Genomic DNA, 136,400 nt, shown 5'->3' with positions numbered 1-136,400 from the left:
CCTCAGAGCTCCAGGGACCCTGCCAGGCTCTGGCCCCATATAGCAGCTGCCACCTCTGGGTGCATCTGGGAAACCACAGCCTGTACTGGTAAAATTCTGCAGGCCGTATAGCACTAGGGACTGATCCAGAAAAGTCAGGTCTGGCTGTTCTCGGGAGGGTCGGGAGGACAGATATCGCTTCTTGTGAACTACCTAAATATCACCAAGTCTCAGATGTGTGCTGGACAAATGAAGTTTTACAAAAGTCACCAGGTACAGTTTAGCCGGCATGGCGAGCATTGCGTGCAACCTGGGTAACGTACCCAAATCGCTCCAGAGAGTAATACAGACTAATGAGAAATGATGGGCAGAGACAACTAGAATAGTCCTCCAGCTGGACTTTTCAGTGCATAGAGGATTTCTTTAAAGGTAGAAAAAGAAGATTTTTAAAGGAAGTCTCCTGGCTTTAGTCAAGTTCCTGCATTACTAAGATATTTTAGACATACGATACCATCATAGTTCCACCTACCACACACTATTTATTGATGCTGGATTAGATCCATGTTTTGGTAAAAGTTTAGCATCAAAATAGTCCTTTCCCCAGCCTAAGGTCTCAGCAATAACTGCTGAGTGTATCTCTGCAAAGAGCAGGCAGGCACAGTTTTGCTTGTGAATCAGAAAGGCACTCGATACAGCAGCAGAACCGAGGGCTGCGCTGCAGCATTCGAGGGCCGCTGTGTGGCGTGGAGGTGAGTGGTTTATTTCTGTGCAGAAAGGACCCGCTTAGCTGGGGCAGGGGGGTTTCTGGTCTGCTCCACGCGAACTCTAAGCACCCTCTCGTTGACCTGTGTGTTTGCCAGCAGAGCGTAAAACACCTGCCTGACACCCGCCCCGGGTCTTTCTGGGTTGGTCCAGACACAGACTGTAGAACCAGGACCAAAATGTCACTGTTTGCCCCGTTTCTTGCAAAACAAGTATCGCTGAGGATGCAAACCGTTAAACTGGGGCACCGGTTTACGTTGTATGGCTGTTGAGGTGTACGATCTGTGCGTGTCACCTGTAACGCTGCATATCGAACAAAGCCAGTCAGTCTGGGGGGAAAGCAGGACCTGCACATCAGCGGTGAACTAGTGCGACGCAGAGCCAGGAACGGGGAACAAAGTGGGGAGCCGGGTTGCTGTAACAAGAGGGGCAGGCACTGCCTTTGCTTCCCTAAACGCACCCTAAAGCGTGCACGCCGTTTTCACAGCCTCCGTGAAGCGTATCTGCCCTTTCAGCGACGTGCCCTTGCTCCGTCGCCGCCGGAGCCGGGGCAGAGCGGCCGACAGCGCGTGACCACCGCCTGGGTTAGCCGGGTCTCGCTGGGAGACTTCCCCGCCTGTCACTCAGGGCCTCTTTCAAAACACGCTGTCACGGATCATCTGTCTTGCAGAAACACCTCCGAGGCGGTGCAATGCCAGACACCCTCCGAACGCGGGACGCTAAGGAGGCACCGCCGCACCGAAGCTTGCAGCCTGGCAGCCGGACAGCTCGTCACGGTGCTCACGTTGCGCTCCTGCCTTCCCGCAAGGCGTCCCCGCGCCGCCCCGCTCTCTGCCCGGCCGGGGACTTGGCCTGCAGAGTCCCGGCACGCAGAGCGGTCGCTGCACGATTTCTCGGGTTAAAGTTAATATATCTTACCTCTTTTTAACATGGTTCATGCTGGGTAGTTTTTTGCTGTCCCGGCTTTTCCGCCCCACATCCCTAGGGCAGCCGGGACCGCCAGCGGCCGCTGCTCAGGCGATGCCTATTGCCAACACGTGTGAATTTGGGACTCTGCTGGTTTTTGTGCAGGGATTCTGCCGTCTCAGGCCGCCGGCGGGGTCCGGGTAAGCACCACGCGCCCGACTCCGCTGGGGTGCAGCAGTCTCTGCGTTAGAAAAAAACAGCATTTGCCCACAGGCTGCACAGCAGCAGTTGTTTTTTTCCCTCAATTCTTGTTCACACAGGAAAGATGGAAATACTGGTGAGAAACAACTGTTTGGGAGCCAGCTCTGGAGTAATCCAGCAGGGAGCTCTCGTGTTGCCTTTTCTGAAAGAGACTATCGGACCGCTCTTTCTGGGCAGTTTTCCCACATGTCAGGCCTTAGGGCACCAAACAACCGTGTAACAGTGAGTAGTGAGACTTGCTGCACGCTGCTGAGCAAAAACACTTGGGAAGGGAGGGGTTTCATGCAAACAGATGCGCCTTCTCTGTATCTCCTCCTTGTCTAAGAAGATGCTTTTGGTAGGTTTGCAAAATGGGGGAGCGTAGGAACCTAATAGTTTATTCCACCGTATCTATCCCCATTCCCCCGCCTCCAGCCTCAGCGTTCACAGCTGCGGCGTACGGTGAAATCTGCTGTAATGTGCACTGAAAATCCAAGAAGCCTCCGGTTCGATTCCAGCTTTTAGGCTTATGAAAACAGACGCAAACTTCATAGCATCCAGCAGTGCATCATTAGCTTAAGTAACGTCAGTGTTGCCCTCGCATCTGACTTTGCTTATGTCAATAAGAGCATAATTGTTACACATCTCTGCAGACGAGACCAAAGGAAAAATTAGTGCAGCTAGTCAATATGGCTCAACTAGAAAGGTTCAGGGATTGTGTTCTTTAGCAGTCTTGAAATCTGTAATTAAATCAATACATATGTAAACGAGCATCTGCCACAGGACCAGCTTAACCTCTTTGTGTTAAACATACATTTTTGTTGATGTATTATTTGTGACATACTCTTGGTACAAAAGGGTGTTATTGAGTGGGAATTTGGCTTGGTTTAAGTAATTAAATGAGTAAAAGTGCACAATTTCCCTCACCTATGCTTTTGCAGGATTTGTTAAGCTGTGATGCTGGCTCTTGGTGTGTGTTCCGCAGAGCACATCTTGGCTGGTATAACTGATTTTATGAATTATTATTATTTAGAAGTAGATTTGGGTAAATTGTGCAGCTGATAATCTGTCGGTGTTCAGGTTTTCACTGACCGAACAGTTGGATGTGAAACTAATGGTTGGATGTGAAACTAGTGGTTGGATGTGAAACTAATGGCCCTTCTTGCAAGATTGCATTTGGATTTGATTTGTTTCTGTACTTCTCCAAGGAGCCCTTTTTCTAAAACCTCAATCACAGCAATGGTTTCAGTAATTTAAGTCTGATTCTTTGTTGGCTATAAACTTAAATAGCTCTGTTGCAAGCTTCTGGCATGCTGCAAAAGCATGAAGTCTTTATGGCATGAAAGAAGATATTGTTGCTTCTCAGGGAGCAGATGAGCCTGTTCTTGCATTTCCTGAATGCTCAGCACTGCCATTTACTTCACGGATAAACCTGATTCATTATTCTTTGTTTCTTTTGAGGGCTTGATTCAGACCTTGGTCCTGCATACATCTCTCTCCAAAAAAAAAAAAAATAGACATATGCCTAGCTGTTCTTTTTGAAAAAAATCATAATGGTGATTTCACTGTCTGTGATCACTTACTCTACAGCGACCACAAGACGCTCCGCGGGTGCGCGTTGCTTGTACGATGGTGATGTGTGAGATCAGCCACCACCCGGGAGGAGCGATTGGCCCTGTCCCAAGAACTGCTGCAGCAGGACCAGAGATCCCGCAGCTTTGAGACCAATCCTGCAACTTCTCCCACTTGCAGATGTTTAGGATCTCACAGCAAACGCACAGCAATAGTGGAGAGAGCATGTCGGAGAGCAGGGCTGAGGTCACAGGTCTCTGCTGCTCCTTCCCAAAGGACCGGTGTTACCGCTGGTGTCTCTGCCGCCTTGTCCTGCTGTTGGGCTCTCGTAAGGAAGCAGCTGCTCCGGGAAGGGAGGGCAAGGCTGGTCCAAGAGGTTAGTGGCTGGATCAGAGGATGAGCGTCTTCTTCCTGAGGTGTATACTTATTTCTTTCTAAGTTGGCAAATCTAACTGTGTCAGCAGGGCTCGTTCAGGAAGGATGCTTGGTCTGGCCTCATTAGAGGTGTATTTTTGATTGCAGCAGGCTTTCACCACATGCGCACAGTCCCCTGTGTCTTTGGACTGTTCAGATGCTGCGTCTCTCTTCCTTTCTGCAAGCTATTTCTCTTTAGGGCCTGCTCTGTGTTGCTTTCCCCACGGCAGAGGAAGGATAGCGGGAGCAGTTGAATTAGCAAGGGTCACCTCTAGCTGCTTTTGCATGTCATAGCACTTTTTGATTTTATTAGTGTTATTAGCAGTACTTTGCATGCCTGAAGCTACGCAACATGTACGCCCATATGCAATTACACTTGCCACTGGTTTGTGAGAGGATTCACCGAGCTGCTGTTGACTGTGATGGGCAAATGTTGTAGCTCCTGGGTGGCAAATACAATTTATGATGCTACTGTGGTAATTCCAGGAGGCTCCCTCCGGACAAGGCTTGTCTGCTGTGTCAATGCCCATAATGAAAAGATGCTCTCTGATCCAAAAGAGTTTAACATTTGTCCCACTGTGCCTACTTCTGTTGCAGTCTTTGAGAATTACATTTGCTGCATAGACAGCAAGAGACACAACAGTAAGAAATGGATTAAGGCAAATTGTCTGACAATGAAACAAGATAGCGGGGAAAAGCAACCTTCAAGGCTCGGTGAAAGAGAGAAAATGTGCAAGTCGTGCATGCTCCACCTGGAGTTTTTTGCACTTAGTCCTCAAAAGAAGGCAAAACAAACTGCATGCAGGCAAGCCCTCTTCCAGAGGTCCTAGCTCCAACACCCATCGCTGCTTCCTAGGGAGCCGTGCTGCATCCCAGAGCTGCCGTCAAGCAGTGGAGCATGGGAAGCAAACTTCCCGTCAGCCTGAACAAATACTACATGGCTGTATTGTGATTGTGTCAGTGATACTAGTGCGTTGCTGCTTAGGAAATGAAAACTGTAGAAAAGCTCTGCAAGGATCAGATAGCAGGGTGAGAAAAGGAAAAGGAAGTGTTTCTTTTACAGCACAAAACTAAACTGTGATGCTCTGCACGGCATTGGGGATGCCGCGGAGGACAATGAGCACTCACAGGTCACTTCAAAATGCAGCTCTCCGGATGCAATCTTCAGTTGAGGAAGTTATAGACTATTGTCTGGCACAAGCTGGGTGCTTAATTTCCTTAATTATCAACTACTATTGGAGACCGATACTGGACCTTTCCTCTTAGTGTAGGGTGGTTTTATGCTTGCTGCATGGTGTTTCCTGAGCTCCAGCTGGGCTGGCACAGCTCGGTGCTGTTAGGACTGTGCTATAATCCAACCCTCAGCTTGTGTAATGGTGCTCAATGCAATCCTTCTCCCTGTGCTTTGACCCTCATTCCCTGGCCCGTGGACTTTAGCAAAAGCCCTGCTGCCCCAGGTCAGTGGCAATGGCATCAAGGGGCCAGTCCGCCTTCTGCGAAAGAATTGCAAGTTTAGGGGACCTCCCCTTACTCTTCTATATGTCTCTGCTGCAGGGTATGTACAGCACCCAACAGCCAGGGCTGCATGTCTCTGCTGCTCTAAAAAAGTCATTTGTCCCTTCTGAGCCTGCACTGACTTTTCTGGAGCTAGATAAGGGGACTTTGGCTTTTGTTCCTCCTTGGTTCACATCTCCCAAGCACCAGAGTAAAGAAGAGCTCTGTGAGACATTGTTGTTAATCTCCATGTTTAACCTGATGCCCTGCCCAGCATGTCCTGGCAGAAGCTGCATGGTAGGAATAGCCTACCATGTGTCTGGCCAGAGATTAATTGGGCAAATATGCTAATTAGGCAAATGATTTGCTGTTCTGGAGCATCTCCCTGTTTTATTGCAAGATTTTTGTTGCTTGGTGTACAGTGAAGATTTCACAGCAGGAAAAGTTGTGCTGTCTTGCTGCTAGTGGCAGAGGCTCTACCCCAAGATGCTGGACAGACTCCCCACACAACAGCAGGCAGCACCCCACGCCTTTCCTTCCTGACACGCTCCGGGATGCTGCGATCTGGCAGCAGCTTGTGTCCTGCTGCCCCTACCCTCAGCTCCACTCCCCACTGGCGCCTTTTGCCTGGAAGGAAACTGCAATAGCGGTCTCATTAAAACCGGCAGCTGCAGTTTTGCTGAAGTGAGTAAGATAGGTCATGCTCCATAGCCCACCTAATGACTGTGGGGATTTGGGAAATCTTTCGGGCATGTGCTGCATTGTGGCAGGGCTTAGCATCAAAGGGTGAACAAGACCGTCTGGATGGAGGTGCAGATCCCTCGGCCGTGCCTGCCGAGCAGCCCTGTGCTACCCCATCCCACTGCCACTAGTGCTACGGGTGAACAGAAACTGCCTGCCAATGCAGCACCAACCCAGGTGAGCTTTTCTGCACTGCCACCATTCAAGCTGGATGAAACCCTGCACATACGTAGCAATTCAGGACTAGAGTCTGCTAAGTGCTTCCTCTATTTTAATCACATCGCAGAGTTGCTAAGCTACCTTTGTGAAGGCTTCAGGGGTTGCCAGTTGATATTTACTGAGGCGTTATGCTCAGCAGATGTATGAAATGCTCAAGGACTCTTCATTAATTTTGCATGTTAATATCCCCAGGACAATTATGTAACTTTAAGAGTGCTTCATTTCACATGCAGAGCCTCGGCTTTTTTCCTACCTGAGGCGTAATTTTATGAATGAATCACTGAAGCCTTTTCACCAGCAGGAGTTGGGATGCTGCAATTTCGGCAGCCGGCTCTTCTGGGAGAAATTTTCTTTAGCACCCAGGAAGGAGGAGAAAGCTGCCGTGTCCTATGAACACCAGCAACTGACCTGAGGAGGAGCTACCGATGCCCTGCAGTCCTCCAGCCTGGGTTGCCTGTTCCTGCGCCGTGTGTGAGTGACGGGCCTTGAGGGTGTGCTCTGCAAGGGGGGTCTATGAGAAGAAGCGTGCAAGACCCCATGCTCGGGATGCGGGTTGTAAGCGGTGCTCCCTTATCTACAGCCAGCAAAGCATGCTAAAGCATGCTTATTTGCGACTCCCTCCCACCCTTTAATTCTGACTGTGGCTGACATTGGCCAAGTGTGCAATGAAAGCATGCAGGACCCCATGGCGTGGTCAAGCAGCGCCCACCGGCCATGTCACCTGCGCCCTTCGCAAAGTGCTCTGTGCTGTCTTCAGCCACTTTTGGGGACTGCTTAGATTTTTTTCAAAATCTGTTCAGAGGAGGGAATTGGTTGCTTCAAACCTATTTGATCTTGTCCCTCTTCTGGCTTGGGAAAGTGTCACTGTACAGAGGATGGTGCAGCATCTGGAGCTGGCAGTGGTCCCTGTGCCATGCATACGCCAGGCAGGGTTTCGGCTTGCATCCCTCCGCGTGTGCACAGCCTTGGTCTCAGTTTTCCCTTGTGTTTAGATCCTGCTTCACCTCCAGAACCCTTGGCATGGCCGAGATGACTTTCATGTCTATCTGTCTGGATGGACTTAGAAATCGCTTTCTGAAGGGAGCACTGAAACTTGCTTCTTACCTAGACTTGATTTGAATGGAATTTCTAATAAAAAACAACTTGCTTTTTTAACAGGTCTGTAGAAGAGGGAACATCACATACGCTTTATGGTGGTCTCCATGGTTACCCACGCTCTCCTCCGCCAGATGGCATATGCAATAGCATCTTTGGCTGCAACGCTTTGGAGAACCTAGTTTGAATTTTGGCATAGACAGCGTTTGGTAGCTCCTGAAATGGGCTAAGAGGACATAGTTGAGTCTAGGAAACGCCCACGATCTGACATTAATTTAGAGATGGCCTTTCTGTTTTGCTCTTTGCAGGCACCTCTGACCTCAAGCTCTTCCCCCTTTCTGTCCTGGGTGACGCTGCCTGTCCTAGCTGTGCAGAAGGGACAATGTGCTCCGTGTCTTCCCCCTTTAAGCTCAGGGCTGTGGGAGAAGGCAATGTGGGAGCTGCTTGGTTTTTACTGAAAGCGTTTGCTGAACTCCCAGAGCTTGCAGGATTATATGAAGACCAGGTCTCTGTACCGGAGGCCTGAACTCTGTGTTTCTACCCTTCAGGATAAGCTCAGAGGCTTTTTCTGGCAATAGCAGGCCAAGAGGTCATTTCTGCCCCTAAACTCTTCTGAGTGTATTCTCAGCAGCAGCCAGTGCTCAGAAGAGAAGTCTGGTAAGCATTAGAAGAAGATTATGTAATTGCCTGATTTTGTGGTTCATCATAGTTTTGCATGGGTGGACACTGTGGTGTGAACCTACTTTCAGTTCCATTGATGTTCTTGCCTTGCAGAACTAAAGCAAAAAGACTAAGAGGCCCCTTCTCAAAGATCCTGATGACCGCCTCAGAGAGTGCCCGCTCTGCTGATATCTCATGCACTGTGGGAGGGAATCGAGGAAAATCTCCCTTCCTGTGTCAAATCCTGGCTGTCATTTAGAAATTGTCGTATTGCTTGTAGACACCTTTGCAGTCCTGGGTGCTGGCTAATGCAACTCTTCAGCAACTGCATTTAAGAGTGGGAAGTGAAAGGGGTTGTGGGGAGGGTTGAGATCTGCAAGACTAGCAGATCTACGAGCGTACAGAATAATAGATGGGACAAGCCTTAGTGAAACACACACAAAAGTGAAAGAATTGCTCCACAAAGCAGAACCATTCTTATCTGCTCAGCTTCAATTCAAATGGCAGAAGCAGCCTATGGGGAGCGAGACATCATGAGGGATTTACCTCTCACTTCCTCTCGCTTCAGGAGATTCTCTAACGAAAACTTGCTGGAAACATGCTGTGACTCAAGCATTTTTCCAGAAGATGATCTAGGGCATGCAGAGTCTGTATCTTCACGCACCATGTCTCCCAAGAGCAGCATCAGTCAGTAGCACAATGACCTCCATCAGCATGTGGAGGCTCTATTGACAAACAAGAAATGATTCTTCCAATGTATTAGCTCATCTCATTTTTTTAAATACCTCAGCGTACCCTGACAAATGCTTGTATGTCTGCAAGCCTGCTTTCTTCAGCTGACATGGGTAGTGCAGGGGGTCCGAGCTGGGGACATGCTGCCTGGTGTTCCAGCTGATTTGGGACGTTAGCTGGGGAGCTGACATCCTGCAGCTCTGCAATTTGAGCTGAGGATCTGTTCCCCGAACATGGGCCCATAACTGGCACCCACCTGTGAGGCACATAGTTCTGGATCTGATACCTAAACCTGAGAAAAAACTTCTTCACTGTGAGGGTGACAGAGCCCTGGCACAGGTTGCCCAGAGAGGTAGTGGAATCTCCTTCCCTGGAGATATTTAAAACCCGTTTGGATGTGATCCTGGGAAATATGCTTGAGAGGACCCTGCTGGAGCAGGGGGGTTGGACTAGATGATCTCCAGCAGTCCCTTCCAACCTCAACCATTCTGTGATTCTATGGTTTGTTATGCATAAGATAAAGTTCGGCACAATGCTTTTTAGATGAAGTTTGCTCCTCTAGCGTGACTTGACTTTGGAGGAGCTGATAATGGATAGAGATTATTGTCTTCATTTAAGGTTTTCAGCCCCATCCTCTCCTAACTGGAGTGTTATAACAAACCAAATTTTTTCTGTAGTTAAACAGAGGTTTTGTCGCTCCAATAACATGTGGATGATGCCCTTGGAAGGATGAACCCACTCTGTCTTCACGGCATAGCCAGGGCAGTGAGGAAGCAGGTGAGGGGGTGGAAATCAATCGTCAGCCAAAGAACAGGGCAAAAGTGTTCCTGAAGGCTCTTTAAAAAAACCTATAAAGTTGGGTGGGTCAACTGCAAAGTCTTAATCGATGAGGTGCTTATGTTGCCTGTTCGTTCACCCACCTACCTCCAGGAAAGGAGAAGGCGGGTGAAGTATTCTGGGCACTTCCCAAGAACCATGGGGCTCCCCACTGCCGGCTCATCGCAGCCCGAGCATGCCAAGAAGCAGGTCCGCGACCAGAGCTTCAAGAGCCGCAAATGAGCCCGTGTGAGATGGGCCAGTTTAGGGCTCCCAGCACTGCAGCTGCTCTTCAGAAGCTGCCTGGTAGCATGCCCAGCCCCTGTGGTAAATGTGAGATGAGCTGAGGTATCTCAGCCCTCTGTGAACAAGGTGCAAGCAACCACAGACAGAACCCAGGGAAGTGGCACTTTGTTCACACTATCTTGCTCCTGTTCATGTAGCCGTACCCAAAGATCAACAGCAATGTAATGCGTAGCAGCAAGAAGGGTTTCACACTCTGCATGCCTGCCCTAGAGCTGGGACTCCTGGGAACATCGCGTCTCTGCAAGCTCTGAGAGGCACTACACATCCGCCAGGAAGACTGGCTTCTGCCTAGAAACAGCAGTAGATTTGTTCACAAGTTCAGAGAGCCACAGGGGCTGTAGCACTTTATGCATATGATGATCCTGGCAGGACAGATGTCCGGCTCACACGGCAGGGCTGTGATTCACTGTGGCTGGAGCCACCTTTCTTGGAAATGCCTCTTCTCAGACACTGCAGTATGGGGGCAGGGTAAGGGCAAGCCCTATGCTATGTAAAATCTCTTTGCTCTGTCCCTTTGGCACCTTGGAGCAGTCTGGTGCAGGAATTGCAACGTTCACAGTGATCAGGGTCAGTAGAAACACAAACTGCCATTTTTTCACCAGGCGGCTGCTCATAAGGCTCTGCCTTCTTGGGACACCCAGCCCTGCATGTGTGGGAGCACCAGCCGGAGGGGGTTGCTCTCAGACCCGTGCCGTGATGTGGTTTGAGTGGCAAAGAGAGGACTGAGTATTAAAATTATCCAAATCTTGCCTGGGAGAGGCTGTGCTATGATCTGCTGCAGACTCCCTGCCTCAAGATCCTTTTGGTCTTAAAATGTACGTGATGGAGAAGACTAGCTTCACGCAGCGTTTCTTACAGCTGCTTGCAGGCAGGGCAGGGGGCACACGCCAAGGAATCTGCCAGGCTTGTCAGAGGCTGCTGGTGGGCCTGGCCATCCGTGCTGGTTTCCTACCGAAACACCTACTTGCTCGGCAGTGCTTTGCTTTGGCAGCGGCACGGATCTGGGAATGATCAATGCAAGGTCTGGCTCTTCAGGCACTTCAAGTACATCAGCTTACCACATCCCCTCAGGAGTGAAGCTGCTGGGGACATCCTTGCAAAGCCATCTTGGTCAAGACTCTGGAACCACCCAGGCCCACCCCGCTGCCCTCTCCTAAACCCAGCCAGGACCTGGCTTTGGAGCAAGGATCCTTCTGACCACCTGTAACTCAGGCCAACTTTTACTAGAGAGATTGTGCTGATTTGATCTTGCTGTTCAATATTTTAGGTACAGCTTATGTGTGGTACTTCCTCCAAAAGGGCTGAAATGCACCCCAGGCCAAGGGGTTGGCCATGCCACTGTGGTGGTAGGTGACACCTGCAGAGCAGGGTCACACGCAGCCTGGACCTGGGCTTTGCAACTTCTCTGGACATGGTGTCGCAAAAAGAAACGGATGCTGGCCCCAGCCCTTGCTGATTTCCTCTGCAGTAGCTGGTAGCTGTGACATGCTCTCCCCAACTACGACTGCTACGTGCTGCAACAAGGCCAGCAATCCAAGCGAGCAAATGCTAAGCCAGATCTGGATTCTGTGCTGAGCTCTGCTCCCACTGGCTCTGGGGAAAGCAGAGATGGTCAGATGGCTAGGACGGATGCTCTGACCATAGGGAGATGCTTCCCCTGCCATGTACAGAAAAAGCTGCAGCTGGGGTCTACTCAGAGGGAGAAATTCCCAAAACAGCAATGCTTTGATGAGAGTCAGCCTTGCCCGCTGCTTAAAGCAGGATGTGTGCCTGGCCCGGGTGCTACAAACACCATTCTGTTGGCAGCAGCTTTTACTGGAGTGCAGCTTTATCTTGCTCTTCTCGCCACGAAGCTCTTTGCTTTGCAGCCTGAAGCTGGTCCGTGGTTACCCGGAGCGCTTAGAGCAGCAGAAAAGTGGGTCTCCATGCGTGCTCTGCTTGCAGAGTTTCTCCAGCATCGCTCACTGCATCGCATGTCTGCATTGAGGCACCTTCTTCTTAGCAACAACTTGCCTTGCTGAGCAGAAGTGAGTCTGGGTGGCCGTGCGCAGGATGGATGGAGGGATGGATGGATGCAGGGAGGGAGGAAGGGGAGTCTAAGGAGTCAGTAGATGGCAGAGTTGTTTTAGCATCTGTTCTCTGCAGTCTCTCTGGCAACCTAGTGTTTTTTTATGATGGATTTGTCAGCAGAATCACTTTCCAGAGCTCGGACGATTGCAGCATGGCCTAGGAGCAAGCTGTGGCTGAGTCTGCTGCAAACCAGCAGGGTTCGGGGAAGCACTCAAGCAGCAGGGTGCCAGCAAGGGCAGGGCTAGTGCTGCTCAAGGAGAGGGCTCCTCACGAGAGCAGAAATGCCTACATGCCTGGCTCAAAGCATTACTGCTTACAGTGCTAAGATGAAAAGGCTGTGGGTTTCCATTGCAGTCTCTATTGCATGCAATGGAAGGAGACTCTGCTCTGCCTGTGCATTGCCTTGCAAGCCACCCAAGATCATTTTTGTTGGCTCTAACCAAGTGTGCATTGTCCTGTCATTTTGGATCTCAGATTGAGCATTTACTAGGGAGCGTGGCAGTGAGTGGACTTCCACTCGAGCACAGATCCCAGCTGCCCCCAGGTGCTGCCTTCTCTGCAGTAGTGGTAAGTCCCAGAGAAGGGCTGAGGTGCTCACAGAACATATCTGCCCAGCACTGGCTCAGTGCTCACCTTAGGCCGTGCAAGTGTTTGCAATGACCCTGAGGGGACTTATGCTTGGAGCTGACCTTGTGCTTTCCCCCCTCCTTTGCGAGGGTGACTGTGTTTGTGCAGGGCCGGAGATGTCCCAGCCCAGCCTGTCTCAGCCACTTGGTGTGCAAGCAGAGCCGCTGTCTCCCGCTGCCCGATGCTTCTGTGCCTCAGGCTCACCCGTGGCATCCAAGGTCCACCTTAATGCAAGTGGAAATATTAATAACAAGATTTAGAAACCAATCGTCTTAGTTCCTGCTGCCACTGCTCCAGTGTGGCTGGGTTCCATGCTGAGTGGAAGGGAAGAAAGTACACCGCAATGTGCCTTCACTTTCCGTCTTGTGCGGTGGTTCAAACCACGTAGCACAGGCTGAAAAACAGCCCTGGCTCCAGAAGCATCCTGGCAATTCTGCTCACCTTCCCGCACGGTGCAGCATCGATCCTGGCTTGGCCGAAGCCACTGACCACGTGAGCAGCGTGGCTGGGCTGCGCGCACCCTCCCAGGGCTTTTACAGGGCAGCGAGAGAGAGGCCAGGGGGTGGGAGGGCAGAAAAGACGACAAGCTCAACCAGGGCAGTGAGAACCACAGAGGTGAAAAAAGCCCTACGATGAAAGCCTGACAGAGCTCAGTGTGCTGGGTTATTGAAAAAGATGAGAGAAGAGTAATTTGCATGAATATTGTCTTCAGAGGGGGAGTGTGGTACTAGAGGATCACTTAGTGCAGGAGAGAAAGGCTGCAGATTAAATCTGTGGCTGCCAATTTAACCATGGTAGAGTCTCCAGCTCTTGATAATTTTGAATCCAGGCTCCAGGTGCATAACCCTGGTTGTGAACCCATGCAAGGGTTTGGGCTCAGTGCCCAGCTCCTGGAGAGACAGGAGAGGGGAGAAAGGCTGAGCAGGAGGCCAGCTAATTCATTGCTGGCTTCTGGGTTTAAACTGAGCAAAGCTCTGAAATTGCAGAGGACATTTAAAGGCCCTCATCTGCCAAGCAGGGGTTTGTTTCACAGGAATCAGAATGGGGAAAATAATGCTTTTGCGTGCTCAGGCACCCCATTGCCTTCTTCCTTGCTCCTCGCTGCTGCCCCCGGGGAAAAGGCTCTCCCCCTTCAGTTCTGCAGCGGCTCCAGCGTCTGCTGACCCAAGGCTTTGCCGGAAAAAAGGAGTAATCTGCCAAAGCCTATGGGTCAAATCCTGCAAACAGCTCCCAGTGACCATCAGACAGAGCGGTCTCACACATAGGGCAGGAGCATTTCCAGCAGGGGAGCCAGCGCAGGTGCCGCCGGGGCGCAGACACGTCGCCTCCCCGCTTTCGGATCCGCGTCCGCGAAGGGGCTGCAAAGCAGGCAGCGGAGGCAGCTGGGTGGGAGGCGCGGGGCGCCTGCCGAAATGCAGCCTTTATGCGTGGTGTCTCACCCGCCTCCTGCAAGAGCGTCTACCCCGAATCCTTGGGATCCCATCCTGCCCGGCGCTGCGCCGAGCATCATCCCCTGAATCGCATCCAAGGGCTGCCAAACCCTCCTTACGGCGGAGGGGAAAACCGTCACCTGCTGGCATTTCACACCCAGGGGGCCGGGGGCGGGAGGCGAGGGGCGGGCAGCCCGGCCGTGGGGAGACGGCTCTGGTCCCCGCAGCGCCGGCCCCCGAGAGCACCCGCCGGGCAGCCCGGCCGGGAAGCGAGCATGTCCCCACTCCGGAGGCTTTTGTTTTGTTGGCGAGTCCCACGCGGATGCAGAAGACACAGTCACGTCTGCGTTTCGGTCCGGTATCGCCGGGGCGGGATGGGGGAGGAAGAGGCGAGGTACCGGCGCTGCCGGGACCCTCCCCACCCACCGCGGCCCGCCGCGCCGTAGGAGGCGGCCGCCGGCCCCGCGGCCTCCCGCAGGTTTTGCTCTTCCCCGCTCCTCTGGCGACATGAAAGGGCAGAGCCTCGCCGGTGCCTTTCGCTTCGGCTTTGATGGCGGCGGGCCTCCGCGCGTGGCTCCCGGCCGGGCGCGCGGGGTGCTCCTGCCTCCTGCTTTCTTCCGCTCTGACTCAGGCAGCAGGGGCTTGTTTGGCAGCGCCGGGGCCGTGCCACCGGGCTCCCCGCGCCCGGCGCTATTTTTAGGAAGTCGGGAGCAGTAGGCGCAGGCGTCCGCAGCAAGAAGTTTCTAGCGCGATTTGTGGTTTCGCGGGTTCAATAAGGTTCAGCACCAGCAGGTCGCGGCGACGAGCTCGCCCGTGGCGTGGCAGGGCTGGCACTGCAGCCCAGATGTGCAGCCCAGATGTGGCACCAGAGCCGGGCCCCCCCCCGGGGGCCCTCCGTCCTCCAAGGCATCACTAGGGGCTTGTTTCTCTGCTCTTCATCCGGCTGGGCCCCCTAGGGAAAGGCTGGCTCGGGGGCATCCGTGGGTGGTGTGGCAGGGCAGGGGCGGGAGGACGGACGGAGGGAAGGAGGCCGGGTGGGTGACAGTCCTGGGAGAAGGACAACAGTGGAGCGCCTCAGAGGGACAGCAGCATCCCGGTGCCATCTCCAGCAGCTTTTTTCTATCACCCTTTGCTGCTCTGTGGGGTGGCAGGGAAGGGGGAGATGTCCCTCTCTGCTCCCTGGCCCGACCTGCCTGCGCCCCCAAAAGGTCTAGCCCAAGTAGCAGGGGCCACATCAGAGCTGGGGGACGGCGCGGAGCCACGGGACATGGTGGGCTGAGACCCCCGGGGCTGCAGCCTGGCTCTGCTGCCTGCTGGCTCTCCCCAGTGGCAGGGCTGGAGGCCAACGAGTCCGAGCCCGAGCCCTGGCTTGGGAGGGCTCGCTTCACACCTGCTGGAGACCAAGACTTTTGATAACCTCCGCGCAGGTGTTTCTATGGGTGAGGGACCATTCGTAGAGAGTGATTTGACTGCAGCTGCTGTGGTAGTAGCTACCACCACTCTCTCCTGGGCTTTTCTTCCACAAAGAGATGTGACCATCCCAAGCAATAACACTTTCTCCTATTCCCGAGGCAGTTTCTTGCTACTCTAGACTCTGAAAGCTTTCTCTAATTAACATCAAGCTAAAAAATGAATGGAAACTGCAATATAGCCTTTCTCCAGATGCTGGTGATGTTTGCTGTGGTGCTATGGCTATACCTGTTCTCGCCTTCTGTCTGTCGACAGGGTTAATCCTGGAGACGTTAGATCTCCAGGGGTGCAGGAGAGGGAAAACCTAAGGAAATCACAAAACAAAACATGGAAAAGCTCAATTTTCCCTTCTGACTGTAGCCCCGTGCTGAAGGGACTAATGTAGATCTCATAGGTTCCCTTCTGAATCCCTCCCACGGCATCATAGGCAAACGCTTTTTGTGACTCAGAATAAAATCTTCTTTCTGAATGTGTTGTTCTCAATACCTAACTTTTGTTAATTGTAAAGAATATGTGGGATAAGCAGCACATTTTAAATAGCTAGTTACAAAACCACAGAGAGCACCCAGAAAAATCACTCTCTTTTCATCAGCTTTCACCTTATTGCATTCAGAAATGCTACCGGCGTTTGACAGATCACTGGGGCAGGCAACCGGATATTTTCTTGGTAAACAAAGCTTTGAGCGCCGAGTACAGTGGAGACAATTTGCTGATCAGCGGAAATACTGCAACTAGGTCAATAGGAATGCAAGCGATGGATCACATTTTCCCATCGTCTCGGTCGGAGGTTATCTGGCTGTAGGAACCGTGCCACTTTGGGTTCACAGGCAGCTGGTACAGCTATGTTCAGAGAGCCTGAAGGGTGAAGGAAAAACCCTTCTGGTTTCTTGGTGGTGGGCTCACGCTGAGCAGACTTCACCTTCCCTGGGAAATGACAGGTGGGCAGGCTCTTTGCCCCTGTGTTGGGTCTACTCTCCATTCCCCAGGGTGTCTATGGACTATGCCTCTCTTTCCCCAAGGATGTGCCCCCTCCGCTATGCTCCCTCTGGTGTCTACAGCAGCCAAGTGGTCAAGGAGGAGCATCCACAGTGTTGCCTGGACCTGGCATAGGCTAACACGGATTTTGGCCTTATTCAAGACCTTGAGGACACAGGGTGTCTCTCCCCATCCCCACCATGCCCTATGTGAAACAGTGAGATGGGCATCAGAGCATGTCTCCTGGGCCACGTGGTACCCCCAAGGGCCAACAATGCAGCAAACCCTGCTCTGTCCTCCCAGGTCCTCCGGAGTTGGACGGTCAAGGTGACGGGATGGACCAAAGGAGCCTGCCTTCCTCTGCAGCCAGCACCTCTTTGGCGGTGTGACGCCGTCAGCTCTGCTCCTGCTGTGCCCGGCGTAGAGGAAACTGTGGGAGCGGAAGCCCAAGGGGTTGCTCCCACATCAGCTTGCCAGGTCTGCAACAGCCACGAGCGCTGAAGTGCGGAGTGACGACAGGCTGGATTGCCGATATGAAGCAATGGTTTCCCGAAGAGGAGCTGTCAGCCAGCCCTCCCGGTGAGGTGCGCTGACGAAGCTCTGCCAGGATTCCCCGTGTCATATTTTCCACCCGTTTCTGTTCGTCAGGGCGCTAGTGACTAGCGAGTCTCGGTTTCCTCGTTTCCAGAACAAGCTCACCAGCTCTCCTGCGAAGTTTTGCATCGGGTACCCATAATCGGAGACTTTCCCCAGTCACCTCATCGAATTCGCCGGCCCCTCTGAGCAGGAGCCCCAGCTCTGGCCTCCCTAGCAAGGTGCGTGCTATCCGGATAGCGATGCGCTAGGGGTTTCCGGTGTTACTTACAGGTTCCTCTCATTTCGGTGAAACGGAGATGGGTAGCTATCCAGAAGCTGCTTGAAACAAGTTTCATCTGCAGGTGACAGCCAGGGCTTAGGAATATCTGCAAAACCTCACTTGCAGTTCTCTGCACGACTCATTGCTGTGGTTTCACACATTTCAAGATTACCTTAATGCTCAGGATTCGGGGAAGGTATTAAGTAATGACTTTGCATGTCATTTTGTTTCTCATTTAAAGAGTTTCCCCAAATATGACTGCTAAATTCGGAAGAAATGCTGAAGAGCCTTGGAAAATGTCGATGATTGCCATCACGTTAAGCCATCGCGCTAGGACTTTGGAGACCAGGCGAAGAGGGTGATCCACAGAGTGGTGCCCCAGACCCTGCATATCAGCGGGTCTGTGGCCCTTGCCACGTGCACTGGCTTCAAAGGTGGCCACCATGAACTGACTTTTTTTGCTGTGAAGGTGGCAGACTCCCCATGGCAGAGGTCATGCCTTGGTGCCAGGTTTCAGCTCAGAGCTCTGTGCGGTGGCCGGGACTGGCGTTCCCAAAGATGATGCCAGCTGCAGGGTAAAAGGGAATGAAGTCACTGGCTTGGCACTGCCCTCAGGTGGCTCGCTGGCTCCATCCCTTGCATGGCTGGGCCAAGGACCAGGTCCAAAGCCCCACTGATACCAAGGGGAGCCACTTTCGCCACCCAGCACGGGGTGTCCTCAGCACCCTCTGGGATGATGTTCCTGCGCGGCTGTGAAGCTGGTCCTGCCCTGGAGAGCTGGCAGAGCCAGGCAAGCCTGGGACGGGGAGATGCATGAGCTGTGGGCTGCCGCTGGCAGGACCCCCGGCGTCCTCTAGAAAGCCAAGGCAATGCTGTGGAGCACAGCTCTGTCCTCCCCCTGGCCCCAGTGCTGTCAGCCCTGCACCAAAACTGCCCCCGGTGCTGGAGGGGTGACGGCCCTGGGGCTCTGAGCAAGGTCTCGGCCGCTGGTCGACTGCTGCTCAGCCACTGAGTTGCTGCCAGCAAAGCCCCTGGTGCTGTCGTACGCTTGTGACTTGGGTGCTATATTTAGGAACATGGTGACCTGCCAAGGTCAAATGCTGGCTTGGTTGCAGAGCTGTTTGTGCTTTGTTACTAGCGTTTGCATCTGCAGCTAACAGCGCCCTAACCACACAGGACAGGATGCGAGCGAGTGGGTAGGCAGCAACAGCAAATGCTGGACTCAATCCTGCAAGGCACTGAGCAACCCAACAAGGCGCTGAGTCCCCTCCTCTCCCTGGGCTGCCAGAAAGCAGTGCCCTGCTCAGCACCCTGCTGCTTCTAGAAGGATCCTACCCTTTATTTGCTGTATGCACATCTGATAAGAGCATTGCCTTTAGCATACTACTTTCAAAACAACTTTACACGACAATTTGATCACTGCCTTTAACACAGAGCCCCAGCCCTCCCTGCAGGCAGCCGGCCTCGTGCCGCAGCCGTGCAGCTCTTGTCCTCTGCGCCCCAGCAGATGCCTAGATTTGTTCTTTCCACTAGCCTGGAGGATGGGAGATCTGCCCCTTGTCGCAAGCAGTGAGGACCCCTCTGCAGGTATCTGAAATTATCGCACGAGTGCTGCAAGGCCGGACAAGTGCCAGGTGCCCTGAGGAGCTCTGAATCTGGGCAGACAAGGCAAGCGGCGGCAGGATGTTACCCCCCTGGTGCTGGCTGGAGAAGCAGAGGCTGAGTGTCACCATGGGACACAGGGTTGAGGTTGTCCAAGGTTGCTTTGAGGCTACCCAGGGAGGTCAGCAGCTGGCAGGAGTGCCCAGCTGCCCCAAGAGTCCTTTCCATGCCCATGAAAATAGACATAGTTATACATGTATAAGTGAGGACACTGTCTGAGCATACTTGTGCTCTTGGATGCAGGGTGAGCACCTCACTGAGGTACTGCGAAAGCTGCTGAAAACTTGTCTCTCCAAACAGAGGGCCAAGAGGCAGCCTCGAGACCCAAAGACCTGCTGTCCGTCAAGGAGCATGGAGGCTGGGCGCACGCTGGGCTCCCGGGGCCCGTAGAGATGGCCTTGCTCCAGGAGCACCCCATCTAACTGGGCAGAAACCTGCTGTGCCTTCACCCATGCAGAGCACAAGGCAAGTCCAGAAGCCAGCACAGCCCACCCGCCTTAGCCAAGCGGCTTAACTGCAAACTCATCCTCCTCAGTGAAGGAACCAGAGAGCAAAAGGACTTTCTTCCCCTCTTGAGAAACGACCAGCTTTCCACGTGCTTCCTAAGCCCTGGCAGCCCACGCTGCACCTCAGCAGCTCTGCCCGTGGATTTGCGGTCTTCGTTTCTTTAAAGACAGTCAGCTGCGAAACATTCATCCACGATAGGAAAAAATCATTGGGGCACAGTCTGGAGTGTTTCGAAGGCAAATATGAATACATGGAATAAGAATTTCTAACTGCTTCTGGTAGGACGGTAGGAAAAAGCATGGAAGTGCACAAGAGAAGAAAGTCTAAGCAACCTTTTTTTTGTTGTGGGAGACAGTCGTGAACAAACCTACCCACTACGAAGGGTTTTTTCCAGGAAGTGTAGGTTGCTGCAACCTGTATCCCTTGAGTAGCGGCTGCTCACACAACAGTTCTCATGCTACGTGCAAGCAGTGCGTTTGACGAGGGAGACCCAGCAGCCTGCCCGGAGGATGAATGAACCCTACAGCCCTGCAGCACCCAGACCCATGAGCAGCACCTCGCCCAGCACCATGAAAATGTTCATGTGCTTCCTCACAGTATTTATTGTAGCACAGATGATTGGGACTGTACTGTTCTGTTTATATCTTCACATGAAGATGGATAAGGTAAGTGTCGAAATAAAGTCGGGTCTGCTGGATTGCTAACATGATTTGCCTTCAGCGCGGAGAGACCTGAGAAACACAAAGGTGAAAATGGTACCAGGCAATGCCGGCCACTGGACTGACACAGGAGAGGCATTTATTGCACCCGCGTTCTTGTTTCTGCTTTAATTTGCTGCTAAGTAAGATGTGTGCTGATGACGAGAGATTTGTTCCCTCCCTTAACAAAACGAGACTGGATCAATAACGAAAAGCCATTAACAGCAAACCGAGCAGTTGGTCCGGCCAGAGCTGAGGCGAGGAGAGCGTGGCTTAAACACATGAGTGGTTATTTTAGGCTTTTGGGGAGCTACTTGGTGGTTTGTCTGGTCCCACAGAACTTGGCGGCTCTGTGACACCAAGGAGAAAGGGGTCCAGAAATGACTTTTTAAAACGTTTTCATGTGATAATATTGCAGACTTCACTTCAGATGTTGTCTTTATGCTCCGGGAAGAAAAGAGCAGATCTTAATACTTAGTCTTTTCTAAAGAGACACTTTATCAGCGATCCTGTCCTGCACCTGGGACAATACTTACCAAAAAATTCAATACTGAAAAGTAGCTTTAAAGGTTGCCATGACTCCCGCTGCACCATACAACGCTCATAAGCATTTTCCTAAAAGTATTTTCCTCCAAAAAAAGAGAAACCTACCACTTAAAGAAACTAAACGGGTATAAAACCCAGAATGAGTTCTCCTTACCAGCTGCAGCGCAGCGCCCTTTCGGAGGAGCGGGAGATGAAGCGGGGTCCCCGGCAGCAGGAGGGTTTCGGTGCACGCGGCCGGATGCCAAACCCGGCCCCGGGTGCCCAGCACTGCCCGGGTCGAGCTCTTGGCCAGCCCGGGACTCTCCGTCCGCACATCTGCCTGCGGTTCTTTCTGTTGCTCAGATAAATGTTAGGGTTTTTTTTTTTTTTAACCCAGATGTCATTTCACAAATCAGTTCCTTTTTTTAAAAAATTTCAATTCTTTTCTTGGCGTTCTAATTTTTTTCCTAATCTCTCTCTTTTTTTTTTTTTTTACTCTGAAACTCTGGGCAGAATTCAGCCCCAGTTCACCGGTCAGTTCAGTCTCTTAGAAACTTTTCGCTGTCAATAAACTCGCTGCCAGAAAGCAGCGCAGTTCTGGCCAGGGCGGCCCTGGCCCCGGGGTGCCCCGGTTGCGGCCGGCGGGAGCGGGGGCCCGAGCCAGCCCCCAGCCCCTTGCTGCCGTCCCCGTGCCTGGGTCCGTAAAGCCCATCAGGCAAACTTTTGCCACCTGCCTTTTGGAGAGGGTGGAGTGGAGAATTTGACTGAAGAGGTGATAGAAAAGGGGTCTGGCCAGGATCCCGAGCGATCCTGCTGCCCGCTGCCCCTCGCCGGGATGAGCCCCGGCGGCGTGGTTCCCGCGGTGCCGCCGGCCCCAGTGGTGCCTGCTCCGCGCTGGGGGCTCGGGGCTGCGCGCGCCACCCTGGTGCGTCTGACCCTGGCGCTGAAGGGCTGACACCGAGCTTTGCCGGCTGCTTTTTATTGCTGGAGGGGCTGTAGCCCGGCTCCGGCCCCCGGCTGCTGCACCCTTCCCAGTAACACCCCGTTTACCCTCTCTCCTTTCCCTCGCCGGCAGATGGAAGAAGCCTTGAGCTTAAATGAAGATTACGTCTTCCTGCGGAAAGTACAGAAATGTCAGACGGCAGAAGGTCGGAAATCGACTTTATTGGACTGTGATAAGATTTTAAGAGGCTTCCAGGATCTCCAGTGCAAGGTAGACTGCTGTTAGCCGGATAGAGACCCTGCTGGCGGTGGAGGGGGGCTCCCAGAAACACACGCACAGCTTTATTCAAAACCACGGGTGTCCTTTTTTAAACTGTTTTCCCAAAACGCTCTCGGCAAGAGCGTACATAGGCAGTGTCTGTGCGGGGGCCGGCGGAGCGTCGGAGCCGCAGCCCGGGAGCCCGGGGCAGAGCGGGCGGCGCGGGCGGCCGGCGGCAAAGCCCGGCTCTGCCCTCAATCCCGCCTGGCTCCCCGCTCGGAGCATCTGCCGGGGGGGTGCGAGGGCGCCCATACGCCCACCTTGCCCGGCCTCGGTGACGGGGCAGGACGGGGCGCTCCCAGCCCGCTCCGCGCTGCAGGCGCTGTTGGCGAAGGCTGCGCCGAGAGGGCAGGGGCGCTTCTGCCGCGCGGCCCGTGCACGCCAAGGGCATCCGCCGCTGCACCCCGGCAAAGCCAGTGGGGGTCACGTCGGCAGCGGCACCCGGCCGACAACAGCAAACTATGAGACGGGCCCATCTGAGCCGTCCCGAAACCCGGCGGGGCGCGCGGCGGGGCCAGGCACAGCTGGCCGGGGAGCACACACGGCCCCCCAGCGTGGCTCCCAGGCGTGGTGTTTCAACAGCCTGAAAAGGGGTTTTCGCTTTGTTTTCAAAAAAACTTCCCCTGTCTCAGCGTTTGAATGGCATAAAGCCGAAGAGCAGAAGCCCTTCAAGCAGGCTGCGCTGCGTGTGATGCTGCGGGAGCTGTCGGAGGGGCTCGGTGGGCTCGGGTACCCTCTGCCACCAGCAGCAGGGCTGCGGGGGCCAAAGCATCCTTTGCACAGAGGCTTTGAAACCTTTCGATCGGTATATCTTAAATTTCTTTTTTTTTTTTTCCCCCCTGCTGTTGCAGGACGGCGGAGTCAGCGAGGAGCGCCCCAAGTTCGAAATGCAGAAAGGTGAGTTTGCCAGCGGCGCTCGCGGACGGGCCGAGCGCGGGGCCGGCGGAGCCGGGTGCCGGGCAAGGCTCGCACGGGGGCCGGGGGCCGGCCGCTCCGAGCGCCGCTTTGCCCAAAGCCGATGGAAACGAACCCGAAATTCAATCCCCGGCCTTTTCCCGTTGCAGGCCATGAGCACTCCCACTCGAAGGGCAAGAACGAGACGTCGGTGGCAGGTGAGGCGCGGGGCCGGCGCGGGCTGCTCCCGCGGCGGGGCCGATGCTGCGCGCTCTCCTCCGCCCGGGAATCCCGCTCCCAGGCGGACTGGGCTGAGCGGGGCCGGATCCTGCCTCGCTCGGGGATGGGGGGGCTTCGGAGCCGGATTTGGCCCATAGAGAAACGGGCAAGCCTAGGGGAGGGCTGCGATGCCAGCACAGCTGTGCTGCCGAAGGGGGACAGCAAGGCGCGAATAACCCCGGCCTTTCCCCGTTGCAGCGGAGAAGAGGCAGCCGATCGCAGCCCACCTGGCGGGGGCCAAGAGCAGCAAGGCGGTCTCAGGTACGATGCGCCTGCCAGACCCGGCGGCCCCCCGGCAGTCCTGCCCCGCGGTCGCAGGCTGCCCCACGCGAGGTCTGCGCGCCCCGTGCCGGCCGCTTTCGGTGGCCTTCCTTAGATTTGCCTGGAAACGCACAACGGTTTAGTTTTTACGGTGAGGCACGCTTATTCTGGTTGGAGTTAAGGGAACCGAGCTCTGCTTTTCCTCTTGGATTGGAAACGAGCCGCTTTCGCTTGCGGGGCCGCATCACGCCAGCGCGGCTGCTGCGGGACGGTCTGGTGGCCTGCGGACAGCCCTAGCCTGGACCGCGGCTGATGTGGGCAAGCTGCACTTCATCACAGCTGTGGTCAGGTCAGGCTGGCGAAAAGCAGGCGGCTCGTGCCGGCAGAGCCGAGGCCGGCGCAGCGAGGCTCGCCACAGGCGCGCGCGAGGGCCGCCGCTCGGCCTCGGAAGGATTTCTCAGTCTGAGCGCCTCCGATTTAATTCTGGAGTAACTGCCAGTAATTCGCAGCTGCTCTTTCCATCTCTGACGCAGCAATTCACCCAGAGCTCGGTCTACCTGTGCAAAGCTTAAGTCTTAGATAAGATCAAAGGAGCGAGAAGCTCGCTGCATTTTCAGACTCCCTGCTTAAGCATTTGTTGAGGTTGTAAAGCAGAGCCCAAAAGGCTGCCCGGAGCGCGAGGCGCAGCAGCCGGGGACGGAGGAAACGTCGCAGTGGGATGCGCAGCCGCGGCCCCCGGCTGCGGTGGTGTCCCTGCGCGGCCCCGCACCGAAACCGTGGGAAGATTATTTTTGGACTTCCTCGGTGAAGTCTCACCTTCTCCAGGAGCCGGCGGAGGCCGAGCGGAGGAGGCGCTTGGGTGGCAAAGCGGCACCCAGCTTGGAAACAACCGTGTGCCCTGGGATGGGCGCGTTTGAATGCAGGCGCCGGCGTGCGTTTTGGGAGGCCTTGGAGGTCGGGCCAGCGAAAGCCGCGGGCACGGCGGCCCGGGTCGCATTGCCAGCGAACAAATCCCAGTGCTCCCCTGCTCCCATAGTCCGTGCAATTGCGCGTGCCAGGCCAGCAACCGGGACCGCCGGGTTAAACCGATCCCGGCCTCGGGCAAGGGGGCCCTGCGTCCCACGGGCCGGCGGAGGGTGCTCCCGAGCCGAGCGGGACCCGCTGCGTGGGGCGAGCCGTCCCACCAAAAGCAGCCTGCCGCACTGCTTTCCCGCTTCTCCCAACTCACCAGCCATGTTTTCCCTCCGCAGTTTTAGAGTGGAAGGCGACGGGCTACGCCCCCATGAACAGCCTGATATCCTACCAGCAGGGCAAGCTGAAGGTGGAAAGAGCCGGGCTCTACTACATCTACTCGCAGGTCAGCTTCTGCACCAAGGCGACGGCTTCGGCACCCTTCACCCTCTATATTTATTTGTACCTCCCCATGGAAGACGACCGGCTCCTGTTGAAAGGACTGGACACGCACAGCACGTCGACGGCTTTCTGCGACCTCCAGTCCATCCGGGAGGGCGGCGTGTTCCAGCTGCGGGAGGGCGACATGGTCTTTGTTAACGTCACAGACTCAACGCTAGTGAACTACAGCCACGGCAGCACCTACTTCGGCATCTTCAAGCTGTAGCGGGGAGGCCCGCCCCGCCTTTGCGGAGCAAAGGGCCTTTCCCTCTTTCCCCTATTTATGTTCCTCTGCGTCTTTATTGTCTCGTTTCTTAATTTGTATATTTTGTTATTTATTAATGGGGGCCCAGGGGCCCCCGAGAACAGAAATGGAACAAAGTTTGAGGCTGTCGTTGTCTGCACTTTGCTTTTTTCTGGTTTTGCGTGTGCTGGTGTCGGGGGTCTGGATCCTCCGCGCCATGGGTGGCCCCGCGTGCCGGGCAGGGTGGATGTCCTGATTGTGTCACATAAGCTTTATTTAGCAGACTCTACCAGAAGGGTTTCTCTCCTCACAACGTAGGACGTCTCAGGGCACTCCAGTTAAGCCAGGTTCAAGCTAGACCTATCTTCTGTATCAATCTGCTTACAAAAGTACAACGGAAAAACATTAAAAGGCTTAGGAACGTCTCCTCTAAAGGACTCACTCAGCAAAATGCTGTCCTTAACGTGGTAACTGCTGGTGATGCATCATTGCCGTCCCAGCTGTCTCCTTGATGTCGAGAAACCCCTTTTTTCCACCCGTTCCTCTCTGCAGAGCTCAGCCAGCCTCCTTGCCGCACGTGGTGCTGGCTTGGCCCAGCGCGCGCCGGCTGACGTTCACCTTGCAGCAGAGGGGTGAGCGGTGGCCGCCGGGCGGCTGCTGATTTCGGGGCAGAGCTGTGGTGAGGCGCTGGCGGTGCTTGGCGGGGGGAGGACCCTCCACCTGTGTATCGTTCCACTCCTCTGCAGAAGGGGCATTGGCCATCAAATTTGGACCTTCCTCCTCTCCTGAAATCCAGCCTCCTCTGGGGCTGGTTCTCCCAGGAGGAGTGGGAAAGCACCGGGCTAGGTCAGGAACAACTGCTCTTTTCTAGCCCTCCAAGGTGTACAGGCAGAGCATCTTCTGGCTGTCCTCAGTGAGAGCACGTCCACGTTGGCTTGCTCTCCTGGAGCTTCAGGAGAGCAGCGCTGCGCAGATGGGCCAAGTCCCGTCTCGGGCGGGGGTGACCCAGGTGCGACCGCGCGCCGGTGGGCTCCCTGCCGCTCATCCCCCAGGCTCGGCAGGCAGGAAGGATGCACTAGCCGCAGCAGAGCTCGAGAATATTGATGCAGCACTTTTTTCATCTAAAGACGCCAAGCAGCGGCGAGCCTGGAGCACTTAGTTGTTGGGGTCACGCTTATCTGGGTGCAAAACCCTGGAAACACGCCTGGAAGTCATCAGGTTTGCGAGTGGAAGTGTTAGCAGATTCGACCAATCCTTCGCTTGGCTTGAGACTGCAGGTCTGGTCCCAGCAGGGTTCGGGCGCGTGCCCTTCGCTGGGGTGCACGGGGCCGTCTGTGCGTAGCTTATGCCAGTGACCGGTCCCCGGCACGGTCCCTCCCAAAGTCACTAGAGGCAAGCTCAGAATCCGCCAGTTTAGTTTCCTGTAATGTAACATGTAGTTTGCAGAAACTGCATACGTTCGTTAGCGAACGGACTGGTTTCGTCCGGTGCCTTGTCTAAAAACTCTTTATTTACCTAAAACCGTATCGTCTTTGCGAACAGAGACCGTCCCCGCGCGCAGGGAAAGCCGTGAGCGCCCGAGGGACCACCCGAGAGTTTCGCGGGAGCTTAGAGGAAACAAGCAAACAAAAAAAAAAGCACAGAACAACGAAATAAAACGCAAACTGCTTTTTCCTCCCACAAGCGGGGCTCCTGGGGGCGAGCTGCCCGCCGGCGCGGCGCTGCCCGCTCGGCCGCCTTTCCCGAGGCTTCTGCTTCTCGCCCTGCTGCTTCGCTTGCCAAAAATAGCCCGTGGGCTTCAGGCGGGAGGTGAGGCGTGGGAGGGCAGGGGACGCGTTCGCTGCCATCCAGCTGTGAAATTCAGGCAGCGGCTTTCTCCTGAGCAACTCTGTCCGTCCCCGCCGGCCCCTGCCCAGGGCCTCGGCAGGCTCCGCTTTCCTGGCCCCGTGGAAAGTCTGAAGGTCAACGCTACATCGGTTTGTTTCCCCCTCGCCATGGGGGCCTCTCTGTGACTTCTTGGGCGGTGGATTTCACAGTTTCTGAAGGTGATTTTTTTTTTTTTTTTCCCCCCCCCCCTCTTTTTACATCAAGAAGCACGAAGGGGATGGGCGGAAGACGAGCGCGGCGGGTCGTCGGCAGGCAGCGGCGGGAGCGGGCAGCGCGCCGGCCGCCCACCGGCGCAGGGCATGCACCGCGCTCACGCGGAAATAACCTGCGGCGTTGTTCTTTTTTAAACTAATTTTTATGTAAGAAATGACCTCCCTCTCCTTCCCCCTCTCCCCCCCCAAAAAAAGATGCAGCGATGGTTTCCAGGCCGGTTTCGCTGAGCTCACGCCTCTGACATCGGAGCTGCCCGGCACGGCGAGGGCGCCCGGCTGCACCTTGCACGCCGCCGCGCGCGGGGGGCGGCTGCTCGGCCGACGAGCCTTCGCACTGCCTTTGCACTAATCAGGGGGTCTTTTTTTTTTTAACTCCTCTTCCCCAATTAGCTGCTGCCGCCTAGGTGCCAGCTTGCCTTGAGGCGCCCTGCTCCTTGCCGGCTCCCTCCGGGCCTCCCCGCGGCCGGGCAGGATCCGGTGGCCCCGGGTCCCGCCGCGGCTGCCACGAGCGGAGGCAGGTGCCTGCATCCCTTTCCGGGCGGCTGCAGCTTGTCGGCACCGGTACGGCCCCTTTCCTGATGTCCGTGCTTTCTCCTGCACTGGTTTTCCCCTCCTGCCCCGCAATGCTTTTGGCCCTGATGGGGAGCCGACAGCCCTTCGGGAAGGGACCCGGGCATGCGGCAGCTCCTGCCCGTTCCTAGAAAGCCCCGTGCCCCGCTCTCTTGCTTTTCCCCTGGCGTTACGGTCACTGATCCCTTGCACGAGGGTGTGAACCGCAGTCGGCTGAGCGAGCCGGCGCTGCGCCCTCCTCCAAACGCCGCGCAGCCCCGAGGGCGGTGGGGAGCCGCGGCCCCGGCGCGAAAGCAGCCGACCAGAGGGGGACTTCCCCCGCCGGCTCGGCTCGGCCTCGGAGGAATCTGTGGCGGCGCGCGCGCTCGTGCCGTGGAGCGGTGCTGCACGGCGGCGCGGCCGACGGGAGCAGCCCGTGGCGAACGGGCGCCTCCGGGGCTTCCCCAGCCACCAGCCGTGCCGGCGCTTTGGGCTGCACAGATTCAGCCGGGATTTTTCCCCTCTGTTTTCCTGCGGGTGGTCACTTGGAGGCTGCACCAAACCCCGGTGCGCGGAGGATGCTCGTGCCGCTGCTGCGCAAGCGCTCGGTCCCGCCACGGGCCTGTTTGCGAGCTGGTGTTAAGGGCCCAACAGACCCCGTATGCAGCAGGAGACGTGTGCATTTGCGGAGGGAGGGTAGGGTTCGACTCCCCTCCTGCCCGGCCGCGGCCCTGGCCGGGCCTCAGCTGCACTTCGGGTGCCGGCCGCGCGCGTGGCGTGGCGCTACCGAAAGAGTTAAAAATACCAGCATGCAGGAGAGGTCTTGTCCAAGTGGTAGACCAAAGGAAATCCTGTCACCACACCTTATCCCCAGCAAAAAAAACCCATGCGCAAACTGTACAAAAAAAGAAAAAAAAAAAACCCTTAGACAGGCAGGAAGTGATTTATCTCCAGAAAGCAACCGAGTGGTGCAGCAGAGAACAGCTCTTTCTCCGCGCAGCATCCTTGCTAGCAAAGCGCAAGCAAGGCTTGAGGGATGACACGGCGTCTCCTTTGCCCAGGACCGGGCTGCTCCCTCTCGGCGGCGGGCCGGCGAGGTGGCACCAGCCCGACCACTGGGGCGTCCCCGCTGCGGCATCGAGCGCATCGGCGCCCGCGCGGTGCCGACACGGGTGTTTTGAGCACCTTCTCCCACCCCGCCGCCGGGGGCCGGCTGTCCTTGCGCGCCGGGGCGGCTTCGGCTGCTCGCGGGACGCGTCGCCCGGCTCAGCCAGGTTTTCACGCGTAGCACTGAGCGGCTTTCTTGGGGCCAGTCCCGGAGAAAAAGGGGGAGGCGGAAACAAAGGAAGCAGCCCAGGGAGCTAAGAAGCGAGTTTTATCCTTCTTTATTTGTTGAAAATGTCAATTAAAAAACTGTTCAAAATAAAAACATGTTAGAAAAGTTGAACTTGCATAAGTAGTAACAGTAAATAAACCTACATGACAAAGATAAAACTGGAAGGCAGCTGACAACATCCATCTAAAGACAGACTCACTGGAACCTATTTACAAAGCGCTGTAAACAAAGTAAATATGGAAACATTGCTGTCCATCCGGCATGGCTTCTCTTCCTTTTTTATTTTTTCTTTTCTTTTTTGGCTTCTAGCTCTTGACAAACGCTTGATCCAAAATGTCCCAGTGTGCCCTCCATCACATTACATCCTACAAACATGCATATGTACACAGCACGGGTTTCAGCTAAACTGGGGGACAGCAGGCAAGTTTTTCTAGCCTTTCCTAGGAGTATAAATGACCCGTTGGCTCGCTTCCTTGCACTGATGGCATGTCACGAGCCAGGCCCTAGCCCGCCTTTGGGCTGGGCCGCGTGATGCCAGGAGGCCGCCTCGGCCCCGTTACGGGGTGCCTGGACAAAGCATCCCAAAATAGCAGCGTAAGCTGACTTCAGGCTCAGCCACGCCGGCGCGAGCAGCGAAGGAACACCGTCCTGGCGAAGGATTAACCAGCATACTAGCACTTGACTGCTGCCCCAACAAACGTCAAATGCATGCCCAGGAGGGGATGCGGAGAGCTACCACCTAGCTCAGATGCTCTGGGGATGGCAAGTGTAGCCAGAGCAAAAAAAAAAAAAAAAAAAAAAAAACAACCCTATTTTATCTCTAAAACAACTTAGCATTAAATGGGGATGCTTTTTAAATTCCTTGTGATGTTCTGGAGTCTAGCTGTCCCCAAACACTGTTCTCTGGCTGAATTCTAATTGCAAGGAGGGAGTTTGTAACTATTGCCTCTATTATATCCTTCATGAATAACGTAAATGGTCTGACCGTGTAATGTGCTGTGGTGCGTCCGCATACCCTGGGACCATGCTGCCCCGTGATATTCGTGAGACTTACCATTAACAGAAGATTACTTTTATAACGCTGCTAAGACGGAAGGAAAACATCAGTTATAAACTAGGGTACAACATCAAATAAGATGAAGATATTTGATACATATGCATGTTGTCTGTGTGCTGTGCTTGAGGAGCTGTGCAGGGATCTGGAAGGGTGTCACGTCATTGCCCCAGGAGCATTCCAGCTCTTGTCAAAGCATAAACAGAAATACTTTTCCTATCCCAAGAGAAAGTTCCTTCTTCCTAGAACTAGCCCCTTTGGGGCGATGGTGGAGAAGTGGCCATTGGCTGTGTTCCCAGCCTTTGGGAAAGACTTACAGAGAGTCTAATGGTGGTGGGAGGGAGCAGAGAACAAGCACGTTTTGGGTTTTCTTTTGTCAAGCAGTGTTTGCAATTCGTACAGAGAAAAGCATGTACTGCAAGGGGGAGCACAGCAAAACTATCAACTCATACAATACCTGGACACTCAAAGTGAAAATGCAGCAGGGTGTAGGAGTCACAGGTCATGCAGAAGAAAAGGTACTGGGGGCAGAACAGCAGGTACCTGTTGTGCTAATCGCGAGCTGTTAGGAGGCAGTACTGTGCAACATACCTTCCCATGCGCTCTGACAGGTGCTCCAGATCTGACTTCCCCAAGGACTTAAAATGTCTTCGTGGTAATTGCACATTTAAAATCAGTTATCAAGGCCACACAGGAACCACAGTATTGCTGGGCTCTAGTTCGCTACAGTCAACTAATGGGGAAAAAGAAAGTGGATGGGGAAAGCTTCCCCAGTTGTGATTATCTGAAAGAGGAGCATGGTGCTTTTTGGTTTCTGCTCAATGCCAACTCAAATAACATTTTCATTCAATAAATAGGTACCGGAGCTTTTAAAAAGAATGAAAGCATTAAAAAGTGCTTACGCTTCCTCTCTAGGAAACTACTGCCAAACTCTTTGTGAGCGGCAATCACTAGCAGAGTTTGTATTTGCTCCCAGTAGCAGGTACGATGAGGTATTAGTTGCTGCAGATGAACTGTGAATCATGGACCGCCTGCTTACCATTTTAGTTGTGATTGTTTCTGTGTTTGTTTTATTTCCTTATAGGATGGAAAAAAAAAAAACTATTTCTTTCTCTATGACTTATTTTTTTGGTAACAAAATCCCCAAAACCAACAAAATAAGGAGCAAGAAGAGGCAAAGGATCCAGTTCTGCTTCCCAAAAAACACCTGAGGTCACACACCACTGCCAGCAGCTTCTCCCAGACTCAGGCTATCAGAGACGACTTGCGGCCTGTGTCCTCCCTGGCACACTCGTCCGTCTGCTTCAGCAGCCTTCTAACCAACTTCTCCAAGTCTTTCCTTGATTTAAGCTCTTCCTCCAAACACTGCTTCATCCTTTTATTCTCCTGTGAGGTGAAAAATAAAGGAATAAAGATGCAACTAATGCCCATGCACTTTACGCAATGATGTATTTCTGCATGTCTGGCTGCCCCGTGGCTCACAGGTGATAAAATACCAGGATCTGACAGGTTAGTGGTGGTTTGCAAGGATGAAAAATACAGGTTACCTGTGGCCAGATCAAGGCTCAGGCAGAGCCCTACTTCCTTACAGACCTGCGCAAAAGCCCCAGCAGCTTTGAGCAGTGAGAAGCATTCTCCTGAACACCTTACTCCAAGCCTGACTTTGAGGATCCTGTCCTCCTGGCGTAGAGTCTCCCACGTCCAGGCTTGCGGCTGGAGGGAAGAGGATGCATTTCCTCTCAGGCCACAAGAACCTGGCACCTACCGTATTCCTAACAAAAGGACAGTCAAGTCGAAAGAGCGTTTAGACTTAGGGGGAAATTTTCACGTTACAGCAAAGGCCAACTAGTACCTCCCTCAGGCTGGCTCTGGTACTCAAGTGACTATGTGGTGAGCTGATCCAGGGAGCTAAACTGAGAGAAAACTAACCAAGCAAGGAGAAAGTGAACAGTCTTCTCTTTCCTGCGCTGCGTCACCCGTGAACCCCCAGCACTGATGCAAGGGGCTGCATGGCCGAGGGAAGGCAGGCCGCAGCTCTCCCCCACTGTGGTCGGCCATGAGATCACACGGCAGCTCGAGCCAGAGCCATTGCCTCTGGCAGACGGACACGTTACCTAAACAGCAACGTGGGCATGGCACCGCACAGCTCCCGCAACAGGCGCAGGAGCGACTCACACCAAGCAGCTGCGGGATCAGATCGGCAATCTGCAGGAGGTTTCCTGGGCGCTGGCCAGCCAAACACGATGCCCCCATGCGCTTAAGTGCTGGTCTGGCTCTTGATCTACTCACAGCACAAACAGAACCAGTCAAATTACCTGCTTTAGTTCTTTGACTTCATCTTTCAGTGCATAAACCGTGTCAACAAGGCTCCTACAAAAACAAGAAATCCCCCCAAAAATGAAACAAAAGAAGCTAAAGAGCAGGAAAACAAGAGAGTGGGATCGTTGCAACTGAGACACTAATGGGAAGGTGCTTCCGGCTTCTGCTTTTCTCAGCTGCCCATTGCAACATCGGGCTGTCACCATCTTTGCTGCCTGTGAGAGCACCCTGGAAACACCATCTAGAAGCATTTATCCGTCACTGGTCCAAAATTCAAGGACCTTTTCTTAAAACTGGAGAAAAACACCCCGTTCTGCTGGCTTTAAGTCATCAACAAAGTTCTGCAGCTTCGGCTTCTTTGCTTGTGCTACTGCAAACAATAATAATGGTTTTAAATCTGGAAGCGGCTAAGCATCTTTCAGAAAATGACCCTGATTCCTTGAGGTCATGCTGCAACAAAAATAAATATGAAAGGAATGCACTGCCTGGGCTAGACAGAGAGCAGACCAGTACAATCACCCAGACACTGAGGTTCTGTAAGAGGCTGGGAGCGCTCCCAGACAACATTACCCAGGTGACATGCAGGGTCCCAATGGGTAGCAGTAGCCCAGTACATCAAGAGCTTAAAAAAAAACTCATCCAGTTCAGTCCTGCCTGACGCCATTAACGACATCTGGGTGAGTTCTGGGACTCGACAAACTGGCTCTCAGGACCTGGCACACCGACTCGCAGAGGGCTACAGCCAATTCAACGCAGCTGGGAAGGTGGCTTCATTCGCTAAAAGGGACAAATTCCCTATAGAAACGGCCCAGAGCTGCTGGCACAGCCAGGACCCCAGCGAGGACAGAGACAGCAGTCTCTGCCAGGCTGTAACGCCTGGCTACTCTGAGCTCCTCACTAGCTGTGCTCCTCTGTGGAAAAGCAGAAGGAGAGGGCCTTAGTTCTTAACATCCTTCCAAAAAGCAACAAGGGAATCTGCAAGTAGAGAGCGGCCTCGCTTACTTTTCCTCCGTGACAGTCTGACCGTTGCTTCTCGTTTCCTCTATGATGATTTTCTCTTCCTCGGGAAGAAGGACTTGGGGGATGGAGTCTTTACGGGAGCCTGCGTACAAGAATTACTCATCAGGAAGAGAAATGGAGACTCTCCCTGACTCCCACACCGCACAAGAGACAGCACTGCAAATTCGTACGTTGTTCACCTCCTCCGCAAACCTGGGATGCACTGGGGACTCAAGCCAATGTGTGGCTCCCCGTGCGGACCCCTGCGCTGCCCCTCGGGTTCCTAACCTGCGTGTGGAGGCCACCCCGGAGCCCTCCTGCGAGCCACGCGCTGCCCTTGACCTCGCAGCTCCAATGCCTTGGACAACGCTTTTCATGCGAGCCCAGCAAACACAGAGGGGAGGGAGCCAGCAAGGAAACGGCTGCTAATAACAGAAGTTAGCCCTGCTGTGCATCCCGTGGTGTGTGTGACAAGGTGTTAAACACATGCATGCCGCCCCAGCCTGGAAATGTGCCACTGCTTGAATGCTTGCTGTGACACCCGCAGTAATTCCTGTTCTCAGTGGAGGAAATACTGAAAGGGGGGAGCACTTCAGTGAGACCTAAACATTGCATGTATGCACTCTGCTGTGCAAGGAGGGACTCGGGTATCTGCCACGGTTAAATATGGGCTTATATACTTAGCTGAACTGGAGCTAAAGCAGTAAGTGGAAAGATTTCAAGAACGCTCAGTGCATCTAAAGCTACATCATTAGTCATAAACAAAATCATTCGATTAGGGTCAAGAGCCCTTGGAAGAAACACGGCCCCCCCATTTTTAAACGTACCATCATTTGCTAGTTCACTGATTTAATTTGACATCTCACCAGCAATGATAAATAGTTTTATTTCCAGAGCTTAAGATGTTAGATAGTCAGGTTCTTATGAAGCTGCTTGTTCTTAAATACGCAGCTGATTGAGAGATAATATTCATGCTTCCTTTCTAAAGCTATATGCAACCTGAGATTACCATCAGGTTTTCACGCTGACAGCCACAGGCACTGACTAGGTTTGTTTAATTCCTAACAAGTGCTGGTGAAGTAGCTGTGTCTCATCTACCCTCCTACTTACTCATTCTCTGTGTTTAGAAGAAAAACAATGAAAATAAACCACTAGGCAGATGAAGCTTCCTTATCTTGAAGATTGAACACCACACAGTTTCCTAGCATAAGCCTGATTGCTGCATGATGCAACCATCTGTTTTTTCCCAGATGGGTTAACAGTGTGGCAGAGAGAGTAGAAGAATTAAATAATCTGGTCGTGTGCCCACCTGAACTGAGAGCTTGCTGGAAGCCTGCCCCAGTACAGTATGCCTCGATCACCTTCAGGATCTGAGCATCCTCTTCTAATGCAGCAGTACCTGTAAAACATTGCAGACAACAGCTATCGCTAAAAGCAAACTGCTCTGGCTTCATCTCGCCCAGCCCTTGCTCCCAACTCCTTTAAGAGAAGAGCGCGTTGTTGCCTTGACTGACGCTGTCTCTGCAAGTTGCCCGACTCCTTTTTGAGCTTCTTTACATTTTCTGGCCTCTGCAACATCCTGCGGCACTGAGCACCATGACTGAACGGTGTGAAAATGCACTTCCAGCTGCTTGTCCTAGTAAAAGTCAAGGGGTGGTGCCTGACTGGCTGAGGGGAGCACCGGGAGGTGGGTGGGCAGAGCAGCCCTCCTAGGAGGAGTTCCCAGAGGAAATAAGCGTACCCAGGACACCTGGTGCTGCCTCAGAGCAGGACTGGGAAATGGAAAGTCCTCATTTCAAACTCTGGCTCAATGCTGTCTTCTCAAGTGAGACAACTGACCTCTGCCTTTTATATTGCAGCAGCTCACCATGTGACCAAGGTCTTTCACGTAAGACTCACTAGGAGTGTCCCAAAACGGACCCCAGGGAGCTGCTAGAACAACTTTCTTTGCAAGTAAACACCTCTGCGTGGATAGGGCCTTTTTTGTTCCCTGGTCCCTTAGGAAAGTTGATGCAGGACCTGACGGCATGGACAGATAAGAGCTCGTCCCAGTTCTCTTCTTGCTCTCTGTGATATGTACTGTACTCTCCTCTGATGACTGTTGGCTGAGGTGCTTTTAATGCAGCTTTCAACAGCTCAGAAGTGATTCCCTCACTTCGTAGCCAGGATAAGACCATCCACAACCATGTGATTGTGTGCTAGCAATCACAGTGAGGGCGCTAGCGCTGCCCAGTAGTTCTGACTCAGAGGGGATGTATACAAGGCAGAGGAATGGCGCTCTTCCAGAAACCTCCCATGAAGAGCAGCACGTAGACCTGCTCATGTGTCTCATCGTTTACTGCAAGAAAGAATATCCTCAAAGCCCTGTGGAGATTATTAGGGAAATAGAAACCTCAGAAAAGAAGAGAAAAATTCCACGCTTACTTTTCCTAATAACAAACTCTTCATCAGAAGCTTTTCTCTCAGTTTTCCTTTTCGGAAGAAATTTCTTCATTGTTTTTGGACTCTTGCTGGAATCCTATAGAGAAACAGACTCCTGTATTTAATCAGAACCCTAAAGGCAGCTTAAATGAAGGAGCAGGCTAAACATAGCTACACGTGTTACGCGCAACACGTGAGAGAACTACAAAGCAGACAACGACAAAGTTGAGGAAAACAATGCTTTTTGCCTTCCCCATTTACTAGATGTGCAGCCACTGCTCCCTCTAATAGCAGTGGGAATTGCACCTGCAGATCTAGGACGTGACACAGTCCTTCAGCAAAGGCATCCCTCAGCTAATATCCTTTAGCCAAAGAATTCAAACGTGCTCACAGCTCTTTTGGTCTGTTTACCACCTCTGTAGTCTTTGTTAGAAAACCCTGTAACATTGGTTATTTCCTTGACTCCATTTTTATTTCTAACATAAAACAGTTGATAAATGACATTGTTTCTAAATGCACACAATTTATTTGAGAGTATAAATACCCCATATACATATATAGGGAATAAACAAATACACACGAAGTTAGTGTCTGCTATGACTGCACAAGTAAGAAACAAAAGCTTTTATCTCCTTCACTGAGTTATGAGTCTTGCTCACTTGGAGAAAATTAGTATATTAGTAGGTTACATGCAATATACATTTTAAGGAATGGCTAAAAAAAGCAGTAGAAGAGGCATGCCAGGAAATTTCAGTATCACAGTCCTAAATTCTTGTTGAGAATCCTCTCAAAATTATATTTGCCAATCACAATTGATTCATGTTAGCGCACTGATATTGCCAGGCAAAATTAGGGTCATACAAGCACGAGAAGCATGAACAAGAAGAACAAGCATTCTTTGCCACAATAAGCCAAAGAGATGTATCTACCCTTACCTTTAAGATATAAGACATCCTCTACAATGAATATGCAAAGAAAGAGAAGATGAGTGTGAGAGGTTGATCATTTTATTGACCAACTTCATTAAATCCACAATTCTAAAACACATTTAAATGTTAGTGTTATGATTAATGTGTCACACCCTCCGTACTGGTTTTAGAGCACTATCAACATGCAAAGGAGCATGGTGGCATGCAAAACTGAAAAAATTATATATGAAACGCATGGTATTAATATACTCTAAACACATCAAAATAGAGCACATGCCTTCTTGGTTAGTAGTAGACTTCTGAAGACATTGCTTGTTTAGGAGAATGCCTCTTGGAAAGGGACTGCGGGCGGAGAGGACTGCAGCACCCAAACGCCCGCTAAGAGCCAATTCTGCAGCTGCCCGGCACTCCTGGCTCTGTCCGAGCCCCGGGGAGCTGTGCAGGGGCCTGGCCCCACGCTCAGCGCTGGTCCCACCAGCTTCGGACTGACCCAGCAGGGATGAAGGGACGCTCTGGACACCCCAGGGACAATTCCCCAGCACCGTGTCTGCTCAAAGGGGACCCTCCCAGAGGGACTTGTTCTTCTCACTGGGAACCTGACAGCGTCAGGCATCGGCATGGTGGGATCTCCCTGCTCCTGCTCCAGGAACGGGACTTCTCTGGAACATCCTGGGGAGGGCCCAAGCCTGGCCGTCCCTGGGGCCGTACGGAGGGCTTTCGGCATGGGGAGCCGGGCAGCTCTCCTGCAGATGTGGCCAGCGGAACTAATGAATCCCCAGGTTACAAACCCTTCACCTAAGGCAAAGCAGGTTACTTTAAAAAAAAAAAATTAGAAATCATTTGTAAGTCTTTCTCACTTTGCTAACCTGAATCCAGACACACCGCTTTACCCATAGCACCTGCTTTGTCATTTCAAATGATTACTGGAAACAGAACAGGAAAAATGACCCATTTTCAATGGAAATAACAACAGCGATGTGCGGTACGTAAGCAGGTTCTGGGGTTTCCTGCATACAGCAAGGTATGAGGAAATGCACAAGACTGTGCCATCCCATCCTACACTATTAGAAGCCAATTAAAGCAACACTGGATGTCTGAAAATCTCTAATCTTCTAATCAAACTCCCCCATTCCCTTCCCTGCAAACAACCTTTGAAATTTGTATTCATTTATTTTGTCTTCATAATAAGGAATGTGCCTTACTCTGAGCTATTAGCACAGTTTATTTTGTGTCCTACTTTATTTTTTTCTTTTTTAAATACAGTCAAATAGGAGTTCTGCTTAGGGATTGAGACTCTGGGTCTAGAGGGAGGGGAAGGGCAGATGAAAATCTGCTTAGGCCAGCAAATGAACTTATCTCACGTGTGGCTTCACATGCCTGTGTCTACGAGTCCCTCTGCATTTAAGAGGCGAGCAGCTCACCAGGCTGGCACAGGCTGGCCGTCAGAGCCTTAATATCATGTTGTGCATTTCCAGCCCTGCTCCAGCTCTGGGTGGAGCCAGCTGGCTGTTCGGTTTCCACTGACCTGTTCAGCCAGCCCAGTCAAGCACTGGCACTGCCAGCGAGCCTTGCATCAGTCGTGTTTTCTTGTAACTCGTTTTCAGCTAGCAAAAAGTTTGCAACAGGCAAAGCCCCATTTCCCAAGCTCCGCTTGCAGTCTGGGCAACAGGAGCCTATGCTGCTCAGCTGTGGCCACCAGGTCCTGTCCCACCAACTGGCAGCTGTGGCAAAATGACTGCAAGTCCAAGCCTATGCCAGGATGTGGCCTGAAAATCTTTTCATTATCTGGGGACTTTCTGGTCTCAGCAGTGCCTTTAAATGAAGGCTCGTTAGAGGAAGATGAGGGCTGCCTCCACTACTTTCCACGGTGGGCCCATGATACCATTGTCCCCATGCAAACCGAGGTTTGGGGTCCTTTTACAACTTGCGTGCCACCATCCAGCCCCAGAGCATTGGCACATCCCGTTGGGCTCCCTGTCTGCACAGCCTCGGCTGCAAAAGCCTTTCTACGCAGGCAGTTTAACTCCTGCCCTGTGGGCAGGGAATAACTGAGAAAGTGCGAAGAATTGTGGTATTAATGATATCGCTCAATCTGTGGTTTTGGCCTACATCAAAAATAAATACAATCTTTGTACTTTCACCCAGAAATATTTCTCCTCACGTTAAAGCCCCTTCCTATATTTCAATTCATCATGCAAACAAGAAACTGTTTAGTCTACATTAGGGATTTGGAACATGCAAAGATTAAGGGTGGTTTTCAGTTCGCTCACTTGTTTTTTTTTTTTTTTTTTTGGACAACTTAATTTCCAAACTGAAATTTATTATTTTATGAATTTTAAGAAATAAACAGAACAGAACACCATGACGCCCTCTAAAATCTCTGCCCGCAGCAGCGGCCCCACAGCCCCCCTGGCTGCTGGGCTTTCTGGCCCGGAGAGCCGGAGGGCTGAGCCGGCGGCAGCGAGCGAGCCCCCTCCCTGTGCCCGTGCCGCGCTCGGAGCCCCAGGCAGTAACGCTCCCAGGGCTGCTGTACCAAGAAAGGCCAGTGACTCAGAACCGGAGTGCTCTATCAGTAAGAGGAACGTTACCCGAGTTACCGGTGAGTAATCCCCAAAGTTTAATGTGAGGTAGGGAAGGAGAGCATTGCAGTTACCGCAGGGGTTGAGAATAGGAGCTGGGTTTTATTTTGGGTTTCCCCATACTGCTGTCCCATGGGCCTCCTACCTCCCAGGCTCGGGGTTTCTGCAGCGGAAGCGATCCCGCAGGCCTGCTGCATCCCAGCAGGTTGCAGGTGTGTAAAACTCTCAGGTAAGCTGTGAAGGAGGGCCAAGTGCAACTGCAGGACTGGTGACATCCAGCAGCCGAGGGCAGGAGCGTCGTGGACCACAGCAACGAAATCCCCTTGCCTGCCTCCCAAGGCGCTGTCGCTGACTGAGAGCGAGCTAGAGCAGCTGACAGAAAACACTGAGAACGGGACACTAGCCCTGTAAACACACATGCTCATGCTCCCCTTGCAGCATAAAGCCAGGTGCAGTGACAAGCATCCACCACGTACTTTTGCAGGACTGGGGCATGACTTTGCACAGTATTTTCTCTTCACATTCCCATTGGCTAAGGAGCAATAAACCTAAGCTTCTGTGCCCCCACCATGGGCTAAGAAATCTGGGCACCAACACTGGAGACTGTCATGAAATGATGGTACCCTGTGTGCACGGGGGATTACCTCTTTGTAACTCAGTGCTGCTGACGGTCTGAGCGGAGGAGCAGGGCGGAGGCAACTCAAGCTCCAGGGCTTGAGGATTTTGGGGGGCTCCAGTGGGCCACGAATCTGTCCAGTTGAACCAAATGTCTGAGAAAATAGATGAGAAACAATGAAGACTGTTAGCCACCAAAAAAAGTATCCAAACAGAGGACAATGGACAAAGGCTCGCTTTAAGCTCCTTTAAGGCACGTAGGTTGCAGCCAAATTAGGGCAGGATATATGAAAATTGCTATGAGCAGCGCTGGCAGTGAACTACACAGGTACAAACAAAACTGCAGCGATGCAAAAAGTTCTACAGCTGTATAAATTATCTCGCTATCAAGGTGCACTGCAGAAAAAGAGAGATCAGCCAGTGCTGAGAAACAACAGGCGACAAGAGAGGTTGGGGTGAAACACACTTACTGAATGAGCGCTCCAGGACTGTGTTTTGGATATGGTGTTGCACGTCCCTTTGGTGAGCCTTTGCAAATGGTCAAGCCATTCGTGCAAGTCCTGGCTGCTGCTGCAGGACACAGTGATCCGCTCTGTCATGTTCCCTGCAGCACAGGGTTAAATAACCTTCTTTAGCAAATGGCAGATACCCAGGAAGAAACACAAGATAAGCTCAACTCATCATAACAGCAAGCACCTCCTCAGTTTGCAAAGCCCAGTGGCTTCAGAAAGGCCAGCGCAAAGCTATGACTGCCTGTTCTGTTTTGGGCACCCAGCCCCAGAAAGTATGGGAGCAACACAGAAAAGCTAAGGAAACTGGAGGGATGAAAGTGCGCAACATTGTTTAAAGTCAGAAGTAAGCAGATGCAGCGATTCAGTGATTAATGGGGCCCTGACACCAAATACCACTAGGCACAAAGTGCTACTGGGAGGCATGATCAGCCCTCGCCAAAAATTTGTCTCATATGAAACGCTGCTCTACCAGAAAGCAGCTGGGCACTAGCCAGAGACAGAAGCTCAGGGGCATCAGAAGGAGGTTGCCTCAGGCAGGAGGAAGATGCCCAGGAACTCGGGTAACACAGCAGAGGGGCAGAATGATGACTGTGGCTCAATGGGGATGCAGAGGTTGCGAGCAGGAGGACTGGTATCTCTGGTGGCAGCTGCTGCTGGGACTGAGGATGGCCCCAGGCAGGGGCCACACTGACCTGCGATTTCAAATGCGTGCTCGTTGCCTTCGGCATCTTCTAGCTTTGTCAGTGTCATTCCTGTTAAAGGCAGCTTTCCCTGGGAGAATTGAGGAAGAGTCAGTGCATGCATCTGCCTCCCAGGCAGCTGTTGTTTTATTTGCTCCCGCTGATTCCTTTCTCTTTAGGATTTGCCATTAAAAACTAATTTGTGAAGGCTTCATACTGCATGAAGAGTCTCCTTTAATTCATGGATCTAGATCTCCCTGTACAACTAGGTCAAACCCCTGAGAAGAGGCTCCCATGACAACTGAGTCATCCCTGGCTCATCTGTCACCCTTGAAACTCACTAGGTGCAAAGCCTTTTTACAAAGAAGTCAGGACCATGAACTTCCCCTGTGTTTTCTGAAAGCCTTCCGTGTCCTCTGCTTTGCATAGCGAACTGCCCACTCGCCTTACTTCCCCTGGTGGACAAAATCTAAGCCCAGCAAAACCCTTCCCAAACTCTTCCTGTCTCCCTCATCACCCCTGCACACAACAAATAACACATCAACACAGGACTGTCCTTTCGGGGAGGTAATTTATTATTTCAAGGAATTAGAGTACGGCAAGCTCCAAACAGCCTGATTGCAGCCATTCAGAATGGTAAGACACAAGAAATGCATCATTTAGGGAGCCTCATACAGTGGAAATTTTGCCTATCTACAGTGGGCTTTATAATAGTGAAATATTTTCCAGAGACAGCAAAACACCGACAGTCAGCTGGCTGTTCGTGCGGAGCAAAATCCTACAGCCGGGTCAGGACTCCTTACACACACAAAATTCTCGAGAATAGCATGTAGGGCAACAGCAGTGGCAGGATTTGGTTTGAGGGTTTTTTTTTCCTAATTCCACAGCATTCACGCTTACCACATGCTGTTTAGCCAGTGGCAGGACAAAGGTACTTTCAGTAAGTGCCCTGGTATGCATGGTAAAACCAAGCCCTGCTTCCTTAGCGTGGAGCACTAACACCACAGCAGAGAGATTTGAGGAAGTAGAGAATTTGAATTTTATGAGAGATATCTGATTTCCTTTTTCACACCTAACACCTTGCAACTTCAAATTAGACATGCCTACCTGATATATGAACCCACTCATCCGTGGGCTTGCAGACAGCATGAGCAAAACATTTGAAAACAACAAGAAATAGCGCTCTTCTTTCTCCTGCAGGGACACGAACTGAGGTTAGTCCAGTTTGCAAGCTATCGCAAGTACTCTCCTCTCAGCAAAGAGAACTTGTTGCAGTTGGAATTACAGACCCAAACCAATTACTTTGGCTTATTTTCTTTACAGCGTCACTTTTCTGTATTTACTGTACTATTTTTTTCTGAGGGAGCCTACATATATTGTTGTCTGCATCTTGCTAATCCCAAAGATATCACTGACCTCCTTCTCCAATCATTTCAAAGCGCTTCAGAAGACCTTATGTCTCCCAGCATTTCACATCCCAAAGGAGACAGCAAGGACTAGACACTAAAGGGCTTTGTTTTACAGATCTTCCTTCCCTGGGGAAGTTGCTATAGCAAGGAAGCAATTCAGTGGTAACAGGCACATTCCCGCACAGCAAACACCAAACATGCAGTATTCATGGGTTTAACCCCACAGGAAAATGTCTGTTAAAAACGCGTATGTGATGCTTCAGGACCAGAATCTGCTCTTGTAGTACAGGAATCCCTTCAGCTATTTCCACAGTGCAGTCAACTCTGGAGTGGGACGTCACGACAGCTACCAGGCCGTGCACAGGACGTTGCAAAATGATTATGCTAATGCACACTTTAAAGTCGCTCTCATTTCTCAGAGTAAGTCACAGGGAGGAAGAAGGGAAATTAATGTGCTAAATGACACTAAAACACCTTTTTTTGTTTGAAAAGTGTGTCATTGAAGGCCTGAAGCTAATCCGTCAGGACCTGATGCAGCGCTTCACTTCAAAGACATGCAGAGTCCCATTGTGCAGCACTCACTCGGGTAAAGGGAGGCATTATTTGTCAGCACTTGGCTGGCCTGGCGTCAGAAGAGCTGTCACCTTGCATAGCTGATCCCATGAGCAAGCAGGGATTTCTTTAGCCAGCAGAAGGAAGGACCACTGCACTTACCTCACTTCCCGCACACTGTACCATAACCTGGGACATGTAGATTATGCTTCCCATCGTTTTTATGTCCTCTCCTTCCCAGCGCTGGATGGATTCTGAAAGGATCTGCAGTTCTAGCTGTTTCCTCTTCCTCAGCTCCTGGCACTGTGACTGGAAATCACAGCGGCAGTGCTTTTTGTTAACAAAAGGGCAGACTCAAACTCGAACCATCCTAACAAAGACGGATTCACCAGCAATGCTGCCACGGCCCGACAGCTTTAGCCAAAGGAGCTCGGTGCTGAGCACGCCAAGGGATTGCACCACAAGCAGAATTTGACTGCAGGGCTCAGAGCGTTACCCCAAAAAAGACCCATGGCAATGGGAGGAATTCAACGAAGAGGGACAGCATCATATATTTCACATTATACACACAATTGAGCCTACCATTTTGCAAAAGCTTCACTACCTTTGCACCAGGAAAGCCTGCTTGAAAGTCTGCTTTGGCTCTGTTACACAAAGTTTGTTTAAAATCATACCTTAACAATTTACAAAGTAATGAATACATTAAAATGTCAAAGAAATTGCAAATTGCACTGAGCACACTTTTCTTTCCGAACCAGTTCTAGCTCTGAGAGGACAGGGTCATATTTTCCAAACCAAGATAGCCACACAGTTAAATGTTTCTAATTTTACCAGTGTTCAGAGAGACTCTGCCAATTTTGCCCAAACAGCAAATAAAGTCACACCTGCAGCAGTGCAAAACCCCCACAAATCAGATTGGCAGATATTTTCCTAAGAAAATGTACAAAACCAAAACTGGGAGCTTGGCACAATATTGCAGCAGTGCAGTGGAGCAGTACAAGGGGAAGCTTTTGAAGCTATCACAATTCAGAAGACTGCACCAGCGTGCGGCAGTTCTGGACTGGTAGAGCTCCTTGGGGCGGCTAGTCTTCCAGCAATTTCAGCAAACAGAGGACAGGGCTGCCTAAGCAAAGATGACCCTGCAAACCCACGCAAAATTTGCTATAACTGACCATTCTGCCAGTGGGGAAAATTGCTGCAAGACCAAACCTGGGCTGGCTCAGTTTTGACCTACTCCTTGTTTTTCCAAACCTCTGTTTCTGACAGAGATTCTTCTCCTTTCAAACTCAGGAAGGGAACCAGCTGCATACAAATTCTTTGACCATCTAGATCTTTTGGCAGGCCCAAAGGAGAGACTGTGTTGGGTCTAGCCTGAAAACACAGACAACTTTCAAATTAGATTGTGGGGGATTCCTCTGGTTCTGCAATTGTCGTGTGCTTCAGATGGGTCTTTGGCTCCCTGAATGGCTGCATCCAAAATGCATAGGGTGCAAATTCATATAAAATCCACAACAACCCATCACAATCTGGATAGCAGGCGCCACTGCAGATTACATGGCTCTGCCCCTGCTGTGGCTCTGCAGTAACGCCTGCTGTGCCTTCGCACAGGAGCCTCTCTGATCCCAGCCTCCTGGGAGTCATGCGTATGTCGCAAAAGGCATTCCTGCCCATCTCATCTCAAATCCACAGTGAACCACTTTAGTTATGCAGCAATTACATTAAATTGCTAAGTGTCCAAGTACACATTTCAAGTAAAAATCTCTCTCATCGACGAGCATTTCTAAAGATTAATGGCATCTTACAATTTAACCGAATTATTCCCCTATTATCTACTAGAATAAATGGAAAGGGAGCTGAGTTTCTAAGTAAATGTAACATGATCGCCCTTTCCTGTTTTCTATGAACTTTCTCCTCCCCATCTTTTATCTGCACCGCTAAGCACTGAAAACTTGCATCTGCTCTGCTAAGGAAGGAAGTTGGACCACATCTGGAGTGGTTATAGTGAAAGGTATTTAGTGGCTACAAAGAGAGAGAGCGTATAGCTTCTTAATAACTGAAAAAAGCTTTGCCGAGTAAAACATTTGTGCATGTGGATGGCTTTTTTCCCCTCTTCTTCATCTCATTGCAAAAGGACTTTGAGGGGCATAGGTAACACATTTTACTGAAACAGATTCAATACCGCTCTCTGACTCATTCCTTCGCTGCTGTTTGTGCAGTTCGTTCCATTCCCTGCTGATGGCCAGGGCACCTGGAGTGACAAATATCTGCAACACAGTCAAAGCCTACCGATGCCCGTGGAACAAATCTCAGCCAAATCAACAGCAATTCAGTGGGCTCAGAGGAGGCCTTTCTGCTGGCACCAGCAGTTGAGTCAGACACCAGCGTTAACCTTTCACAGCTCATCTGAGCGAGCAAGAGGCGGTATAGTTCCATGCGGCAAATGATTAGGGTATGAAGGTAAGACGAGATGAAAGGGGCCCCGCCACCACCACTACCCACACGTGGCTTTCTGCACCAGCACGCAGAAAAGTGAGAGATCCTCTGCCTCTGCTGCTGGGATCACAGAGCCAGCGAGCAATTGCTGGAACGTGCAACCAAAGGGGCAACTCTAGGCTTGAAACTTGAAATTAAAACAGTCTTTATAAACCATCTTTTCCACTCCAAAAGACCTTTCTTTTTTTTTTTTTTTTTTTAACAAGGAGACAAATGTCAGCCTTGACTCATCCTTTGTGAAACACAGCCCTGAAATGGAGCGCTCTATTTTAAGAATTGCCACCTACCACAAGAGACTTGAAGGATGTGACTGCTTTCAAAACCTCTTCATGATCTGCATGCGCCTCCTAGTGAAGGGAAAGAAAAATCTCTGAGCCATGACCAGCAACAGCCTCGAGAAGTGTCCAATTGCCCCAGTGCACCCATGGCTGCAGGGCCCCGAAGGAAGCAGGACCCAGGGCACAGGCAGCATGGACAGCAGAAGGGGACAAAAATCCCCCCGATTCCACACTTGGCTTCCTCATCACCCCATTCAGCTCGACATGTTTTAGAGCAGCTACTCAAGGCATTGATATCAAACTATATAATGAGTGTTAAAGTGGCCAGTGCAAGAGCAGGTATGATTTTTCTTAGACCAAACTCAGCCTACAAAGAAAACCAGTGACAACAGCCAGACGGTGTAGGGTGGATTTCTGTTCCCATATTCACAAAGGAAACTTCTATCTGTGAGATATTCCAGCCATTGCCCCACCAAGGGTAGGCTGTCCATGAACACTAATGGGAGCTCCACCTCCAGGTTTAAAGGAGAGCATACCTGAGTGGGAAGCTCCTGGGCAGAGGACGGGAAAGCAGGGTGCTGCCACTTATCTCTGACTCCAGCTGCATGCTGGTACTCTCCCGGCACCTTCTCCTGCACGTCTAGGGCCCTACATCATAAGCGCTTTGCCATCCAGACCTTGTGCCCAGCAGCCACACAAATCACAAGGAGCCGAGGCTGTGACGGAGATCTCCCTGCGGCTGTCAGAGGCTTTCTGGAGTCGCTTGCCCCTGAATCCTGGCCCTCTGCTGCCCTGAACAGACCTGCCCCGTCTCCAGCTGCGCAGCGGTGTGCGAGATGCTATGGCATACATCTGTACTGCATATATCCATTCTGCATGCATCTCTACTGCATACATGGCCCCCTCAGGTAGGGGCCATGCTCTTCCCAGGGGGCCACAGCTCAAAACCTCAACCCTAATGAGTCATGCTATAAGAACCCCACCACCACACTTAGAAATTAAGAAAAATAGCTGATGTGTGTGTCCCCGAGTCCCCAGCTGACCGCTCTCACTCTGGTTGGCTTGCGGCCACAACACCTAAGGGTAGCCATCGCAAAGGTAGGCAAGAGAGGCTCTGAGCCTCTCTGCAGTTTGAGCCCAGTGCTAGGAACCTCGGGCACTGCTGCAAACGCAGACCAGCACAGGCCAGCCCAGTTTATCACAAGCTGCAGGAGAGCATCAATGCAGGGGAACTCAGAAACACAAACAGGGCCAAAATCAAAGAGCTACCCCCCTCCAGGGAGTATTAAACACAACCTCCGGCTTAAGAAGTCTCTGCTGCATGTAACTCCCTGTCCCTCCACTACCAGCCCTTGCTGGAGGCTGAACTCAAGGTGAGATAAAGCATGCGCTTGTCCAGCAAGGTCCTTCCCTCCTCCTCCTCAGCCCCAAACTGGTGGCTGCGCTGGGAACAGCAGCCTCTACTAGCCAAATGCAAGGTGATGCATGTTTCCTGGTCTTGCTGCAAAGATCCCAATGCGGGAATCTAGGCATAGAGGTCAAATCCCGGAAGGTACGCCCTGCTCACAAGGCAGCGGTCTCATACCTCCTCCCCGCTGTATTTCTAAAGGCACCTGAACGCACTTGCATTGCCACAGCATCCCAGAAATGGTCACCTCCACTGCTACTGCTGCTGCAAGGTCTCACAGAGATGTGTAGGAACTGGGGAGGCTTTGGCATTACCAGGAGACAGCATCCTGCAAAGGGCACCTGAGTGTCTGAATGGGCACGGTCGCCACAGCCAAGCTCAGCCCTGTCCTTGCTGCTTAGCTGTGCCAGCTGAGAGCGGGATAGGCCAGTGTAGGGTCTTATGCCCTCTCTTACGCAGAAAAGCCTCCGTCTCAAGCACAGAGGTTTTAATCCTCTGGCTGAGATGTGGATTTGAACAAACGTGGCTAATTTTGCCAAATAATTAACTGGTGATTAACGTTGGAAGAAGGAAAAGCAAGCCTGGTTAAAAAACGATTGTGATTTCTGTTTTCCTCACCTCCTTACATCCCCCCTGGAGATTTGCATCCCCCTGGCTGGAGCGCACCAGCAGGTGAACGGCAGAGCTCCAGCAGCAGAGGAGAGATGGAGACAACGGCAGCCCCAGGAACGAGGAACATCCGAGAGCACATCTGCCCCCACCGGGAAGGTCTCTATCCCCCCTCGCTGCATGCCTGCTCCCAGGCGCTCCCTCCTCACTCCCACGTTTGTGCTCCGTGCCAGATCAACGCCTGCGTGGGTGCGTTTCGACTGATGAGCACAAATCTCGGGTGAGGGGGTGGGGTTGCCTGTGTGTGGCGGGAGCGAGGGGCTGGGGATGGGAAATGATTATAAAAACACTGAATTACCACCTGCTGGGCAAATAAGTATCAGCTCTAGCCTGACCCTGAACTCTTGCTTTAGCTTGGGCTGGAACTGGTCCATCCTTTGTGAAGGCCTCGGGTGAGGAGCAGGCACTGTCTTCCCACAACTCCCCCTCAGAGTCCTCCACCACTCTCCTACTTTTAAGCTGAAAGGCTCCCATGCAGGTATTGCAGCCCTTTCCCACCTCCAAAGTATTTTTAGCAGCATGGTGCTCAAATACTAGAGGAATGGGCAGAGCTGCCTCTCGCTGTCTGGGGACAGCCCTTGCAGCACCAAGGGACACAGCGGTCCCACATCCCGCCTACCTCCATGTGCCGCTCCAGCTCCTGCAGAAGTGTCACATACTTATCCAGCCTCAGGAAGGGTTTGCTGAGGCTGGTGGTTAAGATGAGAATGCCTGGGTTGGCCGCACCCTGGCTCTCCATAAACTTCTCCAGCTCATCACTATAAACAGAGACAACAAAAAGTATCAGCGCTCGCTGCTGCCGAGGGCTGTGTTTTGCTGCCTCCCACACTCTCCCGATGGCTGAGGCTCTGCTCTGAGCTACGCTGTTTTAAAGGCAGTCCAAAGCCCTCTCCAGGGACCTCCCCGGTGGCAAACCCAGCCAGCCAGTGGGGTTGCAGCTAGCGTGAGGCCAAGCAAGACCGTTCCTCCAGGGGATGCTGCAGAGGGTGCTGCGCGGTGGCAGATGTTTGTGCGTGCAGTATCCAGGGGCACGCTGATGCTGGCTGCCGCTCCCCCAGCAGACTGAGGCGGCGCAGGGCCAGCCGGATCATCTAGAGCGTGGGCTGCAGGCGCTCGCGCTACGCTGGAGGATGCCGCAGCAATATGCTGCTTGGGCTCAGGGACCATGCCGGTAGCAGTGACGTTGATGTTAGCACGCACACCACTTTGGAAAACACGGCTTGTGCATGTCCGTACATTTGCCAAAACTGATTGTTTGCTTGATTTAAGAAAAGGGGTCAGACTAATGACCCAAATGAATGAGTCATTTACAGAAGCCAGACTTCTCATTAGGCTGAATTAAAGTTGGATTTCAACAGGTAAGTAAATACACTGCAAGCTTCCATTACAGAAAGGGAAGAATTAAACAGTATGGCTGCAGTCCTGGCTTTCACATCACTGTGGGAAGGATAGCTAAACTGCATTAGAGATGACATAATTGTAGCCTTTCAGCTTAGCATACTCTTTAGCATGACATTACACAAATTCAGGTGTCTGCTCAGGTGGCACATTTTGAAGGAAGATGTTATTATAGTGATGTACCAAAGACCTCTCAGAGCAACTGCCCTCTTGAACAGCAGCTCAGTTATTGAACTGGATAACTCAGGAGATTTTCTGAGCACCCTCCACTTGCAGTGATGTGCTCCACACCGTAGTGCCATATGTAGGAAAACATACTCCCATCTGCAAGTGTGTGAGAATTTCAGCATCAGGGCTGTAACAGCATCTGGGTCCTTAAGCAAGGAGCAGTCATAGGAGACGCTATTGCATGGGCCGAGTGAGGTAAATTGAGGTTGCCTCTGTTTTACTCACGGTGTGAGAGTCCTGCATGTACAGATTAGACCTGTGAGACCAGCTCGAACACTGATCACACAGACCAGTGCAGAGCAGAACTACATGAGCAAAGCTCCCAGAGCTGTCTCCATGCTGAAGCTCAGAGGCTATGCTGAAGAGCCCAAAGCCCCAGCCATTTTCCCAGCAGCAGGATCCCGTGTTATCTGCACACCCTATTGCCAAAATCCTGGGCAAAAGCCATGCCAGGCCACATATTATTAATAACTTTTTAAAGGAGGAATTTCCATCCCAATCTCCTTCTCCATCACTCACCTGTGTTGCGTGAGGACATTGACTGCAGATGGGTGGTTAGCACAGTACGTCAGGTACAAGGACCGGAACTGGGGCATCAGGTTCATAAAACAGCCTCCCACTCGCTGCTGGTTCTCAGGGAGCCTACGAGCACCGACATACCAACCATACGTTAAGGCTCGTGACTTGACACGTCTTCCAGCCTCCCTGGGGGATATTGTTACCTCTGATAATTTTCTCTCTTCCCACTGACAATCCCTACCGTCATGCCTGCCAGATCTCCCACCCTGCCCACGTCTGCGTCTTTGGGCTTGTGACACTTTTGTGTCATGTGTTTCAGTAGATGCCTTACAGGAGAAATGGCAAAGTTTCTTCTGCCTTCCCTCCTGTCAAAGCACTACCTGCCGCCTTTCTTCAGTTCCGTTATTTTCTTCCGTATGTGACAAGCCTCAGACAGCAGCCAGGATGAACGTTAATGAATGGGTCTTTCTATTATTTTTAGACACAGTCTAATAGCTTAACACCCTCAGTGCCATGGCAGGAGCTTACTTTGCAACTTCTTCCAAGGCCTGGTTCAGCGTTTGCTGAAACGCACAGATTTCTTCCACATTTCCCAGTAACGATGCAATGTCCACAGCACTGAGCCTAAAAGAGTCAAATCACCAATTAGCATCAAAGAGATGCTGCACAGTGCCTCTAAGCAGACCTTTCAGGAGAACTCCCACAGCATCTGTGAGCAGTCCTTCCAAAACGGCCCAAGAATTTTTGCTTCCCCCAGATACACCATTAAACATGATAAAACACCAAAATCCATGATCTGCAAGCTACAGGCCACAACCTCCCGGAGAAGATGTCTGCTGTCAAGGATTAACTTAATTGGATTTTAATCACTTAATCACACTAATCTTCTCAGATATTTAGCTATCTAATAGACACAGACAGATGGGATTTCTCAAAGGGGCGGGGAGGGAGGTGTGTGCACAGACACAAAGACAGCGTTGTCTTCACAGATGCATGCTGTGGGTTTTCCTATTGGAGGAGGGTCTTATAATGTGGCCCCTCAGGTAGGGGTTGTTCTGTCCCATGCGTAAGGCTGGATTTTTCCTAGCCAGAGGTAATGTCTTTGCTCCTGTCATCCTCAGAGCCAAATGTCTCACTGTCACTATCTTACAATCCTCATATAAGTGAATTGCTGCCTACAGGGAAGCCAGGCTGAGAGGATGAGAATTTTTCACAGCTGAAGATATCTCATGGGATGATTCGGGGAAGGAAGGAGAGATTTAAATAGACAGGCCTTAAGATACTGCTGTCCCATCTCTCCAGACTGGAAGATGTCTAAACATCTGCCCCCTGCCCGTGATGCCTCGGGGCTGACCGGTCCTCCCGGCAGCGCACTCAACCGAGGGGCCCCTGCCCCAACACAGCTGCACGCTACACGGTCAGGGTTGCCGACCTGGACGCTGTTTGGGGCAGACAACCGCAAAGCTGAGGAAAAAAGCACAGGATAAAGCTAACTGCACTGAGTATTTTAGAATCTACTGATGCAAATCTGTTGATATGCAGAGTGCTGTCTATTGTCCTCTGGGTAAAGCGCAAGGGAATCCTGTGGACGTGACCCGGTGTGTGCTGACTCTGAAGCACACTCACCACTGATGGAAAACAGAACGACTTATTTCCACAGGTAAACCTCGACAAAGGCCCTCAGTCGTCCAAACATTGCTTGCGCCATGAGAAACGGCAGCATGCTGTTTCTGAACAAAGAAGCGCTTTCAATAGATCACAGTACAGACGGGGAGAGAGGGGCTTGCTCAGAAGCAGTTCAGACTAAGCAATCTAAACGAAGAGAATATACCTCCTGGCTCACTAAATGAAGAAATGACTAAGAAGATGCCACTTGGGACTGAGAAGTCACAGCAAGACAAATTACAAGGAAAGAAGCCATGCAAGGCAAACCGCCAGGACACATGCATGCCAGGACAGTCACATATGAGCTTGCAGATGGATTGTAACAGCCAGCCATCTACCAGAAGGAAATGCCCATCTCTAACACAGCTGGACGTCTGCATGATCACTAAGGAACAGGAAAGAGCAGAAACCTGCACAAACACAGTCTTTTTCTTGTTCACAGAGAAGTTCTGAGGCTTTACAAGAAGAGCAGTAACAGTCCCTAAACATTCAAAGGCGGAAAAGTAATGAACTATGGTCAATTTTACAGGGTTCTGTCCATCTCAGATGCCCTTATATCTTACTTATCATAAGACTGGAGGGGTCTTAAGTAAGTTCCCAGAAGTGACTGGAGTTCCTTCGCATAATCTCGTTCTGTTTCCAGAATATTTTGCAACACCTAGGGTGAGAGACAGAGCACTGAGTAGATCTTAGTACTAGTGACTAGTTACAGGAACATGACATCAGCTTCCAAGCGTGGGACAACCAGGAAGAGCATGTTGAGTCTATAAATGCATTTACATTTGTTAATGCAGAACCCAGAACGCTCAGGAAAGCCCTAGGGATCCAATTTCTGGTTTTAACTTTGCAAACTGGGTAAGTCCTGGAAAGCAGGTGTTAAGGGCTGCACCTTCTTCTCTGGCAAAGCATGAAGACAACGTGAATCAGATCTGAGTTTGGTATTTGACCCCCGAAAAGGCTCATGCCTAACCCTGCATGCAGAACTGGCTGCCAAGGTATGCAAACAAATGATTTGTGCATGCATCCTGGGACCACCGATTGCAGGTAGGCAGGCAACGATTTAAATGCACCAGTGGCCAGAACAAAGACGGCTCCTGCGACAGCTCAAGCCAGAGCACAGCTCACTTGCCACTTTGAGGAAGTGCTGAATTCAGTTTGGCCCTGCTAATCCATCTCAGCAGCTAAGTCATCTCCAGCAGTAGGGCAGTCAAACCCACTGCCTTCACGATCTCAAGTTTCACAGTGCTGATAGAGCTTTTGAGGCAGCGGAGGTGGCTCCTAGCTTTCCGGACATGTTCCCACTTTGCTTTCTTTGAAATATGTTTTGACATGCTGATGAACATGTTTCACCTCTGGGACTGAGAGCCAGAGATGTTCACATGCAGGCATTTGAACTCTCTTGCACCACAGTGCTTACTCTAGGCTGGACACAGTAGGGAGGAACCTGCCCGCCTTTGCTAGACATTATCACTCCTGTAGCAAGATGGTAGAGAAGAGAAGATGCTTCTCTACCCCTTTTGCTCCCGCAGTTCATAGCCTGGCATATTGACCTGCTCCAAAATGACCTCCAGTTAATAGGTCAGGCTGTGAACAGTGGCAGCTGCCCCTTCTCCGAGGGCTGAAACTTCTGGAAGAGGCACAGGGTAGACAGCTCAGGGTGCAACATCTCCAGCCACCACAGTTTTACCAAAGGAAGGGATCGTGGACTGGAGCTCCAATTTGGCTTGCTTTACTCCGTGACACAGCTCATTATCTCCCCATCTTCGTCAGAGGAAGATAACTGACATTCAAAGGAAAAGAATGGAACAGAAACATAATGACTTTTTCTCCAACACTGATCTCAAAACTGCTGTGTTATCTCAGTTGCCTACTTCGAGTTCAACTTTTAGACATCTTGCAGCATCTTCCATTTGTGACAACCCAGTAAACATCCTCAATCAAGGAAATGGCAACAGCTGCATTTAAATACAGAGTCACATCTCCAATTGTTACAAATTGCTTCAATGACTTCTAAGGGAAGGAGCCAGTTCAGAAGATTAATAATAGGCTACTTATTAAAATGTACAATCAGCGCTTTAAAACTTACCACAGGGTAATAATTCTTTGTCAGCTGAGTGCTTTCAAGTCCTTTTAATGCTTTGGGAGAGAGTGGTTTATCTGTACAAAGAAATACATCAATAAATTATATTGCAGAACTCCCATTATCCTACCAGGAAAAGTCGCTGCTGTATTGTATCCACCAGACTGCAAAAAAACCTTCACCTCTGTAAACAGAAAAATTCAACTGCAGGGTTTGTTTTTCTGCTTTTAAAAAAACAGGAGCAAACGTAAGGCATGCGTGACCCCAACAGCTGGGGGAGTTGCAGCAGACCCAGAACACAGACTCCACCACTGACATTTACAGGTTTGCACTGAAATCCCTGGCAGCAGCCCAGCGGCTGGCGCCGTCTGGAGCTACAGCGTGGCTTCACCCAGCTCACAAAATTTGGGTTTTAGAACTGGAAGTCTATTAAAAGTGCTGTATACAGGGTTTTGCTCCAGGCAATTCACAAGGTATTTGAAGCAAACTCCAATTAATAAGTTGAACCCTGATCCCTGCAGTCTTTTGTGATGTAAAATCCTCCGCTGAACCAAGGCAGATTTGAACAAAGAGCCCACACAAACCTGGAAGTCAATTTTCATCTTTGTTTTTTCCCATTTGCCGAATTGCTACAGATGCATCCAGCAAGGCGCGCACATGTGTGCACACACACACACACACACACACTCACCGCTCCTTTGTTCCTTCCCTAGAAAAGAGCGCTCCCTGCCAGTAAACACACAACAAATCAGTGTGTGCTTGCATCGGAGGAAACAACACCTCTGCCAGGAAGCTGCCAGTACTTCTCAGTTCCTCTGGAGTCGTGCTGTAGCTGTGAAACCCCCGCGTGCGCAGGGAGACATTCCCATTGCAGGTGCGGCTTGGTCCTGGTTCTCCACGGGAGAACGGCTTCGACTGTACTCCTGCCACCGCGGAGGTAACGCTGCTCCCTCAGGCTCGTACAGGCCAGCGCTGCAAGGCTCTCAGCGCAGGCCCTGAACGCGGTGCTCACCCTCTGCGGGCGGTGGGAAACGTGTCTGTGTAGGAAGAGCCCAAAACCTGCCAGGCAGAGCTGCCAGGCATTTCTTTTTCCCTGCATTCAAGCAACAGCTTCTGAAAGGCAATTACTTTCACACTGATAGCAGGGGAGAAGCCGAAGTTGATAAATTTAGCCCTTGGAAGCCACAGCTTGATGTATTTTCTAATTATTGCCCTTGTGGAGTTTCCTGTCACTTCCAGCCCCATGAGCTCTGTGCTTCATTTAAAGACTCAGTGGAGCTTTGCTCCACGCAGCGAGTTATTACAACCTGAAGGGCGCGCTTAGGACACAGTGTGAGTGCAGACACTGCTGAAAAACAAGTAACTCTATTTAGGGTGACAAATCTCACACCTTGGAGGTGAGGCTCAGGAAAGCAGCCCCCGCTGGCATGCAGCGAGGGCTGTACCCCCCGCAAGCAGAGCCCCCCTCCTGGTGCAGCAGGTCATGGCATGCGAGAGCCTTACGCAGGGCCAGGGTGGTGGTCCCTGCACTAGTCACTTGCAACACGGCCACATCCCCTGCAGCAAGCAAAGACTGTTTGTCGGCTTTGTGCCTGCACCCTGGAGGAATGAACCCTCCTCCCATTTGAAATGGGAGGATGGTGGTTACTCAGCCTTGGTGCTGGAGAGAGAACATGGAGGGAAAAGCTTTGCAGATGAAAGACTCTGGCAGGCACCCATCAGAAGCAATGGGAGATTTGTCCCTTGCTTCACTGAGGTGCTGTTATTTCATGAAACTCCCATCTGACTTCCCCCACGGGACTGAAGTTTGCTCTCCTTTTAAAGATGTTTTTCTTCTCCACTCACTGACTTCGTTAGTCATTCCTGGGTTGTGCCAGACAAGCCCTCAATCTACACTGTAACGTCCTGCTCCAGCTCAGACATCGTTTCCCAGAGGGAAATAGCGGGAGATGAGATATTCTAACAATGATTTTTTTTTTTTCATTTAGAATTAAATAAAAACTGGCCTAATTCTGAATGTTCACTCATTAATTTTATTCTTCCCTCCTTTGCTTTTTTGCTTGCAAGTATGGCAGCAAAAGTTGTAAATTTTGCGTTCACTTTGCAGACCACTCCCAATGTCTCACAGCGTTTGAGGCCAGGGCTCATCCTGACCCGTAAGTACAGCACCTAGCACACAAGGGTTCTCTGTCGAGGGTAAGCCCTCAAGGCACATTAGGAAATTAAAGTTGGATTAAAAAAAAAAAAAAAGTTTACTGTCACACAATGGTCTGAGAAACCCAGCAGGGTGAGCTGGTTGAATGGATGTGGGCCATTACAGGGCAGTTAGCCAGGGGTATCTTTCATGTCATCATCTCTGCACATCTGGTTAAAATCACATCTCAGAAAATGCTATGAAAACTAAAGACAAAGCTCAATGAAGGCAAATGTCATCAGACTGATCATTCCCTCCCTTTTCTTTTCTCTATATTGCTTGCAGCTTCGCAGCAGAAGATGCATCTGGGGGGAAAACGTACTATGTGAAATCAACCATAGCTATGCATGAAAACGGGGAATTGTTCCCTATGGCCATATAGTTTTTGTTGGCTTCTTCACAGAGATTGTGAGCATTCCTTCTACCACTGCCAGAAATGGCAGGATCAAAGCCAAATACAAGGCCTGACAAAAGGCCTTAAACAAAAAGGTAATTCTGTGCTTAGACGCTGGAAAGACCTAATAGCTCCTTGTAACAAAGGGAGCCAAGCAGACCCACACAGCATTCTCCAGCCTCCTCCTCCAGTGCCGGAAGCTGTCCCTGCTCCTGCACTGTGCTGCCGGGGCTGGGCAGAGCATTGCATGGACCCGCTGGATTGGAGAAGAGGGAGAGGCAGCTCTCAAACAAGTCATGCGAAAAGCTAGGCTTGCCCCTTCTGGTCCCATTCATACTTCCATTAGCGCTGTTGCTTTAAGCACACTAACAGTCCTTAATAAATAGCAGCAATTTCCCAAAGGCATAAGGATCTACACTGCATTATACTGCTGTCATTCAATCAGCCCTTGAAAGCAATTTGCTTACCGGTAGATTTGATTTCTCTGACGTAGTTGCTTGGGAACCAGCCTGTTTTTCCATTCAAGGTCCCCTCCCACCAGCCCCCTTCTTCAACTCGGGTGACATAAATAATGTCTCCTTTGTTAACAGAGAGTTCATCCTCATTGGTCTGCTTAAAATTGAACCTGGCCTTTACCACCAGTTGATGACTGCCATTCTCGGTCATCTCCTAAGGAAAGAAATACGGAAAAACATTAGCTAATAATCCAAAAGGTAATGTAGAAGCCACTAGGACAAGCCATTGCTCGTTCTTGTTGTTACAGCTGGCTTCTTCAGTATTGCACTTTTTAATACCAACAATATTCTTGCTCTCGTGTAAGAGCTCCCATCAGAGGATCATACCGTCCCTCCCAAGTATTAATTAAGTTTCATAGTGCAACGGAAGGCAGATAAGCATGGTTCTCCTCATCTCTCAGAGAGGAGCATCAAAGCTTGGAGAAGCCATGAGACTATCGCCAGCTGGGGCAGCAAAGCCGTGATGTAGCCGAGGGCAGAACACAAGTCACTTTGGCATGCTTGACCCACAGGTATCACTCGCACTCCTCCATGCCACAGCCATCAAACCCTTGATTAGATTTTAAATAAAGGATACCACAGCTTTGGACTGCCTCCTTAACACCCTTGCTGACTGTGAAGCTGTGCCGTTGGTGTTAGTGTGGGGACCTCCAGCTGCAGAGCTAAGAGACGATACTTGAGAGCATGGCTTTTTTGACGGTTGATCTGGTGAAGCAAAAACAAAGTCTGTGTTTTACCCAACTGTCCACATCCCCTCTGCATTACAGCAAAGAGAGTAAAACACTCAGAAGACAATAACAGGGCACAATGGTTGAAGGAGCCTCCAACAGAGCAAAATAGCTGGTGCACCACACCTCCCATGTGGGTACTCCTCGTCAGCAGGGAGGATGGTTTTGCAGTGCTGATGGTTTTGCCAACTCTCTTCCATGATGGAGTAAGCTGAACTGCATCCTCAGACACTCCTAGGTTATGCCAGCCCTACAGCCACTGAGCTGATTGCAATATTTTTTGAAATCGCCCTTAAAACAGTTGAGAACTAGGATGAACTAAACTCACACTTCGCCCAAGGCTGCGCCACGGGGAATGTTCCTGGCATCCACGTTAGCACTGTTGAAGGTATTTCAAAGGTTAGCTCACAAGTGAGCGCTCTTAGGTCACCTCTGCAGCTGTAGTGAGGGCTTCCTCACAGAGTAGGGAAGAATGCTGAACAGCTGCTAAACACAATCGTTTCCCTATTTAGATGAGTCCTTCTGGATTCATTATACAGCTGGAAGAGGCTATGCACAATTTTGATTACTCTCCGTGGACTGCTGCCATTAACCATGTGACTGAGGGGTGCAGCCTACCCTGAGGAAGGACAAGTGTCACCCTCAAGAGACTGACAGCCCACAGAAAGGATCGAACCTTCCCAGCTGCTCTTGGAGTTGCTTCCTTCACGCGCTCAACGCTTACTCCTTCACAAGCTAGTCTCTGGGGCTGTTCCTGACCCCACATGCCTGATGCTGCGGATAATGACACTGCTCTGACACATATTTGGCGTTTCATGATTAACGGTTTGTTTCTATGTTGCTACTGAAAAACTTGCTGGATGGCAAAAAGCTTCCTGGTCACAACTGCCTCGAGCTGAGATTGAATCAGTGGCCTCACCACAAAAAGCAGTATCAACGACTATAGGACCTCCCTCCACTCAACCCAGAATTCTGCTTGGATGCTGCAGAGCAGTAAAAACACAAGTTTCAAGCCACCATCATTTCCCGGAGGTCTCTGCTACTATACCTCATACCGCACTGTGGGAAAGCAATCAAATCATCTCCGTTCTATGTGCCATTGTGCACAAATGGAGCAAAGGCAACTATTATCATTTCAGTAAAATGCGAAGCGTGGCAAATTTAGAGATCTGACTTCTAGCTTCTTTTTAAATTTAAGAACTTTTCTGTATTCCCAAGAACTTGTGTTCTATCTGCAGGGTGGACTCAGCCTTCCCATGAACCACTAAAGGAGGACTGGGAAGGGGAGACCACTCTCCATAGGCTTCACTAGGCTGGGTGTACAACTCCCCTGCAAAATGTGTAGAGCCTTTCTTTGAAAACTTTGCAACAGAAGCACTCTCCAGGAGAACAGCTGCCAAGTGTGTGCAGCAACTAGAAAATAAAGACTATGAGACTGCTGTGCCCCCATTATCCTCCGGTCTCAACATCAGTATGGAAAAAACATCCCGAAAGGGAAGTTTGGTGGGAGTTACAGGAATTCAGCTGGGCCTTTTTTTCTCCCCAGAGGATTTTTGTTTAAGTAGAAAAACATCTCAGCCTTAGTTTGGACCACGAGCAACACACATTGCAATTTATTTGGAGAGGGGACTGCCTTTTGCTTTGTCCTTCTAAAACGCCTTGCGCAACGGGGACGAGGTCCGTGACTACGACTCCCAGGCACTGCTGCCTTGCAAATCAGGCAAGTATGGTTATATACTTGCCTTGGTCTGCATGGTCCCTGCAGACCAAGCGAACAAGGGGCAACACTCATGTTAAACCTAGTGCTGTCAGTGAGTCAGTTCTGCTTCTTGCCTTACTTGTCATACAATTGCCTGATGACCACACAGTGAATTCTCAGGTCTCTGGACTGCAGCAGCAATAACAAAACCTTTCAGCATGGAAAACCCACTTTGCAAACACAGGATTTTTTCCTCCAAAGCATCCTGATATTTGAGCAGGAGTGGTTTCAGCTGTTCCCAGTGACTCGCAGACCAGGAGGGGCGGCCAGCTGCCAGTTTGAGATGTTCTTATTCCCTTGATTTGTTCTAAAAAGAGGGTGCAAACCGCAAGTCTAGACTTCTCCGCTTATTCAAGCAGTGAGCAACAGTCTCACGGAAATGACTTGGTTACGGTAGATTTTATGCTTCTCTCCGCCCCTCCCTATCTTCCAATGCTTTTATAAATATCTGCAGCAACCTAGAAACAAATGTAAAACTGACTTTGACAGTTTGGCAGGGAAGCGTATCATTTATATTGCATCATGACAGCATCCTATTTTATGCCTGGTCCAGCAGAGAATGCTGCTGCCATATGTTGTTTAAACTATGGTTAAAATAGCTGGGTTTTCTGTTCACATTCTTACTCTATTTTAGGCAGATCAGCCTGGCCTGATCCATCACGGCTGGGTTTCCTCACCTGCCCTCTCTTGAAAATAAAAGCATCGAGGTCTATATTGCTGTCATTTGACAGACAGCTGCTGTGCTGAGTTTATACAATACAAAAGATGCTTCTAGTTATTTGCATAACAGGATCCATGAAGACACAAGGATTCAGGCTTCAAATGGATGCTCAGAAACACACTGTCACATCACTTCCTTAGCTGTCACCTACTTCTCTCTGTCTCCCACGAGGATGTCAGGATGCAGTCGCTCCGGAGGCAGGCACAGGCATGTCGCAGCCCTTGGGATAGCAGGGCTGGAAGTAGCTGGGAGCAGGCCCGCAACCCCTCCTCCAGCACAGCCACAGCCAGCACTGCAGGGAATGGCTGGCTCATCCCCAGACAGCCGAGCACCACCGGGGCAGGGAATGCCCTGTCCTGTTCCCCCAGCTCAGCCCGGCACTGCCAAGGGCACAGATGGAGAAGGAAAAAGGAGGTTTGATCCTGACCCTCCATTCAGCCCTTGGCCTCTCTGGTTAGATGGACTAACTGGGCCTTCTGCAGTCCTGGTTTGTAGGACACAGGCTCCTGTTTCTCAGGAACTTGGCCAAGCCACCAAAAAGGCAAGCATTCTAGACATGCAGTTTTTTTTACCCTGGACTTTCCCCAAGGGTGTTCTCTGTCTGAGCAGCTAATTATATCACAGGCATTGCGCTTTTTAACATTTAAACAGAGAAAGCATATGTTTAAGCAGATGTTTGCCATGAAACCAAGAAGATCCCAGCTTCCCTATAGCCCCTTCGGTAATGCGTGACAGCAACTATTCCACAGTAAAGCCACATCTCGAGCTTCATGCAGGGATTGCCGAACACTGCAAGAACTGAGATGGGGCTGCTAACAAGGGGACCGCTGCAACAATGGCACCGTGGCTTTGCTGTCCCATCGGCGCACAGGGAGCGACAGCTTGCTCCCCCTAGTTCAACAGCACGCAGACACAAGGGCAGCAAAGGCCTCTTCCTCCTTTTGCTTTCAGAATAAGGAAGCCAATATCATAATTACATCGTTTGCAAAGGCTGTCTAGGTAACCTGCATTTTATATGCCCATCCTACTGAACTGCAAGAATCTTCTGAATTGCGTTGGTGGGTACTGTAATCTAATGGACCAGTAAGAGTCTTCAAGAAGATGTGCTGAGGCTGAATTACCATTGCTGACTTCTAGGGAGCGAGCTGGCAGCAGACCTGTGTGCTAGCTGGAGGCAGGTAGTCTAAGAACCTGTATTTCTTCAGAGCAGAATTCAGCAACACACACGTGTGTGTGCATATATATAATACACATGAATATACATATGTATGTGTATATATGTATATGTGCTGTTGCTGTTTGTGTAACGTATGCACTTATGTAATACAAAATATAGTATTTATACACACACACACACACACACACACACACACTTGAGATGTTACAAAGCATCAGAACAGAAAAGAGAAAAAAGGGAAAGGGGGTTCAGTTCCAGTGATGAGATTGTTTAATTGAACACCTGAGCAGCTCTCCAGCACTGTACAAGCAGAAGAGAATGCAAAAGTAAAAGCTAACTAGAAAAAGTGGTGAAACAAGTGAGGAAACCGCTACAAACCAGAATGGGGAAAAATGCAGTAAGTCAACAGAACATCCTTCTCATGAAAGGAAAATAGTGTTGGCGGGGTTGATTTCTTCTGCTTTTAATCACCTAAAATGCAATTTACAACAGAGAAAGCAAGCTCTGATCCTGGTCTTGGATTTTGGTGGATACACAGAACTCTTCAAGGAAATTTGTTGGCAAGACAGGGGCCCATAAACGCTTTCCCCACTCCAAACTCTTTTCAGATTAATGTGGACCTGTTTCTCAGGCCCTCATTAAAGACACCCCAGTCCTCTCAACCCTTCCCAGAATATGATGTTGTAATGATTTCCTCTGGTCAGTACAAAAGTAGGGAACTGTCTATAAAAATACAGAAAATCTGTTCGCACTCCCTATCGAACTGCTCCTTTCAAAGCCTATTTGACTGCATATTAGTACAAAGCAGTATGTAGAGAACAGCTAAATGTTTAGGAAGGAAGAAAAGAGGAGCTGATGTGCTTTGCTTTGGCAGCCTGCTCCTGCAATAAGTGGAGCAGGACAAGTCATCAGTGGCAATTGTCCGCATTTGATTTCCAATTACAGGACTCTGCTTCACAGATCGAGGGAGAGGAAAGAAAGAAACATCAATACAATTGACTGAGCATCTGGCAACTATGTTTGTTTTGGCATGTAGTAAAGATATCACGCAGATGGACCTATTTTTCTATTCAGCTTTAAAACATACTGTTTAAAATCTGACATTTGCATTTTGGGAGGTGCATGCTCCTTTACATTCAGGCTCCTTTACAACGACCTACTTTGAGGTCCCTTAATATTGTCAAAACTGTCCAGAGGTCCCTTAGTGTAAAGTGACAATTTAACTCTGTAAAGTGCACACAGTAACTTTGAACTATTACATTTAAACCTGAAGTCAGTAAAAAAAATGAGATGTTGATCTACTGTCCAGTACACAGTGTTGGCAGCACAATTAGCCAAGCCTCCAGAAATCATTATAAACTATGAATTACCAAAAAAAAAAAATCCAACAAAAAAAACCTCAACAGCTTACATAAGAGACGGCATTTGAAAAGAGGATAGAAAAAGCCTTTTTCTTACCTTCAGTAGCTTTATTTACAGCTGTTAACGTACTCAGGACTTTGGAGAACTGTTCTCCTGTGTACAAATCATGTGGATCAAATAGCTGTGAAAGAGGAATTTTGTTAGTTTAGCATGAAACATCTTACTATCATCGTCTGACAAGCCCACGGTGGTACACAGTGACGGCGATGATTAAATAGCCCGTATGTCTCTGCAGGGATAGGGCGTTCATTCAGGGCTGACAAGTCCAATTTCCTTTCGAGCTAGTGAATTCCTGGGGTACAGGTGACACACGGTGCGGGAAGGGCAGTGGTACCCATCACCAGTTGCAGAGTGTAACACTGGGGACACGAAATCAGTGCTGGCTGCAGAGAAGGGTCAGACTCCAGCCCTTCGAAAATCACTGAGAAGGTTATCGCTTGCCTTGAGGGAAGGAAAGCTCTATTTCTGTTATCTAAAGCCATAGAGATTAAGGCTGTGTGTGCATGTGTGTGCACATATATACACATATGTATGTATGTATATGTATATATTCTAAAGCAGAAGAAACAAGCACACAGAATTTTCTGCTATTGCATATATAATGCATCTACAAATTTTTACAGGAAGCCAGAAAAGGCTATTTTATGTGCAAAAAAATCCCTTCTAAAGAATTTTGTGCTGCTAAGTGGGAAATAAGAACAACAAGAATAAGAAATAAACTTCTGCATCATAAAATATGCTGTCTTTTACACCTCAATTGAGTAGCGTAGATGAGGGGCAACTTGAGTTTCCAAAACACTGCAATCCCCTCTAACATGTGAGAAAAGCCCTCAAGTTTAGACAGCCTCTGCAAATCCTTTCCTTAATGAAGCAGAGATAAGTAATACAAAAAAGCCTCTGGTATTGGTACAACGAGCAAAAACTTGCTTTAACACAAGGCACCATCTGCTAATCCACAAATACACGTTGTCTTGCAGATGGAGAACACAGATCTGCAAATCCAGTGAACAGGGATGATGACTTTAAAGCTCTCCTGTTTCATGCCATCTACTTACAAATTCTTCCAACGCATTGAAGAGTATATCCTCGTAAATAAGCACAAGAGCATTAATTATCTTAAAGACAGTACCGCCCTTTAAAATGGCCCTTTCTTGGTTTCCAAGTATAGCTCCTTCAGTATGCTTGGCAGATATCACTTAGAAAGGGAGCTGGCCTCTTCTGCAACCCTGGACATCAGCAGTGTCTCTCTCTCTCTGTATACGAGCTACATGTCAGCGCAGCAGCACAGTTCATCGCGAATAGTACAAAGGCTACTCTTTGGTGAGGGTATTTTTAACACTCAGCTCAGCCACTCAGTACTGGGAACGAGACTTTACCCGATGTAATCCACCGTCAATGGGAAAACAGGCTGCCGTGGCTCACCCTCGAATATTACACGCATTAAAATCAGCAGCTTCTGCATCAAACTACAGTGCTCCAGAGCCACGGCTCTGCTCGTGCCTACAGCTCTGCCCACCACCTGCCTTGGGCTATTCCGAGTTGATCCGCTCCTGCCTGCGTTCACCTGGTTTTGCTTCTGTGGACCGCGCGGACCCCGTCCCCTGCGCTAACTGTTCCCTGGCGCGTGAACTAGTTTTCCTGCCTCGCAATTGCAATAGGTGCTATCTGAGCATCGCCTCCAGCTTTAAACAGCAACGTTAGAGCCTCCGTTGAAAGGGAGACAGTAACAAAGAGTCCAGGAACGCGCTGGCCCTGTCGGCTAGCGGATGCGACGTTAGGGGAGCACGTCTTCACCCTCCTGCCAAGCAGAAGAGGAAAGTAAACACCGAGGCTGCAACGTTTGCTTACATCTCTCTGGTATGTCTTTTTCTCAGTCACGTCCTTTTTCTTCTGCTTCACTAGTCAAGAAAAACACATCCTGCCTTGAATGTATGGCATCAGTTTTTTTTTTTAAAGGGGAAAAAATACATCACTGGTCTTTTAACGCACAAAATAACATAAGCTCAGATGCATCAGACTGACAAAGTCCAGAGGGAAATGGTGGCAGGAGGGGTGCAAAGGAAATTCTAGCACAAAGTAAACAACTTACGTACTTTCTTCATAGAGAAATTCTCTGGAACGGCTACTGTGGAACAATGTGTCTATGTGGAAAACTATTCTGAGTCAGCTACTGTACTTTAAATACACTTTGCACCTTATTCCAGAATAAACCCAACACAGAGAAGGGTCCTCGCTTATGAGCTAAACAAATACTTTTTCCAGTGAAATCCATCCAATAATTCCATTCTTAATTAAAAGACAAGCTGCAAAGCTGGAAGAAAAATTGAGGGGGAAGACGATTTCCCTACCAGCTCAGGGAAGAACTGGTGCACTTAAGTAAAACTCCTCTTAAATCTACAGTTGTCATTTGAGCATCTCAGTTACAATGCTTTTCCTTCATTCAAAATCACAGATTGCAATTTCCTCTAGCGAAATATTCCAGCTGCTTGGTCAGGCATCACACCAGAACAGATAAAACCTGCACTGGGCTGCACTTCCAGTCCTCACTGGAAAGACAGCGAGAAGGCGAGGAAGGGTCAGTGCTTGCATGACAGGGACCAGAAGAGCATCCAGCTTTTCCCACGGGGAGGGGACCAACACCTCCCTGATCAGCACTTCCAAAAAAACCAAACCGAGGTGCATTTAGCAAGTCACTGGCAGCCACAATCCCGGTACTCAGATGCCAGGTGCAGAAAAGTTAGGGCAAGTTGGGTACCAAGCCTGAGATGAGCTGCATTTTATCTGCACAAACTATTTCCACCATCAGATAAAACCCTGGCAAAACCTCCAGCCGTGTACATAGCCCAAAGCTCGGCGTGAACGCGGCAACGAGGACAGGGACCCATCGACCAAACGAGAGCGGAGGGCTGGAGCCGGAGCAGCCCCCCGCCAGGCAGCGCCCGGCTGCTCCGACTGCCAGGGACAGCGGCATTTCGGGCGCTTGACGACCCACGCTGCTCAGGAAGAGATTTGCCTCCGAGTTCAGCAGGAGCCGCGACACGGACAAACTGTCGGCTCTGCAAAAACCGGCAAGGCGCAGACACGGAGACGGCTGGGGAGCGCCGTTTGTCGCCCGCCGGTCCAGCCCCCCGTCGCCTCGGAGGAAGGGGATCTCGGCGGACAAAACGCGCCGCACGCAACGCCCGGAGCCGTGCCGGCTGTCAGCCCCCCCGTTTCGCGCTGCAACGCTTTCGCCCCCCTGTGACTAACCCAGCCGGGCAGGTTTGCTCCCTGACAACCGCAGCTACGAGCCGCCTGCCGCCTCGGGTAAGCGCAGCGGGGACACCCGTGGGGTCAGGCAGTGACCCCCCTGCGCCCTGGCTGCGGACGCCCGCGGGGACTGCCCAGTGGTGGGGACTGGCCGGGGCCACTCCAGGGGACCGGCTGGTGGCAGCGTCTCCCGCAGAGACCGCACGGTGACACGCGTGGGGGGGGGGGGGCGCCGCGATATACAGCGATGGGACCACCGGCGGGGACGAGCCGGGAAGAGCGGCGGGGCCACAGGCTGACGGTGCCCGCCGCCGCGGGGCCGGGCGGCGCCACGCGCGGGGGAGCGCGGGTGACACCTGCAGGGAGCGCGGGGTGGCGGCGGCGGCGGCGGGGCGCCCGCCGGGCAGCGCGGGGCCGGGGCGGGGGGCGGCGGCGGCGGCGCTCGCGGCCGGGCCGGGCGGTACTCACGGCGGCGGGCGGGCGGGCGCGCAGCCCCGGGGCATGGCGGCGGCGGCGGGCGGTGCTGCGGGGCGGCCGCTGCGGCTCTGACCCGGAGCCGGATCGCGGCGCGGGGAAGGGGAAGGGGAAGTGACAGGCGGCGCCGGCGCCCCGCTCCGCCCCGCCGCGGGCCGAGCGGCTGCCGCAGCACCCTCCGCCCGCCCCGCCGCGGCTGGGAGGCGAAGGGGTGGGGGGGTCCGCGGGGAGGGGAAGGAGGGGAAAGAGGAAAGCAAAGGGGAAAGCAAAGGAAAAAGGGAGAGGGAAAGGAAAAAAGAGGAAGGACAGGAGAAGGGAGAAAGGACAGGAAAATAAAAGAAAGGAAAAGGGGACAGCCAAGAGGAAAGCAACGGAAAAGGGGAAAGCAACGGAAAACAGAAGGGAAAGGAAAAAAGAGGAAGGGAGAAAGGGGGGAGAGAGGAGAGGAGAGATGAAGGGAAGGAGGAGAAGGAAAAAGGACAGGAAAAAAAGAAGGGGAAAGGACAGGAAAAGAAAGGAAAATCCAGGCTATTAAATTGGTAATTACAGCACTTTTGCAACACTTAGAAATGCTATGAAAGGGCCCTGTGGATGAGCCACAATTCAGTCGGGAAAGCGACATTCTCAGAAACAACGCGTTCCTCACCGCGCAGCGAACGCAGCGCCTCTGCTGCGCGCGCCCATCTGTGCTATGAAAACTCCTGCAGGGAGTGTGAAATTCCCCGGACGTTTCATCACAACAGCAGGCTGCAATATGGAAAGGAAATGAAGCACTGGACTGAGATCCAATGTGATGCCAGGTTTTAGGGGATACATGACTTTAAGGGACAGCTCGTACATCTGCGAGCAGCAGGTCTCCAGGACAGTGGGTCCCTCTGGATTCCCACAGGTGCTTTCAGAGATACCCGTTCCCCGGTGCTTGCGCTGGGGGGTGCCTGGCACAGGCTCGCTCTCCTGACATTATCCGGCTAGGGAAATAGGAGTGAAGCCAAAGCAGAGCAGGCTCTAGGAGCACATGGATGGGGAGCTGAAAGGATAACAATTTTTCATCTCCTCCCAAGACCTCAGTCCTAGCACAAACAGTTTGGTAAAGGTTGCAAACACCTCCATTGATTTATCTTGCAATACCTTTCTTAGTTCACCAAATCCAGGCCCTTGCCAGAGGCCTTGCGGTCCTCTTAGCAATAAAATACTGCTGCTGAATGAAGGTTATGATCTTATGCTTCTTCAGCAGTAAGTGATGCTGTTGAACTGCTGTTACGATATGCATAGTGGTTTCAACAGCAAAAGCAAATACTGTAACAGTTCCTATCTGTCTCTCAAGAACAGGCTAGACCTGGAGTTTCTTGTGCACTGTGCAGTAGCCTGTGCAGTAGCCTGTGACACACTACTCTCCCTTCACCTTTCAGGTGACTTAGCTTTCAGTCTGCTGTTTTAGGATCCCTTGCTTTCTACCCGTTTCATTATTGTTCTTATTCATCACAATCTTTCCGTATCTTCTACGCTAGACTCCATCTGGCCCTCGGGACAGAACATCCTTCTGCTCCCACCTCATCCAACTTGCATTCAACTGTTTACTTTAGCAGTACTCACTTACTGGATCAGCTCTTGGGTCATGTAGACAGCTCAGAGGTTGAAGCCACAGTCTAGATAAAGTACAACCAGGTCATCTGTGCTTTTCCTCAGTTCAAACTACCAAAGAATTCATCTAAGGGCAAGTTCCAAATGAGCGCTCATGTCCTCTGCCCCAGTCGTCTGTCTCAACAGAGTCGGACTGATAGACATGAAAATTTTGGCACTGAAAAGCGGTGGGAAAATTTTAGATGCAGTCTCATTGTTTCATCTAATTACAACACTTGTCTTGTTAGAAGTAGGAGCTGATTGCCCTGCTCGCCTTCCTTTTTTGGACTGACGCATTTGAAGCAGCAAATCTTTGCAGGATTTAGCCCCAGGTTGGAGCTAAGGAAAAGTGAAGTTTAGTTATTTATACCCTGAAATGAGATGGACCCTTCCAGCTCACTGCACTGGCCCGTACAGCTGCTGCAGCTTAATGGAGCCACCTCATTGCAGGAAGGTCACATAGAGTCCTTTTCCCTCCCTTCCATTATGCCTAAATGTTTCACTGTTACTGTAAAAAGGGAGAAGGTGCTGCTTGCCTTGCTGTGCCTTTCTTCCACTTCCCAAGATTAAGAGTTACCAGGACGACAAAGAAGAAGGGTAGGAGGGAAGCGCGTAGATGTAGCTCTACAGGGGTAACCTCTTGAATGCCCTCCCACGGGAACAGATTGGAAAGCAGTATCAATTCAGCGGAAGGTCAGACATAGGTGTCAGCCAAATTGTGTTGAAAACGCTCTCCTTCCAAACTAATCACCTTTCCTGTGTGCTAGCAATGCCTGGTAAAAGTATGTATTTGGCTCCAAATGGCAGCTGTACCAGCATCTGTGACAAACAAAAACAAACTTGAGGCATAGTATGAAAGTAGCCATTGCTGTAGCAAACTGTGATGAAGCCATGGGGTGCTAGGATGGGATGCTAATATCACGTATGAAGTTTCTCATGCTTGAGATTCCCTGATGTGAGGCCTTTTGTAGAAGTCAGGATATCCAGAGTAGAAGTCCTGACCTCCGAATTTCCTCTGAACTTCCTTCCGCTTTTGCTCACATCTGCAACAGGAACAGAATCTCTGACCTTAACATACACTTATCAGTCTGAAGACAGCAGAAGGACCTCAAATGCAATGGCAGGCTATTTCTTTCTCCTAAGGAATGGAGTCCTTCATGGCACTTGGAGAAGGGCAGAATTTGACAGAACCATTAGGTTTTTATTGTCAAATCCAAAGTCTGAGTAACCAGCAGCATGGCATTCAGGGAACTCAAACCTGTTATTAAGATTAAAGCTTTCCTTGTGTTACTCTTTCCTCAAGCTAGATTACTGGAGCAGACCGTTTTTGCTATGCTATGCTCATCTTCCTTAGATGCAGCAAACGCCAAGTCACTGTAGTTTCACTGCTGAAGGATTTCGGAACAAGAAGGTGCCCTGTCTGCTCTGATGCTCCTGATTTCAGAGTAAACGTAGACAACCCCCCTCTGAAGGGCAGTGGCCCTTCCCAAGGCCAACTAAGCATCTGATAGGAAGGAGGGCCAGCAACAGGTACGCTGCTTAGTCTCTTTGCCAAGAAGGTCCAGACAGGGCAACCTTTAGGAGCAACAGAGATGGCAGAAGGATACCACGTCCCCTGTGGCCTTGCCTCCACAGCACTCAGAAAAGGTGGCAATATGGGAGGAGCATGACCACTCTGATACATACCCTCTCTTGTCCACCATCTGAGCTGTACCATCCAGAGCAAGACTACAGAGGGGAACCAGAAAGAAGCAAAATTCCTGTTTTCACTTGGTGCTCTAATATGACTGTTACTAATATTTCTGGTACCATGAAAAAACAATGAGAAATTATTTTCATTTGGCTGCAAAATTTAAATGCAAGCTTGAGAGATTTGAGCTTTTATTTAGCTTTAGAGGTCTACTTTCGATTTGAGCTTTTATTTAGCTTTAGAGAACTGAGAAGGGGCAATCACGTGCACTATGAAAGTAACTGAAGGCTCAGAGTATTTCAACGATTACGGGGCTTATAAATCAGAAAAACAAAAATTTGGAACTCTTTTCTTAAAATAAAACCAAGAAAGAAAAGGAACAAGTACGATCAGAGCTGCATCCAGGGCTGGATGCAAAATATTGCCCATCCCTAGTATTTGAAAATTGTGAAGTGGGGCTGCAGTATTTCAGGACCAGATTAAAAATTATGAGATTTTAAAGCGTGACAGAGTTCAAGACTGTTCCCTTGACTTGTATTTTTGCAGTTTGATTCCTATTTTTAGTGTTTTCCACCACAACAATTATGACTAGATCTATTTTTTAAATAGAAAAATAATCTCTCTGAAAAACTGAAAAAAAATCACATGGTCAAGTACCAGAAGACTGGCAACACTGATTTCTGATCTGATAGCCCTTCAGTGATTCTATATGTGTCTGCTCTTAAAACTAGGCTGCTGCAGTAGGCTTTTAGCAATGGATTAGTGGGAAACAACAGGCTAGTTAAACACTTCTGGAATGAAGGAATTTTCATGCCGGCTAGCTAAAAAGAGAAGAGTGTCTCTTTTTGCTTGTTTAGACCTCCAAAGGAAAAGCACAGCAACAGGGCTGCCATGGGTTCGACCCTCTCTCACTGTGGTGCATAATTTTCTGTAATGCCCAAGGATGCTGTTCCCTACTTCTAGCGGAATTTATCTTCAGAATATATATATATATTTTTTGTAATGTGGATAAAACTTCAAACAAGTTAGTGACAGCTCTTAGATACAGGGTCCTTTTTACTGTAGAAATTTAAGGGTTATATCAAAGTTTTTAAAAACATTTTAAATGCATGTGCATTTGTAAAAATATAACGGCAAAATTATCTGAACTCTTAAGTGATGCATTTGGACTCTGTTCTTGTAAATACGAACGATGATTAGGCATAAGAATCATACAGCACCAGGAATAGCCACTGAAAAGTTATCTTTTGTCTACAATAGGATTATTTGTATGTATAAGGACCACTTCATATGACGTATTTGGCAGAATCTCTCTCAGTGCTTGCAAATGGATAAAAATACTGCAGTATTAAGAATATTTCACCTTTATACTAAAGCAAGGCTAAAAATGGCAAGCCCTTGTGGGGGAGGGAAAAAAAAAAAAAAAAAAACCAAAGCGGTCAACACAGCTCAACTGTGTTTAGACAGAATTTCTGTTATCGCTGTGTATATTTCTATGTGACTGTTTAGATTCCTCTCAAAGTCTTGAAGGAATCTGTTAAGCTCACAGTCAAAACACTCCATTTCCAAATTCTCCAGCCACAATATTACATTACCCACATTCTTATTCACGTTCCCGATACAAAAGATTAGGAATGACTACCTGCCCCTCTGGTATTTGGCTTCCTTTTAGAATATATATTAAACAAGCACATTATGAGAACAAAATAATGTGAAGGATACTAGTTGACTTACCTCCACTTTAAAAACTGCACAGCCTTTTAGGAACTCTTGAATATTACTGATGCAATCAGCTTCATTTTTAGGCTCCAGACAATACTAAAGAAATAAAATCCACCAAGATCACTATGTTACCTTCTGCACAGCCTCTATTCAGAAGGCCTGCATGAATATTGACATGTGCGTTTTATATTGAATTAGGGAAGCTTCTTAAGGGGGCGGATGGGGGTGGCAGGCAAGCTGTCGAACCAGGAAGAAAGAGCCACCGGAGGAAGTGATGCATAAATCGAAATGGTCGGCATCTTGTTTTGAATGTCAACATACGACAGTGCCCTAAAGCGATAGTGGGAAACTGATGACCTTTAAGAATGCACTGCCCCAAACCATCATATATAAACAAGAGATAAGTAGCTAACAAAAGTGATTTTTGCTTTTTAAACAAAGGCACCTATTTTACAGGGTGGGGACGAACCTGCTTCTTCCTTTAATTAAAACAGATTCTCTTCTGTGCTGCCATTTCCTATCTCTCATCACACTCCTTCCCCTTTTTTCCCCACAGTTACTTATCACTGTTTTGGACTGCACACACATATGCCTAGCAAAACCCTAATACAAGGTTCTCAGATGGCTTAAACTGCTTCAACATAAACGTATTTGCTTGACTTGAAACAGTTCAAAATGGCACGGATGCAAGGTTCATTTACTTCTAGCCTCATCTTGCTCTCCCCAATGTACTTCCTGAATAGCAAGGTATTTTACAGTGACAGTTCCAAACTATATTTACTTCTATAGAGACAAACCACACATCCATCTGTTCAAAAATAAGGTGTTTTTTGACTTTTGGTAGGCCTAGTATTTCCTCTGCCGCTGAAAGGAACACCTAAGTCGCCAAACTACAACCTTCTGGGTTTTTGTGGATGTTAAAGAGAGAAAATCAAAAACCGAAAGCTAGGATCCTACTTTACCCTAAGTTAGATTTAACTAGTAACTTAAACATGTTGATCTTGCTGATCTTCCTCACTCATGCTACCTACCAAAGAAAACCATATCCTATAATAAGCAGTGCACTATTTCACCAAACAGCGCTCTAACTTCAGGCTAGTGAAACGTATCTAAAAAGTTACCTTTTCTGCAGATCCTGGAAGAAGGCGATTAATGAGTCTACAAAGCACTATTCCATCTTTCAGAGAAGTTTTCAGGAACTCCTCTGGATCCTCTACTATTTTCTTGGGAGAATTCAAAACTCCTAATGAAATAAGCCATGTTACAATTTGCTCTTCTGGATTCATTGCTGAGAGTTCTGCCTTCACTGCACTTCTGTGCAACAACTCGCTCTAACCCACATCCGTGATTACATCTTCCTGCCTCTTCTGGCGCGTGCAGGGCTTAAGAGTGAAACGACTTTTTTTCACTGGGCACTGAAACTCACTGAATTTTAAGAACCAGAACTATAGTTACTCTAAGGTAGGAAACGTCCTTGTACAATGGTTTACAGAACTCTGTTACTTCAAAGGGATATAGTGAAAGCATACCTACTACACATTTTCAGCATTTCTGAAAACAGAAGTATTCTGTGCAGATACTTATATTGTACCAAGGTCTTACCTAGTTACTTTCTCCTTGTGACAGATGTCATTCTACAACCTGGTAAGCTTGGTCTTGTGGCTATTGTTCAACAAAGTAAAGGTCAGTATTTCCTAGTGCACTGCAATATTTACAGTATTAAAATTGTATGTTACACTACAGATGATTTGGGGGGAAACATGCCATGCAAGCTTTTAAATAAAATTTAATTTTTAACTTTCTGAGGTAAAGTCTTCATTTTAAATCACTGCCATTTTACAACAGTTTTCCATTTGCAAAATCTGATTATGATTCTAATCACGCATTTGTCAAAATCTCATTTTTTTCCTCAACTATTTTATACAAGAAATAAACATATAATCCAAAATGTTCTTTTGCAAGATTACCATCTGTCAAAGCAAACATCTTGGGTAACTGTGAAAACTTCATAAACCAAATTTAAGTCTTTTTTTATATGAAGCAGAGAATGAAAATTTCCAACTATTTTACTTGTCCCATTAAAGCGTCCCTTTCTACAAGCTCTCTACAGGATCTACTGCATGAGGATAGAGTCGTTTTAGGAATTTTTTACCCTGCTCTAGGGTAATATTAGCCAGCACTACTGGTGATGTTAATTTAGTAGAGTCCAGTCATCTCACAGTTTTCCAACTGTCCTTTCACCAACAGACAGAAAACTACCATTTTCTAACCAACTCATGACTCCTAAGAAGTTAACTAGAGCAACAGGGATAGAAAGCAATGAAACAGGAAGAAGTAACTATCCTAGAGACCAAAAATTCTCTGACAATGTTCTAAATGATAAATCAATTCCTGAGCCTGTTGCTTGAAGCAGCTGGTTTCAAGACATCAGCTCTCTTGAATCGCTGAGGCTTATAATTTGAGGTGTAGGGAGAAAGAGAAGAGCAAAAGGAAAAAACTACATGCAAGGTATGTGTTGTTTTGTGTCCCCACTTTCCAGGTCCTACGACTGGGACATACCTAAGGATCATTTTTAATAGCTAGTAGTAAGAATTCAGAACTGCCCTTTTAGGTTTAGAGATTTTTGGCCACAGGATGTTGGGATGAATTCTGTTTTATATGAAAATACTAGTAACACTAGCAGCTGCCAGAGTGAATGGTTAACACTGACTGAAGCTAAATCACAAAACTCACTGCCATCTGGTAAAGTTCATCTATAGCTATCCGTATGTGCAGAAAAATTTACTTGAAATTTATAATTAGAGACCCTCAAAACAGTAGGCTTTTTTAAAGTTCTCATGAGCAGTACTATTTTGTTTGTGGAAGTGCATACTTGCACTCTCCACTTTCAGAGCTTGCCTTTTCTCAAATCTATAGTAGGCAAGATAATTGGCAATGCTCATTCATATACTGTGGCCCACCATTCTCAAATGGAAGACATCCACTCCAGTATTCTTGATTAGAATCCACCGGCTTCTGATGTAGAGCACGAGAAGTACTTCAAGGAAGGGAAAAATCCACACCTGCTTCATTAAACGCGGTACTACAAACCTGAACGCCAAAGAATACTTTGCTCATTCCCCCCTCCAAAACAAGTATCTAACCTTTCATTTTTTGGCAGACAGTCTTAAGAGTTCCATGCCTGTTCTGCATCCATCAGTTGCAACTATGATTAAATGAAAATACCTCTGACGTGCTGGACACGTACCAACAGCTCGAAAGACTGACCCAGAGCCATTTGCTCTCTCACACATTCAGAAAGCCCCCAAAACATATGGTACTCTAACTACTTTGAGGCCAACTTTTACATCTTTCAGAACATCAGGATCCCACTGAAAATGTACCGATGTTTTCACCTCTTCTCACTGGTGAAGTAATTCTGTGGCAGAACCACGGGTATCGAGGTAGATCCACAAAGTGAGGAACAGTTTCTTGTTTGGTCTTTCTTTGGAAAAGTTATCATCTCTGATCTCAACATTAGCTATCTGCTGACAGGGACAAATCAAACGAACTGTCAATCTTCTCATGCAGAGTCAACCTTCACCCCTAAGTTACCAATAAACTTCTATTGCAGTCTGATTCAGACAATGACTGATAATGACGATAGTATTAGCTTTAGAAAAGCATGTTGGTCTACAATCTCCTTTTAAACTAGAGACTTTCAAGAACGTAATTTGAGTCAGCGCATAAGCTAATGGGAATGCAGCACCAACATGATCTATTTACCATGTTAGGCAGACGTAATTTTTGTTCATACAGTAGCTCGTGTGCTGGGATTGTATTTTAGGCAGCCGCAGCCAGACGATAAACTACGGCTAAAAAGGCGTCTTTTAATAGCACAGCATATCACCATTCTTGAAGAAATGAGGTGCATTCTCTAAGACCTCTTCATAACAATAAACTTCCATTACTGTATAATAATGGTAACTATTTCCACCACGTACGTGTAGCTAAGAAGCAAGGAGTTCCTTAAACAAGCTAATAATGCTTTTGTTTAACAGTAAGTTTATTAGCCCTGGAAAATAATGCAATTCTGTCCATCGCCTTGCTACATACAGGAAGACGCACTCCCTAGAGTTTGCAGTCCATAACTGAAGCTCAAAGTGAGAGTCTTACCCCAAACCCAAAGGCAGTTTTAAATTCTTTCAGTAAGAAATGCATGTTTTCTTTTTAAGCTAATCCTTATAGACTAGGTGTTGTTTAAATAAAATCAGTTTATGTCTACAGTACAAGAAGTCAATATAAACTTTATTAGCCATGACTGTGTAAAGATTTCCATCAATCTGTAGTTAGCTTTATGAAAAAATGATGACTGAGGATTACTCTCGTATACATTGGCACATCAACACTTATGAGGGTATGAATGCACCAAAACCTAGGTAAATTAAGAAAACATCTTGTTTCTATAGAACGGCACATGTATAAGTAGTAGTAACGCTGGCTGGAGTTTTTCTGAATACTATTCTGGGGATTTATCACAAATATGGTTTTATCAGCACTTCCTTCCTCCCATCAAAAAGGCTTGAACAGTTATACCACTGTTAATGTAAAAATGTCATACAACTTTTATCGGTCTCTTTCTTTGTGAAGGACACCCTTTTCCTCTGCATTTTGGAGGGCTCAAACTCACTTTTATGAAACTTGCTCCTTTTTTAGCACACAACAAAAGCACCCTATGTGAAGAGCACCGCTGGAATGTTCTTCTGCTGCACAATCCACTGATGCATGTATACTGACTAAAAAAAAAGGGCTTACTACTTAGAAGAGGTTAGCTGCAGAAACAGCAACTGGTTTCCACTTATCTGAGAGCTTACATCCAAGAGATAAGTAGCACTACTTTCAGATGCAATTCCTGAATGAAACACAGCCCTCTAAAACAAATACTGGTCAACATCGTACTCAAAGCCCAAGTTTTATCTGTTGTATTTTGTTATCCTTCGATTTTCCAACACATCTCCACTGCTCCAGTGCCTTCTTCCAGTCCCCATAACTGAAAAGAGGAAAGTCAAGTTAGTACACTCTCAGAAACCAGCAGACAGACAAAAAGGCTAAATAATCTTTGAGTTGATCAATGTATTTATACATGCACAATGCAGACATTTGGGTTGTTTTCAATTTGTGCCAAGGGTATGAAAATACATCAGTACTTAACTACAACAATCGAAACAGTCTGAGGTCTACCTGTATTCCTATTGTACAACAGCATCTCCGGGGGGAGCACCAAGTAATTCCAGGGTACATCCCTTCAAAACTGCCACCACAAAATCCCACTGGCTCTCCCATAATAAACTGGTATGCACATACGCACATCTGTAAATAACGTTGTGGTGTGAACTGAATTAAAAACGCAATTATTATTGCTATCAACTTAGGATCAAGAAAAGGCAAATAGCTTGCTGAATTAGTACAACTACATCCTTATTTTTAGTAAGACAGTATTAGCTTTCCTGCCATGCAGTCCGTTAAGTACTATCTACCACTCCTTAAACTAACATTGTCACCTTTCCTGTTAGAAAATTTAGTAAGGTTTATAAGCTGCAAAGTAGGCTAAAGAAGTGTAATTTTATCTTGAATATCTTTATTAATTACAACACGGTCCACTAAGTACTAATCCATAGTAAAACAAATCTAATATTCCAGAAAGAGAGAAACCTTTTCACTTGCCAAGGATAATTTATTTTATCTTCTCCTTCCCAGCCAACACAAGAGAATTAACGCTAATATGCGACACACAGATCCAAAAGTTAAAAATATTCTAACATAATCTGCAAGGTGATTCGGGAAAACTTTGTCAAGTCACCAACGATGCAGCATATTAATGCCAGCGTTCCACCTCTTTATCAGAGGATTCATTAATTCATTATCCAGGCGAGCCTCAAACTGTGAATTTAAGAATTTACGTCTACTAGTTCTTGGGAAAAAGAGAAAGAGCTTATTATAGATGCATTCCTCTAATCTAAGATGGTGTCATATTATTGAGCTCAGTGATTTCTGAATGAAAGAAAGATTATGTTATCTAATTTATTTATTTTTGCAGTTCAAATAGTAGACACTGCAGTTCAAATAGTGTCCTTTCTGGTAGGTTTTGTGATTTTAACACACTAACAGTCACGCTTAAGAATAACATGAAAATGAAGAAAGTAGGGGGGGGTCTTTTGGTTGAAATTGTATCAACAGTGACAGAAATCTGAAAGTTGGTCAGGTAGTAGTTTTTCTTTGATTGGGTTAGTTCTATGTTTCCTCTGACTCTTAGCACGGAAACATACATGACGTTCCCATCGTTTTCTGAAGTAAAATCCAGTACCCTGAAATAAAGGCATATTTTTTTCCTCTAAATAAACGTAACAGGAGCAATTTGGCAAGAGTACTCTGACAAAAACATTTCAGATATTTAGTTGCTGTGGCTGAGGCTTTAAATCAAAAAGAATAAATTTAAGTAAACTGAAATTACAAGCATATAGTACGCAAACTAACCTTTCTCTCACACGAGACACAGCCTCCCTAAAATCGGTAACAATGGGTCAGATAAACACCACCGTACCAACTAAAGCCTCTTCTTTTTGCCATTTAAAAAGCTGGTGCTTAAAAGCAGCATTTGAAATTAACATCAAATTATGTTCTTGTGTTTATAAAGTACTTTGAAAAACATTCGTTACATAAAAAGATGTTTTCTCGCCAAACTTCTGCAAATACACACAATTTTTACATAAATCTTTCCTTGGAAGAAGGATTTGCCCTTATCGTTTACTGTATACTAGTTTGTAACAGACATTGCACGCAATAAAAAAGTTGTTTCAAACCTTTTTGGGACAATTATTTGGTTGAAGAGTTTTCCAGAAAGTTCTAGAAGAACAACAACAAATACTGCTTTCATTCTTTTTTTTCCTAGTGAGCACCAGAAGAAAAGAAACTGACAGTCACTCTTTAACATAGTTTGGAGACAGTTGCTCCTGTATCTACCTGTCCCTCCACTCACAGAGAATATTAACGTGGTAGGCTTCAAAGCCATGAAACACAGTTTTGAATCATTTTCGAGTTGCTGGAAAGTCTACTGCTTAATCCAAAGACCTCTGAAGAGATAAACTCCTAATCAAAGACTACACAGTTTAGTCATTTAACTTCATGTTCTACCTATTTAACAAGACTGATTAAATATCTGCACATACATCTATTACTCCACTTTTTTTTTTTGATGGTCTTTACACTAAGATTCCTAGACTAAGTAAATTTCTGCAGTGTGATCGAGGTGCATTTGTAGTAACAATAGGTTGTACCCAAACTGGACCAATTTCTAGAGATGAGAAGCAAGTCTCTCCTTATCGTTCCTAACGTAGTAATTAAAAGGCCTGCTATAACCTTCTCCTCCTCCAAAACTTGCTTTCAAACAGAAAGCAGAGACGACTCAGCCACTTGGAACTGGAGATTACACCAGGAACGTCCACTCAAGTCTATAAATACAGAACCTCCAGAAATCATCTATCCAGCTGTTCTACCAGCATACTACTTACCTTCTGTACTGGTACAGCCACCACCCGTCTCTGTCATTAACACATACGAGTCAGCATTATTTCAGAGGTTATCTTCAAAAAAGTATCAACCTGCAATCAAAATAAGATACAACAAACTGAGAATAAGCACGTTTTAGGATAAGAGTCAACCTATAGTGTCCCCCCCCCCCCCCCTTCCAAAAGTCACAAGTTTGGGCTTGCAGATTAGTCTGTTGCAAGTGTTACTACTTCTCTTTTTAAGTTGTGGAAGATTCACTGGCTTGGAATGGACTGGAATGGTTTAGTGACAGGTTGCATGGCTTATGGATTCTCATTCCTTTCCAATGGTGCACTGCCATGTTAAATCCTTATGTTGAACGACAAAATTTATTGAGGACTAAACAGTAGTACAAGGCTTTTGCTTTGTGTTTTTTTTTTTTTAGTTGGAGGTCTTCACGTCTACTATATTCAAGAGCATCTTTTGAACTTCATGGCTTTACCTGAGTCACAACTTGCCACAGGTTCTGCCACATGTACTAGAATATCCCTGTAATGCAGTGTCAAACTAAACAGTCAGGCATCCAACTAAACATCAAGTTTGCAATGGCTTGCTTCAAACTCCCAATAGCCGAGGTGACATTTTTCAATCTAAACCTATTTCTCATTTCACAAGGCTTTAATTTTATTAAAATATAGTATAAGCAGCCTGCTTAAGCATCTTCACTGAAAGGTATTGGGCACAAAATACCCCCTCCCAACCTTACTTTGCAATATTCTGTCTACACTGAGCTGCATTCTCAATGTCCTTAGTTTCAAAATTGGTGCCATAAATACTTTTATCCAAGAAGAAATGTTGAATTTGGAGAACTTCTAATGTACTGCAGCATTTCCTTTTTTTTTTTTTTTTTAAATCTAGACAGCACTTCCATTGCCATGACGTGCAGCTTGTCTTACTGTACTAGAAGATAATTTGGTTCAATTTTGACTTAGACTGAAAAACTAGTTTGCTTTGCTTACCATCTTTGCTGTTTCACAGGCATTTGATGCTTTAAATCAGTTGTGGAATGCTGAAAGATTCACTTGTTTTTATGAAGCCATAAGCCTTTGAGAAGTTGGAGAAAGACTTCTTTTGCTTATCTTATTTTCTCCTTTGGAATCAAAGATGTTCCTTTAAAAGTGAGACACTACAGAGTTGCAAAAATTTGAAACAGTATGAGTAAGCACCGTTTTGCAGCTTCTTTGATGGAATTGGTCATATTTTTTTTTTTTTTAATTTTACAGTATTCTGTAGCTGACTTACATGTACATGGCTTTTACGTGGTTGGGAGATCTTTTCAAACTCCCCATCAAACAGTAGGAAGGCAAAGAATAGTATTATCCATTTGCTTTTTCAGGTCAAGTGACTGATATCCTGTATTTCTCTTTACACAAGCATTTGAAGGCATTTTGTATTAGGGACACCATGTGACTTCAGTATCTAGCCAAACTGAACTTCTAGCGTGGAATAGCCCCACCACCCTCCAAATCACAAGCAACTACTTTGTTTAAGAAGGAGAGGCTGAATATGTAGAACAATCCATCTCCATGTTAGATGGTTGGATGTTGTGTGGAAGATCTTAAGAACTGCTTGTTCCATTCATGAGGAAAATCAGATGGGAAGTGTGGCATTTCAGGGAAACTTTACTTTGAAAATTACAACACTAGTACACAGCTTAAGTTTTATACATTTAACATCTGCTTTTTGAAAGAAATGTTAACAATTCTGAAATGAAATTAAACATTGGTTTAACTTTTCCTCACAAAAGCATAAAAGTCATGGAGGGGAAAACTTAACAGGCAACAATAAAAAAAAGGTAAAAACAACTTTTCCTTTTAGTAGTCCTCTGGTAGTAAAGATAGAACAACTTCCACTTTTTGTTTGTTTGAGAAGTAATCTGTCTTGGTCCAAAAGTTTAAGAATGTTTTTAGTATCTGCTTCTGCCTCCACCTCTATCAGATCGGCTTCCACCACGGCCACCACCTCTGGGTGCTCCGCGGCTTGAACTACTGTATGAATCACGAGGAGGTGGATAGCCCCTTTCCATGGATGGGGGAAGACCCCTGTCTTGTCTTCCAACACGATCACGGCCACTTGAGTAGACATCACTTCTGCTGCTTGAGTAACTTTCTCGGCTTCCATATCCATCTCGTGTGCTGCCGTAATCATCATATCGACTGCTTCCACCATAAGATGGCGGGGGCCCTCGTGCAGGTGGAGCACTACGTGAGTTACCTGCAGGGTCAACGGTCAGGTAATATGGCAACACTATAAGTTATATATAACAATTTTAATCTGAAGTTACAGAACTGCTGTATTAAATGCTTACTGTTACTCTTTCGTATGTATTGAGAACAATCTGCCATGTTAGGGGTATTTAAAGTGGGGGCTGCATATCAGGCAGTGAGTGGATTTAAAGACTTTGAAGGAATGAAGACGGTGTTTATTCAGGCAGGCTCTTTACTGGGTACTCCAGAACAGCTTGTTATTTTAGAGAAGAAACTCAGCCATATTTTCCAGAGAGAGTTGCAATTCTCAACTGTAGACTTTGCTTCTTTAGTTTATAGCTTATTTAACAAGATGATCAAATGATAACCAACAACTGCACTTTCACTGTCGGGGGGGAAAAAAGGTGTGCCATTTCCCCCTAAAACATGAGCAGCCTAGTAAAAATCAGGATTTTATGACATCTGTACAAGTTAATACATGATCCTCAAATTGTATTCTTACCATAACTCTCATATGAATCTCTGTAGGAACCTCCACTTGGATGATCTGAGTAGTCTCTATCACGTCCACCACCATATCCATCACGATCACTGTAAGAGGAAAGACTACTGAGACTCAGTACAAGTCAGTGGAATCATGGCAAAAATAACTGATGTGGAGAAAAATCCTATGCTAGGTACCTATATCCTCTAGAGGGGTACTCATCACGTGAACTGGAATGACCATAATCACGATATGCATAGTCTCGTGGAGGTGGCGCATAGTCCCGTGTATCCCTGGAACTGGGATAGTCTCTACTTGAGTAACTGGGGGGGAAAAAAAAAAAAAAAGAGTTGAGTTATTAGCTGTATGTCACACTAAGATCATGGATCTTACCTGGGGAACTACAAACTTTAAGCCACACTGAACCGGTAAAAGAATTTACCCATCTTTAGTGCTATAGCCATCATCTCTTGGAGACATGTAGACATCTCTTCGGGATGGCATTGGCTCTCTGCGAGGAGGACCACCATAGCTGTCTCTTCCACGTGACACAGGAGCTTAAAAGAAGCAGTTCAAATTAAAAAAGTTAATTAGCAACAGCCACACAGAAGACTCCAGGGCAAGTATTAGCAGACCGTTTACAACGATTTCAAGACTTAATCGCTGTAGCCTCTATTCACGTTACTTTATGGTTCTGCTTGTATGCATTTAAAGAGGCACTAAAGGAACATGTTCATCAAATTGCATGAAAATGATGTTTTTATGAAGAGAACTGATAGATTAGTAAAGACAAGCAGCAGATTTGAAGTCATCAGTAATTTACATCAGCGCCTGAAGACATACTGGGTGCTACAAGACTCTGCAAGACAGTAATTCCACAAGTCCTTACCTCTTCCTCCCATACTACTGCTACGCACTGGTCCTGAAGGCGCAGATCTTTTAGGTGGAGGACCTCCACTTCGCGGAGGAGGACCTCTCTTCATAGGAAGTGGCCCTCGAGAAGACCCTAGAAGGATAAGGTGCGCACCAACTTATTACTTCTGTGATACTCCTCTGTATGCCCCTATTATCTGAACTGCAATAACCTTAAGCTCTGTATCATCACCACACAATCAACAGTAAACTTATCATTAGACCTCAGAATAGCTTTCTTTTGTATTTTGGTCACAGCTAGATGTGCAGGCAGAACTGAGAGCATACCAGATTAACTTTTACACTCTAAATACATTCCTGCCAAGAACTGTCTTACAGAAGCGATCCAAAAACCACAGGCTGTGGCACAAAGGGAGAAAGACAACTGATATTTGCAAATCAGTCACAGCTTAGATGTCAACAAGTTACAGTTCTCAGAAGACAAGAGCTACCTGGGAAGATGCATTAGAGAAGATCCTACATAAAGGGGGGGGGGGACAGAGGCACTACACAGTCTGTAGGACCTAGTACACAGACTCTTCAAGAATGGAATTTTCAGTATTTCCAGGGTTTCTCTGCCTATACAGTTTTTAGTTATGCCTCAGGTGCTGCTTGTTTTGATTTTTAAGTCACAGCTTGCTTTGATACTGAAAAGTCTCTGAATGAACAGATATATCTTAAGTTAAAGGATATCCAGTATCAAGTATTCTATTTTCCTACTTCAAAAAGCTTCAACAGGCTATTATTTTTAAACAACAAACAAGGCTTAGCTTCCCAAATCCCCACTATGATCTGGAAGGATCAGTCATTTAAACAGCTACGATTTAATGAGTTTAGACCTCTTGCTAGTAAGAACGAAAGGCAGTTCCCTCTCCCTGGAGGAAGAATCACTTTTTCGACTTGAATACCAGAAAGCTTCCTTTCTCACGTGCAGGGCAGGAGTTTTGCTTTCCTTTCATAGCCAAAAGTCAAGTGGAGTGTTAGATGTAGAAGGGAATCTTCATATTTGGAAGCCTTTTCTTAATGTGTGCTTGCCTAATCAAAAAATTTGACTCAACTGCCGAGATCATATTTCACCTTTTTAATAAAGAACATTGAGTGCACTATTCAGCTGTTTGGTTTTTTTCCAGTAGGATTATTGTCATCTTCCAATGAGATTGTCTTGTATGTTGTCCAAGTATATAATGAGATAGGTAAATACATACCCAAGTGACTCCCTCTTGAAGGTGGTCCTCTCGCGCCACTTCCGCCTCTTCCACCTCTAAGGCCCCTGGGAGGACCTCTGCTTCGTGGAGGGGGTGGCGGTCCACGCCTGCCACCACTTTCAAAGGATGGCTTGGTTGCTTGTTCCACTTTAATTGCTTTCCCATCTAATGACTAAAGAAGAAGCTGCTTTACTTATTGCTCAGTCATGTTTGTATTTCTTAAATTAAGCCCCTCTTGTTTCACTATTATGGGGCTTCCATTTTATAAAGTTAGAGCAACTCTAGAACTGATTCAAGTCTTCAGTATTAGTCCCCATGTACTCAGCAGCACGTTGGGCCTAATTTCTACAGTACTTCATTCCTGTGGTATTGACGAAAAAATCTAGAGCAGCATCAAAAAGGACTTTCAGTCAAAACACAAGTGTCCAATGATTACGGCAGCCCCATGTCATTTATTCTGTAAATGAAATATGATTTATGATCTCCAATTTATTTTCATTTGCCATGGACTTTTGTACCAAACTATGACTGTGCCAGTAGTTATAGGGTTAAGCTGAAGATATCTTAGCTTCAGTTGGGGTTTCTGGCAATGGGGAGGCCGTTTAGTACATTTTCTTGATGTCCTGATAAAATGGTGATCATTGAAGTATTTAAAAGTAATTTCAGCATCTACAGTGCAGACTGATTATGATAGTTCACACCTCTTCTACTGTTTCAAGTTGTATATTCAAAAAGGTGACTGCCACAATTTATTCTGTGACTTGATTTTTTTCCCCAGAGTGGAATCTTTTTTTTTTTTTTTTGAAGTGGAAGCTGTTTCTTGAGTTTAGACCTGCAATAACAGGAACTCTGTGGCCAACTACTATATCTCATATATGAGCAGGTGGCAAGGCACATTCAGTACCGCAACTTGGGTAAGCAAATTTCTGTATAATTTGTCAGTCACCACACACTCGCTAGTTAGAACAGAGCCAAGATCACAAGCCCTACAGAAGATTTGCCATTTCGGTTACTGTACTTCTATCATGGCAAACATGGTTTATTTGCCTTTTTAGAAGTTAAATATTGAATTCAAGTAGGAAAACTAATGAATTACACAGGCAGAATTGTTTATTGCCTCTCTTTGCTGCAATAAATGAACAGGAACATGACTGCTAGTAATGTTTTACTCTGGACTGCTGGTAGTTGTTTACTGAGGTTTTAACCTTTTTCCCTGAAACCTTTTCTAGAAGCAATTATCCATTGCAGCAGCTCAAGTACTCTACCAGCACACACAGGGATAACTACTGTTTGAGAAAAAGCTCTGTGTATATCCAGTGGTTCAGTTCAGTCCACTGTGAGGGGAAAAGAGTACTAGCAAAACCATATTGTTTTTGGTTTTGACTAAACAAGAATACTTTAGGAATGTAAGGTTCCCCAAAGAGCCTTTGGCATAACAAGCTGAAATATTCCAGGAGTGAGCATTTGTACCTATAATCACTGGAACTTATCATTTAATATTATTGTCATCATCTCTTATCTTTCTTAGTCATCTTCCTCATAACAGGAAAAAACAGGCTTGAAGCCTTAAGCTTTGCCATCATGACAACAACTGCTGTCCTCAGTTTCATGGCAGATTCCTGGCAGCTTGTCTGAATTTTGGAAACCAAATACCACCCCTCCTGCTAGCAGGGTTCTGAACACCTGGATCCAGTTCCAAGTTCTTCCTTTCATTTCTTTTTATGTAAGGAAGAACAGTTTTCTTAACCATTTCTCCTATTTCATTTTGCCTTACACTTAAGCATCTTACTGAGGCAAAATATAGGGTTTTTTTTTATTTTTTGAAACTTGCTTTATACAAGCAAGTCTTAAAAAAGCTAAGCTGAAGGTCCAAGACGACCTTTTGTTAGGTCCAAAGAAAGTTTTTTTCCTCTCCAGTAACTAGGAAAAAACATTTGTCAAAGTTTGTCCTATTTTAAAAGAAAGGGGGCAACTTCATTTTATAGGTTCTCAAAACAGATAAGGACGAAAAGTCTCATCTTATTGAGCAGATAAAACTCAGACAAGCCATCTCACAGCAAGGAATTTTCTCAGTAGGCCCAAAGCACCAGCCGTCAGTATAAACACTCACTTGCTGGCGTTTACAACCTTGATTCAGAGTGTTACGGTAGCATTTTTAATATGATCTGGCCACTATACAATTGAATCAGCTGGGTGCTAAAAGCAGGAAGATCTACTATACAGATCCGTTTAAGGATAAAGACATGATTGGCAATTGTAACTCCTGTATGTGAAATGAATAATCCATACAGCTTTGTAAGGGTGAGCCAGGGAACCTCAAACAGAATTAAAGAGCTGTCCTGCAAACGGCTCCAGATTTCAACAGAAAAGTTAAACGGGCTACATACTTGGAAAGTTTTGGGACTGAGGCAGAATTCAAATACTCCAAAGAAATAGTAAAAAAGCTGGTGAGAAATTGCAGCCTTACACCACGCAGGGCTTTCCCCTCCAATGGATCACTTCATTGCTGATACTGCAATGACTGATTTCTGCATGTTCCTTGACTGTACAGGAAGAGGGCTTGCATTCACCACATATATTCAAGAACTGAAGATTGTTTTACACCAGGCTGAGCTTCTCTGTGTTCCATCACTTCTGGAAATTCTTTCCTGTTGATTAGAGAGGGATAACCTTCTGCAGTGCTAAATGCAGTTTAGACTGTCATTTGGATTGTAGTATTTGCCGCCAACCTCTAGCACAGTCCAACTGGCTTGGCAAGTCTTCACTTGAATTAAACCTCTGGCTCCTCCAGGATGTTTCCTCTAAAGTCTTATTTTCTCTTTTAATTGCCCATTTTGTCCTCAGGGCTCAAAACCCAAAGACCATAAAACAGTCTACTGCACAAACGTCCACCTGTAGCGTTCACGCTTGTGTCCAGATACCGTTCTTCCGTAACATCAGGATGTGGACTTGACCACCATACAGTTAAAGTTCTTTAAGGAGGATAACGTTTTGCTACGATAAAATATGTCTAGATGCATCATCTGTGCTGCTCAGACAAGTTTAGTTAGATCCGATTCTGCAGAGAAAGTAATTTAAGTGAAGATCGCTGCCGCTGCCCCCCCAGGCATTTTCTGACCTCTTTCTACAGGACTGAAATTAATCTTCAGCAAGCATGCTTGAACTAGTCTATGCTTGCTCCATTTTAGAATGGAACATTAGCCCCCTTCCTACCCTCCACCCAGAGAAGAACAAAACACCAGACGACATATGCTGTTCCTAAACATCTGCAAAGATAAAAAAGATGAACTGCAGATTTACAGAATTTATCCAAGTCAGTCCCTTCTGCTGGCTGCAACTTTGGCTTGCTTTGGAATGACAGAATGAACCAGAGGCTGGTGATACAGAACTCTGTCCCCAAAGTACTGAAAATAAGCAGATTGCTTAAATTGCCTGCACACTGCTTCTGCATCTTCTCTTCAAGTGCGTGGAAGCCTAATGAGCCTGGAAGCTCTAACCCATCACTTCAGAATGTCCCAAAAATTCCAAGTTCTGATTGATCAGAAGAACCTCTTCCAACAGCATGCCTAAAGCATCACTCCTCAGATGTGAGATGCAGAGCCTCTTTGAAGCACGAGCAGCAGTTGTCCAGAAGGTTTTCTGACGATGAGGACAAGAGACCACCTCACAATCATCTTCCAAGTCTGTGATATCCATGATTGAAATAAGATAAATACAGAATGTGCAACTGTACACAGTAATACCTGAAGCTTTATGATTTAAGATCATTCTTAGCTGAATGCTGAATAGGGATTTTTTTCCATATACTATTTGCTGTAAGTCCAGAGTAGATGAAGATACTTTCACCTTTGTAACTTTAAGACAGAAGCCATGGAGAATGACAGCCCACAAGGCAGCACTTCCTAGCCGTTCTTGAAGTAAGGGTGCATTCCAAAACATGTAGACACAAACATTAAATCCGAACCAGCTATTTTACTAACCATTCCTTTCCTAAAGGTTTCCAATGTGTTCAAGGCACATGCCATAACATTCAAGATCCAAAACAGTTGGTGATTTATTTTCAGATGGATTTTAATTTAAGAGCTGCACTCCACAAACTTCTTGGAATTAGCAACTGAATTCCTTCCAGTGTGTCAAATAGTTGTTAGTGCTTGAAGTTACCTTATACAAAGGTACAGCTGAATGATTACTTCAGGGCAATTCCGGGCCTAGGAACTGCAGCAAACAAGTCTTCCGTACTGCAGCAAACTACACATTGGAGGTCAATTCAAGTAACAGGAGCACCTTTAAAGCTATTTGGACTGGTACAGAAAGGACCTTATCTCAGTTGTCACTCTCCATCTTCACAAAAGCGACTAACTTGTTTAAAGAGGAAGTAAGTCTCCAAAGAAGGTAGCACAAGCTGTTGTGAGAACATCCACAAACACCAAGAAATTAAGTACACAGCTGACAGTCTGCTATAACTTTAAATACAACAAGAAAATTTTACTAGCAAGCTCATTTTCTTATTCTCAGAGTAAAACTATTCACAAAGCTTTACTTACTGACTCTGCAATGACTGACGTTTTTCCTTCAACTCAATGCCTTACGCTAACAAGACGTAAGGCTATCAAGAGCCTGACTCTCTCTTAATTCCAGCGTATCAGCAGAGGCTTCTTCACCTTATATGTGCAGCATTTCATAGTCCAATTCAGTTTGACCTTAACACAACTGTTCAGATTATGCAGAGACCAATCACAGCCTGAAATTAAAGTTAACCGGGATGACTGCTTGCACTGTCTAAAGAGACAGCACCTCTATGAAGACAGCCAGCTCTTCACCATTAAGTTGCAGACTTGCATTTGGCTTTTCAAGCACATGCTGAAAGAGACCTCTAGAGACCACAATAGCCTATAACCCTCCTATAGGCTACCCCAAGGTCAATCTCAGAACTCTTGCTCCAAGCTCGCTCTTTTTCAAAAAAGACATTAAACATGTATTTCCACTTTAATCACATAGTTTCACTGTAGGGTGTAAACAAGCAAATTCCATTACTAGCTAACTAAAATTATTTCACAGTAACTGGCAAGATGCTTCTCATACATGCCAAATGGGTTGGCGATGCAACTCACAAACGTATGAAGATACCTACATGTTAATAGGTAGCGTATCAACACTTAGCATGGTAGGCAGGTCACATGAAACTCATGTTAAGGGAAGCATTAGTAATTTTCCAACGCTTCACTTCCCTAAAACACCATTTATACAGTACTATAGTCAAAAACTATAAAATAAAAAATTAGAAGAGACATGAAAAAAAGCTGTCTACTAGAAAGCCCTCCAACACTAATTTAAAACAAACAAAAAACACCACATACAAACATACAACTGACAGCCAGACCTTACTTTCTCTGGTCATATCAAGGGTCAGAAGAAAGTGATTCCAGCTTCATGGAGATAGAGTAAGTAATAGTGTTGCTAAGTTTTGAATTATGACTTGTCTCCAGGATCTTTCAATGCAGTATCTTTCCAGGTTTTATTAATCTACACTATGGATCAATATTGCTTGTCAGGAGCAATGGCAACATATGACTGGCTGTAATTCCTACCTTTCCGTTCATGTCTCTGGCAGCATCTTTTGCATCTGCTGGACTCTCAAATGTGACAAATGCAAATCCTCTGGACTTGTTGGTTTCACGATCTTTCATCAAGAGAACTGCAAATATAAAATTATATATTACTCTTTTCTGTAGTGAGACAGTAACACTTAACCTTTACTTAACCTTTAAGCTCAGAACTTCTTAGAGGACATGAGAGCATCATCATTTCAGATGATCAACACCACAAAATTCATCACAGCTAAGGTTTTTTTTTTTTTAAATGTATCAGTCTTACAAGCAGGTTTTTTTTTTTTTTTTTTTTTTTTTTACCTTCCACAATGCGCCCATATTTGCCAAACACAGCCTCAAGGGCTTTTTCATTAGTCTCTGTGTTCAGGCCCCCAATGAACAGTTTCCCAGGACGATCTGCTTCAACCATTTTGATTCCGTAATGACCTGTTAAAAGCATAAGGTTGTTATTAACAAAGCATTACACTACAAGAGAGACTTCCAGACAGCCCCATGGAACATAACTTCTTTTCTCAAACATACAAACAATTCTCTTGAACAAGATGTCAATTAAGAGCTTTGAGGTATAAAGAACAAAGTAAGAAACAACTGTTAGAACGAAGCAACTAGACAAAGTAGTACCTACAGTTACTTCTTCACATTATGTAAGTTATTTCAAGGTTAACTGTTTCTACTTGAAAAGGGAACCAAAGCAGAGACAGCAAGTTTTAAGATCAAATAGTACTGGTGCATGGAAAAGCCTTTCAGGGTTCCTGTTGCTTTTGTCCTCAATGATAAACCTAGCACGCCCTCCCCACAAATCCTGCTGTAGATCAATCAAGAAATATTATGTCAAGATAAAACAAAATAGCAAATTTTAAGTCAGCTGTTATCAACGTTTCAAATTAAGCTGATTCTTTACATTATTCAAAATATACTGACATCACACCAAAATCTTGGCCTAGATCACATATCAGCCTGAAGGGACGCCACCCCACCACTGCAGTCCTACACAGCAAGGCCATGGCCGGGGTGGGTGGAGAACCCGCCAAATACAAAAGAAAAGAAAACCTCAAAGCTCCTGGCAAAATGCCTGCCGCCTATGGACAACGGTACCCACACGGCGCCAGCCCAGCGGCGGGAAAGCGCACGAGGAGGGCCCGAGCGACTCCCTCAGCGCACAAGGAGCACAGGGACAAAGCAGCCCCCCGAGGGCGGCGGGAGCCCGGGGCGGGCCGAACCATCCCGGCTGCGCAGGCAGCCGAGGAGGCCGCGGCGCGCGCGGCCGGCCCCGTCCCTGCCCCCGGGATGGCCCGCACCTGGTCGGGAGAACGGGGGCAAGAAAGGGGGAGGGGGGGCGTCAGACCCTCCGCGGACTGCAGGCGCCTCCACAAAATGGCGGCCACCTCTGGCAGGCACTCTCCTCCCTGCCAGCGCCGGCCCATCGCCTCGGCGCGAACCAGACCGCGCGCCTCAACCCCGCTTCGAACTATCCGCCCGGCCCTCAAGAGCAGGCCGCCGCCGCCGCCTCTTTGTCCTCCTCATGGAGAAAGAGGACCATGCGGCGGGGCCCCGAGGAGAACCCCCGCACCTAAAATGGCGGCCACGGCGCCTCACGCGACTGGGACCCCCCCCGCGCCCCGCCACAGCCATGCTATTCTTTCCAGCCGGCACAGGGGCAGGCAACCAGGGGCGCAGGCCTGGCTCCGCCGCGCCCGGCCTCGGGCCCAAGGCAGCATGCGCGCAAAGCGCAGCTCCCTCACCCACAGGCCGGGCCTTTCCGCCACGCTGCCGCCTTCCGCGGCACCCAACCCGGCGGGGCTCCGCTTCCCACCGCCCCGGAGCCCCCGGCCTGCTCGCCGCGCGCCGCAGCGCTCACCTCCGCTCCGACCGAACTGCAACTGCGCAATGAGAGCGAACAAAGGCGCTGCGGGCCTTTATACCGCTGACGTCACCGGCCGGCTGGAGCCCCGGATGCAGGCGGCGGCGGCGGCGGCCGCTGCCTCCGCAGGTGCGGGAGGGCGGCGGGCGGGAGCTCCGCGTCCTGCGTGGGGACGGGGCGCGATAAACGGGCAGCGTGGGTTTGTCAGCCTAGCCGGGAGAGGCGTCCTGCCGCGGAGCGGGGCTTCTCTTTTGTCTCCGGGCCTCTCAGCCGCGAGGCGCTTCGGCTCCCTCGCTGTCCTTGCCCTGCTCCCGAACTGGGCCCCCAAAGCAGCGGTTACTTCACTTTGGATGCAAAATAACTCCCGCCAGGGCCAGTTTAGTCTTGTGGAAGTATCTGTGCAGGAGATTACCGCAGTTTAGCTAAAACACTCTCAAGGCAGTTGTAGTTGATTTTAATTAATGTGCCTGTCAATACTGCTTTCTAGGAGACTGATAGTAAATTGAAATAAGCTTAGCTAAACTATTGCAAAACTTAGTGTTACAAGCAATGTATGTCACTTCAAACTATCTCATTTTAAATTATACATGAAATTCAATTGCGGCTACTTTCTTTTATTGACTAAACTTGATAGCGGAAAATGGGAAAGTTAGGAGGAGATCTGTGGATATAGAAAATTGCTGTTTTCATTGTTTTAAATTATATGTTGGCTGAACTGATATTAGTCACTCAACAAGGCTTAAGCTCTTGGAGTTACCCCGTCTACATAGCACTTAATCTTTTAATTTAAAAGCAAAACCAGATTTTTCAGATGTCTTCTTAAAAGTAACTGACAACAAACGGGAAGTTGTCCGATTGTGTTTTCCTTTGTGTGGTTTTTAAGCAGAATTGCTTTTTTTTTTGCAAGTCTGTCTTTCTCCATTCTTCACCTTTTTACAGAAAATCAATATGCACTGTGAATACTGTCACTGAAAACTGGTAGCCAGTACCTAAACATAACACCTATTCTCATTCTTTGTAAGACCCTTAATTTCTACAGGATGCAAAGTCGAAGGAATTGCAGGTTCCTAGAACGTTTCAGGAATTAATGTAGCTCCTAGCTCATCCTTGTGCAGTGAGGGAACAATGCCAGGATGTATTGTAGGTAAATTACTTAATGCGCCTTGTTCCCTTGCTGAAGTCCCATTAATATTAACCGGGAGACTTAGAAGAGAAACTCGAGTGAAGCTCTTGATCCCAGGTGTGAGTAAGAGGATGCCAGGGGCCAGTCCTCGTGCATTCCTGCGGGTTGCTGTGCTGAGGATGTCTGTGTGGTCTGAGGAGCTGTCTCTGCAGACCCCTCATGTTCCTATTCTGCACCTGCATCAGCTGTCTCAGGTCACCAAGTGGCTTTTCTAGGGCTCTTCAAAGGGTATCTGTGCTGTATAGTAAGCAGTGCTGCCTAGTACCTTTTCAGGCTCTCACCTGCACGTACTAGGATCCCTTTCCCTGCAGATATCATAGCTGGGAGGTATTAAGAAAATGTTGCCCTTCCATCTACACCTAGTGCCCTTCTAACCCCCTCCCACACTGTTATTTGCCCCAGCTGCATGGAGGAGCTGGAGGAGGTGGGTAGGGTTGAAGCACTCGGAAATGATGTCTCAGTTTCCTAGGCCATGTTGTCTTACAGGCATAGGAGACAAAGAAAATGGTCCACCAGCGTATTACCTTATTCGCTTAATGCATGGGAGAGGCATTGCTCGCTCCTCTGTGATTTCTATTCTCCTTTGTGGTATTCTTCAGACTTTGCTTTCTGAGGGGTTGCACAGAATATGTAGCCTCTTAATGAGTACTGCCCAGTGGAGTTACAGTCACAGGGCTTCATAATTTGCATACCCCGATCAGAGAACATCAGACTCTATTCTTCGGTTTTTCAGTCTCCTCTGTTCAGTTACAGACACTCAGCAGCTCCATGTATTAGTGAGAGCAGAAGGCAACGTTACCTCATAGACCTGTTGAGAATACAAAAGAAGGTATACAAATATTTCTCTGGACTGCAGTGTGCTCTTAAAAGAGAATCACCTTTCCAGCCTAGATGCTAAGAGGTTGTGGATGCTAGTATTGTGCGTGGGAAAAGGAAAAGAGGACCTCCTGTGAGGATGTGCGAGGGCACTGCACGTGATAGCATTGCAGAGACTGAAGACTGGCATAGCCAGATACTCATCCAGTTATAATGTGAAAAATAGGTTCAAATTCCAGTTTCAATGCAAAAAAAACAAAAAATTAAACTTCATAGTTTCCCTGGTTGAAATAGGTAGTGAAAAAAAGTGAATTATTAGTCACTGTAAGAAACATGCTAAAGATAGTCCCCGTCCTACGTATGAAGTCCCTCTGTATAATTCTATGTACTGGTATGTTCGCTGACCACCTGCCAGGTAACTGGAAATAAAAGCCAATGCAAACTCAGCTCTCTTTTTTTCTCTTCCGATTAAAAGAGTACAATACCTCATTGGTAATGCTAAGCTTAATTATTTTAACATTCTGTTAACAAGTACAGTACATGTAGCTAGATGTGATTAGCAGCAAAATAATTACAAGATGTGGCATTTGAACATGGCTGCCCTAGTTTTGTTAGGGCCAAATTCTTCCATCATTTACTCTAAAAGATATCTTCATCATGCTTCTCATGAAAATTTTGTTTCCATGTACATTGCAAATTGGAACGGTATTTCTCTATACTCCATTACACAGTTTATGTATGGTCTTGCTCCAAGGTCAGTGAGATACATCTTTTTCATAGAGGATATTTAATTTCTCCCTCTCCCCTCCTTTTTTCAACTTTGTATTTTGTAGAAAATTTTCCAAAATCTTCAGGAGACAAGCTGAAATCTGAATGGAAACTTACCAGTAATGCTCAATTAAGTAAGAAGGTCAAGAATACAGAGCCGCGACAGCTTCTTTTGCAGATCAGTTCCCAACTTTGATTCTTCTGATGGGAAATTAAGATAGTAGTTAAGTCCTAATGTTGGCCCCTACAAAATAGGAAACAGACTTAGAAGGAAGAGCCAAGGAAACAGATTCAAGGAAAACCTCAACAGCCTTTACATGGGAGACAATTCCTATCTAACCAGTATAGATTACTTGTTCTTCAACACTGCTTGCATTCCTATAGATTAGAGAGTTTTCGTTGTGTTTTTAAGAGTAGAAAAATGCAATCAAGTAAATTACTGACAAACCCGCATACATACAAACAACAGATCATTTCATGCCTTTTCACTAACAACCATAAAAACGAACACTCTAGACGGAAACAGGAGAGAGAGACAACATTTCCATGACAAGACCACTTTATGCAGGTTTTTTTGTAGCTTTCACCTACAACGTCACTCTCGAATGGACCCTGTGGTGATTAACGACAGAGTTGGATTTAAACTGTGAACCTTTTCATCTGAAGTGCAGTCGTATGGATCTCCCTCATACCTGGCTGCATATTTTCATCAAACAACTCGATCTTCTAGCAAGCTCAGTTTGAACATAAATCAGTTCAGTCAGTTCAGATAGATATACTTCCATGACAGTCTGCACAAAGATCAATCCTCTGGACAGCTACCAATTCATAGATATTTATAGAAATTCAATACCTTTTGTGCATGAACCTCAAGACGAGTGGATCAGAGCAGCATAAACCAATAGCTGCTGGCACAGATTTTGTCCACTGTTTCCATACTGCAACTCCATGACCTGCTTTTCCCCAGTCACCTATTTGGGATCTAATTGTGGCCATCTGTAGTTTAGCAATATAGGATCGCAAGTCTCTAACCCATATCTGAGCTTTGCCTGAAGTGACCGCTCAATTTCTCTAGGTTTAGCTGAAAAGAAATACAAGAATTACTGTCTCCCCTTCGTTCGCCTGGTGCTGTCCTATGGAAAGGGCAGCTCGCTACTGCCTAAGGAGTTGGGTAAAACGGTTTTACATGGTGGTTTTGCATGGGTAATGCAAATGTAATGTCGGGGGTAGGTGAGAAACTGGAGAGGCAGCAGCTTCTAAGTGGGAAATACAGAGAGGAAGGTAGAGGTGTTGTCTGCTCTGCGTTGACAGCAACGCTTTTAGTCTAACGCGTCAGTATGAGCATCGGTCTCGCCAGGATGCTCAGCTTCTAGCCATGGCTTGTATTTGCCAACCTCTCCAATAGGCTTTGCAGCCTCTTCTGGCCGAGAGTCGCCAGAGGGGACTTTGGGGAAAAAACCTCAGGATTTACCACGAAACTAGATAGAAATAAAGAATACCACAGAGCGTAGCCGAGTGTTAGGTGCGGGGGGAGGGGGAGACAGGGTGAGAGCAGAGGAGTAAGAGCCATGCTTGGGAGGAAGAGCAAGGACGGAGGTGACAGGGACACGCGGGAGCGTGGCAGAAAGGGACAGCCACCTCCCCGCCGAGGGGGCGGCAACAGCCCGCCCCAACGGCCGGCAGCCAACGGCCGCCCCCGTGAGGAGAAGCGCCGCCGCGCCTTCAGGACGCCCTGCCCCAAGATGGCGCCTATGGCTTCACCCCTTCAGCGCGCAGGCGCCGCGGCCCCTGCGCCGTTGTGACGCCGCCGCTACCGGCCTCCGCCTCGGCTAAGGCCGCCTTCGCAAGCCGCTGGCCGGGGGGGTGGGTGTCGCGGCTGCCGTCGGGGCTCATGCTACCTTCGCCCGCTCAGGCCGGAAGATGAGGCTGCTGGCGGCCGGCCTCTTGCTGGTGGTCCCTCTCTGCGCTGCCTTCTACCTGCCCGGCTTGGCGCCCGTCAGCTTCTGCGGGGAGGGCAAGGAGACCGAGGGCTGCAAGGTGAGAGCCCTCACGGGAGGCCCCGCCGTGCCGAGGGGGGAGGCCGCCGAGTACCGCCCTCCCCGTGTGGCCCCATCTCAGGGGCAGCCGCTGCTCCGCGAAGTCAGCCTCCCCCCTTCTCCCTTGCTGCCCGGTCCATCGTAGCACCCCGAGCTCCGGCGTCGGAGGGCAACAACTCCTTCTGCCCCTTAAATTTCCAGTCAGCGCCAGCCGGGTCGCTCAGGGGCGCTTCCTTCTTCGCGGGCCGGGCGGGAGGAGCTGCCGCCTCCCGCTGCCGTGCGAGGGCGGCTCCGGCGTGGCCGCGGCCGTCGGGGCCTGTCAGAGCTCTGTGGTAACGGCCGCGTGCGGTGAAGCGGCCTCTCTTACGCTTCGTTATTTACCGTCGTGCCAGCTAGTGATACGTTCCGTGTATGCTGCGCATCTGTTACTCGTATTTTCATACTTTCTTTTTTTTCCCCTCCCCTTCTCTTCCCCACGTTTCAGTCCCTGATCGAGCTCTTTGTGAACAGGCTGGACTCGGTCGAATCGGTTCTGCCCTACGAGTACGACGCGTAAGTACCTCACGATCCGGGGGGGAAAAAAGCACGTTTTCTGTCCTGAAAGCGATAGTAATTCATAACTTGACGTGGCGCGTATGTGTGTTGAAAATGTTGTTGTGGGTGTACGAATAGAAGAGTAAACCCAGCGCTCAGCGGCAGGAATGAAATACAAGAGGGTGCAAAGGCTGAGAGGGCTGTTTCCTCTGCCTCCTGATCATCCTCGCCCTTCCCCTTTTGGTAAAGAGGAGGCTTCTTAGTGGGTTTCTAACGGGCGCCTTTTTTGAGCCCGGTTTTGGATTTAGTGTATGTAGACTGGCGCATTTAAAAGTCCTTCCTGTTCATCAGGTCTAGGAAGGTAGGAGCTTTGTGTTCCTCGTTTGTGGCAAAGAGAAGAAATCAGAAGAAAAGTCTTTGTTACTCTCCTTTTTCCTGAAAGCTCTATATCTAATTCTTGAATGCTTTTTCTTTGTGATTCTTGCCTGTGAAAACTGTTACCTGCCTTTGGGATTAGTTGTAGGCTTACTAAACAATGATACGTAACCATTATGATTGTGAGTCTTGCTGTTGAGCGTAGAGAAGAGAGAAACTTGGCAGTGTTGTAGCTCTTACCGTGTGTAACGCAGCAGTGAACAACAGTGGCAGAAAGACTGGGGAGTAGCTCAAAGAAGCCAACACTGTTCCTGCTTGCATTAAACTTTATGGAAGCCAATGAATTTAGGTCTGCACACTGAGGACAGATACTTATTCACCAGTGACAAGTGGACTTCTTTTTTCATAACCTACTGCTACATATGTGTAAATAGTGAAGATCCGGAATGGTAACCTTCTCCCGTATTCAGCCGTTTCAGAGTATACATAGCAGAAAAGAGTCAGTGAATAGCATCTTGAAATATTACATGTTAATGTTAAAAGTACTTCCCTTCTTTGGAACATGTTTCATGTTAAATATTATTTATAAAAACTCCATTAAGAAAGGGGGATTAGTTCTTTTTCTGTGTGTGGGTTTGTTTGGATTTTTTTTATTTTTTTTATTTTTGGTAAGAGGAGAGAACAGTCCTCGGCCTTGTTTAAATTGTCAGTTGAAAAGGGTGCTTGGATTAAACATCGTGAGTTCTGTTAAAAACACTTTAGTTATGATGCGCCTTGGGCAAAATTGATATCAAAATAGAAATGTTTCAGTATAGCAAATGCCAAACTTATTTGCATAGGGAGACAAATTTTTACTAACGATGGCTGATGCAACGAAAGAAGCATGAGGAATGCCATGTTAAGGATATAACTCAAGAAATTGATTTAGGCTGATATTTAGAGTTACCTATCAATTAAAGGTGATCTGTTACACTTTTTTCCAGTTTTGACTTCTGTCAAGATACAGAAGAAAAAAGGCCGTCAGAAAATCTTGGACAAGTACTGTTTGGGGAGAGAATAGCATCATCTCCATATAAGGTTATCTTATCCTTGAACATGATCCTGTTTAAACTTGATAGCTATCATTTTGTCATTTTGATGTCTGTAATCTTGCCTCAGGATGTAACTGAAGAGTTGATGATTTTCTATCTCTGTAATAAAAACACTTTCCCTCCCCCTCCCCCCCCCCCCCAAAAAAAACCCTCACCCCAAAGGCATCTTATGATGGCTAGTTAAAGTTAGGCAGCTGAGTCAGTAATCATTCTTCTCTCCTAATCCTCTGTGTTAGAGAAATCCAGCTAGACTGTACGTGAAAAAGCTTTTGAACAACTGGGCTTAGACTAGTGTGTTAGGTAATCTGAAATCGTTAGATTGTTAACTCTTAATACAAGAGGCTGTAAGCTGGTGGCTCAAGCGCTTGTTTCTTCTACAGTTTGGTTGTGCAACTTCCAGGGTGAGAAGGGGTAGCTAAATTGGGGTCCATCTCCAACCTCTATTTGCTTGCTTACAATTAACTTCTGTTGTCTAAAACTAATTTTTTCATTGTTGATGCATGTCACTTGATATCTTCTATAAAACAAAATTATGGAAGCATTTTATAGATCAGGTATAAAATATTCTTGCTTCTCACGCATTGCATTAACAATGACCAAAAGTAGCATCTTTCAAATACTGGCCAATTAAAATCAATTTGGGGAAAATTACTGATACAGTCAGACTGTGGCTTATGAAATGCTTGAAAGCTGTATGTTGTTCAAGTGCAGTTTCCAGGCTGGGATTTGCTGGGGAAACTGAGAACTTGGCTGTGTTTGTGTGTGAGGGTTGCTAGATAATCCAAATCTCTCTGAGGAAATGAGGCAGCAGAATTTGAGCCTACTGCCGCTCAGTCAAATAGGGACTGTGCAATAGTTACATCTTTTCGTAGGACTGTTAGGGAGGTGATGCCTCTTCCCATGTGTAAACTGCTCTTAGAAGTCTCTTCTTCCCTGACTTCTTGAGCTAATGCAGTCTTAATCTTATGACTGCGGGCCATAAGGCGCTTTTAAGTATGTAGCATGATGGGCCATTTGTGTTAGGTAACCATTGAATAGACTGTTAAGTTTTCGAACAATTACTTATTTGAAATGGCTGTACACTACAGTAATTTAAAAATGCTTTGTTATTGTTACCACTTAGGCCTTTACTATGTTAGAATTTTCAATCATGTTTAACGTTAGCTCACTGACAGCTAAACTCAAACCAGTTTTTTGAATGCGAGTTTGATACGCATGTGTGAACACCTTTGTGTTAGGAAGTGCCTGCACTCGAAGCACAGATGTTGTGTGCAACATGTTGCGTTTTGGCAGCGTTATCTAGTAACTTAGTCATCATGGGGAAATGCAGCTAAAATTAACACTAAACATTCAAAGAGTATTGTTAAAAGCCTGGTGTAGCACCTGATGGAACTATCAAAATGAAACAAACTGAAGAGAAAAGCAATACCTCTTCTACTAATTCCCAGTTTTTGTCTTCAAGGCTTATCTGAATATAACTTACTGGCCTTTTATAGAGATTTTTAGCAATGTGAAAGGAGAATGCTGATGCTGGATATACAGAATTCTTGAAATTTAAGTTAAAGTTGTGTGAGAAATTCTGGCTTCAAAATTTTTATAGCAAGGAAGAGAAACTTCTCAAAAAAGTAAGCTTTATATTAAACGTAAGACTAAAAAGATATTTTTGAAGCAAAACTGAAGTTACTCTTTTTGTTGCCTTTTGTAACAGTTCACTTTTAATAAGGCAGAAACATGCAAGAAAGTTTGTACAAGATCATACGACCCAGAAAACAATGTTGACAAAAATAAACTGGCTTTTTTGAAGAAAGGAATGCAGTTGAATTATCAACATCACTGGTAAGTTACGATCTGTGCTTGGACTTTCTTTTTCTGCCGTTCAGTTGTTTACATCCTATTAGTTATTTTCTAGGTGGTGACTTTCTTCTATCGAATAGTTGTCCTCTACCGTGCATCTTGTGGACACTAATGAAGGCTATATGCATTACATGAGTGTAAAAATGTCAGTATGCAATAAGGTAGGTTTTTTTCTGAGGACCTGTTCTTCATGTTTTCTGTCCAGGATTATTGATAACATGCCCGTAACGTGGTGCTATGACGTAGAAGATGGACAAAAATACTGTAATCCAGGATTTCCAATAGGATGTTTTGTTACTCCAGATGGTAGAGTTAAAGATGCCTGTGTTATAAATGTAAGTGGTGGAACTTCATAAATTTAGTATAGTAGTTGTAATTTCATTTAGAGTTTTATTGTTCTGTTCTGTCTCAGGAAAAGAAAACTTATGTTTTTGTAAACATCAGAACATGGACACTGACAAAACCAAATGCTTCTTCTGTATGCAGGTTCTCACAGCTACGCCATAACAAAATTTTTCATATAGAGTTCTTGACCAATATAGATGAAGCTATATTGATGGCATATAAAAGTTTTGGATATATGAGTGTTTTTTTTTTTTTTTCTGAAATAAGTTTTGTGTGTATTCCTCCTTGAACTTACTAATTCTCTGTCCATACAACTAAGATATATCTGTGGGCAAGACCTTCTTTCATTGCTTTGAGATAGAAGCTTTCCAATGAACCTCTAGAAGTAAGCGCTACGTTCTAGTTGCAAGAGTTATGTAGCTCAGATTACAAGCCAGATTCCTCTGGATTTTCCCAGGTGGCTGGAAAATATCAAACACAGCTGTGACAGGGGAGGGAATTATATTGACAACAGCTTGAGGTGTATCAGTCATCCCTGGAGTTGCTTGGTGAACTAGTGCTGTTTCATATAATAGTGATGCTCAGTTTTATTCCTCCCAGGATGAGGGACCATGCTCATTTCCTCCGTGAGAGGAAGAGCTGTCTGCTCTGCTACATGACTTACTGCTCATATGCAGTGCAGTTGATTTATTTGTATTCAGTAGGTCTGATGCTTCTTGGAAGTGCTGCGTTTATCATGCATGTGCAGATCAACTGCTATGTATGCACAACAAGTCTGCCTACAGTCTGCTCCCAGGTCTTACTCCCCAGGCTGCCTAGGAAGAAGGCCATTGAAAATGGTCTATAGGTTGAATAACCTGTTTTACTTAGGTGTTCAGCTATAGTACTTTGCATGGGATGTTACATTGTAGGGCTATGGGGAAAGTTGTGTTTAGGTTAAACAAATACTGATATATTGTGATGGAAGCTAGCTAGTACATGGGAAGTGGTTTTAGCAAAGTCAACAGAAAAGAAAAAGATCAGCTTTTTTGTGGGGGAATCTTCATACATGGCAATGGTTACGTCTTCTAGTGAGTGCTCAGAAGGCTCGTACTGTATAACTCTGAAGAGCTGTGCAAATAATGTATGTTAGCTGTCATGTGGATGCTCTGCCAGAGTAGCTGTCACATCTAGAATCAATTTTTGTCTGTACAGAAAATGAATGTTACATGGCATAGCTTTAGAGGAATGATTGTTACATGAGCAAGAAAGAATGTATCACTGGATATGACTGTCTCATCTCTGTGCTGGGGTCATAGGAGGACATCCTCTTCTAGAAGTATACCCAAATATATGTTCCAGTAGAGATAATTATCCCTTTAAAAAAGTGGTGGTGGGGGAAAGGGTTGTTACTGTACAGATGTAGGACTACAGTCCTCACTTTTATGCAGCTAACAAATTGTGCTATCTCCCCAACTGTTACTTTGGAATTACAGAGAACACGTCCCTAAAGACAGGGTTATAATGGAATCCAGATAATTTTAGCACAAGACAGTGTAATATTTTGGTGGAGGGCAGGACAGGAAGGTTATACGGCAATTTGAAAACAGCTAATTCGAATGTTTTAAAGACTGTTAGGATAATATTCACAATTTAAAAAAAAAAAAAATTCCTACTTGGAAACTCAATTAGCAGTCTATCATCCTAGTCGCTTCATTCAGATTAAAATTATAGTCGAATAAAATAATGTAATAATGACAGCATGGAGGAGAAGAGAAAATTGAAGTCAACCTAGTCAACTCAGGTATTAGCTGTTATTTTGAACGTGAGCTTTATATAGTTCTTCCTAATTCTGTTTCCTGGGACAACAGAGATGACGAAGCAGAGTAGCTTTTGAAGGTGAAACGTATTTTCTTAAAGCAGACCCTGGTTTGTAAAGTTCAGTGGTTGGAGTGTCTACCATGAAGTGTGTATGTCGGGGGGAGCAATAGTGATTCTGAGTTCCTTGTACCTTGAATAAATGGATCTTTGAATTTGCTTTGATAGCTTTTTGTCATAACTTTACAAAAATAGTGTCAGATGCCTTTAAATCTTACCAGCAACACAGATGTGATATTTTAACGATTTTTGACTGTTACTTATGTGGGTTTGCTTTCATAAAAAATAATGTGAGCGTTGAAGTATTTTTCCCTTCTTTCCTGCTCCTTCATGTGACAAGTCTCATTTTGTTCGTGACCGTGTTATGCCCTCTCCTACTGGAGAAGTTTTCCAATCTCTTGGTATTTTGTAGTCGGAGTTTAACAAGAAGAACACTTTCTACCTCTTCAACCATGTTGACATAACAATCATGTACCATAGTGCGAAGGATGAAAACTGGCCTGGTGCAAGACTGGTGATGGCACGACTGAGACCACAAAGGTAACTGCATATTAAAACAGCAAGTACTAGCAGGAGGGAGTCTTAGCAGTAGTTATAGACTTAGAAATGATACTTGGTGTAATGTGGCTTTTGACTTTCTGCAGAGCTGATTGTTCTTAACTGTGGTAAACCTTTCAGTATGTTGGTTCACAGCTGGGCTTGTATTTACAAAGAACAGTTCTGTGCCTAAGGAACGTTCGAAAAGCAAAGTTGAATGACAGGTACCAAGTCCCTCCCGATGAGGCAAAGCTGCTTTTGCTAACTCTTACAACCTGACATAAAAAATTAATAGACGTTTTCTAATATTTTTATAGAGTTGCATCTAGTGGTAAACTAACAACTTTCTTTTAAAAGACTTTTTTCCAGGTACACTGACAAACATCCTTTAACTGCGTGATAGTTTTCCATGTTATCTCTTAGTCTTGCTGCACTGTGTATCAAATGTACTTTCCTTGTACAAATCTACAGTCTTTGTATAAATGTATGAGTGTTAGTTTGGATACTGAGATGCAGATGAAATACCAGGTTAATATTGATACTCAAAGAAGCCGAACATCTAAGACTAACTTACTTTCTTAAACAATAACTTTTTAGTTTCTGCGCTGTTGTGTTAACCAGCGAGGAGTTAACGTGTTTCAGAGGTCAGAAACAGATTTAAGCAACTATTTCGCTTTGCTCTGTCAGACTGTTTATGCAGAGTTCATACTTACCTGTATTTAAAAACTGCAGTCTATTTATACAATATCAAAGTAGTTGCCTTCCCCCCCTTTTTTTTTTTTTTTTTTTAAAACCTATACTCTTCCCCACTATCTGTAGAGATTATGTTCTGAAATTATACGACAACGATTTCTCAAATCGTATAGACTTGCTGTATGGTGAAACATGACTTGGATGTAGTGCCCTGTTTTTCTGTTGCAATGCTGTGATGTGCTTTTAGTGAATTAGGCTTCTTACATAGCTTTGTTCTGTCCCTTTCCACCCGCTTCCAGATAGCGGCAAGAAGATTCTACCAACCTTCCCCTTTTTAGCCCTTTATCAGTTATATACTGAATGGTTGAAAAATAACTGGGATAAGTTGCTTGTTCACCAGTAGTGCAGACCACAAGGGGGCACAATTAGGTTGCACATAAAACCTTAAATTTTGTCCTTTTCTGACTTGGTGTTTTGCTGTGCAGCTTTGGAGCTCTCCTGGTGGAGTATTTTTGTTTGGAACACCTGAACTCTTTCATGAAAGTTGTTATTGTCTTGTGGCTTGGGCCAGTTAATAGCATATAATACATATAAAGTAGACTTATTTAGCTAGATTGGGTAAATACACCTTGCCCAAAAGGGTATGAGAAGAAAGCTATTTTCTGTTGTTACAAGAGGCTCACAGGAGTGAATTCAAGAAAAACTTAAGGTTTCTGTGACTTTTTTTTGGTGCTTCTCCAGCTGCAGTGTTTCTAGGGTACTTCAGAGAAGGATTTGCATATATGGACTTTATAACACTGCACTGACTAATTCTATATTTTCAGCGTACACAAGCCTGAAGAGGGAGGAAATTAGACTACTTGTATATTAAGGGGAAAAAAGAAAGGTTCGCAGTCATTTCTGTTTCCCTTGTATAAAAAAAAAAAATAAAATGAGACACCTGGAAATCCACCAAAACCAAAAACACCCTTTCCCCGTGACTCTTGAGGGAATGTGAGAACCTTTTAGAGATCCATAAGAAATTCCTTGTCTTCCTTATTGACAGTGAGATTGAGCCCCTCCCCAGTAACGCAAACTTTTCACAAATGTGGCGGGAGATATGGTGGCAGAGAAGGCGTAGTTTGTGTTAAAACTTACTATCTTACCAGTTAAGGATTTCCAAACTTCACAGCCCAGTTAACAGAGCAGCATATTGGCTTAGGATTTCCGTCTGATCGTGGTAGAAAAGTGTGTAGGGTGAAACCACATTCCATCACCTTTGAGGTCTGTTACCTCTGTCTCACATGCTTAAGAAACAATTTTATCTATAATGTTTGTTCTCAACTGCTCAGATTTCTGGACCTCTATTAACTAAGTCTAGGAGAGTGATCCAAGGCTGCAGGTCCCTAAGACTCTTCCTGTGCAATTTTAAGCTCTCGCCACAAGTGCTGGTGAGAGCTAATGTTCTGTTCTGGTGTGGTTCAAGGACTGTTTCAGAAGTTCTGAATTGTGTGTGTGTGTGTGTACACACACACGTTTATGCAAATCTTATTTAACTTTTTTTTTTCTTAGCTACAAACATACAGATGAGAACAACTTAAGTTGTGAGGGTCCACCTATGGAGATTCCTGGAGAATTCAACAGTAAACTGAATTTGATCTACACTTACTCTGTGACATTTGAAGTAAGTACCTTGAATCTGTTATACAAATATGTAATTCCCCCCAAAAATGAGATCCAAACAACTGGATGATTGTCTAATAGACATAACTGGATTAAGGCAGTGTAAATTGCTCAAGGACTGTCTTGTAAAACAGTCTTGTTTTGTTTGTTTTTTCCCCAAAACAATTACATTTCCAGTAGTAGAAGTTTAAGTGGCACTTGAAATATATAAATAAAGAAGACTTCACTTTCCCTCCCGTCCCGGCATCCAATTTTAGATAGGAAAGCATGTATCCTTTTTCTCCCCTCTAAACTACATCCCTGATTTGGAGAGTTCAACAGCATGTTTCTCCATTATCATCATCATTCAGGATTCTGTGGGTCAAATGATATTCTCGATTTTTTTCCTGCAACTGTTATCTTAACTGTCTTGTTGAGAACCAGCTCTTTTTTTAGCATAAGAAAACCAATAAAAGAAATGCAGACTTCAGTTTGCTCTGTTTTATTACTAATTGAAAGTTTAGTAGATTGAATAACTGGAAGAGTTACCTTCCTTGAGGTGCAATCTACGTTTTCAGAGTTCAACTAGGGAGGTGAGAGTCTCATGATGAAGAAGAAATATAATGTTAAAGACAAAAAATGTCTCCAGATACTGATTTAGAGTAAGCATACTGTACAGCTGTTTTTCTAGTGGAGTTGCTGTTTTTTGTCTCGTTCTGAAGCACCTTTATTTCATTCACTAGCTTTTTTGAATAGGTGGCTGCTTGTTGTTTAGAGTACTATGTTTCAGTCAGCCTATTATAAGTCTAGGAAGGAGGAAATCAAGCTTACTTGCAGCTGGGTCTTTACCCCAACCTGGAAAGTCAACCTCTTGTGGGAGTGAGAATAATTTGGTTTGTGCTACTTCAAACCTTGCTGCCTCCATTCCAGCCTGTCCTAAAAGCGCTGTTGTTCTTGTGATGTAAGACGCCCATCTTCTAGGATCTGGCTTGAGACCACCAGCTTATTTTGCATAGGCAGCCAAGCAGCCGTCATGTGGTAACAGCTTTCATTCTACCAAATTGAATTTGATTTGAACCAGTGACCTTGAGGTGCAAGGCCTTATATCCTGTTACTTTTCCCTTGAGACATCCAGTCCTCCTTAGACTCTCTAATTTTACTACATGAATGAGCCTCCTGTCTATTAACATTTATGTTTAAATCTTGATGATAAATTGCAATCCAGAATTGCAATGTGAACTTTATTTAGTTAGTACAAACGCGTAACACGTTTTGTGAATATCTGCTCCCTTTTTTTTTTTTTGTAATGGAGCAGGTAAGTTTTAATTGCTGTTGGTTCAGGTAGCGTTCCAGCAGATGGCACTGTGTACATCTTAATCACTAGGTATTTCAAAATTGACATTCTCTGTTACCCGTAAGTCTTGATTTGGAATGAAAGAATACCCAATTTGTTTTATTTTTTATCAGTAGTTTCAGAATACTTTATAAGGGGAGTAATGACCAGTGAAAAATATTTTTAAAGGAAAAAGAGGAAAACATTAATTTCAGAAACTTGAAAGCATAAACCAGGAAAAGGAATAACTGATTTATCCAATGCTAGCTGCCGTAAGAAAACTATGATGGCCATTTTAATTCATTGTACTGGGCAAGGTATTCAGCCCTGAGTGTGTGCAAAAATATAAACAGTTATGCCTCTCATGTTTAATACAGAAGTGTACAAACATGTAAGTGTGTGAGCAGCATGATAGTCAAATAACAGACTGTAGAGCCACGCTTCTGAAAGTCTGTCTGAACTAGCTGTGAACTAGTGATCAAATGGGGCTGGTAACTTCAATGAGTAACTTGTGGCAATTTCAGCCTCTTACTCTTGTTGGTGCAGTTCTTCAGTGAAATTTTTTTTTTTTGGTACCAGAACGCTAATTCTAACTTTACAATTCTAGGCAATAGACAACATAGTCTAAATTTTCAGAATTAACTGTACAGAGTTAACACCTGGTGAATAAACTAAGAAGTTCTGCTGAACTTCATGCCAGTCAGGAGATTTGGTGGCCGGACAATGAATGTACAGTCCACGAGACAAGCTGGTGGAGGACAAGGTTTGGGGGTCAGAAAGAATCATTACTTGTACAGCCCTCATATGAAATGTTTGGAGGGGGAGACAGGAGAGGATGAAAGCTACTTTTGAAGGTGAAAGTTGCTGAATGATTTTTAGGTATCCCTGTGAAGGATTTAAGACAAATCAAAGTTGTCTGCGGAAATCGTAGTGCAAAATAAGTCTATATCAGACACCGTTATGGTAAGGGACAAAGAACTCTGTGCTAAATACATTAAAGAAGATGAGAGAGACAAATTCCAAAGGAAACGAGGATGTGTTCATAAAGTGTGTTTAACAAAGCTGAAGTTTAAAGTCGACTGTAGTATGTCGGGAATATCTTGCAGTAATGGCATGGTTGTTTTTCAGCCTGCATTTGGAAGCTGCAGGCACCTGCATACCACGTCATGGAAAGATGAGGCTTAGTGAAGCCCCAGAAGTCACAGAGTTGAAGGTAGAAGGCATGGATAGGAGACATCAGCAAACCTGAGACATTCTTTGAGAAGGTCAAGAGATTAAAAAAAAAATTTAAGGCAAGAGAGAAGTTTAACATCCAGGGTTGACACCAAGCTTAGGCAGTAATGTTGAATGGAAGGTTTGTGGAAGAGATCTTATGTGTTTATTCCCTCTCAGAGGTGGCAACAAACTTCAACTTGTTTTTATTCATTAATATTTAATTTCTTTATAGGAAAAGAATAATATTAAATGGGCTTCCAGATGGGACTACATTTTGGAGTCCATGCCACATACCAATATCCAGTGGTTTAGGTAAGACTTGCATTTATTAAATGACTAACTTTTGCAAGGGAGCACAAAAATTTCTTATCTATGCTTGTAGGGATATGTAACTTCTGCTGTGGTTAAAGAAAAAAAAAAAGTCTGTTAGTTTTCAGGCCAGTAAACTGTCTTGTTTCCATATGTGGAATAACTTTTATCAGTCTTGGTTCTCTTGGGAGCAGCTGTAGTATTGCCTTTCACCAAAGGAATGCACCATTAGTATCCAAAAGGAAAGCAACCTCCATGGTTTTACTTTATCATCTCTATTCTGCAGAAATTTTGAGATGTTGTTGCTCTTCAGTATTCTTATTGTTACTGACTGACTTTCTCCAGCTGCCAAATGAGAGTTACATATGTACACTGGCTGTTTTATACTAAATGGCTGCTTACAGTAAAAAGAAGGGTTTATTTTAAAAGAAAAAGATATTTATCAAAAGTGCTCACTTATTTCCCTCTGTACCACACAAATGGTAAGTTTACAGTTTGTTATGTAGAAATTCTAGCATTTGGCAATATAAAGTGTTTGAAAAGGGTAATCTGTTAAATATATATCCACAAAATACTAAATGACATGGTGTAGATTTGATGAGTTCATAGGTATAAAATCTACTTGACAAAGTCTGCTTTGAGAGCCTTAGCTTTTTCACCAAGAAAATTACTTTTGACCTAAGTTATCAGTGTGTGGGATTTTTGATAATTTTTACCTACAGCGGTGAAGAAACAGAAGAGCTTGACTGTGGTACGGTGTTAATTTCCAAGAGATTCTCAGCAAGCATCTATCTTTTACATGCAGCTAACATTCGGAGGCCAAATTCACTTCTAGGGACTATTTGTGCCTTTTTTCCTGTTTCTTTTTTGTTGTTGTTGCCCCCCCCCCCCCCCAAACCGGTGTTGTGTGTGTGTGTGGTGTTTTTTTTTTTTTTTTTAATCTTGCCTTTGTGCCCTCTCTTCTTATGGAACTTTGGTCCTCCTCTTATGTACTGAACATCCTCGCTTTATTCATAATATATCATCTTTGTGACATCGTAAACCAACAGCAGAACACTTTCCATTATTATCATTGCTTCATGATATACGGCCCAGACTCGTGTGATTAGACCCATTTAATTTAATGGCACTGTTTATCTCGGAGTTTGCAAGCTTTGACTCTGTCAGCTTTCATTTCAAATTGTGCTCCATATTGTACATCACTACATTCACTCCAGGATTGTTCTGGAAGCTAGTGTTTAGGAGAGCATTTTAAATATATAATAAATAGAGTGTGTAACCTAGCAGTGCTTGACATGGAAAATGAAGACATGCAAATGTAACTGTCTTGAGAATAAACAGTACATCATAAAATAGGTCTGATGGAATGTCTTACATGAAATCTGAGTATCTAAGGCCTCAGACTTTAGCTGTAGATGTGGTATGAGTAAGAGTACATATCCTGAGATCTGAAAAAAATGGATTGAAAGTTTGACTTTCTCTTTATCTACAGTATAATGAATTCCCTCGTAATTGTTCTCTTCTTATCTGGCATGGTGGCTATGATCATTCTGAGGACTCTTCATAAAGATATTGCAAGATACAACCAGATTGACTCTTCTGTGAGTAAGACTTGCAGCTTTTACCTGAGCACTTTCTCTAGCAAAATGATGTCTATCAATTTGTTTTGACTATGATATAAAGAAATATATAACTCTTAAAAATTGGATACATGTGAAAAGATTTGTGAGTTGAAAATATCTTTACTACTCTTTCATCTTTTGTAATGGCAATAATGTATTTGTACGTCTGACAGTTCTTTAGCCTAATTGTTGAACTTGTAGTATGGAAGGACAGACTTCAGGTTTATGAAGTGTGTGGGATGATTCACAAAAGCTTTTTGATAGTGAACAAACTCATATTTATAAGTGCAAGTGCCTTTATTCCATGGTCTCTACCAACGTCTCTACCAACTTTTTTTTTTTTATATTTGCACAGTATAACAACAGCCAAGATACACCACAGGCACCTGAAAGTTGAGGGACAGAGTTTTGGTAGTGGTTCAGTATGCTACTATCAGCTACCTGTCCAGACCTGATCTTGGCAGTCGGGGTGTTATTTATGACAGCCTGGGATTACACACAAGATTTCTTGTCAGTGCAGCGCAGTTTTGAAGTCGTATTACATGGCCTTAGCATGGGAGCTGCACTGCAGCTATTGCAGAGATGTCTATAGCTTAGAAAAGAAAAGCTTTGCTACCGCTTTGACATGTTTTTGTCTTTAAAATTGCATTTTAAAGTCTAAACAACCAACCTTGTGAAGAGCATAGATATTTTTATTGGTAATTATGTCTTCTCCCCTCCCCATAAGGGATCCGACTTAAAACTACTGCAGGCAGATAGTGCCCCCATCTTAATGAAGCTGTGTCAAGAAGCTCAGTTGTTGTAATTTTTCCAATGTATAATTTTTACATAGTGTCTGTGTAAATGAATTTTTTTTAAAATACAATTCTCTTGGTAGCATCTGCATCAAACTGAGGGTGGCCTATCTGTCTTTACATAGTGACTGAAGCTTGTTGCCCTGTGGTTGAACCTGTTGCTAGGTCTTTTGAAATATGTACTCCTTAAAAATGGAAAGGGGACAAGTCCCTACAGTGACTTGCTGCCTTGGTGCAAGAGAACATAATTAACTCTGATTAGAAAGACTTGACCAGTACACTGTGAGTAAAAGACTGAGTAAAAATGGATTCTTTCTAATTGGTTTAAGTGGTATCTGCAAGCCAAAGATGAGAAATAACGTCAAATACTGCAAAGGCTTGAACTTCTATTGGTGTTCCTGTCTATCTAGTTAAAGAAATACTTTAAAATGCACAAAAATGTTTCATATTGAAACTAAAACATCTGAAAATATTCTTATTCTTTTTTTTTGATATTTAACATCCTTTGTTAATGCAAATCCAGACAGTAATTAAAGTGGGAGAATTTTTCCACATCCTTTAACTGATCACTTTTGTGAAGCTCCTCTTTGATCTCTCAATTAAATTATGTTCACTATCTTATACTATGTTGTCTTTATTAGTTGGTCATTCTTAATGTAATAAAGACCATGACTTGTAGGAGCTTGATTAGTTTTTATTGGTAACAGTGGGGATAGGTGTGACTTTGAACCTCCCCCCGCCCCCCCCAAAAAAAAAAACACCCCTCCCCCCCCACTCCTTTCTGGTTTCCTGCCAGTTTTAAGAGCCTTAAGATCTATTGCATGTAGTTCAAGGATTTTGATTTACAAATCTGTGAAATGATTGTGCGAAAAAAGAGCAGGGTTGAGGAAGCTACATTGAGACAAATTACTATCTCACACTTGGGGAAAGTTGGTGATTTCACTTGAAAACAAATAGATGCATGAGCATCATGCCTAAATATGATCTTAGTATGCATGTTTAAAGTTTAGTTAATACTAGCTGGCTTTTAGCATAACATAAACTTAGTGAGGGATACATTAATAAAGTGTTGAGAGCTTACAAGATTACATTTAAGATTTTATGACTAAGAGAAGATTTCTGAATGAAGAGACTACATGTTAATCTCTTAAAGATTATGACTATTTGAGTGTGGGAGGCTTAAGTCTTTAAAATATTTTGAAAACTAGTCTAAATTGATGGATAAGATGAGTACTGCAGGTGTGCAATAATTGCTGGGCAGTTGGTATTAAATGTCTGGTACTTGTACCGACAAGACTTCCATTATAAACAATGCACTGGCTCTGGTACACCTCTATCAAAATTTGCATCCTTTAAAAATGTGTTAGCAAAACTCTCGTCGTGTTACAGGTATCTTTTCAAAAGTGTATTGTATTATCTCTATATTCACATTTACAAAATGGCGTTCTTTATTTTGCCTAGCTGGTGATGAAGATTGAAGATAAAATGACATTAAAAAAAAAAAAATCACTAAAAACTACCCCTGTTACAAGATATGCTTTAATCATACAAATAATATGAAATTAGAGGTTGGAAAATTTATTTATAATTTTTTAATAGCAGTGATTTCTAGCATATTCGCCAAGAGAAGTATTTTAGATTTTCCTAAAATATTTTTGTCACTGTAAAAGGAAGCTTCTTACTTGGATTAGTTATGCAATTTTTATCCCTATCTTTAAACTCTGAAGGTTAACAGTATAAAATACTGTCTAATTCTCTAAACAAAAATCTGGAAAAAAACTCTTGACTCTTAGCTGTTGGACATGTAATGGAAGGGTTTATTAAAGATTCAGTCTTGAGAAGAGCACTCTGGCCCATGGACCCATAGAAGGTAAATCAAGAGTCTCAATCTGTCCAGCTTGATTCCTTTTAAAAAAAAAATTTACTATGCAGTTGTACGTTTTAAAGTTTGTGTTAAAACCATATGTGTTTTTTGGGGGTAGTTCTGTTTGTTTGTTTTGAGAGTGCATTTACCAGATTAGTTGCTAATAGGAAATCTAATTCCAACTTCTTTACTGGTTAAACCATTCCATGTTTGTACGCTTACCTCATTCTGCCAGGAACCAAAATGCTAAGCATTTATTTATTTTGGCATTCACCATTTTGTAAACAAATAAGAATTTGCTTCTGGTGGTAATCTTTTGAATTCTTTTTTTCTTCACTTAAATCTGGAAAGTCTTTCTACTATCCTAACTCAAAAACTTTTTCATCTTCTGAAGTTGAACTAATTGGTGTATTATAGGAAAGTTTGGGGGCCATGGTTTGTTTTTGTTTTTTTGAATGCTTCTTAACAAAACTAAGTATTTCTTTCCTGGAAAAGTACGTGAGTGTTGGAATTAGTGTAGTCTCTTCATGCCTAGATTCCTGGTACCAGCTCTTTGGCAGACATAGTTTTTATCAAAGTTGCATGATCGCATGATTAGGGGACTAATTTAACTTTCTTATATTAATACATATCAGACTTATGAGAGAGATTTCTTGTCAACAAAGTGCAAGCAGAGGTACCAACATAGGGAAGAAAAAGATACAAGATTTAAAAAAAAAAAAAAAAAAAAAAAAAGAAATTGGAGAATCTGTCGTAAGTTAAGCTACTCTGTGTCATTTGCCAGTTTGGTCGGTCTTCCTTCGTGCCCCATTTCTTGTGTGCTGTAATTCTAGTGTTAAACAGTCCACTGACCTACACACAACAAACTACACACACTGAAACCTGCAGCTTTTAACTGTGTGAGCAAAAGTGTGGTATTCATGGTTTTTTTCTTGTTGGGGGGAGGTGTTTTGTTTTGAGCAAGTTCATAGAAAAGCTTTATTCTTCAGCAGTGGTTCCTTAATGCTGCTGCACTGAGGATCTCCCCGCTCCATCCATTCTCCTCTCAGCAGTGGGGCAAGGAATGCTTAGTGATTTGTAGGGAGCAAACTTTCTTCTGGAGCGGAGGGAACAGACCACTTCATTCTTTTTCAGTGTTGTCATTGAGACTGATATGTTTTGTAATGGAAGCAAGAAAAGATAAATGTTTGAACCAGATTGAAATGCTATAATCCAAGTTAAATTAAGTGAAATGCTTTGTTTCAGTTTATATTTAGAGTTATGTTTCATGGTCTTGACTAATTACATCGTTTGTTTCTTTTCCTCACTCTAAAAGATGAAGATTTTCATGATAAATTCTGCCTTTTTCTTTCAGTGAACCATTAGGGGGTTATAAAATCAATGAGTGATGAATCAATGTAATTAGTCTGTCTTTGGAACAAAATTGAAAGTTAATCAAACTCTTAATATGTATTTCCCATCTTGCTTGTATTAAATTCACTAGAGCATTATGTATCTTTGCTAATGACACTGTTGGTTTTATACAGGAAGATGCACAAGAGGAATTTGGCTGGAAGCTGGTTCATGGAGATGTTTTTAGACCTCCAAGGAAGGGAATGTTACTATCTGTCTTTTTGGGTCAAGGAACGCAAATTTTCATTATGACATTTATTACTTTATGTAAGTAACTTTAGCTTATTAAGGTGATGTGTATAGAATAATAGCATAAGAGCACTGCGTAAGCATTATGCAAGAAATGATAGAAGCTTTCTTTTGGAAGTGAAGTCCTTCCTGTTACAAAGGAAAACATTAATGCTATTCCATAACAATAATCTGGTTTCAGTAATGTATTAAGTGGTAATGTTTAGAATGTGGTGTATGGACTAATTCAGGTTCTTCAGAATTGTAGAAATGAAACTTTGCTGTTAAAAGCTTCTTTTAAAAAAACAAAAACAAAGTTTTTCTCATGCTGTAAATTATCCCAGGATCCAATAATACAAGTTCAAAGACATCTAATCGAAGCTTTAATGTTTTCAGAACACTTTCTATCTAATACATTTGACACAACAGCCTGCAGCTATATAGAAATAAGAGCTAGAATGCATGCTGGTGAAATGATACTGATACAACACTGAGATAAGGTAGTGAGCTTGCCGTGAGTAGCTAGATACATGTGTGATGTTGTAACCTGCCACAATCAGTGTCTTGTTATATGTTATCTGTTAATGTCCCTGTTCCTTTTCTTACTGTACAGTAAAATTGGGAAGTATGCTGATACTTATGTACAAAGGAAGACTCTTTCAAACTGCACTTTTTTCTTTTTCTAGTCAGTATCGTCTTTCAGTGCTACCCCAGAATCTCTTTTTTTTCTATTCATTATGTGATACTATAGGATTAATATAAACCTAACCTTTTGTTTCTTGGTAGACTTGTCTTTTGTTATAGGTCAGAGCTCTTTGTAACTTACTTTCAACTGCAATTGTCTCCTGTGCCACCAGAGCGATATAGAAAGGAAGGCGAATCCTTTTTCTGTTAAAAGGAAACTTCCCCCTAGAGCTCACTGACAAACTTTTCTAAGAATCTCTCCAAGTTAGCCTCCTCAATTAGTTCAGACTCAGGCAACCTTCCTTTAATAGAGAGGTTTATTTTCAAGATAGCACGTTCTTGAGGGTAGGTGTTACCCATCGTAGTGACCGAGAGCCTTTTTTTGGAATTTCAAGCAAATTCCAAAATCCGTACTCTTAAGATGTTTTATCTTCACACTGATTCCTACCCTAAACAAACAAACAACCAACTTAGATTTGTCAAAGTTTTTGATTTCTCTAGACCTACTGTACTTGGATGTCCTTTATGCCACGTGGTAAACTTCTGTTACATAATGTGTATGAGTTGTGACCATATGACCATATATGTTTACAGGAGCACTGTAGGATCTCAAAAGTAAATTTTTCATCAGGAAATTTGGTTCAAGCTCATTGTTCAGCCCTCTGTGGGGTTTTGTTTTTCAGTCTTTTAGCTACAAGAAACTTTCCTCTTAAAAGACAAAATGGAAATAACATAGTCCTTTCTTATGAATAAGGCATTGAGATTAGGGGTACGCTCGTAAGAGGGCTTACACGTATCATCTTCATTTGAATATCTGCCAGTGAGAGTGATAAATCTATATAGTGGTATATGTTACCGGGGAATTTGACAAGTGTTGAGAAATGACTAAATTTTTTTTGTATCTTTAGTTCTAGCCTGCCTTGGTTTTCTTTCTCCTGCCAACCGTGGTGCTTTGATGACCTGTGCAGTTGTATTGTGGGTCTTACTGGGAACTCCAGCTGGTTATGTGTCTGCTAGAATGTACAAGAGTAAGTATAAACATTTGTTTAATATGATACAGCAGGTTAAATTCAGAATTGCTGGGCTTAATATAAGCCTCAGACTGGAGCTGATGTCTCAGATAGCAAATCTGCTCCTTGTTGTCTAACTAAAACAGTTGGAAAAAGTGCTCAACTTGAAATTGTTTTTACTTTTTCCCCTCAGCGTTTAGAGGCGAGAAGTGGAAGACAAATGTTTTGCTTACAGCTCTGCTTTGCCCTGGGTTAGTATTGTTTCCCCTCTTCCTCCCCCCGCCCTTTGTTCTTCAGTATAAATTAATCTGATGTGGAAGGGAGGGGAAAAGAGTGAATTGTTGCTATGGTACTTGTTTGTGGGGTTATTTTCTTCGTTGTTCTCCTAACTGCTGTACCTTCCATGTGTAGCCTATCTTTTGAACATAAATGACACCGGATTCTGATATTTGGAACACTGTACTCCAGAACATAGCTTCTTAGCATCCTGTTTGTTTTATAATCGGCTATGGGGTTGGGAGGAATGATGCGTCCTTCTCTTGTAAGGTAGCATCGCAGCCTTTGAGAACCAGTGCGCTAGAACATTGGGTATAACGATGGGGTAATTTTAATTCAGTACCACAGCACTGAGTCTGCTCTAGATAATCCTGTCTTAACTATTAATAGGAAGGGTCAGTTCGTTAAGTGGTATGTAGTTCTGCAGTAACTTTAGCATGTCTGTAGTGCTTTTCTGTAAACAGGGAGATGTCCTATTCTCAAAGTTGGTCGCAACATATGTAGAGTTCAGCCTGGAGAGTAACGTGGGAGATGTGGGTTTAATGGGGATATCTAAACGGCAGTTACTGTTTCTCAGCAAGATAATTTAGTTAGTGCTACGCTCTGTTCTGTGTCTGTTGCTGCTAAGTTAACAATTTTAAAACAGCATGGTTATCTCTTTGCCTGCAATGACATTAATACTGACAGCCCTGTAGGCAGAACCTCTATCACCTTAGTTATAGCATCAGTGTTTTCTCCTGCCTAACTTACTGAAAAGGATATAGGAAGCATCAATTAAAAAAAACAATGTTGAAGAAAATAGCTATATGCTGTTATACCAGAAAACATCCTTAAAGGTGGTGAAAGACTGTTGCTTATGAAATGTAACATGGGGGCTCTGTATGGCTTATAAATGAATAGGAAAATCTCCTTCAGAAAGCTTGCAAATCTGGGGATTTTTTTTTTGTCTTGAGATATGACTATTCTAAAATGTAAATGTATTTTGTTGGAATTTGTGTTAAAGGTAACTTAAAGTCCTCTAATGCAGACAGCTGCTCTTTGGAAAGGTCATTTTCCCTGTATGCTTGAAGGCCAAAAGAAGTAGACCACAGCAGCCTGGTCCTTTCAGTGCTTTGAGTCCAGTTTTGGGCCACTTCCATAAACTTTTTTCTGGATTTCTATAACGTTTAGTTTTCAGAGCTTAAAGACATCTAGCTTATGAGGCCTACTTCAGTGGCAAAGTCAGGATATAGAGATGGTGAGCTGCATGGAGCATCTTATCGTAACCCATAAGTTATCGGTACAGAAATAACTTCTGAGTGTGATGTGCTGCTTTTGGTGATCTTGGAATTCTTGTTAGTGACCTGTTGCAAAATGTTGCTTAGGAAGGCTTATCTTCAACAATATAGCTCTATTTTTAATAGATAATAAATCTTAATCCAAACCAGGTAATAATTTGGAGAAGCTTAGTATGCTTCCAGGTGAGAATAATGCAGAGATTCTCTTAAGCTGGTTGCAACTTTTTGTAAATGTAGGCAGTGTCCTGTTTCTGAGATTGGTATAGTGTTTATCATAGAGTTTACAGCCAACACTTGTGCTTGGGAAAGGTTGATAGCTCTCCTACCTTTCATTCTCTCATAGCTCTCATAACCTTTCATGAGAATGAGGTCAGTGTGGAAACGGGGAAAGAAGCTAATTTCTTCTGCAAACCTTCCATATTTCTAGGTTGTAACCTTGGGTATGTGAAGCTATCCCTTGACATATGTCCTTGGCAAAGGTTGCAGAAAAGATTATAAATCACTTCTTAAGGTATTTCTGCCAAAAAGTAGAATGGATAAAACATGACCTAGTTTTCAGTAAAATAGAATTTGATCAAATGAAAGGTAATGTATTTGATAACAGTTGAGTATTGTATTTCTGTGTGGAAATCTTATTTCTAAGCAAAATGTACTCCAGTCTCCCTGCTGTCACTTAGACACTTTCTTGAAGGGAAGAAAATACTTATCTGTGGACAAAATATCGTGTTGATCATTTAAACTCCCAAAGAAATTTAGTTTCACAGAGGGAGTAAAGAGATTGGGGATGGTAAAATAGGAACAGATGTCTTGATTACACGATGCTAGTTCAGTGAATTTGCATAATATCATAAACAGCCAAAGGCAGTTATGGTCTCAGTAGACTGATGGGAGTTCATATGTGGAACGTTGTTTTTTCCTAACTTTGGAGGGGGGTAATTGAGGTCTGTGTTATAAGCATGGGCAGATTATAAAGATTAGCAAGACTTTTAAAATTGTTTGAAAAAATAAAAGTCAACTCAAGATGCTTACGTGAGAAATAGCTTGGGTGTGTTTATTTTAGAAGTTTATTCCCTGAAATAGTTTTGGCAGGTGTTAGGCCTCTCTAAGGAGAAAAGGAGCCTGCCTGTTGCTCTGATCTCCCCACCTTTATTTATTTTCTTAATTAAATATAATAAGAGTATGTGTGGGCTCTTGCAGGCAGTGTAAGTTCTGCCTCAGGAATGCTTTTCTAAAAAAACAAAAACAAAACCCGGAGAATGATGAGGGTGGGTAGAGACCTTTCCTGAGACTGACTCTTTTCTGTTGCATCTTTGAATGCATGAGTAATGGAAATTCAAGCAGATTTTTACGCGGGGCTCCCTTGCAGTGCGTTGTGCTTTGTTTTCAGAATGGGATGTTTGAAATCTTCATCGTATTTTTTGGAGCTGTTTTCTAGTATTTCCCAGGATGTTTAGAAAACCAAGCAGGTGCACTTAGCTGAGGAAGGCAGAATTGGGCTGGAGACATGCCATAACTGTCTGATAAATCTTGAAGTTTTTAGATACATATATGTATCTTGAATAATTTTTAGAAGCTTTACGTGCTCGAATGGTGAGTGGAGCTGGATGTGGATTCAGTTTGAAGGGCGCGTGCACGTTATTAGAGAAGAGAAGAACTCGGGTTTACAACGCTACTCTTGAGAGATTAAGAATTGCTGGGTAGCTTGTGCCTCTCATGCATTTTGAGGAAGTGGAAGGCTTCTTGCTGACTGAAGCCAGTAAATACTGTCCTAAAAATAGCTTAGGTTCAGCTCCACCAGGCGCTTACAGGCTTACTAACTGAATCAGTTCCTGCTGAAACTCATGCCGTCTTTATTTGAATCTTCCGAAGGTGTGGACTGTGTAACTGTGTAATTACATGAAATGTTAATACAAAGATTCTTCTCGTATGGAAGAGCTTTCTTTAGTCCATCCCTCTGGAGCCATGCTGCTATGACACAAACCATAGCATGGTATATGTTTATTGCAAGACTGGTTTGTGGACTGCTAAATACTAGATTTTGCTATGACTGAATGTATTTTGCAGAAAGAACGTTCTGATTAGAAAGCAGCTATGTGAAGGAATTAAATGACTGTCCATGATGGGAAAGGTGATTCAGATAAGAGGAGTTTTTAGCACACTTTATATACATTTTTAGAGTATAATTTTTTTCTGTTACTTTTTTGGTTTTACGTGTAGAGTCTTTATCTAAATAGTGGCTTTACCACCGATACTTGAATTTAGAGGCATTGGGTTTAGCAAGCATTTCTACACTAACTGCATGATGAGACCTTCGCCTAGTGAGTTACTGCTGAGACTGTCCAGGACTATTACAGAATGAAAGAGGACGAGAAGCTACGTTTTTCTGATACAGATTCTTTACAGATTCATGTTTTTAATACTAAATTTTATTTTTTTTCTGAATATTCCAATATCTTTTCTGATCTCTTTTCAGGATTGTCTTTGCTGACTTCTTTGTTATGAATCTTATTCTGTGGGTGAAAGGATCCTCAGCTGCCATCCCTTTTGGCACTTTGGTTGCTATCCTAGCCATGTGGTTTGGAATTTCAGTCCCTTTAACCTTTGTCGGTGCATATTTTGGCTTCAAAGAGAAGGTAGGGCTCTTTGAATACAATTTTGAAATATACTTCTCCTCTGCAGTTGAGACATTGAATCTCTAAGCCTACAAGTATTGGTTTCGTTGAAATGTCTATGACCCTATGATTGTAAAATGATGTTTCAGTTTCTCATGATTTTTAAACTGAAACTGAGTATAGTCTCATAATGTCATACTAAACCCTGTTCTGAACATGCATTCAGAATAAGAATTTGATAGTCTTCTAGCAATCTTGCTTGCTCTATTTGTACTTCAGTAGTTTGAGGTAAAGCCAGACAATTAAGAAAAAGAAGAAGAAAAAAAAACACAGTATGGATGGAACAGATTTTTCCTTCGTGTTCTGATTTGCTTAATGACCAATAGTTGGAGGGTCAAAAATATGTATTTTTTTCCTAATGATGGATAGCAGGTTTGCAGTTCTTTGGCTTGATAATTTTTTTTCCTTGTGATGGTTTATGGATGAAAATAACAGGAGAGTTAGGCTTAGGTACTTAATACCTGGGGAAAGTAATTTATGATGAAATAATTTCTCTTTTAATCATATTAATTTCTTTCAAAGCCTATTGAACATCCAGTTCGTACAAACCAGATTCCTCGCCAGATTCCGGAACAGTCCTTTTTCACGAAGCCATTGCCTGGCATCATAATGGGTGGCATCTTGCCCTTTGGCTGTATTTTTATTCAGCTTTTTTTCATTCTGAATAGCATCTGGTGAGTATCACTGTTTTTGTTCTAATTAGGCTGATTTGATGATAAACACACAGTGAGCTTGGACATCCCAAAACAATGAATATGAGATATAAACCAATTCTTAAAATTTTTGATCTTGTTGCAGACTTTTGTGAAGTCTCCAGAATCTGTGTGTGTATTCCTATGCTTAGAAAATATAAATCTAGTTTTTCCTATTGACAGCTGTGAAGTGTGAAATTAGAATGCTGTTGTCTTGTTTTATCTTTCAGGCTCTGAACAGCACAAACATGCTGTTGTGCTTAGGTGAAACCTAATCTGTTATGGAACTATATTATGATTTATGAAACTAATATGATATAGCTGCTTCAGCTGTTAAATCAGGTCAAGGTTTTGGGATTCTATGTTGTGCAAAACAAAAAAACAAAAAACAAAAACAAAACAAACCCCAAAACACCCATATCACTCGTCAGTCTTGTCAAAGCCTAGTCAAGCATATACTTTCAGAATTAAATGAATGCAATCTTTCATAATTTTCACAATGTAAATATGAAATATGTAATATTTTCTTAACGTGCCAGTTCTTTTGACGAGGTATGTTTTGTCTATGTTGAAATTGCTAACAGAACAATTTTCTGAATAAATTTTTAAATACAAAAATTTTTAGCCTTTTTGCCTTAGTCTCAAAGTAAAATAGTAACTGTGTATATAACTATGCTAGAAAACATAATCAGCTGACAAAGAGGTACACTGTGGACTTTTGTAGTTGAAAGTATTGAATTCCTGAACTATTTCTCATGACTTCTCCTGCAGATGGCTAGCAAGGAGGGAATGTGCAACTTATGCTCCTTCTGGCAAGTCTTATGTTGCTGTAATTGTTACCTTCATCAGTCAGTAAAATTGCCCTGGTTGCTTCTCTCGTCTGAGAGCAACTAGATTAAAAATAAATTCAAGGGAAATGTTTGTATTTAGTTATTTTTGTGAGTATTTGGTTAACCTTTGGACTGGAATAAGACTTGACCTGTGGATAGAGTTGGAGTGGAGAAGCACCTGACTGGATGTAGTGAGGTGCTGCAAAGACACCTGGAAAATTTAGCTGCTCTAGTAGAAAGGAAGCGTATGTTGTAACTAGGGAAGGAGTATAGGTGATGCAAGAGTCAGGGAAACTTAAGGTCCTTTCCACAGTAAGACTTGAAATGGTAGAAGCATCTCTGATGGAAACTGTCCATAGCTGTTCTCCATGAAAACCTCATAGAAGCTTATTTCCTGAGAAGTACAGTTGAGGACTTCTAGCGTTATTCTGTGGATGCATGTTTACAAAGTAAATGCAGACAAGAATAAAAAATTTTTCAGAATCTGCCAGAAGTGGTATTAAAAAGAAAAGCTGTCCCCCCACCCCCACATGCCAGCCTCTCTTTCTCTCTTTTTTTAAATTAGCTTAACTTTTGGCCATGTAAAACTGTAAACTAACTCGGAGAACTTCAGCCAAAAATGATACTGTTGTTTTTTTATTTTAGGTCTCATCAGATGTACTACATGTTTGGTTTCCTCTTCCTAGTTTTTATAATTCTTCTAATTACCTGTTCTGAAGCTACAGTTTTGCTGTGCTACTTCCATTTGTGTGCAGAGGTAAAACACACAGTTTTGACAAAATTACCACTTTTAGCTGTAAGATGTTAGGGGTGAAAGTAATTGAAGTATTCACAAGAACTTCTGTGCTATGCTGGGCACCGTAAATTGGTTATTTTGTCAGTATCTATACATCAGTTGTTTACACCCTCGACATGCTTTACGCTAGCTGCTCTTCTGAAACATACCTTTTACTTTAAAAAGTTCTTATAGTTTTTCCCACTAGTACTATAGCTAACTGTATAAACTCTTAGTATGTTTCTAGAGGTAATTGGACATCAGCATTAACCTCGTGGTGGTACTGTTTCTGTTCGTTAAGTAGCCCGAGTGAGGAAACTGCTACAAAGGCTTGCTTTGTGCAAAACTTCAGACTTTGCTTGATGCTATTATTTGGCATGGTCATAGAAAACCATGCATGTGAAAGGGGGAAGATGTTTCAAGTTGACTTTTGGGGGGTTTGTTTTTTGATTTCTTGTTCTTTGTTTAATGTTGTTGTTTGGATGCTGCAGGAGAGGAGGGAGGCAAAACATGATTTATCTTTTATTTTCTTTATGGGGTCTTTTACTGAATGGTTTATTATTTCTTTCAGGATTATCATTGGTGGTGGAGATCATTCTTAACGAGCAGCTTTACAGCTGTATATCTCTTTATCTATGCAGTTCATTACTTCTTCTCTAAACTCCAGATAACGGGCACTGCTAGCACCATTTTATACTTTGGTTATACATTGATCATGGTCTTGATTTTCTTCCTTTTCACAGGTAAGTAAAGCAGTTGCTGTGAAAATGCAGGGGTTTCAGTATTTGACTTCTGCTTTTGCGTATTTTGTAGCTGGAGTGAAATAACAAATGTTAGGTGAAATTTAAAACATCTGAAATATTAAATATCACTTATCAGTCTCCTGACAGTTATTTTTGTGATTTGTGAAACCACGCATCACAGCAAGATATTTTTTGAGGTTTTTTGTCTAACCTGAAATTACTTTTATAATGTAATTAATTTTCCTCTATTGCATATTATAATAGCAGTGAGTTCAAACCATGATATTTTCAAAATTCCCACCTTGTTCACTTTGATAGCAGGGGTTCTTTACTTTATTCTGGATTTCATAATCAGTTCTAGAAGCTCTATAGTTAGAGACATTGTACTTGGCATATGGGGAATAAAAGATGTTTTCAACTATCACTCATTACCGAGTGAAGCAGGATGGTACTTGAAAGATATGCCTCTTCACAATAGTGAAATCTAGCACTGTTAGAGAGAGTTGGTCTTTACCTGCTGAATTGTGGTACCACTTAATGACAGGAACGTACCTTAACTGTAGGAATGTCTTAGAAGTTGAACTACCAAAAATGGAAAGTCATATTTCAAACTGACTTCTGATGTTACTCAAGCAGACTATGCCTCTTCTGCATAATTTGTCCAATATTCATAAGCATTCGACTCAAACTATAATTTTGAGGTGGAATGTGGGACACCTGTATCAGATTTACCATGTATAAGGTGAAATTAGAAGCCTTATGCATAGCCAGGAGCATCTCATGTTGCTGTTCATTGTGCCAAGGCTGTATATGTAGTTTTAGTACTTTCAAGATGCTAAATGGAATGATATATAGCAGATCTGACTTCATGTATTAAAGTGGTGGAAATGCCTAGTACATATACAGTAAGTTATTCATAAAACCAACCTTTGCATTTGTTCCTAAGATCTGTAATGAAGGATCTCTGTGTGGATGGCATAATGGTTCAGGATGTTGCTTCTGAATATCTTCTACCTGCTTTTTGAAACTTGCTGTAAATATTTTGTGTTGGCTTCATGGAATGCATCATTTAGCTAGCCTTTAACTGCAACAAGGGGGTTAAAATAACTAATAAAAACAAAGATACTAGCATCAGACTTATAAAGCTTTCCAGTTCAGCAGTGAGAAGGACCTCTTTCATCTTTTTGCCTCTAAAATTGAATGAACGCGTGACAAAAAAAAGCGTTGTTCATACTAAAATACTGAAGACTATTACTGCATGTGTTTGAGCAAAGCAAATATACTGTAAAGTTTATATTTAATAACAGTAACTAGGATTTGTTGCTAGATTTTTATTCTTGTTTGTTATTTAGACTTGTGTTTGTGTGTATATCAAAAAATTTTTTAAAATACGTGTTTGGTAGTTTTCACTGTCTTTAAAATACGAAAAACAGGAAAGGTTTAGTTCTTCTAATTCTTAGTTACTAGAAGGCAAAAATAGAATTTGGCATATTGCCAGTTAAATGTGCACTTTAATCCTGGCAAAACAGATAAGCTCCAGATGTCCTCTATTATGTATATATTGATATTTACTATGTTAATTTTTATAATTTTTATATATATTAAATCTGCAGTAAAGAATATTTAATTGTTTTTAAACTACAGTGATATGTTAATGCTTGTCTGGGTTTTAGCATAGGCCAGCTGCTGTTCTGCCAGTTCCAATTTCACTTACAAGATGCAAATTGGTAGAATTAAAAATATCCTTTTCATGTATAAAACAATAATTGAAGTTGTCATGGCAGCTGCTGGAATGATATTAAAAGCTTCAGATGTGCTGATGCTGGAGTTCTTGATGTGGAGGTTCGCGAGGCCCGAAAAGTACAATAATAAACTGTGCCACTTACTTTTTCAGGCTTTTTTAATAGAAGTACATTCATGTTGGTTATGCTTTACTTACATATTTACAGTTCGTGAAGAAAGCTGCTATGTGGTCATTTTATTTATTTTTTTAGTTGAATCAAATACCTTCTGTCTTTCCAGTGATTAGCTGTGTGCATTATATAATAAACCTTGCTGATGTGGAATGCTGTGATAAATTTCATCCCCCTGTTTAGTTTGACAGTTGGTGCTGAGATGTGAGCTACTATAGCTAGACGATTCAAGCAAAGTTAGATGTTTTCTGCTTTGTATTGTAGAATATTCCTTACTTTGAAAAGTAAAGCACTTACTTTGAAAAAGCACTTACTTTGAAAAGTAAAGGTTCAGTCCTTCCCAAGTTTGTGGAGGTGAGGGAGTTTACTTAAACATAACTCTACATACTGCCTGCGGTAATAGCTTTCTTCCTGTATGTATGTATGCTCCCAAAACTGGGACCTTGATCTGTTCCAGTTAAGTTAGCAGTAGGTATTTTGTTTTTCAGTGTTCTTGCATATTAGGTCTCAGCAACTGTGACAGAAATATAAAGGGCAGCATTAATACCTCCTACACAGCAGCATGTTGTGTTACTGTGGATATTACAAAAGAGATCATAACGAATAACTAAATAGGAACTGAATGCTTTCATGGCAACAGTGACAATAATATAATCTGACTGGTGAAATTTAACAATTAGCATGCGTGCTCAAATGAGACGATTTTAATGTACAAAGTGTAGTTATTTTTTCAAAAAGTACTCAGTCTGGTTGAACAGGGATAGTTACATGATTACACGCATTTCATGCTAGAGGATAAAAAAAAATGCTGAATGTCATCAAAGCATGGTGCTTTACAGTGACCTCTATTTTTGAACATCACTTTCACTCGTGAGATAATGCCATTTTCAAAATTGAGTTTTGATCTTCTGGGTAGATTGTGTTTAGAATCTGAGATTCTGAAGCACCCACCACTGTGCAGTGATTGAAAGCAGTATGATACAGAGAGCTTTTAAGGCACATAAGAAGTATCAGCCAAGCGCAGAGTGCTTTTCTGTTTGCTTTCTTACAATCTGTTCGTGCTTTGAATTCTTTTTTTCCTTCATTAAACAATCAAGCTAGAAGACATGAGTAGAATAGAACAGTCTGCTTAAAGTATTTTGGTATTACTCTGTGATAATCTTGTTTTTAATACTGAATTCAAATTAAACTAGTTTAGTAGTAACTTTTTTTACCCAGTTAGATGCTAGCCTGCGATCTTCTTTCTGTATACTAGAAAACTGTTGCTGAGTGGTGGTATAGGTTACAGAGCAGAGTATTCAACAATACAGGAACTGGAGGACAAAAGATCAAGAAACAATTGAGATATCAGTGTCTCCCTAAGAAGGATAAAGGGATATGTTGGATGTATTTTGCTTCTTGACTAGAGAAATTACTCAAGACACCTTGACTGCCAGGTTCTTTTTTTTTTTTTTTTTATAACAGCTCCCACAAAAATGATTTTTTAGATGTGCCCCTCTAGAATGAGGATTGATATACAGTGGGTGGCAGTGCACTATGATGACATCAGTTTCCTAGACTACTAGGGGTTATTTAAAAAGGCAGAATCTTAAAATATCACTCAGTTGGGAAAAGTAAAGATTTGCTGCCCTCCCCCCAGCAAATTCTTAAATGCATGTCCTTCAAATGCTCTTTCATACAACCTAAGCTGTATGGTGGTTAGGATCCATTAAAGTAAACATTAGCCTAAAAATTCATTCATAATGTTGGATTTAAAAAAAAAAAAAATCTCATCAGATTTTACAGCCTCTTTAGGGCAATTGCTGTCAGACTTGCTGTCTTGGTGCTGTGTTGTTTGATAGAGATGTGCTTATTAAAGCTGTAAAAACCTTATAATGGAATGAGGTGTAGACTATCAAAATAATTTTAGAGTTCAATTCTTTGAACCAATGTTTCTTGAAAGCACTTACTGTTAGAATTTGTTTAATGGATTTTTAAAAAAGGTCTGGTGAATGTCTGTTTTCTGTCTGTGTTCACTACTGTGAAGCAGTAAGGCAGAGAGGTAGGCTCCTTGCTGATTGTGCCTCAAGACTTTGGTTTCAGTTTGAATGCTGAAAGAAACAAATGTCATGAGAAGGATCCTTGGGTGGTTACAACTTATCTAAACAGTCCTGCTGTTCTAAGGAGGTAGATGATTCTTAAATTTGGTAAGGAAAAGGGCTCAAGAGCTGAGTATGCTCTTCAAGAAAACACACTTTGAAAACCTTGCCATTTCAGATGACAAAGCAGTATTTTAAATAGTGCAACTAGCAATGGCAATTTTAATGGGTAAAGTTACAGTTGAGGGAAACTGTGATAATATTCTTATCTGCAATTTAAAACTGGCCTTAGAGTAGTTAAATGAGGAATCTGAGAACCTGCAGTATGAGTCAGCACTGGCTTAATATTCAGTGTGCTGATGCTTTTCTGCATGAAGTGCTAAAGTTTGGAATAGGAGATTTGGAACAAATGGCAAATTTGCAAATTGATCTAAAATGCAGAAAACTTATTCTGGCTAGGATTTTCAAAGGAGCTAAATTAGGTCAGACTTATTCTTCTCCTTTCCCAATCCTTACTCATTTGCAGATCCCTTTCAGATTGGGATATGTACTCCTGCACAGGAAACTCCTGCTTTTTGACTGAATTACCTTTTGTGGACCTCTTGGAAGCAGTTCGTGGAATCCCAATCCGCCTGCAGATCTGAGGTGGAAAAAACACTGAATTTCAGTGGAGCCAGGCGCTGTATTCCCTCTTCCGCCCCCGAGGTGGATTTTCAACCTGGCTGTGACTCTGCCAGCATCTTTCAAACCATTCTGATCTTTTTAGTGCAGAATATACTATTAGGAGGGGTACTTCGGCCACATAATGGGATTCTTAGTTTGGTGCCCTTTTTCAAAGTTTCTAGTCCGTAGAGCTGTCCACATCCAGAATTTGTAGGACACATTTGTTTTTGGGAGGGAAGAAGGCATTACCGTACTGGTAAACCCTAACTTGCAGATGTGTGAATAAAACACTGCCAAAGTAAAAACAGAAGGAAACTCTTCTGACAGAGATGGCAGTGACTACATGAGGCTGTACTGAACAGGCTCTTTTTAGGAGGGATGCTGAAAATCAGTGTTACTGAAACCTGTGAAAATCTGTTTGTAGATGAAACGCCCATTCAGAGCCTGAAGTCTGCAGATTCTGCCATGAATGAGGCCATGTAATAGAAAGCTGCTGTGTCAGAAAGATTCAAAGTGACAAGGATTGGAGGAAAACACTGTGGTTTTAGAGTATATTCCTGTATTAAGTTATAGCGTGATCAGAAAAGTGTGCTGTAATTCTCATGTTAAAGTTGCAATTTTTACCTTATGATATTGCAATTTTGTTGAAGAACAGCAGATAGATTTTAAAGATACCTCATCTGTTAAGCATTAGGAAGAAACACTTTTCAAAGGCTTAAAAGGCTCAAAGTGGGCTGTATTATACAAACTAGAAAGCAGGTGCTGAGAACCATTATCAGGAAAAAAACATGAGGGTGAGGCTAAGAGTAACAATGCTGATATTGGAGTATCGGACACAGTAGGAAGGAGGGAGAATTGACCGTAAACTGTAAAGACTTAGTGTTGCCAAGCCTACAGAGGAATTAAATTCCTTCTGTGGTTGGTGTCTGATCTTCTATCGACAGCAGTAAATCTGCTGTCTCCTACTGTTTCAGAGATAACTGCAAACTCAGAGGGAAAGGATAATCTGTGGTGCATAATAGTAGGCTGTCAAAAAGCCTTTAGCCCCAAATATACATGGCAGCACGAAGGACATGAGAAGTGACATATAGATAATCAGCATCCAAAGATAGGTTTCTCAATTACCAAATGTGCAGATGTGCTCTGAAGGACAGAAAATGTAATGAATGAAGAAAAGGCAAATGCTTAATAGAGAACCTCACAAAGAAAGAGGAGTGAGTGAAAAAAGTTGGAGCTGATATTGAACATGGGCTGTACAAACAGAAAACTATGCGTGTAGATCTGATGGTGCTGAATGCACGATCTTGCAAGAGGCTAGTGTAGCTGGTAAAGGCTGTCACACGGCTGTGTCTTTGAGAGCTACTTCAGCCAAAACTGACACCTTCCTTTTTTAGCTGGTCAGGCTTAACATTTGTGTCACAATTTACCCACAGGTAAAAGCATGTGGAACAATGTGTCACTCTCCTTAGAGAGGCTTAAGACTTAATTATTTTTATGAAAGCTATCGTCTCCTTGAGTACCAAGTTCTTAAGGAAATTCAAATAAATGCAACGGACAACATCTTTTGCAATTGTATAATAGTGACTATTGGGGGAAAACCACAGACTCATTCTTCAGCTTAAAAACAAAAAAAAGCTGATATAGGCTATTCTCTTCATGTCGCTTCCTCATCTTCCTCGTTTTTATCTTTCCTCGTTTCCATCCTCTTCCTCTGTACTGTGGTAAGTCAAGCCATAGGACTTCACATATGGCCAAAGTGCCTTCAGAAGTTGTTCCCCCCCACCCCCCATACTGTTGGGTTGGATGACTGCAGAACTGGATTAGTAAGAAACCAAGGAAGGCTATGCCAAGCCAGATCCAGGTCTGCTACCCCAACACCCTGTCAAACTGCAGTATGCCCCGGGGCAGGTATGAGAACAGGGGCAGGTATGTAGAGGTACTTTCTCCCAGCTTCCCAGCAGCTGCAGCTCAAGGTATTCTGAGCACTTGAAATAATATCTCTGTAATTAATAGCCTTTGGATTTCTTTGTTCATGAATTCGTGCAATCCTCTAAACCAGTGTACATTTTTAGTATCTACAGCGACCTATGGCAAGAAAATCCACAACTTGAATATGTATTATACAAGATTATTTGTTTTGGTTTGAGCCTGTCACTGCTAGTTTCATGTGATGCTTGCTCCCAGCTGCTACAGTGCTCAGAGCATAGCTGCAGCAAAAGGAAGTAACAGGATGTACAGAGCAAGGAGGTCACTGTTCTTGAGTATTATGTCCACATAGATAGAACAGGATGAACAGAGGAACAGGCCACATGACTTTTCCCAAGGTCATATTCGATGGCATAACTCATAGCTGGCTTTGAAATAACTGTAATCTAAAAAACCCTGAATGATTTCAGGTAGGTGTTGACTTTGCATGTGTATGAAAGTCAGTTTCTTAAATGGTGCTTGTGTGCTTGCTGGTGGTGTTATAGCAGCGTGTTTGATCATTACCTTCAGTGGTTTAAATATACATCATGCAGTTTGGTCCTAAGAGTCATCTTTGATCTAAATCAATAACTTAGCCTAGGGATGAATGTGTGTTGTTTAAATTTAACAAGTGCTATTATTCGGGATAGTTAGCTGGATTACAATGTTATGCTCTGTCCTGCTGTGAAATACTTAAGATTTTTCTCTCAGAGCAAATTGGAAGATAAACTAACCATTTTAACTTTCTCATTTTAGGGACTATTGGATTTTTTGCCTGCTTCTGGTTTGTAAGTAAGATATACAGTGTTGTGAAAGTGGACTGAAGAATTTCAAAGTGTCTTTTGAACATATCTCCCTTGCTGTTTGATAATTTTTACCATGTCTTGAGAAACATACTGCATAATTATTCTAATTTGTAAAAGCTGAAGAGCAGATTACAGCATAAAATACATGTTTTTATGGAAGGGGATGGCACCACTGGAAAAATGTTTACATTAGTATACTCATTGAACAGATTAATTCTAACCATTCTGAAAATTGTATCCAAAGTTTGATTTAGAACAAATAAAAATTCTGTGAACTAGTTTATTTGAACAACAAGTGCATTATACAGCTCCCAGTTAAGTTTCTTGCGTTTTGTTTGTTTGTGTTTTGGGGTTTTTTTTTTTGTTTCCTCTTCTGGTCACCAGTTATACCATCATAGGACTGTCAAGTAAATCTTATGTAAAATGTGAATTTTTTAACTTAACTATGATTGTACATATTATCCCGCACCTTCTTTACAACTAGTTTTTCTTCTTACAATTGTACATGCATTTAGTGTAATGTAGACTTTATTAAAAATGTCAGTACTTTTTTTTTTTGTTCAAATAAACCTGCACAATTCCCACTGACTTGTCTCCTTTCCTGTTAATTAGGCCTTCACTAGTTGAATACAGATTGCACAAGTTTGGCTAGTTCAGGAGCAGCCAGCTGATAGCTCTCAAGTCTCATACTGCTAATAAGCAGTTTGGGTACGACTTCCACCTATTAGCTGCCCTGTGTGGCTGGAAATTATCTGTGCTGGCACAGGGACCTGTTGGTAACTGGAATCCATGGCTGCAGAACTGGCAGAGACTTCTGAAGCTACTGCTGCTGTTACCTGTGCCTCAGCTGTGCACTTACTCTAACTTTCCCCAAAATATTGTTGCTGGGCAAGAACATCTGCCAAAGAGCAAAAACCTTCCCCTTCTGTAAGCCCTCCAAAACATGGATCTCATTGTTCTTAGCCTTTAGAAGCTTGTGCAGCTTGCCAGGAAACTTAGTTGTGAATTTAGCTGGGCTTGAGAATGGTTGGTTCTTAAAGATGAAACCTTCCTTCCTACGCTGCAGAGCTAGCTCCTAAACGTTGGGTTATATGAGAAGGAGCATTTTAATAGCCTCTTCAGTTATAAAATTGCAGGCATTCTTTTGTCAGGAATTTCAAGACTTCTAAGAGGCTCCCCAACATTTTGAATTGCACTTGAGGCTGAGCAAGAATTCCAGCGTCTGCTATTAACGTCTGCCATGGGCTGTATGTTTGAGTAGATTTTAAATGAATTTGTAAGGGTACTCTTTTTTGCAGGCTACAAAGATGACCTGGGACAGGTGGTATCATGACTGACTATCAGTGTCATGATCAACTACTATCTGAACTGTAGCTGTTAAAACTCAGGGAAGATTGGACAGTTGCTGATACATGTTCTAACTACTCTGTCCACTGTTGTTTTCCCACCAGTAAACAGGTGTGAAATTTGCCGCTGGGGTTCCGCTGCCCGAGAGGCGCTGCCCCTTGTCTCTTGAAGTCTACTCTGATTAGAGCAATGGGCTTAGTAAAGCAGTCCCTATCAGCTCACAGATACTTGAGCTTTCCTGTCCTCTTGTGTCCTCTTGAAAAATGGAAAAATTGGGCTAAGTGTTAGCTTTTCCTAAGTGGGTGTGTTGGCATCTACATTTTGTTATTGCAGTGCTTCCAGTAATGGACTTGCATAAAGCAAAGCATCTGTTTATATGTTGTAAGAATTTCCATGTAATAACCACCCAATTCCAACAGACTTTGTAGAATGTCGTGTTTGTCATATTTTAAGTAACACTTGACAGGTTACAACAGAATCTCAAAGAAACAAGGAATTGCAGTATTGGATGTTTTACATTTGATTCCACTTGCTTGGATAGCGCTAAACAGATGCGGCCTGATCTTCATTCCTGATTTGGAACGTGAATGCAGGAATGAGGCTACGCAGATGTACAGTGAGTGCTAGAACTGGGTTGAGAGGACAGGGCAATGTGCCTATGGGGCCCATGCCCTTATCTATTTAAACTGAGCTGCTGTGGAGGAGCTGGAAACATGTGAAGCACTCACAATTAGTTGTGAGGGAAGGACATCTTTTGCCATAAGCTTGTCTTTATTGTCTTACTTAATGCTCCTTGTATCATTTGTGCTTTTGGACTTGACAACACGTTCTAAGTTCACATCTAAAATTTGTTTAGAAATTGTTTAAGTCTACTATGCCAACAGCTTGAGCATTCACGAGAGATCTTTTGTGAAGGACTGGAGGAAAGTTTAAACAAACCTTGCCTGCTCCTAAGCCCTAATACGGACGTGGGGTCCCTGCTGGAACTTGTGGGTGAGATCTTTAACGGCAATCACTGTATGAAGATCCAGTTGTGAAAACCAGGCCTAAAAGAAAGTCTATTAGGCACTTTGGATCATAAGGAGGGGGGAGAAGGCAAATGACTGTTGAGAAGGATGGAGAAAGGTCAGGTCATGCTAATCACAGACTGCATGGAAAGGATGGCTGTCAGACATGTAGTTTCCTGATGGAGATAGGACCAAGAAGGACCAAATACCAGATGTTGTGATGTTTAATTTCATTCCCATGAGCTGTAGCACCGAAGCTAATGGAAATAGCTATGTAAGTGAAGTTCAGCACAGGTGTAACTCTTTCTCTGACCAGTCTTATGTTACTTTACATATGGGTCAGATCAGAATAAATTCGTTTTCCCTTGAATGCAGGAATGAAAAAGCTGCATTCCTATAGAAACGTGGCTGTTGCTTTCAGAGTTAAGAACAGAAACCTGAGGCTGCTGTGCTCTTCAAGTACAAAAGTGACATGCTTAATTCAACTAAACTTAGATCAAAACTAGCGTCTGCTAAACGCCTGTCAGGGTGCTCAGTTAGGTCAATATTCTCATTTCTATTAAATATGAACTATGTGCAAGACAATAAGGGATTTGAGGTGCAAAATGCAAAGGCTGTATGTACAGACAATACCTACTGACAGAAAAATAGAGAATTTAATTAATTTAGTGATTATTTTGACAATATGTGCATTTCCCCAATCAGTAAGCACGTATGCTGATAAAATACACTAAAAACAGTAAGGAAAAGCTTAATTAAAAAGCCTCCAAGGAAAGCCTTTCATTGTATGGCAATCTGCAATATGGACAGTCCCATTATCTTTTACAAGCTTATTAAATTTCTCAATAGCGCGTGCTTAGTTCAAAATGCTGCCAACTGCGGATGCAAATACCAGGGTAGCATGGTGCGTCCTGTGAAACGCTGGCCCCTGACTTCGACAGGAAGGAGCGAAGCCAGCACAGAGCATGGGTGCGAACACCCTCCATGCCGCTGCGTCTGGGGGGAGTGCCGCCTGGCACGGGCACCGCCGCAGCCAGGCCCCCAGCTCCTTGCAGATGCCCTTGTGCATGTAGCTGTAGACGTAGGGATGCAGGCAGCACTGCGAGAGGAAGAGGAGCAGCGCCGCGGTGCTGAGCCCGGCTGGCACGGCCAAGCCCACCGCCTGCGCCAGCCCCAGCAGGCTGTAGGGCCCCGCACGCAGGCGGTGCGAGGACACCGTCACGAAGATCACCTGGGCCACCTTGAAGTGCCGGGGCCGAGGTGCACCGGGGCGCTCTGCTTCCGCGCCGCCCCCAGCACCGTGCCGTAGCAGCCCAGCATCACCCCGGCGGGGCCCAGGAAGCCGGCGGCGGCGCAGAGGGCCGCATAGGACGCGCTGGCGGTCCTGTCCGTGGTGCACAGGGCGACGTGCCCCTCGAAGGTGGCTCGGCCCCAGCTGTAGAGGGGCGGTGTGCTCTGCGCCAGCCTCAGCGCCCAAGCGAGCAGCACCAGGGCAGCGGCCCGGCGGGGCGTCAGGCAGGCCGGGTAGGACAAGGGGTGGGCGACGGCCAGGTAGCGCTCCACCGCCACCACGGCGGCGAAGGCGAAAAGGTGGAGGAGGCAGAGCAGGGCGGTGCAGAGGGGCTGGGGCAGCGGTGCCAGGGCGGGCAGCGAGGCGCCCTGCAGCGGGTCGGCCGCCAGCTGGCTGAGCGTGCAGTGCCTGTCCGGGGCGCGCAGCAGCGCCAGCAGCATGCCCAGTGCCAGGCCGTGCCGTGCCGGGCCGGGCCGAGGGCAGCCGCGGCCCCCTGAGCCGAACCGCGCTGTGCCGAGCAGAGCCGCGCTGCGCCACGGGTCTCGCTGCCCTCACCTGGCGCTGCCGGCTGGCGCGGAGGTGGAGGAGGAAGAGGAGGGAGGGAGGAAGGTGGCAGGGTCCACCCTGCACTGCGCGAGGCAGGAGGCTGCCGGCTCGCGGGCGGCAGCGGGGTCTGTCACCGCTGGGAGCCCCGGCGGGTCGGGTCGCTTGGGATGGGTGTCTGCCCGCTCGGCGCCCTCGCTGGGGGGGCGTTTGGGGCAGGCCCCGAGGTCCCCAACGCCCTCTGCCCCCGACCTCGCTTTGCTGCATCCCGCAGCTTCCGACTGTCGCCGCTCAAAGACCAGGGAGAGTGGTACCCGAGAGGAGAAGCGCGCTTTCGGGGACCCTGTTGGTGACATCGGGAGATGGCGACTCTCCCGGACGTGCTGCCGTTGGGCCGGTTCGCAGCATCCCTCCTGATGAAAACTGGCACACTAAGGGCAAGGGAGAAGCAGGCATGAGACGCCGGAGCCGCCAACAAAGAGCATGTCAAGCATCTCGGGTGTCCTGTCAGTGGTGCCCCAGCAGTGGTGGGGTTTTCGCGACGAGCCATTCGTTCCACATTGCCACCTCCAGGCAGTAGCCCAGGGCCTTCCCGGGTGTACTGGGCCTGCCCGCGCTGGCCTGAGCCAGCTCTCAGCAGCAGCCCGTCACCTCCCTTGTCCGCTCTTGAGCCTGTGCCAAAATCCTCTGTGCCCCTGATGTGGGAGACCAAGCGCTTTTGCCCCATTCGTGCAGGTGGGACGGGTCGGCCCCCCCGGGGTGCAAGCGCAGCCCACCCCCACACGCGCAGCAGGGACGCCTCGCGCCGAAGCCGGGGCCGGCCTGAGCGCTGGCTTGTTCCCAGCCTGTAGTTTTGGGTCAAGTGTCCCAGCCGCTGGCTAACAGGAGAAGTAAAATATCTCCCTTGAGATGTCCTTCGGGGCTTTGACTTCCAGCACAGCGCTCTGGGCAGCGGAGCGCAGGGCGGACGGGTCCCTCCTGAGCCCGAGGCCGGTGCTGGGCTGCTTGTGTGGCCGAACAGGCAGCGCCTCTCGGGCACTTGCGGTTTTGCTGCAACGGCTGCAGCTGCTGTTTTTAAAAATGTAATTGTTTTCTTAACTGGTTCCAATTTTCTCCTCACCTGGAGATAAGGAGAGAGGCAAGGAGCCAGGAGCGAGCAGCAGGAGCGGACCGGGTACCCTCTGAAAGGCTTTCTTGTCCCGTCAGCCCCTTTGCTGGGGCAAAGGTTTTATACGTATTTTATATTTCTATATATTATTTCACTGCAAAGGCACTGCCTGGCTGCAAGGTGTCTTTTGGCACTCATTTCTGGCATCTTTTTGGTCCACTGGGACTCCTTCCTCTAACATTTCCCACATGTGTCTGAGCCAAAAGTATGCCTGCGGAGAGGGATGGGGTACCTGGAGGAAACGCCTCGTCTTTTAGTACAAAACGCTGCGGTTGGGCTCCTCTTTATGGAGTGCTGTTGGCTCGGAAACCTACAGATGGAGCCGCCACAGGCAAAAGGCAGGGACAACCTCGGGCAAGCGTTACGAGAAGTGTTCGAGCTGTTTGGTTTAGCTCCTTCGGCAAGGCCAAAGTCAGGAGTTGGCCACAGCATGATTCACCTTGTGGAGAACGTTTTTTGCATGGCAGAAGGCTGGTGGGAAAGGGCTTAACGACAGCCTGTGCTTTTAAGTAGGATAATGAACTAGCGATGCAACTCTCCTGGAGACACGGCGCATCCTTCTAGTATGTTTTCTTTACACCAAAGCGGGAAGTTTGTGACTTTGCTGGGATAAAACTAGGATGTTTTTCACGTTGAGATGCTGCAAGGCGGTAGCTGAACCTCCAGGTCAGGGCCATCATCTATTTTGCTATCAAAAATAACTACAGTTAAGGAGTTCACAGTATGGTACTTTATCTTCCTAATCTACATGCCTCTTATTTACAGTCT

General features: G+C 45.8%; 4 protein-coding genes, 1 long non-coding RNA gene and 1 other non-coding gene across 13 annotated transcripts; 2 read left to right on the top strand and 4 right to left on the bottom strand.

Moving 5' to 3' along the window:
• The first annotated feature begins 19,955 nt into the window (after positions 1-19,955).
• On the top strand, positions 19,956-25,260 carry CD40LG (CD40 ligand). Its single transcript, XM_068957377.1, has 6 exons — positions 19,956-20,198; positions 21,832-21,969; positions 22,869-22,914; positions 23,082-23,129; positions 23,389-23,451; positions 24,702-25,260. Exons 1-6 carry the CDS (start codon positions 20,043-20,045, stop codon positions 25,067-25,069), a joined length of 819 nt encoding a protein of 272 aa, XP_068813478.1. The 5' UTR covers positions 19,956-20,042; the 3' UTR covers positions 25,070-25,260.
• Positions 25,261-29,097: 3,837 nt separating this feature from the next.
• ARHGEF6 (Rac/Cdc42 guanine nucleotide exchange factor 6) lies at positions 29,098-72,899 on the bottom strand. Of its 7 annotated transcripts, XM_009684867.2 has the most exons (22): positions 72,665-72,898; positions 71,556-71,639; positions 62,825-62,909; positions 57,559-57,686; positions 56,934-57,135; positions 53,885-53,955; positions 52,362-52,456; positions 50,662-50,757; positions 50,134-50,256; positions 48,608-48,746; positions 45,921-45,980; positions 43,303-43,449; positions 42,287-42,373; positions 41,192-41,270; positions 40,458-40,591; positions 40,017-40,142; positions 36,800-36,820; positions 35,868-35,961; positions 34,753-34,842; positions 33,447-33,546; positions 32,441-32,495; positions 29,098-31,511 (listed from the first exon to the last, which is right to left on the bottom strand). In XM_009684867.2, the coding sequence occupies exons 1-22, from the start codon at positions 72,827-72,829 to the stop codon at positions 31,371-31,373; spliced, it is 2,322 nt and encodes a 773-aa protein (XP_009683162.1). In that variant the 5' UTR covers positions 72,830-72,898; the 3' UTR covers positions 29,098-31,370. The 7 variants fall into 7 exon arrangements, with proteins under 7 accessions (XP_009683162.1, XP_009683163.1, XP_068813192.1 ...); XM_009684868.2 differs by lacking the exon at positions 36,800-36,820 and having other exon boundaries at positions 72,665-72,899; XM_068957091.1 differs by lacking the exon at positions 71,556-71,639.
• A 6,187-nt stretch (positions 72,900-79,086) lies between these two features.
• LOC138068740 (uncharacterized) lies at positions 79,087-80,213 on the bottom strand. Its single transcript, XR_011143473.1, has 2 exons — positions 80,087-80,213; positions 79,087-79,180 (listed from the first exon to the last, which is right to left on the bottom strand). It is a non-coding gene; the product is annotated as an uncharacterized lncRNA (long non-coding RNA).
• A 518-nt stretch (positions 80,214-80,731) lies between these two features.
• RBMX (RNA binding motif protein X-linked) lies at positions 80,732-94,368 on the bottom strand. 2 transcript variants are annotated; one of them, XM_068957099.1, is made up of 11 exons: positions 94,290-94,368; positions 93,113-93,396; positions 91,403-91,801; positions 89,845-89,970; positions 89,524-89,630; positions 83,936-84,107; positions 82,708-82,824; positions 82,261-82,375; positions 82,016-82,141; positions 81,837-81,925; positions 80,732-81,341 (listed from the first exon to the last, which is right to left on the bottom strand). In XM_068957099.1, the coding sequence occupies exons 4-11, from the start codon at positions 89,951-89,953 to the stop codon at positions 81,034-81,036; spliced, it is 1,143 nt and encodes a 380-aa protein (XP_068813200.1). In that variant the 5' UTR covers positions 89,954-89,970; positions 91,403-91,801; positions 93,113-93,396; positions 94,290-94,368; the 3' UTR covers positions 80,732-81,033. The 2 variants fall into 2 exon arrangements, with proteins under 2 accessions (XP_068813200.1, XP_068813199.1); XM_068957098.1 differs by lacking the exons at positions 93,113-93,396; positions 94,290-94,368 and having other exon boundaries at positions 81,837-81,940; positions 91,403-91,739.
• On the bottom strand, positions 89,702-89,774 carry LOC138068826 (small nucleolar RNA SNORD61). The gene has a single exon (XR_011143604.1). It is a non-coding gene; the product is annotated as a small nucleolar RNA SNORD61 (small nucleolar RNA).
• A 1,470-nt stretch (positions 94,369-95,838) lies between the features above and the next one.
• Positions 95,839-130,864, top strand: LOC104150615 (transmembrane 9 superfamily member 2). The gene is made up of 17 exons (XM_068957096.1): positions 95,839-96,209; positions 96,693-96,760; positions 98,101-98,194; positions 99,917-100,044; positions 100,268-100,397; positions 102,677-102,804; positions 105,046-105,157; positions 107,916-107,995; positions 109,485-109,593; positions 113,799-113,931; positions 115,485-115,604; positions 115,780-115,837; positions 119,613-119,772; positions 120,334-120,485; positions 121,979-122,090; positions 122,680-122,851; positions 130,227-130,864. The coding sequence occupies exons 1-17, from the start codon at positions 96,093-96,095 to the stop codon at positions 130,292-130,294; spliced, it is 1,941 nt and encodes a 646-aa protein (XP_068813197.1). The 5' UTR covers positions 95,839-96,092; the 3' UTR covers positions 130,295-130,864.
• The last annotated feature ends 5,536 nt before the right edge of the window (positions 130,865-136,400 follow it).

Source organism: Struthio camelus, chromosome 11, assembly GCF_040807025.1.
Source record: "Struthio camelus isolate bStrCam1 chromosome 11, bStrCam1.hap1, whole genome shotgun sequence".
NCBI lineage: Eukaryota > Metazoa > Chordata > Aves > Struthioniformes > Struthionidae > Struthio > Struthio camelus.
The sequence above is the reverse complement of the archived record's forward strand: the minus strand, read 5'-3'. Positions and strand labels throughout refer to the sequence as shown.

What these genes read in the sequence shown, in the direction of transcription:
- CD40LG (XM_068957377.1), top strand. Translation starts at nt 20,043, where the DNA reads ATGAATGAACCCTACAGCCCTGCAGCACCCAGACCCATGAGCAGCACC. An exon ending in TTCACATGAAGATGGATAAG is followed by an intron (nt 20,199 to 21,831) that starts GTAAGTGTCGAA and finishes CCTCGCCGGCAG; the next exon opens with ATGGAAGAAGCCTTGAGCTT. An exon ending in GAGCAGCAAGGCGGTCTCAG is followed by an intron (nt 23,452 to 24,701) that starts GTACGATGCGCC and finishes TTCCCTCCGCAG; the next exon opens with TTTTAGAGTGGAAGGCGACG.
- ARHGEF6 (XM_009684867.2), bottom strand. Translation starts at nt 72,829, where the DNA reads ATGAATCCAGAAGAGCAAATTGTAACATGGCTTATTTCATTAGGAGTT. An exon ending in AATGTCCTCACGCAACACAG is followed by an intron (nt 48,747 to 50,133) that starts GTGAGTGATGGA and finishes CTCTGTTTATAG; the next exon opens with TGATGAGCTGGAGAAGTTTA. An exon ending in CAGCACTGAGTTACAAAGAG is followed by an intron (nt 36,821 to 40,016) that starts GTAATCCCCCGT and finishes TATTCATTGTAG; the next exon opens with AGGATGTCTTATATCTTAAA.
- RBMX (XM_068957098.1), bottom strand. Translation starts at nt 89,953, where the DNA reads ATGGTTGAAGCAGATCGTCCTGGGAAACTGTTCATTGGGGGCCTGAAC. An exon ending in TTCAAGAGGGAGTCACTTGG is followed by an intron (nt 82,825 to 83,935) that starts GTATGTATTTAC and finishes TTATCCTTCTAG; the next exon opens with GGTCTTCTCGAGGGCCACTT. An exon ending in TACCCCTCTAGAGGATATAG is followed by an intron (nt 81,941 to 82,015) that starts GTACCTAGCATA and finishes GAGTCTCAGTAG; the next exon opens with TCTTTCCTCTTACAGTGATC.
- LOC104150615 (XM_068957096.1), top strand. Translation starts at nt 96,093, where the DNA reads ATGAGGCTGCTGGCGGCCGGCCTCTTGCTGGTGGTCCCTCTCTGCGCT. An exon ending in GCACGACTGAGACCACAAAG is followed by an intron (nt 102,805 to 105,045) that starts GTAACTGCATAT and finishes TTTTTTTCTTAG; the next exon opens with CTACAAACATACAGATGAGA. An exon ending in ACAGCTCTGCTTTGCCCTGG is followed by an intron (nt 115,838 to 119,612) that starts GTTAGTATTGTT and finishes ATCTCTTTTCAG; the next exon opens with GATTGTCTTTGCTGACTTCT.